Source organism: Polypterus senegalus, chromosome 14, assembly GCF_016835505.1.
Source record: "Polypterus senegalus isolate Bchr_013 chromosome 14, ASM1683550v1, whole genome shotgun sequence".
NCBI lineage: Eukaryota > Metazoa > Chordata > Cladistia > Polypteriformes > Polypteridae > Polypterus > Polypterus senegalus.
Genome location: NC_053167.1, coordinates 34,861,522 through 35,000,272, shown reverse-complemented (window position 1 = coordinate 35,000,272; position 138,751 = coordinate 34,861,522). Strand labels below are relative to the sequence as shown.

The 138,751-nt window shown below is 39.4% G+C and overlaps 2 protein-coding genes across 2 annotated transcripts; both read left to right on the top strand.

Moving 5' to 3' along the window:
- Nucleotides 1-20,342: 20,342 nt before the first annotated feature.
- Nucleotides 20,343-56,140, top strand: LOC120514918 (translocon-associated protein subunit alpha-like). Its single transcript, XM_039735560.1, has 9 exons — nt 20,343-20,469; nt 23,568-23,689; nt 24,296-24,374; nt 24,538-24,665; nt 29,246-29,380; nt 31,617-31,693; nt 36,249-36,327; nt 42,941-43,034; nt 55,676-56,140. The coding sequence occupies exons 1-9, from the start codon at nt 20,412-20,414 to the stop codon at nt 55,738-55,740; spliced, it is 837 nt and encodes a 278-aa protein (XP_039591494.1). The 5' UTR covers nt 20,343-20,411; the 3' UTR covers nt 55,741-56,140.
- A 9,517-nt stretch (nt 56,141-65,657) lies between these two features.
- LOC120515106 (neuritin-like) lies at nt 65,658-109,308 on the top strand. Its single transcript, XM_039735835.1, has 3 exons — nt 65,658-66,303; nt 79,850-79,997; nt 107,120-109,308. The coding sequence occupies exons 1-3, from the start codon at nt 66,249-66,251 to the stop codon at nt 107,343-107,345; spliced, it is 429 nt and encodes a 142-aa protein (XP_039591769.1). The 5' UTR covers nt 65,658-66,248; the 3' UTR covers nt 107,346-109,308.
- The last annotated feature ends 29,443 nt before the right edge of the window (nt 109,309-138,751 follow it).

Sequence of the window (138,751 nt, the reverse complement as noted above, 5' to 3'; positions counted from 1 at the left end):
TGTCTTCCTCCTGTGAATTTTTGTGACTATGCTAACTTCCTAGTAACAGAAGGTCAGATATCTCAGCCACTTTTTGAATTCCATGAATGTTAACATTTGGGAGAACGTGGCATATTTTTAACTATACTGTCTTGCATGCTTCTCTCTTTCTTAACTTGTGCTAGTGTACATGCCTTTTTCCTTCTTGGATACCTAGAACATGTACAGTATCAGGCATATTGCCTCCAGCAGACTCTGTGCTTCCACACTACAATGGCAAGATCTCTTCTGCTCCGTATATCCTGGAGGGACTTACAGCTGCCCTGAACCAAGGAGGTACTCCTATCCTGGAAACCACCTGCCATCTTGACATTTCCTTATATAACAACATTTAACTTTAAAGCAAGTGGGAGTAAATTAACATACATTATTAACAAAAGATGCACTAGGCTACTGAAAACAAACACCATCTTTGAATGAAGCATTCCTAAAACAATGTTTATGACTCAATGTGCAACAAAGTTAGAGGGATGTAAGGCAGTCAGTCTATAATTGGAATGTACAATATAATTAAAGAAATGTAAAATTCTACACATGATTGACACAATGTTTAATACTGCTAGCTCACAACAGATCCCAGGACACTGCCTGTGTAAAGTTAACATGTTGTCCCTTTTGTCAGCATAGGTTTTTCTTCCACACCTGTATTTAACTGGCACCATAGAATGCCTTAATGACTATCATCCAGCATTGCTGACTCCAATTATTACAGAATGCTTTGAGAGACTGGTGCTAGGACACATTAAGAGCATTATTCCAGACAGCTTTGACACCCTGCAGTTCACTTAGAAACTCAACAGAGGACCTGGTAGTCCTTGTGCTGCACTGCACATTGGAACATCTAGGTAAAAAGCTTTTACATCAGATGGTTATTTGTAGATTACATCTCTTCCTTCAACACTGTAATTCCAACCAGACTGACTACCAAGCTGCTTGACTTGGGCATCAGAACCTTCCTGTGCAATTAGACCTTGAACTTTTGGATTGGCAGACCCTAGCATGTACGTATTGGAAGACACACATTCTCCATGCCAATTCTGAGCACTGGCACTCCTTCAGGTATTGTGTTAAGTCCTCTGCTGTACTCTTCATTCAATCTGGACTGTATGGACAGATACAGCTCCAACACTATCATAAAGATTGCTGTTGATTCCACCATCATATGCTTGATCACAGATAATGATGAGACAGCCATTCAAGAGGAAACCAGGCTCCTGTCATGATGATGTTAGGCCAATACTCTCGCTTAATCTCAGCAAGACTAAGGAGATGATTATTGATTTCAGGAAGCAGAATGAAAATCACAACCCTATTTACATTGGGGGTGAGGCAGTGGAAAGAGTCAATTGTTTTAAATTCCTGTAGGAGACCATCACTGATAATCCTAGGTAGACATAACACACCACAATAGTCATCAAAAAGGCCCATCAGTGACTTTACTTTCTCAGACAAAGGCCCAAATATATCCAGCAGCCCTTATTAAATTCAATAAATGTACTTTAGAGTCCATCCTTAATTTGTGAGCTGATATTGCAGCAGTTCAGCTAAGGATCACAAGGCAAAAAAAAGCACAAATCAGCACTGAGACACGGATACTATCTCTGCACGTCATATTTGCCAAGCACTGTCTGGAAAGGCAAAATGAATCATAAAGGACCCCAGTCACCTTGCATGGACATTTTTCTCCCACCATTCATCAGGAAGATGCTATAGAACAGTTAACACCAGAGCTGTAAGATTTAAGATCAGTTTCTATACACAGGTAATATGGCTGCTCAACTATCATTTGTGATAAACTGCCTACAATCAATTGAGCAAATTTAAGTGCCACATCTTCTGTGATTCTTGTGTGCGTAATTTGTGTTTTATATTATCTGCAGTGATTATTATTAAGATTAGATTTCAGTTTGGTTTTCTATTCTTATATTTTATGTTCATTTGAGTATCTGTAAGGAATATTAAACAAGTAAGAATTTCGCTGTACATTGTACATGTGGCAATAAAAAGTGTAAGATGACTGTAACCTTGACTTTAAATGGTCGTTGTCATGATGGGCTAGGCCCTCACAAAGGTCTGGTTCTTTTTTTAATTCCAGTGCTGCCAAAACGGGCAACGACTCTTGATGGCAGAAATCAGCGCTGACTCGGTGGGAAAGTAAATGGATAGTTGAATGTAATCTAGTACTGTACATATTTAAAAAATGAAACCAAGCTGAGGCTTTATAAACTGGCTAATTTTTTATTTTTATGTAAAAAGTGTTTGCTATTACAAGTCTCACAGTAATGAACAGACCACCAAATGAAAATGCGAGGGCCATTTATTCACATCAGTCATAATGCACTGCTGGGCGTTTTCTCAGCTCCTGTATTTGCATTACAGGTTTTTTTGAAAACAAACAAAATGTGCCTCTCTGGCCTTTCAATTTTATTTCTTTAAATTTTTCCTCTCCTCTGTTAACTGGCTGAAAGTCACTTACAGTGCTAATTGATTTTAGATTGTTATGACTTGTTCGTTAGTCATTGAGATTAGTTCTTTCATACTGAGTAACATTTATTCTGTGTGTTGATGTAAGTAAATGTTGTAAGTTTTAGTAAATTACAGTTAGTGCATAAATGTATGATGATGTGAGAGCTATGCAAAAAAAAAAAAATGAAATTCAAATGATCTTTTCTAACATGTTAAATCTTTAAAAAACTATTTGGGTAAAGAATTTAAGAATTTAGCGTACATCAGATGTAACTCAGACTCCTTAGTCAGGATTTTGCTAACTTGATTTGGTGGCACAAAATAAGCATGCAATCATTCTCCATGGCAGTAACCATCCATTCCATCTTAAATTCAAAATCATTACTTACCGGAGAAGCAAGTTGTGCAGTTAACTTCCATGCTCACCACAAAGCCATTTTCAAACTACCATCAGAGCCAATGAATCTCAATCAAGAATGCAAGTCTCTCCCCTTGTTTTTTCTGCTTGAGAGAAAGCGAAATGATGAGGAAAGCTCTTCAGATATGTCTTAAATTCATAAATTGTTCTTTCAAGTCTGTAATATACCTCTGCAGCTGTGTGATCGCTTCATTTTGCCTCAATTTTTTTTTTTTGCACTTGATGCAAGAGAGCAGTAAACCACATCCCTTCATGAGGCACAAGAATGTAGAGAGGTCTGAAACCACGACAGTAACTTTGAATGTGAAACAGTGTACAGAGTCTAGTGTTCTTCCAAAGTGACTGTGGGACACGACCCTCCAGCTCTGATACCAGTACCTGGCTTTGCAGTTCTTCACTCTTATGAACATCTGGAAGGCCCATTGACGCAGTTGCATAACATCCACCTCCTCCAAAAACAAGTTTGCTGGAGCAGGGCAACTTGGATTAATTTATTCATAGTGAAGTCAAACGATGACAGCAGGGTGGATCTGATGGCTATACAAAACCAAATGACTTGAATTAATTTGTAGAACTGCTTGGATGTGCTGTGAACAGGTTTCACTCTTGAAATGCACCCATTCCCTTTTGTTAGTCTATTTTAACCCCCTCTTTTACAGAAAAAAAAATCAAATTTAAAGATTCAGATTTGTCTTTTGTTACAGAACATGTAATAACATTTACTGTAGCTAATCACTTTTCCTGTGAGACATATTTCCAGGTATAAAATATTGCTTATTAGATTGAACCTACTCCAGCAGGAACTAGCATAAGACATCTTATTATATTAAGTCATGATCATTTCTTCAAGTGTTTTTTTTTTTGTTGTTCTTTTCCAAATAACATAAACTCCATGTACATTGTTCTTATGATTTGTGCTGTGCCTAAAATAAGGAAAAACATTAATGATGTACATAAAAGGTCACTAGATCCCCTTCTACTAAATAAAAAAAAAAACTATACTATGCATAAAAATGTGAAAATGAGGATGATTTAATAGATTTAATAAAGACTCATTTCCGTGTATAACATGGTCAGCTCATGATTTTCTGTAGTTTTACTTCAAACAGCACAAAAATCTCCTTTTTTCTACATTCTCAGCACAGAACAAAAGTCCTCTGCCCTGGTACCAAAACAACTGTGGCCAGTATGGTGGGCCAAGCAAAAGAACTTTGTTTAACCACTGAGATGATTTTTTTAGGTTTCTGTTTGTTTACCTCAACAAGTGTATATATATGTAAAGATCTAATGTTGCACATTTTACTGCTGACATCTTTTAGTTGCGGGTCTGTGTAAACACTCTAGGTCTGTACCCTTTGAAGAGCTCTAAACAATTAAAAATTATATTAAACACTGGATTTTCAGCAGATGATGTGTTGCGGCAGTGGTTAACACTGCTGCTGCTCACAGATCTACTATCCTAGGCTCAGCTAGACACTGACAGAGTAGACATTTCATGGTCTACGTGTATCTTCATGGATTTTCTGAGTACTCTTGCATTCCTACCACAAAGCTGTTTGTTTTAGGCTGATTTGTGATTTGAAATGGGCCTTGTATGAGTGGGTATGTTGTGTATGAGTGGGGTTTCCTACTAACCCCCAAGTAACCCCATATTGAAAAATGTAATGTAATGAATTTTCACTATTTGCAGTAGTAATATAAATAAAGAGAAGTTCTTTTGTAAGCACTTTAAATAGGGCACAAAGAATTCAAGTCAATTTATTAAATGAACAGAAGCTCATTTACTGTATTTATTTGCATTTGTACAGAAGATTTCTATTTGTCAGCTAGCAATCATTTGAACTTGGAATCAAAGATAAATAACATTTGCATCAACTGACTTTGTATTTTCGATACAATTTTATTTTACATTAAAATGTTACACAACTAATCATCTTCATTGCTTGCATTCACTGAATAACCGGGTTTCATGGAAATCATTGCCAGCAGCAGGTCGTACTGTCATGACGTGCTGTCAAAAGACAATCATCCATGTGGCAGAGTCAACTGTCGTGATCGCAGCTGCCAACACCCACACTACTGCAGTACACACCACTGTGCCTGCTGTGATCACCTTCTGTAGCAAATTCCTACTTGAAGGAACTGACTGACAGTTTGCATTACATAGTCTCTTTAAACTCTGTGACACCCCGTGTAGTGGGAATTGGAATCACCAGCCTACACTCTAGGTGTCTAGTATGTGGGACCGAGCGTGACCAGGATGATGGTGTAAGACAGGGAGACACAGACACAAAAAGGGTTGGGGTTTTTGAAAATAAAGTGAGGTTTTATTTACAGGTGCACTTAAAGAAAATAATCAAAAATAATGTCCTGCGGAATTTATATATTAAAACACAGTCCAATGCCGCAAAGGACACACAAAAACAATCAAATGGAGCCCAGAAATGACTGTATACAATATTTACAGTGCTACTTGAAAGTCCCAAAAGAAAAAGTAAAATACACACAAACTAATGAAATCCAAATATATACACAAAAACAAAATGTGAAGCTGTCTTCCTCCACAGTGATCCAAGTCAGGAAGCTGCTCCTCCAAACAGTGTATAATACAGGATTCACCCAAAAATATTCAAAAATATAGAAAAAGTGTATATACAAAAATAAACAGTGCACCACTAACCACAACCCAATAAATACCTCCACCAAAGTTATTCAAGAGATATTTATATGAAAAAATATTTACAAAAACAAAGCACAAGCCGTAATGCTGTTCTGTCAGGTACCTTTCTCTAAGAAGATCTATTCAGAAAGAACCCCCTCTAGAGGCCACGATTCCCTTTTGTATTCGGCGCCCCTACGCTGACCAATTAAACAGCCGTACGTCATCCTTCCCGAGGTACGCGATGACGTGAACACGTTTGCGAAAAGCGGCGTCTACTTTCCCACACAATTACTATAAAATTGCCGGCGCGCGCGCGTGTATATCTGTGCCGGCTTCTGAGACGCTAACGGCACTTCTGCCATAAAGTGAAAGTAAGCACTTTCTATTCTTTTCCTCCTTCCCCTGAGCTACAGCCCAGACAACTACGAATAAGGGATCCCTTTACTAGACCGCGGTAAACTAATACTACGACGCTTTGCACTTTCTTTTACTCCTTTAGAGTTAATGAGGTTGCGGGAAACGCGTGTAGGAGTGGGGTACCGACAATGCCATCCCGGCCGGTCAATGGCAAGGCTGTCTCTCCAGTCTACATGAGACCCGCTGTGACACTCCCCAAAAGACGCTAATATCGTCAACAAAGACGTCTTTCTGCACTATATAAATGAAAAAAGGTAAGTTTCCTTTCTTTATACATTTTTTCCTCCAAACAAAAGCCTCCCTCTTTACACAGCAGAGGACGCTAAACTAATTTCATTTAATTAATGGTAATGCCAGTAGTGCATATTACCACAAACTCAACCTGCAATTGCATCTGGCCATCATTTGTTCAATAATCACAATACTAGCAGTATACATTGATTTTAGTTTGCATTTATATTGTGTTTCCATTTTCAAAAGTAGTCCTAAAATAAAACAAAAAACACTGTGCAATAAAATGCAAAACCATTCAATATTTACATCAAAAAATATGTCATATTATATCTATCACTACTTTGTCGTGTAAAGGACGGGAGCTCATTCTGGCAGCTGTAGGGAGAATCTAATTTCTGGCTGAACACAACATGCTCACTCACATCCCTACAGAGTTATTATCTTTTTATTCAGTTTAGCTTATTTTTATATACCATTTTTCACTGGGTACAGGCCCAGAGTACTGTAACAAGTCCGCAGATAAATGCAATTACAAACTTCATAAAATACTAATTACATAATGAATATACATAAAAATACAGATTTTTTTAAACACACAGAAAAAAACAGACAAATACTGTTGGTTTCCATTTATGTTAGTCAGTTCAGTAATCCCTCGCGGCTTCACTCTATCGCGGATTTTAAATGTAAGCACTAATTTAAATATATATCACGGATTTTTCGCTGGTTCGCTGATTTATGTGGACAATGGGTCTTTTAATTTATGGTACATGCTTCCTCAGTTTGTTTGCCCAGTTGATTTCATACAAGGGACGCTATTGGCGGATGGCTTAGAAGCTAGCCAATCAGAGCATGTATTACATATTAACTAAAACTCCTCAATGCTATAAGATATGGTTCCCGCGTGGCGCTTGTTTTGTTTGCTTTTCTCTGTCTCTCTCACTCTCTCTGCCTGACAGAGGGGGTGTGAGCAGAGGGGCTGTTTGCCTAAAGGATACGGATGCTCCTCTACAAAATGCCGTTTTATCGCGGTGCTTCTGCATACTTAAAAGCACGCATTGATTTTTTGATTGTTTGCTTTTCTTAGCGAGCACTCTCTCGCTCCTTTGAAGAGAAGATATGTTTGCATTCTTTTAATTGTGAGAAAGAACTGTCATCTCAGTCTTGTCATGGAGCACAGTTTAAACTTTTGACTAAAGGGTGTTATTTCATGTCTAGAGGGCTCTAATAATGTTAACAGTGTGGGAGAGTTTATAAGGGCTTAAAATATATAAAAATAACCATACAAACATATGGTTTCTACTTCGCGGATTTTCACCTATTGCGCTTGGGGGGAATGGGGCCTGGAACGCAACCCCCGCGATCGAGGAGGGATTACTGTATCTGCTTTATTTTGTGCGTTAAAACAACCCTAATCTGCAACTCCAAGGGCACTGCTGCCAATGACCATGAAACATTAAAATGACATGTCAACCATGACAGCCCAGCAATGTCCAGAGCCTTTAGCATTTCTGGGTGGATCTCACCCATTACCATAGCATTGACACTTTGGAGTTGCTTAACTGCTTCAGTGATCCCCTTTCAGGGAAATTGGCATTCATCCTCTATTTGATTCTGGCTTGACTTCCTTCACAGTGGGCATGTCCATTGGGTTCAGGTGATCCTCATAGTGGTCCTTCCATCACAAAACTACATCATTAATCCAGGTAAGCATTTCTCCATACCTGCTGAGAACAGTCTGGGTGAAGCCCTGTCTACTCCATCAGCCTAATGACTTCCCTCACCTCTGGTTTCCACCATTGGACCCTTGGGTTGTCTCCTCAAGAGGCTCTGATTGCCTTCATAATGCAGTTCTTGGCAGCTACTTTCACAATGGAGGCTTTAAACAAGGTCCATTCAGACTCGATTTCCCACATTCTACCACTGGATTAAGGAAGAGCTCTTTCAGTGGTGGGAGCTGAAAGTCTTGAACGATAGGGGCTTCACTCAGATGTTCCCAGTCAACAATCACTACTCACTTCGGCTGTCTCAGTCTGCCCAATTGTCTCCCCACCATCTGATCCAACTCACCACCAGGTGGTGATCAGTTGACAGCTCTGCCTCTTTATTTACATTAGTGTACAGAAAATACAGGCACACATCTGAGGGCAAGATTATCAATTCCATCATAGATCTTTGGCCTCAGACGCTCTGGTACTAACTACACTAATGAGCCTCCTTATGTTCAAACAAAGTGATTCGTTATGGGCAGACCATGCCAAGCACAGAAGACCAATAACAAAAAAAACACTCCGATTTAGATCAGGTAGGCTGTTTCCCCCAATAATGCCTCTCCTGGTGTTTCCATAATTACCCAATTGGCATAGCACATGGCAACCACCAGGAAGGGGCTACATAAGAAGCTCATTATTGTCCAATGTTTTTTCCCCGGGCAACTCCAGGTGAGTCAAGCCTCTTGCGAAAGGTTTGGTTCCAGAACCCAGTGAGTAAGAGGATGTAAGTCTATCTATATACACCATAGTTTCTAACACACTGCCTCATCCACCAACTCTGGCTCCTTCACCCCAAGAGAAGTGGCATTCCACATCCAAATGTATGTGTCTTGGTTTCAGTCCACCAAGATGTCTTCAACTACCGCCCAAGTCACATTGCACATGGCCCCTATACTTTCTGCAGGTGGTGGGCCCACAGAGATAGTGTAAGAAGTACAGACATCCGGGAAAGGGTAGGAGTAGAGCTGCTGACACTGAGAATGCCTTGGGATCCCACAGTATGAGTTGGGAAGTGTGGCCAGGGCAAGGGACATATGGGCCAAACCGCTATGACTGTTGCCCCTGCAACCTCGTGCTGGATAAGTGGTGGGAAATGAATGAATGAATGAATACATTTTTTCTTGCATTTTACCTGAGAACTTGTCACAGCACTCTGCACCTGCACTCAGTGAAGAGAGCCTTGCAAAATGAAACTAAATTGATTTAACTTCAATTAACATACTGCAAATGGAACCTAACAACCCTGTGATCCTGCTCAAGAAAAAGTGGGCTTGTAAGATGGATAGATGAACGGTTACTAATCCCCCCATTCTGTTTCTCCACTTGGTATCCTCATGTGTGTCTTGGTGTCACGTCTCTACTGCCAAGTTTTTTGCAGTGCTATGGAGAAGGCATCTCATATAAAGGAGCACTGAATTTATTGGATAGTAGGGTACTTTCATCAGATTGGCCAGACAAGCATTGACTCAGCTGTTGAATAGCCAGTACAGGGCCAGTAGATGGCTGCAGGTTATTGGGTTAGGTCTCCAGTACTCTGTATCTGGCTTGTCTGACTCCTTTTCTACAATATGGCAGTGATTCTTCAGTCAGCTGATGGACAGATGCTGTTGCTTATTAGATTTTTCATTTTTACTTTGTGTCTGATGTATTTAAACACCTTTATATCCTTATACGTAACAGTTCTGTATTTAGTGAGTGGTATAATCTATTCATGCATTTTGCTTTGAGAGTTGTCTCAGCGCTCGGAGCATGCACATGGTAAGGAGTGCTGTACAAGACTGTATTGTATTTACACAATTTTCTGGTATCCAGTGCACTCTGAACCTACCTGGGAGGGGGTCTCTCACACTCAATTGCCTTTTTCAAGATTTTTTCTAGTTTTTCTTCCTGACCAGGTGTTGTTTCTTGTCTTTTTTGGGAGTCAAGGCTCAGGGCCTGTTAAAGCCATTTGAGGCATTCCTTGTGTGATATTGAGCTATACAAGAAATAAATTGCTGTTGGTTTTGTTGGATCAATGAATGTCTCCTAACAGTATCTGTTGATTAGCATAATTATTGAACTTTACCCTAGCTGGCAATGAAAAGAAGAGAAGAACAATAAAAATGCATTCAGCAGAATCTCTGCTTTAGGATGATTAGCACCAATTTATAATTATTGTTTTACAAATGACTAACAAACAGAAATGCATTATGCAAAGCTAATAAGCACTTCTAGTCAGGGTATTCTAGACTAAAGTTTTGAGTCTACAGCCTTGATTTAAAAGCTAATGCTGGAGGGGAATTTCTGACATAAGCAGGCATATAATTCCTTACCTCTGAGCTTTGTAGTTAACTCAACCTCTTATTGCTATTTTATTAATCCTTGGAATCTTTAGAAAGGTGGAATCTTGAGATCTTAATGTGCATTCTGAAGTCGATAAGTTCAGATAGGTAAGCAGGGCGCTGACAATTTAAGGCTTTATATTCAATTAGGCAGATTTTTAAATCAGCCTCCTCAAGACTATCTGGAAACCAGTGTAATGATTTAAGAAAAGGAGCTATGTGGTCAAACTTTCCAGGTCTTGTACTGATTCTTGCAGCAGTAATTTTGAATTAACTGAAAGTGGCATATAGAACAGTTTGAACAGCCAGCAAATAATGCATCTGCCGATAATGTGTGATTTACATTGTTGTCCCGTGTTTTGTTCTAAGTGAACTTAATTGTTGTCATGTCATTTCCAAAATAAATAAAAATGATTTTAAAACATGGTACATTTTGAACTACAACACATATTTTAATGCACCGTTTAAATTATGGTTATGCTATTTAGATAAAGTAGTAATAGTATGGGACATGGGATTCCAGGGCATAATACCAGAAAATTCAAAATATCATCCGGTAAGAAAACCATGGAGAAAACTAAATCATTTAAAAAAAAAAGTATGCAAGCCACTATGATTAAACCCTTTTTACATGCGTGATTCTCTTTGATGGTGCCTATGAAAAAACAACAAGGATATCAGAAGACTGTGATTCAGCTCCAAGTGAGGGAGATTTCAAGGATGTTACTGTCCACAAGAAAACCATCAGAAAAGGTTTCAGACACTGTATTTAGCCGTTTAGCCATTAATAATATGAAAGTGAAATGACTGAATATTCAAAAAGTGTTACTAGCATTCTAATAATGTTTTCAGTCATGTCAATGCTTTTTTTTAAATTTCCAACTTCTTTAAAATGTCATCCCTTAGCTGAAGTATTGTGAATAGTTAAAAATATACAAGTTATTTAATATACAACTGTATATATTTTAGAAAAATAGATTACATGAAGTATAAGACCTCCGTTAAACTGCAGGTTCGGTTGATTTATGCCATGTGCATTCAGCAATCATGTACATGTAATGTAGCTGTTGTGGAGGATGGTCGGAGCCCTTACCTGGCTGGGATGACCTAAGTATGGAAGGACCAGGTGGGAGAGTATTTTCAAGACCCTTTCTCCCCCTGACTGATAGAGGGCAGCCCCCTTGGTTTCCAGCGAGGCCATGGGTTGTAAGCATGGAAGCTTAACCCTGTTGGTGCCCGTGGCCACTGCCAGGGGGCGCCTAGACTTTTGCAGGGCCCTATTTGGCAGCACTTCCACCACACCAGGAAGTGCTGTTGGAAGAAGCTCGTTTAGCACCTGGAGTCCTACAAAAGGAGCCAGACACCACCACTCAATAGCCAGAGTCAAGAGGAAGAAGACAAAGCCTAAAGAGCAGTGGAGGTGGAAGGACTGGTGGCAAAAAGGGACTGTGTGGTGCTTTGCCCTATGAGCATTGTGTGCTGGACTATAAATAAACTGTGTGTTGTGTGGATTAAAACCTGTGTCCTGCCTGTCTATGTCGAGATTAGGGGCATCACACTGTGTATGTAATCTGTAACAACATTCATAATAGAGTCCTTGTGGAAACATTTGAAATATTAAAGTGAGAAAAAAAAATATTAATATCCTGAACTCTCACCCATACCAGAATTTTTCTATACATGTGCAGACTTCTCTACCATTAAATTATCTTCTTCTTCTTTCAGCTGCTCCTGTTAGGGGTTGCCACAGCGGATCCTCTTTTTCCATATCTTCCTGTCCTCTACATCTTTATCTGTAACACCCAGCACCTGCATGTCCTCTCTCACCACATCCATAAACCTTCTCTTAGGCCTTCCTCTTTTCCTCTTTCCTGATAGCTCTATTCTTAGCATCCTTCTCCCAATATACTCAGCATCTCTCCTCTGCACATGTCCAAACCATCGTAACCTCGCCTCTCTGACTTTGTCTCCCAATCGTATAACTTGAGCTAATCCTCTAATGCACTAATTTCTAATACTAACTTTACTCGTCACACCCAATGCAAATCTTAGCATCTTTAATTCTGCTACCTCGGTCTCTGTCTCTTGCTTTCTGATCAGTGTCACCGTCTCCAACCCATATAACATAGCTGGTCTCACTACTGTCCTGTAGACCTTCCCTTTCACTCTTGCTGATACCCATCTGTCACAAATCATTCCTGACACTCTTCTCTACCCATTCCCCCCTGCCTGCACTCTCTCACAATCCCCATTACTCTGTACTGTTGATCCCAAGTATTTAAACTTATCCACCTTCACCAACTCTACTCCTTGCATCCTCACCATTCCATTGACCTCCCTTTCATTTACACACATGTATTCTGTCTTGTGCCTACTGACCTTTATTCCTTTCCTTTCCAGAGAATATCTCCACTTCTCCAGGGTCTCCTCAACCGGTTCCCTACTATCGCTACAGATCACAATGTCACCAGCAAACATCACAGTCCACGGGGACTGCTGTCTAATCTCATCTGCCAACCTGTCCACCACCATTGCAAATAAGAAAGGGCTCAGAGCCGATCCCTGATGTAATCCCACCTCCACCTTGAATGCACCCATCACTCCTACCGCAGACCTCACCACTGTCACACTTCCCTCGTACATATCCTGTACAACTCTTACATACTTCTCTACCACTCCTGACTTCTTCATACAATACCACAGTTCTTCTTGAGGCACCCTGTCATATGCTTTCTCCAGGTCCACAAAGATGCAATGCAACTCCTTCTGGCCTTCTTTATACTTCTCCATCAACATCCTCAGAGCAAACATTGCATCTGTGTTACTTTTTCTTGGCATAAAGCTCACTAATCATCACCTCACTTCTTAAGCTAGTTTCCACTACTCTTTCCCATAACTTCAAGCTGTGGCTCATTAATTTTATTCCCCTGTAGTTACTACAGTCCTGCACATCCCCCTTATTCTGAAAAATTGGTACCAGTACACTTCTTCTCCACTCCTCAGGTATTCGTTCACTTTCCAAGATTCCAGTAAACAATCTGATTAAAAACTCCACTGCCATTTCTCCTAAGGTATGTCATCTGGATCATTGGCCTTTCCATTCTTCATACTCTTCATAACTGTCCTTACTTCCTCCTTGCTAATCCATTGCACTTCCTGATTCACTATCTCCACATCATCTAATCTCTTCTTTCTCTCGTTCTCTTCACTCATCAACTTCTTAAACTACTCTTTCCATCTGCTCAACACACACTCCTCACTTGGGAGTACATTTCCATCTTTATCCTTTATCACCCTAACCCGCTGCACATCTTTTCCAGCTCGGTCCCTCTGTCTAGCCAATCGGTACATGTCCTTTTCTCCCTCCTTAGTGTCCAACCTGTCATACAATTCATCATACGCCTCTTCTTTAGCCTTCGCCACCTCTCTCTTCGCCTCACACCTTATCTCCTTGAACTCTTGTCTACTTTTGGCATCTCTCTGACTATCCCACTTCTTTGCCATCCTCTTTCTCTGAATATTCTCCTGTACTTCCCCATTCCACCACTAGTTTTCCTTTTCCTCCTTCTTCTGTCCAGATGTCATGCCAAGCACCTTTCTTGCTGTCACCCTTACTACATCTGCTGTAGTTTTCCAACTGTCTGGTAACTCTTCACTACCACCCAGTGCCTGTCTCACCTTCTCTCTAAACAACCTTGTAGTCTTAATTTTTCAACTTCCACCATTTGATCCTTGGCTCTGCCCTCACCCTCTTCCTCTTCTTGATCTCCAACGTCATCCTACAGACCACCATCCTAAGCTGCTTAGCTACACTTTCCCCTGCCACCGCTTTGCAGTCTTCAATCTCCTTCAGATTGACTCCTCTGCATAGGATGTAATCTACCTGTGTGCATCTTTCTCCACTCTTGTACGTAACACTATGTTCCTCTCTCTTCTTAAAATGCGTATTCACCACATCCATGTCTATCCTTTTGGCAAAACCCACTATCCTCTGACCTTCTTCATTCCTCTCCTTGACACCATACCTACCCATCACCTTCTACCTCCTTGTCTTCTCTGTTCCCTTCACCAACATGTCCATTGAAATTTGCTCCAATCACCACTTTCTGTCCCTTGGGTACACTGTTTATCACTTCATCTAACTCACTCTAAAAATCTTCTTCATCCATCGCACACCCAACTTGCGGGGCATATGCACTAACAACATTCATCATCAGACCTCCAATTTCCAGCTTCATAATCATTACTCTGTCTGACACTCATTTCACCTCCAAAACACTCTTGACATACTTTTCCTTCAGAATAACTCCTACCCCATTTCTCTTCCCATCCACACCATGATAGAACAATTTGAATCCACCTCCGATCCACCTGGCCTTTCTCCCCTTCCATTTAGTCTCTTGCATGCACAATATATGAACCTTCCTTCCTCCATCATATCTGCTAACTCTCTCCCATTACCAGTCATACTGCCAACATTCAAAGTTCCTACCCTCAGTTCCACTCTCTTTACCTTCCTCCTCTCTTCCTGCCTCCAGACATGTCCCTCCCCTCTTCTTCTCTTTCTTCAGCCAACAGTAGCCCAATTTCTGCCAGCACCCTGTTGGCTAACAGTGCTGGTGGTGTTCGTTGTTAACCCGGGGCTCGATTGATCTGGTATGGAAATTTGTACTGTTGTCCGCATATTGACTTGACAAAATTTTACACCAGATGCCCTTCCTGATGTAACCCTCCCCATTTATCTGGGCTTTGGATCGGCACAAAGAAACACACTGGTTTGTGCATCCCCTGTGGCTCGGCTCTACCCTTAAATGAACTAACCTATCTTATAATATTTGTCTTTTGCTAATTAATATCAAAAATATACAAGTTAACGTACCTTTCATGTCAAAGTGACTGGTGGCTGGTCTGTCTCAATAGGCATCAGATCCTCATGATATCCCATTGATGTCATCATCATCAGACATAAAAAAAAAATTGAGATTTAAACACTAAGTAAAGCAAAACCACCCTCTCATCTACTAGCTGCTCTATAAAATAAATTGGTTATAAACAGTCTAATTTGAAACAGCAACACCTCAATGACTTTGAAGTTAATAAGGATGAGCTGCAATAACATGGGCATATACACAAACCACACACACTGCAGGTTCTGTTGCAGCACTAAGCACCTTGCAGGTGGGAGATTGCTGGTAAACATGATGCCAGAAAACAATTAAAAAATGATACATACCTGTTCTTTTTTTGGTTGTGGTCTACTTAAGGCTTTCTAGATGGAAGGGGTAGGTCCAAGTTCCTGAAACAGGAGCTGCAGTCATAGGTCCTCATGCCACCTGTCTTCAGGTTTAAGGATAGAGCAGGAGATTCGTGAGTGATAGTGTCAACCTGTGGTTTGGGGTGAAACTAAAAGAGTCCTGAAGTTGTTTCCCAATCACTTGTGTGTGGTACTCGTCAAAATTCAAACCAGAACTGCAAATGTGGGATTTAAAAAAAAAGTAAACTAAGGGCATTACAGAAAACTGCATGGTACATTGGTACAGAACCCCTGCCAGAAAAAGTCTTGTAGCACCTGATATGAAGTCAATTTCACTTACTACAAGAAGAAATATTTTCCAAACAATTAATTATGCTTAGCATATGATAGAAAAGTGTAAAATAATTTAATAGTAAGTTAAATTATTGAAGGAAGCTTATCACTTATTTTGAAAATCTGGTGGCTCTTAACATCTGGTGGCTCTTAATATAGACATGTCACTTAAACTGAAACACTTCTTGTGGTTTAACTGATATATGCAGCAACATATCATGCACATATCAGCAGAAGCTAATGCCATGCTTGCCATTTAGGTAAACAAGTAGTAAAATACACAAAATTGAACAGCAAAGTACAGAACAGTGAGAGTCCTGAGTGTTATCTTTGTTACCTCAAGAGTATTCATCAATATCGGGGGTGGTCAGCTCTGATCCTGGACAGCCACAGTGGTTGCAGATTTTTATTTCAACGCAGTTGTCTAATTAGAAGCCAAACCTCACCAATAACAGATCTTTAATTTCATGGTTTTAGTGTTTTCACAGGGTTAGTTCATCCTTAAATCACAGATTTTTTTTTCCTTTCTAATGATACATGTATCATAAAATAGATGAGTAATTTTCAGTTCTTCACCTTCTCTTCAGTTTCCTTCTGAGTATTAAATTAAACCAAATAATGATGAATACACACAGGTGGGAATGGAGATACGCTGGATGTAGAACTGCTGGTTCCTTTTTCATTTGCATCTTACTGCTAATAAGGAGCACTTAAAAAAATGAATACCGCTGCTTAAGACTAAAATAAGCAATTAAGGGTTCAAAATCTTAACAAGTGAGATTAAGAAAGTGAGGTCTGTGCCTGATTGGTGCCTTTTAAATCAGTCCTGATTTAAAAAGACCTGCGTCTTAAACAGCAAATAAATTAAATGAAGTTAATTAGTAGCAAAAACGAGTCAAGAATTAAGAAAATATTTTGAATGAAAACCCTGTAGCCACTGTGGCTCCCTAGAATCAGAGCTGGCCAGTCCTCATATATATATATATATATATATATATATATATATATATATATATATATATATATATATATATATGTACTGTATATATAGAAGAGTATACTTTTCACACAGGGCCATGTAGGTTTGGATTTTTTTCTCCTAAATAATAAAACCATCATTTAAAAACTGCATTTTGTGTTTACTTGTGTTATATTTGACTAATGGTTAAATGTGTTTGATGATCAGAAACATTTTGTGTGACAAACATGCAAAAGAATAAGAAATCAGGAAGGGGCAAATAGTTTTCACATCACTGTATATATATATATATATATATATGTATATATATATATATATATATATATATATATATATATAAAATACAAAGTTGACTGACTGACTCACTCATCAATAAAAGCACAATTTCCAATTTAGTTAAAAACATGAAATTTGGCAGGATATACACTCACCTAAAGGATTATTAGGAACACCATACTAATACGGTGTTTGACCCCCTTTCGCCTTCAGAACTGCCTTAATTCTACGTGGCATTGATTCAACAAGGTGCTGAAAGCATTCTTTAGAAATGTTGGCCCATATTGATAGGATAGCATCTTGCAGTTGATGGAGATTTGTGGGATGCACATCCAGGGCACGAAGCTCCGTTCCACCACATCCCAAAGATGCTCTATTGGGTTGAGATCTGGTGACTGTGGGGGACATTTTAGTACAGTGAACTCATTGTCATGTTCAAGAAACCAATTGAAATGATTCAAGCTTTGTGACATAGTGCATTATCCTGCTGGAAGTAGCCATCAGAGGATGGGTACATGGTGGTCATGAAGGGATGGACATGGTCAGAAACAATGTTCAGGTAGCCTGTGGCATTTAAACGATGCCCAATTGGCACTAAGGGGCCTAAAGTGTGCCAAGAAAACATCCCCCACACCATTACACCACCACCACCAGCCTGCACAGTGGTAACAAGGCATGATGGATCCATGTTCTCATTCTGTTTACGCCAAGTTCTGACTCTACCATTTGAATGTCTCAACAGAAATCGAGACTCATCAGACCAGGCAACATTTTTCCAGTCTTCAACTGTCCAATTTTGGTGAGCTCATGCAAATTGTAGCCTCTTTTTCCTATTTGTAGTGGAGATGAGTGGTACCCGGTGGGGTCTTCTGTTGTTGTAGCCCATCCGCCTCAAGGTTGTGAATGTTTTGGCTTCACAAATGCTTTGCTGCATACCTTGGTTGTAACGAGTGGTTATTTCAGTCAAAGTTGCTCTTCTATCAGCTTGAATCAGTCGGCCCATTCTCCTCTGACCTCTAATATCAACAAGGCATTTTCGCCCACAGGACTGCCGCATACTGGATGTTTTTCCCTTTTCACACCATTCTTTGTAAACCCTAGAAATGGTTGTGCGTGAAAATCCCAGTAACTGAGCAGATTGTGAAATACTCAGACCGGCCCGTCTGGCACCAACAACCATGCCACGCTCAAAATTGCTTAAATCACCTTTCTTTCCCATTCTGACATTCAGTTTGGAGTTCAGATGATTGTCTTGACCAGGACCACACCCCTAAATGCATTGAAGCAACTGCCATGTGATTGGTTGATTAGATAATTGCATTAATGAGAAATTGAACAGGTGTTCCTAATAATCCTTTAGGTGAGTGTATGTCACTACAATAAATTTACAGGGACAAAACAACCCAAAAATTTAAAATGTTGAATTAATTGCATGTTCAATGTAAATCTGCAGCCTGTACATGTTATTGCTGTTAGTAATAAGTTAAACATTTTAATGTTACAACTTTATCGTCTGTGAATGGCTTTCGGATTAAAGCCGTATTAATTACATTTTAATAACAAAGTACAACAAAAATCTACAAGTTGACAAAAAACTGCATGAGTGAATGACACATACAAATGAAAATCGTCAACATGTAATAACTAATGGTAATAATACTATAATACTGCACCCCCCCCCACACACACACACACACACTCCAGGTGAACATACGACAAGTAATACACTCAAAAAAATAATCCTTCAGTGAACAAAATAAAAACCCCACATCTAAAGCAGTTTGCTGTACTTATTTTTGACATTCCATCATTTTCCATTTTGTAAGTTTATTTGAAGATTATTCAGCTCTTATTGGCTGTGTTTTTTTTTTAGCTCCCTGCTTTCCCTGCAGTAAACTGTTGTTTTCATACACAAGCCTGTTTCCTTTTGTATACTGCATTTCATCTATCCATCCATTATCCAACCCGCTATATCCTAACTACAGGGTCACAAGGGTCTGCTGGAGCCAATCCCAGCCAACACAGGGCACAAGGCAGGAGCATTTCATCTACACGCTCCAAAACTTTGCAACAGTACAATACAAGATTATAGATCACAGTGTTACATTCAAATCTGATTAAAACTACCATTTTAACAGAATGTCCTAGAGGAGAAATTATATTTATACCAAAAATTCCTATTATTCCTAATAACCTCTTTCAGTTCAAAACAGTACAGTGTGCTGCAAAATTGTGTTTTCCAATGATCATCAAAAGAACCAAAAAGGTCAGGAAAATCAAGAACTGATCTACAGCAGATGAGCAAATTACAAGTAGCCTATGCAAGAGTAATGAGCTCCAGTGAACTAATGTTAGCCCCTGCAAAAAAAAAAAAAAAAGATAACTACTGCATGCAGAAAAGTAACTTGAGGATACTATATATATATATGTATACACCTATATAAACCATATAAGGCCCATTGTCTTGGGAGATTTCCCAGGTAAAGCGAGGTAACACAATTAGTTCTTTATATGTAGCAGTCAATTAGATAAGATCTAAACCAGGAGAGTTCCTGCCCATGTATACCAATATGTTTTGTTTTTTTTTACTACTTTTTAATAATATACAGTATCCTGGTTTATAGTATCAATCGTGGCACTTAGATACATCATTACAAATGCAGTCACAAACCATGGAAAGGTGTAGATCATTTAGTACTTGGACTAAATCAGTCTCTGCACTGTGATGGGGTCTAACGTCTGACTGTATGAATGTATCGAGCTCGAAGCCTACTCACAGACACAGTCCTCCAAGATCGTTTTTAACTCACAAATCATTTTGCAATACTCGTGTCTGTAGATATGACATAAAACCCAGAAAATCACATAGAAAATCTGTGGAATTCAGATTGACAACAACTAAGCGTGTGATTGAGGCACTGCATTGAAAGAGGTGGCATACTGGTTTAGTGCTTCGGAGATTATAAAAAAATAATGACGACTATTATTAAAAAGAAATGTTTTGGAATACAAAAAATACCGAGTCTAGGCATACAAGTCAGAATAGAACCGAAAAGATAAAGAGAACCTAACATTTGGCAGCTCCGAATCCTGCTGCCTTTCAACACGCCAGCCAGTACTAAACCAATGACGTTCGACCCGAGGCGTTTCTTCAGAATTGCCAGCCCACCCTTTTCCTTTTTTACATGAAATACAGTACTGGCACATCCTTTGGGACTTTTTGAAGAGAAATCGCTAAAGATGTTGCTCTGGAGTGTAAAACTATTACTGCTTTTGCTGTTTACACTGCATACATCAGGTAAAACCTAGCGGGATCGGGAGGACACGGATTATGGTCTGTAATCGCGGCTCAGGTAAAGAGAGATTACTCAAACTTGAAGACGGAGAACCACGAAGGTTCAGCTAGCGGGGAACGAAGGGCAGTTTCGGAGGCTCAGCAGGTCACTCGTGTGTCTGAGGATAAAGAGATCAGAGTTTGCAGGTGGCACTGCGGAGGATGAGCACGGTTTGTTGGGCTTTAGCCATTCTCAGACGGGACGTCCCGTCAACCTGCGCCCGTTTCGACACTCATTGGCCCACCACCGTTTTCCCAAAAGCGTTAACGTTTACGAAGTTCAATTCTTGGTCACTCCTTTGAAAAGTGGAATAGAAATTTTTGCATAAATATTTGCATTTTATTTAATTATTAGATTTAAATGTTGGTGCGCTTTAGCTGCATCCAGCTGAACTAATTGGTGTCCTCTCTAATGCCTGTTTAATGCTATAATACCCTGAATATTACATTACGTTCTGCGCCCCGCACTCCTACACTGCAAACTGATAGATTTATTGCCACGTGCGTATCTTTCTGGTGACGTGTCAGTAGTTTCAGAATGACGAACGACAAACAACCGAGCTTCCGAACAGCCAGCAGGGGGCGCTTATCGACCAGCAAACTCGTGGAACTGAGCGGCTTTTTTTATTATCGAAACTACAGTACCGAATGTTTACGGTATGAATGAATCTATGCAGCTTTCCTTTGCCAAAGGCATGCATGTTAGGTTAATTGGAAATTTTAAGCATCTGTCCTCGGGTAGTTTTTAATACCAGGTATAAATGGACACGTTTGCCGTTTTTAGAAATATTTCCTTTATTACCTAAAGAAAAACGAATATATTTAAAAGTTACTTGTATGGTCATTCTCAACAGCGAAGAATATTTTGGGTGTCAGGGTGGTTCTTTGACTTCTTCAGAGATCCAGCATCATCAATGTGAATCCCAAGGCTGGTCTGTGTAGAGTTTTCCTCCCATATTCCCAAAGATGCGTGTGGCATTCTCACTGGTATTCTATATGGGCACTCGGATTGAATTCCACCCCATCTAGGATGGTTTTTGTCTTACACCGGATACAGATATATTGAAGGGATAAGCTCGAAATCATACTCCAACCCCGTGTCTCTATACATTCTATATGCCCTTGCTATTGTAGAAGCTGCTTATAGTATGATGGGGGTATTGTATAAAAATGTATTTTAAGACAAAAGATAATCTGGACTTACTCTCGTTTAGGATGTGGAACTGCATGATGAAAAAACGAGGGAGCAAGAAGGACAAAATCAAGATCTGCACTCATATTTCTCAAGCGTGTAAGAGTAGGAAAATGGTCCTAACTGGCACAATACTCTTAAAGTGTTGGTCCTATTCTTAGGAATAGTAGTTTATGTATTTTATTATTTTTCCTAATTTAGGAAAATACTCCAAACATCAACAAGATTTAGGAGAGCTCATGAGATGTTCTAACTTTCTAGGAGTTGCCAGAAGGTGTTATTACTATTATTATTATTATCATCATCACCATCTTTGTGGTGAAGTGAGTGCCAGTTTGCAGTAAGCGTGACATAACATGATGATGTCATTCATTCTCAAACATGAACTACTATTCCTCGCCAGGGGTGGTTGTAGTTTGTTTCATAACTACTTTGCATGTCCTACTTTGAGGTAGGACAAATTCTTATCCTAGTCAGACTTATAGTGCATTTCCTAGGGAGTAATTCAGAGATGCTTGATTAAATATGGGCACTAATATTATATATTATGCATATTTAAAGGACTCCTGATAAAAAATGTAAAACTTTCTGTAGGTTGCACGTGTGTTTGGATGAAGCCTTTTTCTTGGTTTAGTGGACTGTTTTGTTTAAGAAGTGAACTTTTTCCTAATTTAACTCTGAATGCCAAATATGATAACAAGTAGAACCTCATATAGAACCATTTTCCAATGTATTTACTTATTTAATATGTGGGCGGCACGGTGGCGCAGTGGGTGGCGCTGCTGCCTTGCAGTTAGGATCCTGGGTTCGCTTCCTGGGTCCTCCCTGCCTGGAGTTTGCATGTTCTCCCCGTGTCTGCGTGGGTTTCCTCCGGCTGCTCCGGTTTCCTCCCACAATCCAAAGACATGCAGGTTAGGTGGATTGGCGATTCTAAATTGGCCCTAGTGTGTGCTTGGTGTTTGTGTGTGTCCTGCGGTGGGTTGGCACCCTGCCCTGGATTGGTTCCTGCCTTGTGCCCTGTGTTGGCTGGGATTGGCTCCAGCAGACCCCCGTGACCCTGTATTCGGATTCAGCGAGTTAGAAAATGGATGGATGAATATGTAAATATGTCTGAAATGTATTTTAAGATATCTTAATTAACTTTTAGGACATTGTGAAATATCTAAAATCCATTACAAGAGATCTTAAAAAGAACTGGAAGTAATTTTATAGGAAATCACCTTGAGATATCTCCAGATGCATATGAAGAGAGTCATTTTAAAATAATTCTAAATGTAACTGAGATATCTCAAAAGGTGCAAAAAGTTATTCCATGATATCCTGAAATTTAACATGTGTATCTTATGAATGAGATATGTGTATCTTAGCTGTTTTAGATATCCATAATTTTTTAAATGAATTTAGCGATGACTCTAAATGTGAATTCAGCTTACTTTAGGAATATGTAAGGTATTTTTACAAATACACTTGAAACTTTGGTAGTAGGTCAGGTTTAGTCATACGTTTTTATCAGCATTATTTTTGTTAAAGAAAACCTTTCTGTGTCTTTCTTTGCATATGACTGATAAAGAGCAGAAATAGATTGTTAAACCATGTTACTGTTACATTTTAAACCAATTAAAGTTATCAACAGAGTCACACCTTTGGCTGTAAGCAGTGTATCAGCAAATATTTTGAAGCAAGCATGCAGCTATAGAGACAGAGATAAAGACAACTTTGAGTGCTATATCTGTGTTTAGGACTGCACTAGATCGATCACGAGAGTGCATCAAAAAGATAAGGTATATAATGATTTTTATAGACTGTATATGAAGGGTCTTTATGATGGTGTTGGGGTTTTCTCATCAGTATCACTTTTTGCCTTTTCCAGGAAGTGCATTTGCTGATGATGATTTTGAGCATGCCAAGGACTCACAGTTCATTGCTGAGGAAGATAATGACATTGAAGAGGAAGAGGAGATACCTGATATTGAAACGGATGCCTCAGATAGAGTAAGTGAAAAAAATAGTTTTTGGTTGATGTTTGGGTTCTGTATGTCCATTACTTGTTAAATATCCATTTTGCAAGTGTATAATTACAGCGACACATTTGCAAAACAGTTAGAGCTGAAGCTGAGTTTAATTTCTAGCCCAGTCACTCACTGTGTCAAATTGGCGCTCCTGTTTTTCTCCCTTATACCAAAGGTTTTTAGTTTATGCAGATTGTTTCAAAGTAGACATGTTGTGAGTGAACGTGGGTTTGTTTGTAAAGTGTGCCTAATTGAGAAGTGGTATCTCATATGTGATATCTCTTATAATACTGGCCTCTTTGCATGTTGTCATTTCCTCTTTGTCTGAATGTGGTTTTTTTTTATCACTTTTTTGCTTCTGCATCTGAAAGACTGGTATGTTGGATGAATTTGTGATTCAAAATAAGCCTGGTATGAGCAAATGTGGTAATGATTATGCCCTGTGATTGACTTGCTCAAGGTTGGTTGCTGCTAGTAGAAAGGGTTCTGGCTCCTGATAATCCAAAACATGTCATTAATTAATTCAGTGAATAGATCTTGATGATGAAGGACCACTATCTTTTGCTGAAATATCTTTTCATCTGTGAAGGTTGATGAAAGCTTGGATGCTGAAGAAACTACCTCACACCCCGATGCTGACACAACTATCATGTTTGTAAATGGTGAAGGTGAGATGTTGGAGCAGTATGTGTATGTTGACAGATGTCTTAACTAAAAGGTCTTTAAAAGCAATGAACAGTTATTCTGAAATGTAAAAGTCCTGCTAACAGAGTCTAATCTACCTGTAATTGTTCAATTTTCTATACATTCTTTATTTTATCCTTCTTCCAGATTTCCCAGCCAATGCAATTGCTCATTTTCTGGTGGGATTCACCAATAAAGGTGAAGATGTTTTTACCGTGCAGTCTCTAGAGGCATCTTTTCGCTACCCCCAAGACTTTCAGTTCTACATTCAGAATGTGAGTATCTTTTGGAAATTAAAAATGTATTTGCTAATGTTTGTTTCTGACAGGTACATTGTGATACTAATTTCTACCTTCAATATATTGAACACTTTTATAATATTTTCATAATAGTGAAACAATTGTAGTGATACTGCATTCTAAAGAAGGGTGACCTCAATTTGTACACAAAAAAATAGCTGGTTTTCACACTAAATAGTTAAAAGAGTATCTGTCTATGGTTCCAAGTCCTAAGAAATAAGGAAATATGGAAATCAATAATGGATTTTTAAGATGATGTAAGATTTAACAGATTGTTTGCAACCACCTTAATCGAATTCTGGATAATGGGTAGGTTGGAAAATGTTATGCATGTACTGAAGTACTTTAGAATATGGGCATTTCATCAGTTAAGAAGAAAATTCTTATTCATCTACACTGGGTAAGATATCAGCTCTTGAAGGAGGGAAAAAGAGACAGACAGAGAGAAGGACCAAACACTGAAATCATGTTCTTTAAGTGTGAACAATTTAATCAAGTGTAATGCATAAATATAGTTTGGCAAATATCATGAAGGTGACACGTGAAGATCGAAAAAGTTAACTTGCTAGTTGGTTTTATTTTTTCTCAATTTCTCAAGATTAAACAATTTAAACCATACCTGTGGTGCAACTGCTGACTCTAACATGATAGTTAGAGTACTTTTCTAACTTGATATTTGCTCTGATACTTTAATTTTAAGTTCCCAGATATTTTAAGGCTAAGTGAGTTGTGTTTTAGAAAGGTTTCCATGGCTTTCATATGTATATAAAATAATAAACATACATGAAAATAGCATAAGATCAAACTGTTGGGTTATCAGCAAGTGATATATATAAATCAAAAGATGACATGCACACTCATTCACAAAGTGGACGCTGGGTGGCGCTGTTGCTCACCTTTACCCCAACAGACAGTACGCAGGACACGGAATAAAATCACTAAGAAGATATTTATTTTCTTTTCTTCTTCTTTGTATTGTGCCCCAAAGCACCACAACCACCACAATAAACACAAACCAAACTCAACAATACAATTCTCCTCCACACCTCCCAGCAAGCTCTGTCACACTCCCTCCCAACTCCGGCTCTCCTGCTGGGTTTCCCATAGTCCTTTATATAGTTCTTGACCCAGATGGGCTTCTCCGCTCCTGTTCACGTGATTTGACACCTCCGGGTCAGATAGAGAATTACATTTTTCTTCAGCCCGGAAGTACTTCTGTTCTTCCGTCCTCGTGACTTGGGAGTACTTCCGGGCTATATGGAAACTATAAAGCCTTGTTACTTCCGGCAGCGTCCCCTGGTGGCACCCATGGTACCTAGCAGGGCTGTGAATCCGAATTACAAAGTCCATGATACCCTGTGGGAATCCGGGGCACTTCTACGCTGCAGGGATCTCGCCATCTTGTGTCTTAGGGGAGGCAGTGTCCCTGAATAGGTGCCTTCCCCCATCTTTCTTCTCTTCGGGCGTCTCAGCCAGGTTGCACAGCCGGCTGTCAGCCACATCCTGTTTAATCAAAAAGCTGAAATTTGGCAGGATGGTTCATCTAGGGCACTAGATATCCACTAAGAAAGGACATTTCAGTATATCAGTTTTTAGGTGTAAAAACCTCTCATACAATAGATATAGTAAATATAGATAGTAGATACAGTAAGCCACTACCAGAAGCAAAGGGCAAGGATGAAAGTTCAGTGAAGCTCAAAGAGGACGTGTTTAGCAAGTTGTGTCTTTTGGCACATGCAGTGCTCCATGTTCTCTCAGCTTCTTCTCCTCGGTTTTTCAAGCGTACTTATATACACACACTTCGAAGGATGGGTGGGCCCTTGTTGATGAAATGCATGCTATACCGCTTAGAACTGGGTTGTCCACTTGGAGGTCAGAGCACAATGTGCCACTACACTCCTGTTCGCAAAGCAGAAATCGGGAAGTGCTGGGACAGCCCACTCCAAGCCCTGAGTACAAAAGAAACCAAGCGTGATGGCATGCCATGGTAAGTTTAAATGCTTAAATGAACATGAATGAAGTGGGCACTGCTGTGTTTTTTAGTGGGCTGCTACCAGTACCTGTTTCAGTTTTTACTTAAAGCACCAGCAATGTTTGTTAGTGTACTAATGACTAGTCCCTGTCATTTCCAAGAATTAATTAAATGTTATTTTATTGGGGAAGTTGAAGTTTCACAGGCAACCCCTGCTCCTCGAGTGACTACCTGACTTGCCTGGCTCCCCTCCCAAACTCAACTAATATGTACCGTGTGAAAAAAGTAAAAAAAGCAAGGAGGAGCAAGACACCCGCTAAACACACTGCTGCCAGTGACTTCTTTCTTTCCCTTCAAGTACTGGGTCATCATACTTAAAACATTCAATTTATTGTAAATATGCAGCCTATTAAAGTCAATGCTGTATGGAATAATTTAAAGTAAATAATGATTCGATGTATATTGCTTTTGATATAAACCCTCCAAAACTATGTAACAGTACAAGATTACATCAACTTATGAGATACAGGGTGAAATTATAGTTACTGTATACACTAAATTACCATTATATATATAAACTAATTACCTGCTTGAATTCACGTTAATAGTAAAATTGTGTTTTCTAATGACCATCAACGAAAGCTAAAGTCAGTCATCATGAAAAGCAAGAATTAATCTACAGCACAAATGTTTTACTGATCTGCAATTGTATGCAGCATGTTCAAGAGTAAGGAGCTCCCATCAGCTACTATTAACCCTTGGTAAGAAAATAACATATATAGAAAGGTAAACAATTAGTTACATAGCACTTTTGATATATCCAATTAACAGCACTATAACTGAGGCTAATTGTCTAAGGAAATTTCCCAAGCAAAGCCAGTTAACACGGCTAGTTTTTAAATATATTTGAAGTAAATGACAAAATACGACTGAAGGAAAGTTAAGCCATATGTAATATGTACCTTACAAAATATACTGCTCAAAAGAATTAAAGGAACACTTTTTAATCAGAGTATAACATAAAGTCAATGAAACTTATGGGATATTAATCTGGTCAGTTAAGTAGCAGAGGGGGTTGTTAATCAATTTCAGCTGCTGTGGTGTTAATGAAATTAACAACAGATGCACTAGAGGGGCAACAATGAGATGACCCCCAAAACAGGAATGGTTTAACAGGTGGAGGCCACTGACATTTTTCCCTCCTCATCTTTTCTGACTGTTTCTTCACTAGTTTTGCATTTGGCTACAGTCAGTGTCACTACTGGTAGCATGAGGCGATACCTGAACCCTACAGAGGTTGCACAGGTAGTCCAACTTCTCCAGGATGGCACATCAATACGTGTCATTTCCAGAAGGTTTGCTGTGTCTCCCTGCACAGTCTCAAGGGCATGGAGGAGATTCTAGGAGACAAGCAGTTACTCTAGGAGAGCTGGAGAGGGCCATAGAAGGTCCATAACCCATCAGCAGGACCAGTATCTGCTCCTTTGGTCAAGGAGGAACAGGATGAGCACTGCCAGAGCCCTACAAAATGACCTCCAGCAGGCCACTGGTGTGAATGTCTCTGACCAAACAACCAGAAAGACTTCATGAGGGTAACCCAAGGGCCCCATGTCCTCTAATGGGCCCTGAGCTCACTGCCCAGTAGCATGCAGCTCGATTGGCATTCGCCATAGAATACCAGAATTGGCAGATGCACCACTGGTGCCCTGTGCTGTTTACAGATGAGAGCAGGTTCACCCTGAGCACGTGACAGAAGTGAAAGGGTTTGGAGAAGCCATGGAGAACATTATGCTGCCTGTAACATCATTCAGCATGAGCAGTTTGGTAGTGGGTTAATGCTTGTCTGGGGAGGCATATCCATGGAGGGTCACACAGACCGCTACAGGCTTGACAAAGGCACCTTGGCTGCCTTTAGGTATCAGGATGAAATTCTTGGACCCATTGTCAGACCCTATGCTGGTACAGTGGCTCCTGGTGCACGACAATTCCTGGCCTCATGTGGTGAAAGTATGCAGACAGTTCCTGGAGGATGAAGGAATTGATACCATTGACTGGCCACCACACTTTCCTGACCTAAATCCAATAGAACACCTCTGGGACATTATGTTTTGGTCCATCCAATGCCACCAGGTTGCACCTCAGACTGTCCAGGAGCTCAGTGATGCCCTGGTCCAGATCTGGGAGGAGATCCCCCACAACACCATCTGTCATCTCATTAGAAGCATGCACCGATGTTGTCAGGCATGTATACAAGAACACAGGGGCCATACAAAGTGCTGCGTACAATTTTGAGTTGCTGCAATTAAATTTTGGCAAAATGGACTAGCCTGCCACATAATTTTTTCACTCTGATTTTTGGGGCGTCTTTGAATTCAGGGCTCTGTAGGTTGATCATTTTCATTTCCATCAAACGATGTGGCATCCTTTCGTTCGTAACACATTACCCAGTCTATATCAGTATAGATATCCAGGAGGATTTCTTTTTCCCATTGAGATCTGATGTGTTTTCAAAGTGTTCCTTTAATTTTTTTGAGCAGTTTATATAGTATATATACAATGGAGACAATAACTTTGTCTTTTTTAGTTCACAGCTTTACCGTTGAATATTATTGTGCAACCTGACCAGCAAGCTACTTTCCAGTATTCTTTTATACCTGCTGAATCCATGGCTGGACGGCCTTTTGGACTGGTCATCCTGCTTAACTATGTGGATAACAATGTGAGTATTGCAATGGTTATTTATCAGAGTTTGTGTGAGCCAGCTGTTTTTCTGAAGTGCTTCTGAAACGTTGAATTTAGAGTTTGGCTGCATGTATACAACATGTGTACAGCTTGTTCTAATACCTTTATCCTCTGTTAGAGCTGTGGGGCATAATGAGAGCAGGTTTATAATTCACATGCCTCCTGCTGTAAATATAGGTGTTTTAACAACTAGCTCATTTGGGCCCGTTTTTTTGAACTCTGGAATGATTTCTACAAAAGTCCGGTTCATTCAGAAGACTCCAGTCACACCCCTGTGCGGACCAGAATAACAGTATTGAGACCCTTTGGAAAAGGGTGGTTTCCCTGCAGTACGAAGTGAACCCTGGAGTGTTTCGTATGAGGTATGAATGTGATCTTGCATGGCACAATCTAACCGTGTAAGATATTATGTATTAGCTGTGAATTTGTGCATGCTGTGGTAGTCATGCTATGTATCTGTCAGAATTAGGTAATCTCATTCAATACATAATGAGTCAGGGGTTAACATTGAACTTAATGAAAATAAAAAGCTACAAATAAATGCGCACATATGTACAAATGTAGCACAATTCACGTAAAACAACTTGCACAATTACCAGCCAACCAGAGAAAGCCAAGCACCTGATCTGGCTTACTGCTTCTCTCACGTGCAGTAAGACATTTGAAAATGCACTTGTGATCAGGTCAATTTAAAACATATATACAGAGGTGGCAAGATATGAACAGCTTGACCATCGCACAAACCACCTAATCTTACACTATGAAAAGTGATGTGCACAGGTGAGATGGGGCGTCCTCGCAATGCACACATTAACATTGACATTTTTAGTAAATATCAGTCAAACAGTCCAACATGATCATTATTAACAAATATATACAAGAGCTAAGATGGTACACTTATGATTTGTGCTGAACTAAGATGAGATTACTTTTATATGGTGGCTACTGGACAGTAAACACAGGCCATCCATCCATCCATTTTCCAACCCGCTGAATCCGAACACAGGGTCACGGGGGTCTGCTGGAGCCAATCCCAGCCAAACACAGGGCACAAGGCAGGAACCAATCCCAGGCAGGGTGCCAACCCACCACAGGACACACACAAGCACATGCACACACTAGGGCCAATCTAGAATCGCCAATCCACCTAACCTGCATGTCTTTGGACTGTGAGAGGAAACCGGAGTGCCCAGAGGAAACCCACGCAGACACGGGGAGAACATGCAAACTCCACACAGGGAGGACCCGGGAAGCGAACCTGGGTCACACAGAACATCATATATTTAAATGAAACTATGCCCACCATCATAAAACTTAAGCATACTGTATGTGCTCAGCAGAGTTGGCTTTCTTTTGTAAACTTGTCTGTTTCAAATGTGTCCTTTTTGTACCAAGCATAGTAGGGCATAATTTTCAAATAGTCTTCCAACTGTTCGATAATAGGCATTTTGCTCATACAGCTGTGTTTCTGCCCAGTAAAAGAATTTCAAAACACTGCCAAAGGATGTCTATTGAGATGCTTAGCTTGCTAGAAAACACAACCAAAGTAACTAGATATTAAAAACAAAGTAACAAATCATCCCCTGATTCAAAACAAAGCAAACTGACTGAGAGCAAAAACACCTGATGAGTGACTGACAGTTTTCTTGTGAGGCGCACAAGATAGTAAAAATGTGATGGCTGCAATTTGGTGTTTTGAGGAAATTTCTGTAAATGTTTGGAGTCGATTGTTGATTTTTATTTACATTAATAATGTGGCTTGTCCATTGATGATGGACAATATCATTGACCATCATCTCAGCAGTAATTTTCACCTACTTTTTTCAACATAACCAGGATTTGGGTTGCACGCCCCCAAGGTTGGTACTTTAACTACTGTGTAGTCACACATAGGTTCCAAGTGCAGTGCCTTTCAAAACTTTTTCAAACTCATAAAAGTTTTTCAAACATTGCTTAAATCTAAATGACACTTGCATGCTTTGTTTTATGTATATTTACTGCAAATGTTGTTATTGCACTTGACTACCTTATGAAAAAATACAGTATTAAATATTGATTGCTCCATTTTTAAGCCATAGTGTCCTTAATTACAAAATTGTATTTAATTTCCTGTACCAATAATTATCTTCTCAAGACTTGAGATGTTGAATCTACAGTTTGGCTGCATGTATACAAGAAGTACAGGTTTCTGTAATACTCCATATTGTTAACAGGGGAAAGCGTTTCAGAACACGGTGTACAATCAAACAGTCACCATCTCAGAGCTAGAAGAAGGACTGGATGGAGAAACGTAAGTGTTCTCAAATATCGTATAACTATATATAAATATATATAATATACAGTGGTGTGAAAAACTATTTGCCCCCTTCCTGATTTCTTATTCTTTTGCATGTTTGTCACACAAAATGTTTCTGATCATCAAACACATTTAACCATTAGTCAAATATAACACAAGTAAACACAAAATGCAGTTTTTAAATGATGGTTTTTATTATTTAGGGAGAAAAAATCCAAACCTACATGGCCCTGTGTGAAAAAGTAATTGCCCCCTTGTTCAAAAATAACCTAACTGTGGTGTATCACACCTGAGTTCAATTTCCGTAGCCACCCCCAGGCCTGATTACTGCCACACCTGTTTCAATCAAGAAAGCACTTAAATAGGAGCTGCCTGACACAGAGAAGTAGACCAAAAGCACCTCAAAAGCTAGACATCATGCCAAGATCCAAAGAAATTCAGGAAAAAATGAGAACAGAAGTAATTGAGATCTGTCAGTCTGGTAAAGGTTATAAAGCCATTTCTAAAGCTTTGGGACTCCAGTGAACCACAGTGAGAGCCATTATCCACAAATGGCAAAAACATGGAATAGTGGTGAACCTTTCCAGGAGTGGCCGGCCGACCAAAATTACCCCAAGAGTGCAGAGACGACTCATCCGAGAGGTCACAAAAGACCCCAGGACAACGTCTAAAGAACTGCAGGCCTCACTTGCCTCAATTAAGGTCAGTGTTCACGACTCCACCATAAGAAAGAGACTGGGCAAAAACGGCCGGCATAGCAGATTTCCAAGGCGCAAACCACTGTTAAGCAAAAAGAACATTAGGGCTCGTCTCAATTTTGCTAAGAAACATCTCAATGATTGCCAAGACTTTTGGGAAAATACCTTGTGGACTGATGAGACAAAAGTTGAACTTTTGGAAGGCAAATGTCCGTTACATCTGGCGTAAAAGGAACACAGCATTTCAGAAAAAGAACATCATACCAACAGTAAAATATGATGGTGGTAGTGTGATGGTCTGGGGTTGTTTTGCTGCTTCAGGAACTGGAAGGCTTGCTGTGATAGATGGAACCATGAATTCTACTGTCTACCAAAAATCCTGAAGGAGAATGTCCGGCCATCTGTTCGTCAACTCAAGCTGAAGCGATCTTGGGTGCTGCAACAGGACAATGACCCAAAACACACCAGCAAATCCACCTCTGAATGGCTGAAGAAAAACAAAATGAAGACTTTGGAGTGGCCTAGTCAAAGTCCTGACCTGAATCCAATTGAGATGCTATGGCATGACCTTAAAAAGGCGGTTCATGCTAGAAAACCTTCAAATAAAGCTGAATTACAACAATTCTGCAAAGATGAGTGGGCCAAAATTCCTCCAGAGCGCTGTAAAAGACTCCTTGCAAGTTATCGCAAATGCTTGATTGCAGTTATTGCTGCTAAGGGTGGCCCAACCAGTTATTAGGTTCAGAGGGCAATTACTTTTTCACACAGAGCCATGTAGGTTTGGATTTTTTTTTCTCCCTAAATAATAAAATCCATCATTTAAAAACTGCATTTTGTGTTTACTTGTGTTATATTTGACTAATGGTTAAATGTGTTTGATGATCAGGAACATTTTGTGTGACAAACATGCAAAAGAATAAGAAATCAGGAAGGGGGCAAATAGTTTTTCACACCACTGTATATATAACTTCCTATATTGATTTGGCATGATGGTCTGTTTTTGGGTCTGGGAGCTTTCTTCTATACCCATTTACTCTTTATTATGTAGTGTCTTCTTTATGCAATCAATTTTTTATTAGTTATGTGAAAGTTACAACAAACAATTTCAGTTAACAGAAAAATACAGTATTTTTAGAACAATGAAACACCCACCGCACAGCACCCAAACCCTCCACCTAGAGATTTCATCAAGGAATAAAGTGCAACAAGAATAACAAGGGAGTTAAAAAAATATATGGACACTGAATCACAAGTACCCTCTCTATACAGTGGTTGGGAACAAGGTGTGCAGTGTACTGCTAATTTAAAATACAGAAACTGATCACACTATTAATCTATACCAGAGGTAATTGTAAAAAACTGATGGTTGTGTTTTTTATATATATACCGTCAATCAAAGATACAATGTCCCGCTATGGACAAAGGCAGGACCGTAACAACAGACAACTTCTTCATAGCGCTTTCACTGGCAAAAGGACTGCTGCACCACACCACAACCCTGCTTGGCACCATAAAGTAAAATGGAACTTCCACATGCACCTAAAGTCACTTCAGTACATGAGCAATTTGCCATGCTGGTGTTTAGATCTGACAGCGCTGTGCTGACGGTGTATGCTCCCAAACTTTACATCGGCTGTTACAAACTGAAATCAAAGGCTTCTTCTTTTTGGGCGCTTACACTGTCATCAACACAGCAAATAGTTCTGAGCAGGCATCAGCCACAGCACTGTTCTTGTGAAAAGAATGGAGATAAATGTCATCAACTCAAAGAGGAAGAGGCAAGTTTGTTGTACCACGTGAACGTCACTGAGAGAATAAAACTGAATAATAAAAAACAAGCTCTAACTTTTACAAGTAGCCAAAATTTACACCAGGTGTTACAGACTCAAATCAAATGCATGTTTTTATTATATTGTAGAAATAATAATAATAATAGCAGCTCCCTACTCAAAGCATGGACCACCCAGTCTCAAACCTGGGACCTTCGGGTTATAAGGCAGTACTTCTTACCTCTGCACTATTCAAGAATACGTGTAAACTCCCTGTCGACTGACACTTGAGCTTGAGTTTTTAACTCATTGACAGCCACGTGTAAATCAACTGGGTTTTTTTTTTCTTTGGTTATATTCTTGAATAAACGTGCACATGTTTATTTAATATTTGGACTAAAGTCTTCACACATTATGCAGTTCACGCCATTATTAGTATAACATGGAACACGTTTCTGCTTTAGGTATGTGTTCAGCATTTCTCTCATTTTCTTTCATCCTACACTTACCCAGATTTTTGTAGAAATGGAAAACACATGAAATGCATGTATTCTAAATAAGGATATACTGTATTATTTTTCCTCTATACAACTCCAGATCTCACACACAGATAAGGAGCCTTGGCTTGAGCTGGGAGAAGTTTTTGCCCACGAGCTGAGCTCTGTCAAGGTGTGGATGGGACAGCAGGCTGCTTGCTGCTTGTGCTGATCGACACATTTACAAAACAAAAGATGCTGATGGAGAGGTGCCAAGGGATTTAAGGTGGGCTGGGATTATAAGTTTTTTCATAGGCTTCAGGCTATTCTAGTGTTAAACATCACATTACAATTAGTACAATGCTGTTCAGTAAGGTTATGATTGGTACCAGAAAAGATTTAAACAAAGGGCCAGCAGATTTATTTTACAATTGCATTGTAGAGCTCTTCTGAAGAATCTTTAGAGATGTTGGTGGAAATCCCATGTAGTTTCTACACAGACAATGTTAGATTAGAAACAACAGTACTAACCTACTTTTCTGGCCTCCTTCCTATAGATAGAAAGAAAAACTTGGCCTTGACCCTTAGAGCTAAATTGGGTCTCCTCAAAATACTATATAAGAGATCTGTGACTCCAACAAGGAGGCTCCACAAACTGAAGTGCACATTGGAATGGAAGTTTCACTTACAGTTCTGTCTGTGGTAGCAAAACAATATGGGCCCATTCACAATTGAACATTTTACATTTTCAGTGTTTGTTTAGCATTTTGCAAACTTTTTAATGTTTTTTTGCAAGCATTCTTTCATACTTTTTGGGGCATTTCTCAGCCGCTTTTCAAGGATTTTTTCCAGTGTTTTCAAAGAAGTGTTATGCAGGGAAAATGTGATTGATATCATTTCCATCTTGTAGGCTGAGAGATATCATGTTGTGATGTTATTGTTGTGTTTCCAGAGTGTTTTCTAAGACTTTATTACTTTTCTAAATTTTTTTTTGTGTACAATAAACCCATCATTATTTAACTAGGAGCTTCAGCCCCCTTTTTTTTTTTTAGCATTTTTATGACAAAACCCAAAAAATACATTCTCACAGATTCATACAATATGGTAGTGAAAACAAAAAAGCAAGATTATATAGTGAAAATGAAATACAAGCAGTGCAACATAATAACTAGAAATATACTGTATATGAAATATGAAAAAATATTTCCTAAGCAGGTAATGTATTTAAGTTCAAAACAATACACAGGTCACTTTAACATATTGAATATCACATGGCATATACAATGTGATTAAGATTTTTGGAGTTTGTAAGACTTGAGCAAATCTATTTCTTTCATTTTTCTTATGGCCAATGCTTACTTATGCATGTTCATTTCTATTTTCTCCTCCTGTTTTTGATCATGTTGTATTTATAGTTTTAAAATAGTAGGAAGACGTCCTTAGGGTTTTCTCCAATTCCTGCAGTTTCTTTTCTGAGTAATGCAAACAAGAGTTTAGTGTCACAGTGCACCTAAATTAAAATGCAAACACAAACCGAATCTAATTTCAGGTCTGTACTTAGCATTCAGTAACCTTACATGCTGTGCCTTTCTCTTTCACCATCTAGGATTTTTATGTACATGTTCCTTGCTGGACTTATGGCATTGATCATGTTTGGATTGTACCATGCCCTCCAGTCACAAATAGTAAGTTTTTATACCTCTGGCAAACAATTATGTCTGAAGTGCCTTTTTTTCATTCTGAAAATTAATTTATATAGCAGTATCATCTGTGCTAAGGGGAACAGTCTGTACTTTTATTCATTCATCCAATTATATTGACGAATTTCATTATACCTCTTGCAAGAATTTTACAGATTAACAACTGTTTGGTTTTTTGGATCATCTTCTGCTGAACAGAATATCGACTGCTATTTTATGGACTATAATTGTGTAGCAAGTTATATTACTTTTGCTTTTTTTGCCATGGTTGTAATAATGAGAAGAGTAACAGAGGTTGTTTCCTGTTATTTTCTGCTACATCTGTACAGAAACCATCAATAGAGATACCCCTTCTGGGCACTACAAGGATTGGTCCCACTAGCACATAGAGGCCAATGTTGCTGGAAGTACCATTCTGATTTTTTATATTTTAAACAAATTCCAAATGGATTGATCACACTAGCATTAGAAGTACACAATAATTAGATTAGATCAGATCAGTGGAAATAACTGAGAGCTAATAGAAAATATAATGAATTTTAGACAAGAAATACAATGCAACGTCTAAATGTAAATGGAGCAGGCGTAAGAGGAGATGGTGAAAATGGTTTACTGTATGTCAGGGGCTTTTAAGAAAGAGAAAAAGATAACATTTAACATAGATATACCGTTGGAAGACATAAGATGGTGATCAACAAAGCATCAGAGTAATAGATGGCTAAAATGAAGAGTCAACATGCAAGTGTTAGCATAATGAGAATAAAGTTTCGTTAATGTGCTACTTAACAATATATTGTCAGAAAAAGCAAACAAGAAATGGATAATTATATGAAATAACTAGCAGAACTCGTGTGCTTCGCTGCAGTCGCTGTAGTTGGAATAATTATGTATCTACATGCAACTTATAGAGCTTCTTTATATACAACATTTTTGGTTTGTCATCCTGGAGCCAAAATATATAAAATTTCTCTATGACAAATTCGTGAATATGCTACATAAAAAAATAGAAACGGGAAAAACGGCAACACCGCCGGTAACAACAGTAAATGAGATAAAGTAAAAGTCTACCAAACACTAAATGAGATAAAGTAAAAAAGGGCAACACCGCCGGGAACAACAGTAAATGCGATAAAGTAAAAGTCTACTAAAAACTAAAGTACAAAAACGAAGTAGAAAGTAACAGTAAACCGCAACACCGCCAGGAACATTGGCACACCTCGTCTACTAAACACTAAGAAACTCTAAGTAGCAACATTAAAGGAAAAAATACTATTCAGTAAGTACTGCGTCTAGTAAACAGTAAATCAGTAAAGGAGAGAGGACTAAACACTAAAGAAAAAGAACGGCAAGACGGCAGCGGAGCTCAGCTCGGAGCGAAATGAAGTGAATGAAATGACGTGAATGGGAGGGGAGATGATCACGTGACTCCCCCACCTGCCTTAACTCTCCATCCCTCCACAAACACACAAACACAGTCTCTCGGATCCCAACTCTCCTTTATATAAATCAGCAAAGGAGAGAGGACTAAACACTAAGGAAAAAGAACGGCAAGACCGTGTCAGCTGCGGAGCTCAGCTCGGAGCGAAATGAAGTGAATGAAATGACGTGAATGGGAGGGGAGATGATCACGTGACTCCCCCACCTGCCTTAACTCTCCATCCACCGACAAACACACAAACACCGTCTCTCGAATCCCTACTCTCCTTTATATAAATCAGCAAAGGAGAGAGGACTAAACACTAAGGAAAAAGAACGGCAAGACCGCATCAGCTGCGGCGCTCAGCGGAGCTCAGCTCGGAGCGAAATGAAGTGAATGAAATGACGTGAATGGGAGGGGAGATGATCATGTGACTCCCCCATCCGCCTTAACTCTCCATTCCTCCACAAACACAGCCTCTCGGATCCCAACTCTCCTTTATATAAATCAGCAAAGGAGAGAGGGCTAAACACTAAGGAAAAAGAACGGCAAAACCGCGTCAGCTGCGGAGCTCAGCTCTGAATGAAATGAAGTGAATGAAATGACGTGAATGGGAGGGGAGATGATCACGTGACTCCCCCACCCGCCTTAACTCTCCATCCCTCCACAAACACACAGACACAGTCTCTCGGATCCCAGCTCTCCTTTATATGTATAGATAATACAAATATATGGTCTAGGTCTTTTTTCAATGAACAAATGTTTGCCAATTTGAAATGTACAGATAGTAGAGAAATGCCATCTTGTAGAAGACTGAATGGTTTCCTATTGTTTGTTTTATTTTGTCTTGATGAGATTTTGGTTATGAGGGAAATCTCAAAAACAGAGCAATTATAATGGTAGGAAATGTTATGTATGCGCTTTTGGAAAAAAAATATGGAGTTCAGGAAATAAATGAATTTGAAAGGAATTTCGTCTGTAATGAGTAAAGTTTGAAGAGGAGCTGATCATCCATGCATGTATTTTGTGAATTTGCTTCTTCCATTAAGAGCAAGTTAACTAAATGGAACCTAAAACATGCAAAGACTGAATTAGGATCTGTGCAATGAAGCATATGACCACTGTTAGTAATTCACAGTTTTACAGAGACAGTAGGTCTATACTATTGACAATTTTAGAGACAGCTGCTATACAGCATGAGCCCACTACTTAATTAAATTGTGTGTTTAATTAAATTACATGCTGTGTAAACTGAGTTTAAAACCAATAACTAAGGTGATGGAAGATGCCATTCTACAGAATGATGTAAAGTTTACAAATGATTAAGGCACAGCTTCACAAAATGGTAGGATGGTAAACTTTGAAGGTATAGTAGGGCTTAAAGATGAGTGAGGAAGAAAAAAAAAAAAACAGGCATACACTTGCAGATGGCATCAAAAATGAAAGCAGGAGTTTTAAAATACTGTACTTAAATTTAATTAACTAAAGCAATTTTCTTACCTGAAGTCCTTTTTCCAGATTTTAAAGAATGAAACTAAGAACAGTAATAAGAAATGTGAACAAAGAAAAGTGAATTGCTACAAGTGTATTGTCCAAACTCTTTCTGTAAAAAAATAATGATGATTATGGAATATTTCATATGGAAAGTTATTTGTGATCAATTTTTATTCAAATAAAATGTCTACACAATAATGCCAAGTGAATAGTGTAACACAACAGCCATCAAGTCCCCTGAATACGAGCAGAGGGACAAAAGTGGGCTAGAAGAATGAAAAGTATAGTATCCATGGGCCCCAGCCAACCAGGCTTTAATTGACTGACTTGAGACAGACCAATTCTCATTGGATATAATTTAAGCATGATTGATTTATCATGAGGACATTTCTAGGGAAATTAAAGTAAAAAATATGGAATACCAGCTGTTAAAAGTGACAAGCTCTGGGGTGTTGCATTGAGATGGAAAGAGTAATTTAGATGCTAAAGTAGCAAGACAGAATAGTGCATGTTGATAAGAAGTGAGAGTGAGGGTAGGGAGGTCCAGTAATGGGAGGCTCAGGGGCAAAAAGAGAAAAAACAGCAAGGCAGCGCCATGCAAAGTGGATCAGAGGAGATACTCATTAAAAATGTTTCTGAGGGGTGGTTTAAAATCTAAGAAGTATTTTTAGCTGTGTGAATTGGTAATTGGGTTTCCTAGAGCAAAATCAAACATTCCTAAATATATAATGCCAGGAAAGCAATCATTAGACCAGAGTGAAATTAGAAGGAGACAGAAACAGAGTAAAGGGTGAAGTTAGGTTTCTTCTTGGATGAAAAAGAATGAAAAGTGAGTAAAGAGAGAGTGGGAAGGATGGGGATCAAATAGTGAGATGCCACATAAACCTGAGCACTGGAAGATTTTGCTTTTAAATAGACTGATAACAAGCTTTGCACAGATAATAGGGAGGCCAAATTGAACTCTGTGAGGAGCCATGAAGGAGGTTGGAAGTTGGGGCAAAGCCAGGACCTGAGTGAGCGCACAGTGAACGGCCAGTGGTAGAATTCTAAATCGGAAAGCAACACTCCACAACTGTGCCCGCTATAAGTTAAAGTAGATTGCTTAAAAAATGTCTGTTACAGTTCAATAAGAAATTAGAATGGAGGCACCGGCATGTGACAGTATATTGTGGAAAGCTACATCCATTTGTGTAGAAGAGATATCAGCTCCTAAATATCTGAGCTTGGTGGATACAAGGATGAAAGACAGAAGGGAGGCAAATTCATATGGAAAGTTGAAGTACAAGCATTTGTGACATTAAAAGTATGCCTTATCATAGTTAGTGGTGAGAATGGTTTGGAAAAAGATTATTGATATTACAGTTTAACAATTAAGAAAGTAGGGGATATGGCATCATATTGATCAAGATCGAAGTGCAGCTGACTTTAGCTGGTTAATTGTGTTTAATTTGCACATTTTTTAATGAATTTCAGTTTTTTTCTTATCTGGCTTTTAAGGATTCTGATCATGTTTTTGGATACAGTGGACAAAAAGCATGACTAATGAAATCATTACAAGGGATTTTGATTTTTTTCTTCACAATAAGTAAAGAAAATTATTAAATGATTGTAAAGCTTTTTTTTAACTTGTGCAGTTCCTGTTAGCTCTTTATCTGTGTGTGCATACTACTGTATGTAATATATGTGTATATGGGGAGATGTATAGGGGTGTGTGTGTATGTTTATATAGGCAGACAGATAAATGACACGGGGTGGGGTAGGGTATTTGGCTTTTTGCCGAAGCTCCATAAACAAATAAATAAGCATTAGAGGGGTTGTTTTTTGTAAGAATCTATTAGACAAATCAGGATAAACTGAGAGTAAACTAAAAAGAAAGAAAAAAGCTGTCAAAGTCACAGTGAGATGTTATAAAGACATATGTATGTACTGTGAATCAAGGCGCTATATAAGCGCCCGACCCGGTATAGATTCACACTGAGGCACGTGTTAAAAAGACACAGGCTTTATTTTTCTTTAGCTGGAGGGCACGTCTTCCCCGTAATCCCTCCAGCCACAACACCGTCCCAAAGCACCTCAATACCAACAAACACACTTCAGCCGTGGGGCACATGTGCCCCGTGTCCCACAGGCCCAACACAGTCCCAAAGCACCTTAATACCAACACAGCAATCCTTCCTTTGGTACCACCACTCCTCTCAGGCAACCTCTTCCTCTTCCTCCCGATTCTGGCCCTGAGTGGTGGTTGCTGGTTCCTTTTATGGCCCTCCCGGAAGTGTTCCCGGTGCTTGCTCACCTGTTGCCAATTGCCCTCCCGGGTGGGGCCGAAGATTAGTCCAGTTGGGCTCATGACGCGTCCCCTGGCAGCCATCCCAGATCCCCACAGGGTTGTGGAGAACTCCATCTCCCATGGAACCCTGTGGGAAACTGAGGCACCATTGTCAACCAGGGAGGTTTCCGCTAAGCGTCCCGGAGGAGATACTGAGGAGCCCATGGCTGCTCCCCCGGAACATAAGCAGAAGGGGAGTCCCGGCCAGGCATGGGTCCCGGCCATCCACCATATTGCCCCCCTGTCAGATGAAACTCATTGGGCTCATCGGCCTGTCCTGCAAGGGCCGGTCCTCTCCTGGATAGGGAATTGGTGTCCATCAGTTGACAGCTCCGCCCTGCAGAAATATAATGAACAAGCCTGGGGGTGGTGGTTTGCGGCCCCTGCCGCGTGTGCGCACTTCGGTGTGCTGTGCTGCGCGTGCTTGTCTGCAGCCTCGAGTGCACGCTCTCTGTGCTGTACCACGCGTGCTTGCCTGTGACTGCGTCGGGAGCATGCTCTCTGAGCAGCAGTGCCGAACACGTGCCTCCTGCTGCTGCGCTTTGCTATGCCGGGCATTCACACAATATTTTGATACAGGTCTCGGTCCAACTGGACGGACCGGAATCCTGCCGACTACGCCAATGTGAATTAAGGTGCTATATAGGCGCCCGACCCGGCACAGATTTACACTGGGGCACGTGTTAAAATGACACAGGCTTTATTTTTCTTTTGCTGGAGGGCACGTCTTCCCCGTAATTCCTCCAGCCACAACACAGTCCCAAAGCACCTCTTGAAACTGAGAAACTGAGGCACCATTGTCAACCAGGGAGGCTGCCACCAAGCATCCTGGGGGAGATACTGAGGAGCCCATGGCTGCTCCACCGGAACTTAAGCAGAAGGGGCGTTCCGGCCTGGTCCGCCAAACTACATATTGTGTGTGTCTGCATGAATGTGATGCCTTCCCACAATGGCTGGTCTTTGCTAAAGGCTCAGTATGATTGTTCTTAAGAAACAATGATTATGTGCTGTTGAGAGAAGAATAAAATATAGTACAGAAAATATTTGTTCAGCAGTTGTGATTAACCTCTCAGATCTTCAATCTTGTATCTTGCAGTCACACTGAAAATCTCTAAGGTAATTTGCACCACAAAGCACCTGTATATTTGACCAGTTTCTTTATTCTCTTGGAGTTGAATTCAAATTGGTAAATTTAATTACTAATTTATTGACTGGATGAATAAGAGATTTGGCGGTTCCTGTAATTTGTATATAATTTAATTTTTCCATGCTATTCTCATTTGTTAATGTTAAACTTGAACTTCAACCCTGTCCCTAATCATGGACATAATTCAGTTTTATTTTTATGTTCTGTTTTACAGAAGAAGAGGCCTGCAGTAAAGGTTGAGACTTGTACCAGGGTAATGAATGATGTTGATATCAGCTGGATCCCTCAGGAGGCACTCAGCATCTTCAGTAAGACATTTTTTGTTTTGTTCTGTTTTTATTTATTTTTTTTTTTTTTAATTGTATTGCACGTTGCCTTCACTGGCACTGACAATGTAAATTAACATTTGAACATTCCAGTAGAACAAAGTCCCCTCCCAGAGTAAGTGAATCTTTAAAGTACTAAGTCTCCTGGAAGGTATTAGGCAAGGGCAGCAGTACATGGAAACACAGAATTGTAACTAGAAAGGAAGCCTGCAAGGTTCCCTTGGGATACTGAATGGTATGCCTCTTAGCAAATGTTGGGGATGCTTCACTCTTTACATGTAGTGAGACTGAGTTTACAGAATATTGGAAGGAGGACGTTAAATGTAGGATTCCAGGCCTTTTTAAATGACTTGCAGAAGATCATTTGTTTCTGTCTGTCTCCAAGAGGAAGTAGTAGGAGTGGATGAATTTTGAAGGGAAGCAGCTTTCAAGCTGCCTAGGAGACTTGACCATATTATGGGCTAAAGATGGCTCAAGGGTATGGAGACGTTGTGGACCAGCAGTTGCATTATAGACTTTATAAATCTGACTCAGACCCTTGAAGGTATTTCAAGTCATAAGCTCAGAATGTGTTAAGGAGAGTTTGGAACAAAAATTCACTAAAGGTAAATAAAGGTTAAGGCCATGTAAAAGACTGTGAGATCAATGGTGTGAAATATGGTACACAAACCTGATCCCTGGGCAGATGAGGTGCATGACCTGTTTTGGCAGACCCAGACTGGGAGCAGTGTTACTTTGTGTACAGTAGTTCCATTTCTTTATCCACCCTTTTTCTTTTTGTGTGTTTAACCTGCTTTGCATTTTCATTTATGCAGAGGATCATCACATGCTTGACCACTCCTAGCAATACATATTTCAGCAAAGCAGTGTAATCATATTGATGCCAGGAATGGCATTTAGCAAAACGTTTTTGCTCCCAGAATAAGCCATATTTACTAATTCTTCCATTTAACAGATACTGATTCTAACAAAAATAATTCATTTTCAAATAATTAAACACATATATGTCTTTGTTTATTTACTGAGCACAAGACTGATACATTCAAACTTATAATGTATAAAAATGTTTACTATTTAAAATTGTTTGATATGTATTTTAATCTTTATCTCCTGTAAAACATTTGATATCATATAATCATAACTACTTAATGATTGTTTTTATGAGAGTTTTTTTGTGCTATTTTTTTTAAGTGTTTATCACTGAGAGAATATGATAAGCACTAAGTACATTTAAGATGTTCAATATGATACTGACATGCAAATGATTGTTAAACCTAAAAACTTGAAATATGATCTCTCTCTCTATTATAATAAAAAAACTCTTGGGAAGAGGGACGAGACGTGACTTTCTCAGAGAGACACTTTCATGTCCAGCAAGACGAGACCTTGTGCCAAGAGATTTAACCACGTCTGGAGCTGAAAATAAAAGAGAAAGAGTAGATGACAAAGTAGAACGTCGTCAAGAATTCAAAAACATTGGCACAATACATATGCAGAACAGGTTAGAGATAATGTAAGTTAGCGCAAACAAACAGAAATTATTATTTGGTGAAATAACGGAACATCGAAAAGAGATTGAATATATTGTTTTGATTTAAACTTTAAGTCTGAGACTTGTAGATCATCTAATTTGTGTTGTCATCAGGGAAAAGTAGTGTTCATTCCCAATGAAAAGGCGTATCTGCGAGAATTAAAAGGTTTGTTGTTTGGTGAAAGTGAAATCCCGCAAGAGAAAATTTCAAGCCACGTGATACAAGATGCACACGGTTCAATCATTTCTCATTTGTGTGAATGCTACTGTCAGACACGGATCGTGTAGAGAGAAAAAAACGTTATTCACTCACGGGCAGTTATATGTTGAGTTGTCACGATGAAATTCCAAACATGGAATCAAAATTCAATGCGATATTGATGAAAAGGTAAAAGTGAAAAGAGATCGAATATATGGACGTAGGAGATATGACAGAAGTATGTATATATTGTTTGGCTTTAAACTTTAAGTCGGAAACTTGTAGATCATCTAATTTGTGTTGCCATCAGGGAAAAGTAGTGTTTCTTCCCAATGAAGAGGAGTATCTACAAGAATTAAAAGCTTTGTTGTTTGGTGAAAGTGAAATCCACATACGCGAGCGCAGGCAGTTGGGGTTGGTGAGCGAAGCAAGCACAGGGTGAGCCCCCTAGTATTATTAAATAAAAAGTTATGGATTAGTGACAGTTGGTTACTCAGTTAATTAATTCAAAACCTCAAATGTAGATTCTGTACTCACCACATAATTGTATTTACTGCTAAAAAATTCATATTACTTACATTACAAACGAGCCTAAACTATTTAAGGATTAGTTCAGTATTGTTCAAGTAAAAATTATTATTTATTCAAAATCATTGTATATATTAATTTGCTGCATAAAATTGTTTTTTAAAGTAAAGTGCTTTTTATATATTTTAAAAAGTATCTTCTCTGTTTTTGCAGTGGGTACACAGGTTAATGAAAAAGCCATAAAACTTACCAAACATGTCCATTTTCAAACAGCAAAGGTTTTGATTAAAAAAAAAACATGCCTTCCACACTTATGAGACATTCTTGTGTTAACAAAAGGAGACTAAAAATAATAGTTTTATCACAGATTCTCACAACTATTTTTATGAGATACAGTACACATTTCTTGTTCGCTTGTCTGCTTATAGCTGCCATCATGTTAGTACTAATAACAACCCCAACAAACCCTTAGCTATATTCTGCTCATTGTCCTATTTTTGCTCCTGCAGTTCTGTTTCTTCAGTAGTTATGTTCTGCCATAGCTTTTAATAACAGACAGATGTGCACCCATATTATATGAGTTATTTTTTCCTAAATGGCACTTACTTTTCACCCATTACATTCAGTATCGTGTGGTGTTACGGGTCCACAGCTCCCATCAGGAAGGCCAGTTTTAAATAAATAATCACAGCACTCGCGGTTTAGTGAGGGGGCGTGGTGGTTGTGTGGCTGAAGCGGTTCCTGGGATGATTCGTGATGTGGGTGCTTCTCACCTAAGTGCACAGGTGAGAAATCGTCTGCATCCGTGATTGTTCTCGAGGCTGCTGATTTGCCACCGCTGCCACGTCCACTTCCTAAATATAAGTGCAAGGCGGCTAAAGGAGGAAAAAAAAAAAAGAAAGATGGAGGTTGCATAGAAGAAGGCAGGAAGCAGGAGGTAGAAAGCCAGTAGAGAGAAGGAAAGCGAGCGAGCATAGGCTCACTCTGTATACAAGCAGCTGGGAGAGGCGAGCCCGAGTGAGGTGTTTGGTCAGCACCTGAGGGCCGACTGTAGTGGTCGCTCCTGCTGAGTGATTGTTTGGAGCAGGAGTGACCGAGAGAAGGTTCGCTCGCTGCAGTGAAGGCAGACAGCGGGAGTCGGACATTGGAAAGAGAAACCCCAGTGAGCATCCTGGTCTCTGGGGAGCCCAAGTCTCGGTCTAGGTGAGCTGAACCGGAGCCAGGGATCGGAAGGCCACCAGATCAGTTGTGTAGGAGAGGAAGGTCAGCTGCAGGTATGGTGACTCTCCTGTTGTGGGGCCCAGATGGGAGATGCAGGGGAGTCGCCAGGTAAAAGAAGACACCGGGCTTTGTGTTTTAAGGGACTGCTTTCAGCATTGTTTTAACCTCGTCGTTTTAAAAGATTTTTATATTTTTTTTTACCTCCACCTTTCACACATTTTATTGGATTATTTATTTGAGGATTTTTAAATCACTGCACTATTTATTTGGACATTTTGTTTTTGTTTGCTGTTTTTAAATAAAAGTACTTTGCACTTTTACACCATTGTAGTGCCTCACTGCCAGGCTCATTGGTAACATTACCGACGGTGCAGGGTTCAAGGGCTCCCGGACGGACGATGGGAGCATGCAGTAAACCTGCATCTTCACATGTCATTATTTTGCATAGCTTTCAGAGGAAGATTCAAGCGGAGTAGTGAAAAGAAAACACAAGAGTTACAAGTAGCAATAAATCTGAACTGAACTGATTACACTGCATTGCAGTTTCTGTGCTGTGTTCAATGCATACACGATGTAAAAGAAGAAAAAAAAAAACAGAAGATGAAAAAGGCAGAATATTCACGCAGATATAACTGCCACAAACCAATTCTCAACTTTATAATGCGCAATGAATCACTCTTACTAAGAATATAGAAATAAAAGAACTTGATGTGTTTGAGTGAGTAAACTCACTTACTCTCCTACCAACCAATCTATAAATACACAGGGAAAACATGTAAAATTCATGCAGATCATAGCGCTGAGAAGCGGAAATGACTGCTCTGCTCTACCTGGAGAAGCAATCATAAAACAAGCTCCATGAGTTTAGGTGCTTTGGGGCTCGCAGAGCCCAATGGCCCTGATGCCTAGCCATCGGTGAGTCTTGGATGTGGACCCTGGCCTTGGATCGGTTTACAGAGCCAGGCGAAGGAGTGGTTTCAGGGTTGCCTCTGACACAGGGTGGGCGGAGTGAGGCAGATCTGGGCAGCGTGCATGAAAGAGCAAATAGATGAAGTGGCTGGCAGTGGGTGTGGGCACCCAAAATTTGGGAGGCGTGCTGGAAGCGGCCTCTGAAAAAAACAAAAAGTCCTTTTTTATGAGCCAAGTCACCAGAGATGAGCAGAAAGTGGCTAATTCCATTCCTCTATCTCTAACACTCCATGGGTCGCTGCAATATTATCTGCTCACTGAGCATATGCATGCATTATCAATCCAGTGACAGCAGGGGACATCTTTGTGAAATTATGAAATTATTTTCTCCATAGTGAAAGAAAACATGTGACCATGTGACTTTTTCAGTTGTTATTGTCTAGTTGTCTATAGAACAGAGACAGAAATTCACATTTGGGCATCAGTATTCAAAGTCAATACTGGCACTTGGTGATGACTTTCTGAGATTAATCCATACCCCTGGTTCTGAAAAGTGCTTTGGAGGAAGAGGAGAGGCAGAGTAAAGTGCACAGCTAGACTCCTTTTTAAACAGCTGAATGTCACAATAGTGTTTTGCATTTTGCTTTTTTCCATCTTAAAACAACATCGACATGCTGTTTTGTAATATGTATGCAATTTCAATATGGAGATCAATACTCTAACATTTTTAGCTTAAGAAATGGACAAATTCAGTAAGGTTAATATGTTTTAAAGTTTTTCTTAATGATGGACTCTGGTGTCCTTCACCTCCATTATAAAAGGCAAGAGCAGGGACTAGTTATTTTTTTATATATAAAGTATGTTTAATTTTAGAATGTGATGTGATGTGGCAAATAAATATAGAGTATACCATGATGGTAAAGAAATAACTTTGAGTAAACAATACCAAACTTATTTTTAACATTCTTTTATGTGCTTGTCAATGACTGTAGAGGGCATCCAAAATTTAAATACAGGGCCAATCTCCTTAACTGTCATTTCAGACACAGGTCCTATTCAACACCCATGCATCATGGCTGCTTGTGAAGAAATCAAAAAAGTCTCCAATGCTTGGCACCTGACATGTAGACTTTTAATTCAGGGCAGAAGTGATACTGTTGTTGGCATATGTAGCCTTGCCCATAGTCTTATTATAGCCATTCTAAAAAAAAACAATTACAAAGTAAAATTTAGTGTTCATGGCATGGTAAATAACTGGCTTATGTTAAATAAATAACTACAGTTATTTTTTTACAATTGCTTTTAGCTCTCTCATGTACTTCATATTAAACCCATAGCAAGAATTATAATATTGTCCATCCATCCATCCATTGTCTAACCCGCTGAATCTGAATACAGGGTCACGGGGGTCTGCCGGAGCCAATCCCAGCCAACACAGGGCACAAGGCAGGAACCAATCCTTGGCAGGGTGCCAACCCACCGCAGGACACACACAAACACACCCACACACCAAGCACACACTAGGGCCAATTTAGAATCGCCAATCCACCTAACCTGCATGTCTTTGGATTGTGGGAGGAAACCGGGCGCCGGAGGAAACCCACGAGACACGGGAGAACATGCAAACTCCACGCAGGGAGGACCTGGGAAGCGAACCCGGGTCTCCTAACTGCGAGGCAGCAGCGCTACCACTGCACCACCGTGCCGCCTATTATAATATTGTATACCAAAAAATGCAGCATTTATGTCAAACTGCATCTGAAAATAAATAAATAATTCAGCATTCACCTGGTGTTTCCTAAAGCCAGTCAATGATATTACAGTACTTTGAAATTATTGGTGATTTGGATAATCTTCAAAGTGTTCAATCTTTATCCTCTTGACTCGCATTCTCATCTTACTTGTGTGTACATTAGGGGTCGCTGTTGCCCCCTTTAACCCAAAAGACAAACGTGCAGGACACAGGTTAAAAGCACCAAGAAGTACAGTGGAACCTCGGTTTACGAGTGTTTTGCAAGACGAGCAAAAATTTTTAATAAATTTTGACTTGATAAACAAGCGATGTCTTGCAATACGAGTAGTATGGATACACTTTGTCTGCTGAGCGTCATGTGATCACAACTGAGCTGATGGTGGTTCTCTCTCTCTCCTTATCTCGCTCGCTCGCCCAGCATGTCTCTCTCTCTCCTTATCTTGCTCGCCCGGCGCGTCTCTCTCTCTCTCTCTCCTTATCTCGCTTACTCGCTCGCCCAGCGCGTCTCTCTCTCTCTCCTTATCTTGCTTGCTCGCCCAGCGCGTCTCTCTCTCTCTCTCTCTGGCAATCGTCTCCTATTCTCCGTCTAAGTCTGTGTGCCTCACTCATAGTCAACATCTGTTTACTACAGCATTGTGACTGTGTGTGTGTGCGCTATGAAGTGCGAGTCCCCATCTTGCTCCCCAAAACACGAAGCTGAGTCTCAGTACTTTAACAACAGCTTTATTCAGCTTGAAACAGCTACAGTGCTGATATTTATTGTACCGGGATCTTTATAATGTTCTTTGTATGACCTATTGACAACAGGCGTTTATAGCATGTCTGCGATCTTTTTGGATGCACTTATACGGCGAACTGCTACAGCGCTGGGAGACTGCGATTGCTTTGGGACGCTCTTCCGCGTGCCGTCCTGTTGGGTGGAATCCCACATGAGTTTAGAAACTCACACCAGCCATGATTCTTTTTAAAGGTAAAGTGCAGGTTAATTTGTATTATGTATTTTACTTAATATTTTGTATTAATCATTTTATATGAATAGTTTTGGGTTGTGGAACGAATCATCTGAGTTTCCATTATTTCTTATGGGGAAATTCGCTTTGATATACGAGTGCTTTGGATTGCGAGCACGTTTCCGGAAAGAATTATGCTCGCAAACCGAGGTTCCACTGTATTTTAATATTTTGTCTTCTTGAAAACAGTGCTTAAAGCACCACAGCCACCATAAACAGGCAAATAAGCACAATAATCAACACAATAGAGCACGATCTCTCTCTCTCTCTCTCTCTCTCTCTCTCTCTCTCTCTATCTATATATATATATATATATATATATATATATATATATATTTTTTTTTTTTTTGCATCCACACCTCCTAGCAAGCTTTCCACCTCCACCCGACTCTTGCTCACTTGCTGGGTCTTCATCAGTCCTTTATATAGTTCTTGACCCAGAAGTGCTTCTACTGTTCCGTCCATGTGACTTGCCAGCACTTCTGGGTCAGACAGAGAATTAAAGTTCTTTAATCACCCTGGAAGTGCTCGTAATCCATTAGTACTTCTGGGCTAGGTGAGAATTTGTTCTCCCACCATCTTCCCACATCATCCCCTGGTGACACCCACAGTAAGTACCCAGCAGGGCTGTGTTGCCAAACTCAAAGTCTGATAGTGCCCTGCAGGAATCCGGGGCACTGCTGCAGTCCAGGGAAGCTGCTATCTAGTGTTTTGGGGGAGGCAGTGTCCTCCAAAAGCTGCCTTCCCTTGTCCTTCCATCTCAAGGGCGTCCCGGGCAGGTTGAGCTGCTGGTAGTCTCTTACACCTGCTAAAAACTAACTTTCTAATCTCCACATCCTGTAGTGTGAAAAGGCAACATAGTAATTCTCCTCCCTGTTTCACTTGAGCCCAGAGGCATTGTATTTTGTCTTTTGAAAAATGGCAGGGCCAGGATATTAAGCCTAAAATTGTTGCTAAACAAATATGCAAGTGGTCAAAAGTTCGAAGTTTAAACAAACCATAAATACTAAAACCAAACTGTAAACCAAAGTTGAAAAAAAAAATAGTAGTTTCCTAAAGTTTTCTAAAGTCATGGTGAATGTCAGCGATGAACACATGGCAGCAACAGCACAATATTTATATGCTGGTAGCAACAAATGACATGGCTATCTAAAATCAATTTATGTATCCAGGATGTCACTATATCTTGTGCTACGAGTTTTATTATTGGCATTGGGCATTGAATTAAAAAAAAAAAAACATTTATATGCATTTATAAGAGATTATATTGGTATTGACATTTCCCAAATTTCTTCCAAAATTCCATTAAAAATTAATAAAAGTATCAAGTAGCAGTTTTCTTAGGCCTCAGTCACATTTCTGCATTTTCCTGCATTATTATCACACCTTTATAATTAAGGCAATCAGCAGCATATTCTGCATATTGGTACACTGAAAAATAAAAGCACAGGAAGCACACTGCCATTGTTCCTGCAGATGATACTAAATATGTGCAAACTCAAGGAACCATGGAGAAATGCACCCAATATAGTCTGTCTTCATATTGTCAGAATTTCAATCTGCATGATTGTTGTTATAATTGGCTAAGTAGCGCTTGTATTAGCAGAAGACCAACAACAACATTTATTTATATAGTACAACAGACAACTCACTGGATTTGGTGTACACAACCTCCTAGGGAGCCTCCAAGCACCACCTAGGTCTCTCTGATCAAATCACCATCAAGCTGAGACCTGCATACAGACCCAGAGTGAGAACCATCAGACCAAAGCAAAAGCAGGTACATGTGTGGCCAGAGGGTGCCTCCAGTGCTCTGAGGAACTGTTTTAGCACTACAGACTGGGACATTTTCAAACAAGCAGCCACTTACAATGACCACACAGACATTGAGGTGTAGACTGAGGTAGTTACAGCATACATTGCAAAATGTACTGATGATGTCACCCATTACAAAAATATCACTGTTCATGCTAACCAGAAGCCATGGCTGACAGGAGAGGTCCACAGGCTTCTGAGGGTCCGTGATGCAGCCTTTAGGGCCAGGGACACTGCAACAGCTAGAGTCAAACTGTCCCATGGCATCAAGGAAGCAAAAAAGCAGTACAGCAAGAAAATATCTGGACACTTTAGCAATACCAGAGATGCACAGTCTCTCTGACATGGCATCCAAACCCTCACTAACTACAAACCTCCACCACAGACTTGTGAAGGTGACATCACACTGCTCAACTGCCTAAATGACATCTTTGGCCGGTTGAAGACACAAAAGAACACACCGGCACAGAAAACTATACCTCCCCATGGGCAAACAGGCCATATGGCTGGTCCCAGCCAGCATGAAGAGAACCCTTTCTAGGATCAACCCACGGAAGGCAGTCGGACCAGACAACATTCCTGGCCATGCTTTGAAGGATTGTGCTGAGGAGCTCAAGGATGTCTTTGCTGACATCTTTAACCTCTCCCTGGCCCAAGCTGTTGTTCCTACATGTTTTAAAGTCACAAACATAATTCCTGTCCCTAAGAAGCCCCTCCCATCTACCTATAATGACTATTGGCCCGTAGCACTGACTTCCACCGTCGTGAAATGTTTTGAGCGGCTGGTTATGCAGAGCATTAAGTCCATTCTTCCCCCCCTCCCATGACCCGTTTCAGTTTGCTTACAGGTCGAACGGGTCCATAGAGGATGCTATTTCTGCTGCTCTCCATCCAGCCCTCACCCACCTGGAGTCAAAGAACTCCTATGTGCCAATGTTGTTCTTAGATTTTAGTTCAGCATTCAACACAATCATTCCCCAGCAACTAATACAAAAAATCAGCCACTTGGGACTCAAGACCTCTCTCTGCAACTGGGTTTTGGACTTTCTTACAGGGAGGCCACAAAATGTGCGAGTCGACAATACTCGACCATTACGTTGAGCACAGGGGCCCCACAAGGGTGTGTGCTCAGCCCATTGCTCTTTACTCTGCAGACCCACAACCGTGTACCAATCTACAGTTCCAATCACATTGTCAAGTTTGCGGACAATACAACCGTGGTCGGTCTCATCACCAATAATGACGAAGCCAACTATAGAAACGGTGAGCCAATTGGTCCAGTGGTGTAAAGACAACACTCTCTTTCTGAATGTGGATAAGACCAAAGAGATTGTGGTCGATTTCAGGAGAGGTCATTCACAGCACCCCCCACTGACCATCGATGGTGTAGCTGTGGAAAGGGTGAGTAGCACCAAGTTCCTAGGGACGTACATCTCCGAGGACCTCTCCTGGTCAGATAACTCCGCATCACTGGCCAAGAAAGCCTAAACCCGCCTCTACTTCCTACGCAAACTGAAGAGAGCACAAGTTCCACCCTCCATCATGTGCTCTTTCTAGCGGGGCACAATGAATAAAGAACAATATTAAATTAAAGAGTGATAACAATGAAGGTATAACAGACAGATAATTTTGAGATCGCATAGTGTGGGGGAGGAACGATCTCCTAAATCTGTCAGTGGAGCAGGACAGTAACAGCAGTCTGTCACTGAAGCTGCTCCTCTGTCTGTCTGTTCAGCGTATGCAGTGGATTCTCCATGATTGACAGGAGCCTGCTCAGTGCCCGTCACTCTGCCATGGATGTCAAACTGTCCAGCTCCATGCCTACTATAGAGCCTGCCTTCATCACCAGTTTGTCCAGGTGTGAGGCATCCCTCTTCTTTATGCTGCCTCCACAGCACACCACCGCGTAGAAGAGAGCGCTCGCCACAGCTGTCTGATAGAACATATGCAGCATCTTATTGCAGATGTTGAAGGACGCCAGCCTTCTAAGGAAGTATAGTCAGCTCTGTCCTTTCTTGCACAGAACATCAGTATTGGCAGTCCAGTCCAATTTATCATCCCGCTGCACTCCCAGGTATTTATAGGTCTGCACCCTCTGCACACATTCACCTCTGATGATTATTGATGATTGGTTATTCAGATTTCTCTTCTAGGTGTCATCATGAAAATGTGCTCAGAATTTTATATTTTCACTGCATGGCACCTGTAGGAACCAACAGGATCACTCATTATGAATACCTTTGATTGAAAAGTATAGATATGTAGTCACATGATGCATTAGATATAGACCTGCCTTTCCTCTTTCCATGTAATTTTATTTATTTTTTTATTTTCATTAAGGTGGAAGCTAAACTACTTCTTGTACTCTAAATGAATGGTTAGAGGGTTTGTGAGGATATGCAGCGAGTAACTGTTTGTAGAAATTTGTGATTGATTAATAGTCAAAAGAGGGATGCCATAATAATTTGAAAAAGACATTTTTATACATGGCTCATTAATGATCAGTTTTGCCTTCAGCAACACTGGTAATTAATCCAATAATTTGGCAAGGCTTATACTTTATTTTCCTTAAGGTGTCCAGCCTTTAGACTTCTATCGAGGTAACTGAAGCGTACTTGTTTTAAGAAACAGAATTATATAATTTATTGATAAACATAAGGATTATAGATGTATGATATCTGTATATATATAAATAAATATATATATATATATATCCAGTTATCATACATCATATCATATATATATTTATATATATATATATATATATAAAAATAGGGTGTTCGCATCTCAGCCCCTCGTGTTGTGAAGAGGGGGGCTGAACGCACCCCAAGGTGACGTGGTCGCTGCTCCGAAACCCCCTCTTAAACGTTGATACAAAGGAAAACAAATACAGTTTTTTTTACCTCCTCTTTGCTCGATCAGCTGCTGGTTCGTAGAGCACTTGGAACATTTAAAAGCCTGTACAGCAGCTGTCCTACTCTTTGTCTTTTATTTCTGGATCGAGTGTGGTTAAATCTTTTGCCACAAAGTCTCATCTCACGGGATGTGACTTCTTGATATTTTTTTAATTTATAATTTAAAAATGGAATAAGAATCTGAAAATTTGACAACATCACATTAAAGTTCGATAAATTCTGAAAAGAATGATACCAAACATATATGTGTAGGTTTTAAAATAAGCCTGATTTAAAGCATGACAAAAAACATAAAATCGTTGCAGAAAATCATTGCATTTTTAGGCTTAGGATTTTATATATACTGTAGTGAGTAGATATAGATATTGACATATAAGACTAAACAGAAACACTAGACAGTAAAACATAACATATTGTATAGGATGGCTGTTTACTGGTATTTAGAGTTGTACTTTATCATGGTACAGATAAAATGCTTGAGTCCATTTCATGCCTTGTAGCTCAACAGGTCTCAGGGGAATCTGGAGAGATGTCACCTCTGATTTACACCTTTGTTATTAGATGAAGTCCAGGCCTATCCTGGTACAAAAGCTGGAGTTCAGTCACTTAGTTTGGAATGCAAGTGGAGGTTTTGTACAGCTGGATGCCTGTCTGCCTATCTGCTTTCTTCAGAGGCCTGGGGTGACTCAAAAGTCTAGCCTACGCACTTTGTCCTACACTTTTAATGCCTGTCTCTTTTCAGGTAAGACCTCGCCAAAGGCCTCACCAAGGAAGCGCACCAAGCGAGCAGTTGGTGTTGACCAGTAGAAGCTATTCAGAGCATGGCTTACCATGAAAGGGCAGACACTCTTCAAAACTTTATCACTGACAAACTGATTAATTCTGCTCCTTAAGTGAAATACACCCTATTGGGGAGGATGAAGAATGCCACAGAAGAGCATAACCTGTGGGTACCATGGCACTGTAAGTGAAAGTGGTGTCTTTGTGATCTGTGGATCTGTGGTGCTTGTCATAAAAATGGCCAATGGCATTTTATGATTTAGAGGCCAGTACTTGTCATTCTTGCATGAGTCATGTTAAACTTCACTGATGAAGACCAGCCACCAATGTCTAGTCATGTTTTCTGAAGAGAAATGTGAACACCTTCATGTTGGCCTATGTTGTCTTTGTCAAGCTTTTAGTTTTAAATAAAGTTATTTCTCTATAACCTAGTGAACCAGCTTCTTTATTTTTAATAAGGCTATTATGATCTATGATTGATCTATGCTGACTTGAAGGACGCAAGATGGAGCACTGACAAAGCCAATGTCACAGAGACCTTGCAGACCTTACATTATAGATGGCACACTCCACCAGCAGTCATCGTTCTTCGACCCTTACATTGTTTCCTCCAGGCAATTCCATTATGTCAATATACCACTTTCAAGACAATGCAGCCACATTTGACTAGGCTCTAAGAAGTTCTTGCTGATTCATCATTTTGAAACAAACAATTGTTAAAGGAATACTCCTCCTTTAAATGAACAGTGTTTGTAGTAATGGATGATAAAAACTTTTAATGGAGAAAAGAAGTTACATTGTTCCTGACACAATAGACTTCTATGGGGACTAATGCTGAACAAACAAGAAATATATCAAAACTTTCATGAAATAAAATCTGTTTACTAATGTTGCCTAATCCAGATATCCAGACATATCCTCATAATGCCTCAAGCACATACATGTTTCCTAAAATATTAAACAAACCACTTCTGAAAAATCCTTTTTGTGAATGGCTGGAGAGCCATATCAAACTTTTGAATTGAAGACCTACCTCTACCTCCAGTCATTTATCATTAAGCCACAATGCCTCATCTCCAGGTTTTTCAACTGTAGTTTGTGAAACTGCACTGTTAAATTAAATCTTCTGCTTGTTGAACCACTTTGGATATGCACAAATATGAGGCATACATTCCACTTGATAATATTTTCGCTTGACCTTGTTTCCTGATTTTTCACCTCTCTGCCATGTTGATTTGATGTGAAGCGCTATGATAGCCAATCAATGAGCTGATACTGGGCACGACTGGTGAATTATTGGGAATGTGGGTTTTCAATTCAGGTGAGTATTCTAGTTTGAGAGTGCAACCCAGAGAATTTTTTTGAAAGACCACAGAGCACAGTCAATATTAATCACTGTTCCACCCAATTTACTTGTTGATTTTATGTAATCGTTAAAATAAAATTAAATCTAAGTGGAAATATAAATAAGTGTATTAGTTATAAATACATAGATCTATGTTTCGAAAAATCCAAATTGCTGTTCAGTTGTGTTTTTATTTAACTGCTTTAATGAGGTAAAGCTATGGAAGAACTACTACTTGCACAGGTGGTCAATCTGTTAAACAACAACTTAGGTGCCAGTCTAGGGTGTCGTCATCTGAAAGAAGCTGTTCATAGGGGTGTGTGCCCCAGAAACCTCAGACACTGCACTATAGGTACTGAGCTTCACCAGCTACTTGTATATAAATTCAGAGGGGAGAGAAGTTCTTTCAGTGATAGACAAGTCTTGAAATGGCAAGGCAATACCACTGACTCTTAATGGCCTGAACTTGAATATTTAGGTTTTATTTTTAAAATGGATTTAATATTTAGTTACCACATCTATTGAAAGCTTTTGCCAGTTTAGAAAAATTCAAATTAATGTTGTGGACTGTGCCGGGCAGTTTATCCCGGCCAAGTCCCCCAAGCCGCCAGATGGAGCCCTCCCTGCAGTATGGAGGTGCCCCTAAGACCAGCAGGGAGTCATGGACTATGTAGTTTTTATCCTCAGCCCTGCTGGATACCACAGGGGCCGCAAGAGGGAGCTGCAGGGAGGACCAAAGACTTATTTGTACACTATGACCCGGAAGTTCGTCATAGGAAGAGCGACAGACTTCCGGGATGAAGAAAAGTACTTTTTACCTGACCCGGAAGTGATACAAGATCACATGGACTGGGGACTGGGAACACTTCCGGGTCAGGGAATATAAAAGGACTGAGGGAACTCCCAGACGCCGAGCTGAGCTGGGTGGTAGGAGGGCAACGCGTCTGGGAGTGGAGGATTGTGATTATTATTGATTTGTTATTGTGGTTTATGAATAGTGTAGAGTGGAGGGTGCTTGGTGCACATTATTATAATAAAAAGAATAATTGTAGCACTTTTACCAGGTGTTTGGCGTGGTACCTGAGGGTTCAAGGGAGCACTACTGCCCCCAACTGCGACAATGTTTTTTTTTTTAATTGCAGACTGTTACAAAGCTAGTTTATTCATTTGCTTCTTCTGTCTTTGCAGTGTATTGCCAAGCTATTGAAACTGTCACAAAATTTACTACTCTGTACTCTAATTTTAACTTAATTCTAAGGATCAGTGTTCACATTAATAGATTTGAAATGGAAATAAATCATTAATTGCATTGCATTCTCAACTTTTATTTTCATTGCAGAATTTACCAACATAACTGTACACCAATCCTTCAGTATCTGCAATCACTGTCTCCAAAAATGGCTTGTTATATTTACATCCAAAGTTCAATATTGACCTGCGATTGACTAACCCTGTCCAAGGTTTGCTCCTGCCTTGCGCCTTATGGCTAGCTGTATATCGGGGTTGACCAACTCCGATCCTGCTGGGCTACAGTGGCTGCAGGTTTCTATTGTAACCATCTTTTTAATTAGTTAGTTGTTTTTGCTGCGGATTAACTTGTTTCGCCTTAGTTTCTCAGACCCCTTAGTTGTTCCTTTTTCCTTAATGGTCAGCCAAACAATAATGAGACACAAAACAAGCCACCACACGACCAGCTAACCTGAAAATAAAGAAAGGTGAAGGTCTCAGTCATGTTGGTCTGCTCAGGTCATCAAAACATCTTACGGTGGTCTTAGAAAAAACAGAAAATCAACAGTCTGCTGTGGCAGAATGAGAGCAGCAACAAGTCATGATATTCAATAACAGCTTTAATTAACAGCAGGAATTGGCTTCTCATTAAAAAAACTGGTTGGAGTGAAGTTGGCTGGATTTTGACATCCCAATTTAGCTGGTCATCTGTTGGCTCATTTCACATCTCATTTCTGTTTGGCTACAATTTAATGAAAAAACAAATCAATTCAGAGGACTGAATCCTTAAAAACAAGGCTATTGAAATGAAGGGAAAAGAAGTTAATTAGCAGTGAAAACTGTTCACTGATTAGGAAAACGGTTAGAATGAAAACCTGCAGCCACTGTGGCCCACCAGGACTGGAGGTGGAAGCCCCTGCTGTATATAATTTGAATCAATATTTTTAATCAATACATGATATAATTTTACAATTTAATACAAGTATATACTTCTATACAATTATAACAATTAATTATTAAACATAACGATAAGAGTTGAATGGAACTAAAAGGTTAACTAAATGTTGTTTTAGGCCTCGGCACGTGAGGGTTTTGCCTTAAGTTAGAGGAGCCAACAAGATAGTTGCTAAAGTTAAAATGAAGTAGATGAGTAACAAACACCCCTCTAGAAAGTGGGAATAAACAAATGGGAAAACCCAAACACCCCTCCTTTGAAGCAGTGCTAAAATCAATAGGAGAGTCTGCAGATCACCCCTATTGATGTATTAGATGAGGTAATGTAACAGAAAAGAATGAAAGCAGATGAATTGTTTTATTGAGTGCTCATTCTATAGAATGAAACATCTGTGCATATCTATGTGCAAATAAAGAATTATTTTGCCTTTTCATCTGCCCTCCTTGAATGACTTCTTTGAAAACCGAGGAAAGTTTTTTCCACAACAGCTGGTATAGGCTCCAGGATCCCTGTGACCCTGTTGTAATAAGCGCTTCAGAAAATGACTGCCTGATTATTGTAATGGACGTCTGGGACCCTGGACTAGCTGGGACACCAGGAGAATGCAAAGACAGGGAGAGAAACAATAAAAGGGGGCGACTGGACAGTTCCTAAACCTTAGACTGCACCACTTCCACCGCACCAGGAGGTGCTGCCAGAAGAGAAACCGGGAGCACCTGGAGCACATCTGGGTGCAACATAAAAGGGGCTGCCTCACTCCATTCAGAGAGCCAGAGTCAGGAGATAGAGGACAGAGCTTGCGGGAGAGGAGTGGAGGCGGCAGAAGGTGAGAAGAAAAAGAATATGAAAGGAAAAGGACTGAGCATTTGTGGCTGATTGGTGCACTGTGTTGTGTAGAGGCAGCAGAAAAGAAATAAACGTATGTATTTTAGGACTTGTGTGTTTTGGTGTCTGTCTGTGTCCAGGCTGATCTTCTACACTATCTATGTAGCAACCCTCATTTTCTAAATGTGAATCCTAAAAAAGGTAAAAAGCAAGTGTGCAACACCAAAAACTTTATGTTGCTCGCTTCTCCAGACAAGGTGAAGAGCCCGCCACTGGCAATGAGGCCAGAGTAATGCAAGTCCTGTTGTATGTTGGACTTTTTAGGGGATAGCTTGGAGGAGTCACTATTGTTTAAGGCTTCATCTACAGGAGATGCCAGCTGATATAGCATCTTGCACTCGGGGTCACTGAACTAGAGATGGAGTCGGCTGACCTGCGTTGTAGTTGCCAATTGACAGACCTGGCCCAGGTGTCCTTTAGACAGATAGTGTACACCTCTAAGATGGTGTGTGAGGAGATTCCAGATCATACAGGCAAAGATATGTGGGTCACGGTTACACGGCTCAAGGTAAAGGATGCACATTGTCCAGAGTCATCGACCCCAGAATTTGAAGTGTCAAACCATTTTCAGGTCCTTGCAGAGCTGGATGGTGTCTCTGAAGATTCTTTGGTGGTAGGCAGACATGAGGGGCACCAACTGGCCCCCTCAAAATCTGTTCCCAAAGAGATAGTGATAGTTGGAGATTCAGTCATTAGGAGGATTGAAGCACAGGTTTGCTCCAGGGACAGAGAGTCTTGCAAGGTGTGTTGCTTTTTGGGTGTACAGGTGGCAGACCTTCTTGGAAGGGTTGATAGGCTCTTGACCAGAGTGGGGATGGATCCATTTGTTATTGTCCATGTTGGGATAAATTAAATATACAAGGGTTGTCTGTGATCAAAATTTAAAGAATTAGGTGCCAGGCTGTGGTGCAGAACTGACAAGGTAGTCTCCTCTGAAGTTCTGCCTGTACCATGTGCCAGTACAAATAAGGTGGAGGAGATTAGAAGGCTTAATGAATGGCTCAAATCTTGGTGTTGGGTAGAACAGTGTAGGCTTACGAGGCATTGGGACTCCTTTTGGAACTGATGGGACCTGTTCTGCTGCAACAGGTTACATCTAAACCGGAGGAGGCGTCCCAATGTGTTGGAGAGGAGTATATGAGTAGGTTAGTCAAGGATTGTTTAAACTAGGGTATGGAGGACAGGGAGTTTAGGACAGGCCAGGTTTACAACTGTATATGAAGACACAAACAATACTGTAAAAATAAAAATGCATAGTAATGTAAACTCTTACCCAAAATTTAAATGCAAGAGTAAAATGAGTAACACATTAAACATAGCTTGCCTTAATTCTAGAAGTATCAAAAATAAAATGAGTTACAGTTGTATGTAGCGGAGCATCCTGTAATTATGATATTATAGCAATAACAGAAACCTGGCTAAATATCAAAGATGGGGATGAGTATAATGCAATTGTTAGGAAGGATAGACAGAACAGAAAAGGAAGTGGAGTTGCTGTTTATGGCAAACAAAATTTAAATGCAAGTCCTCTTTAGCTGGACGAAGAGCCCCATCTTAGTCAGGACATGTGGCTTGGTCTGGAAAGCATTAGGGAAAGAGGCTGATTTTAGGGGTGTGTTATAGACAGTCATTGCAGACAATAATTTCAATGAATATCATTTTTGAATTAAAAAAGGCAAGTTTAAAGGGGAATATTACAGTCATGAGGGACTTTAACTACTAGAATATTAACTGGGTTAACCTTGCAAATAGCTAGCACAAGAGTGGGAGATTTTAGAAGTAATCAGTGACTGTTTGTGAAATTTAGACAGGGTGAAGCCTGTCTAAATTTAGTATTTTGTAATAATCAAGATAGATTTGAAGGTGTAGAGATCATTGGACCATTAGGGTCAAGTGACTGTAATATAATACAGTCCTCTGTGTTTTGGAAGAATGCGGCTGCAAAGACTAAAACTGTTAAGTTTAACTTTGGTAAGGCAAATATTGTGTAGATGCATTAAAATCTAAGGAGGATAGACTGGGTTAAGCTTTTAAATACAGAGACAGTCGAGGAACAGGTTTAAAAATGTTTTACATATAATGCAGGACAACTACATACCTAAATTTGGAATTAGTAGAAAAGTTAAAAAAAAAAACTGCAGTGGTATAATAAAGAATTGAAAAGAAGCAGCAAAGGAAAAATAAAGCTGTGCAAAGAGTATAACATTAATAACTCTAATTGAATCATAGGGTGTATGAGAGCATGAGGGCAACCATTAAGAAGAATACTAGGGAGGCTAAAAGGCAGTTAAAGAGGAATATAGCAGATAAGACAAAAGACCACCCAAAGAAATTCTTTCAGTATTTCAGTAGTAAAACAACAGTCAAGGAGGATGTGAAGTGCATCAGGAATAGTAAAGGGGAATTACAAAATATAGACAGTGAAATAGCAGATGCTGTAAACTCGCATTTTTCTGAAGTCTTCACATGTGAGGAAGTGAATAACCTTCCATCGGTATAAGGGACTACTAAGGAGGTATTGAGCTATTTAGAAAATGTAGAGGGAGAGGTGCTGCTCAGATTAAATAGAGTGAAATCAAGCAAATCACCAGGACCATATAATATTTACCCGCAAGTTCTTAAGGAGGTTAGTGAGTACATACCTGTATATAAACCATTTATGTATATTTTAAGGAAATCACTGTGCACTGGAGAAATGCAGAAGGACTGGAAAATGGCAAATATTATCCCGTTATATAAAACGTGTGACTGATTCAAGCAAGCAACTACAGGCCACTAAGCGTAACGTGCATCACAGGTAAATTAATGGAAGTAATCATTAAGGATGAGATTGAGCAGCACATGGCAAGTACAGTTTTACTGAACAGTTAGGATGAGTTCAGCAGAGGGAGGTCGTGTTTTACTAAAATGCTGGAATTATAGGAGAAAGTAACAAAAGGATACAATCAAAGTTGAGCATATGATATTATTTATCTGGAATTTCAAAAAACATTCGATAAAGTGCTACATGAGTACCAAACTAAATGAAATGGGAGTGCAGGGTGTTGTTTGAAGGTGGATACAATATTGGCTCAAGCACAGATAGCAGAGGGTTATGGTACGAGGAACGTTATCGGAAATTGCCTGACATTAAGAGTGGTGTTAAACTGGGACCTGTGTTGGAGCCGCTGCCATTTTTAATCTTCTTATATAATACGCTACCGTGGCTGCCCGTTTGCCGATGATTTTAAATCACCTGTAGCTCACAAACCGTTTGAGCTATTGACCTGAAATTTGCTACACATATACTACGTGACGTCTACTATCCGATTTTGGGGTGATGATTGACCTCCAAAGTTATTCCTTTTTTCATTTTTATTTTATTTTATTGTAGAATCAACTCTCAGCAGCGGCCAGCAGGGCAGCCATGCAACACATGCATACGGGTGTCGTTCTCATCCCTACCACCTTCGCCATAACTTCCCCTACCTCTTCATATCTTAAATCATTCTTGAGGCAGATTGAAGGCTTTAGTCCCAGCTTAAGTGAAAAATTAAAGAAAACGTACTAAGCAATTGCAACACAAACACTGACTTAATCAGTTTTAACGTGAAAAGATGCTGACGAAAGAAGAGAAGAAGCAGGCCGCTACAGGTGGAGAAAAGAAGAGCTGCTCAGGAAGCAGCAAGCGCATCAACCTCTGAGCAAACAAATGCTAAACGTACAGAGAAAGAGCATGAAAATTATGAATGCTTAAGTCAAGTGTATTCACTGCACGTTATTGTGCAGTGCGCCGTTACTGGTATATAAATAATTTGGAGAGGAATATAAATATAGAAAGCTGGTTATGTTTGCAGATGATACCAAGCTATTGGAATTGGCAGATAATCTAGAATCCGTTGAATCATTACTGAGGGGCTTGGACAACATTACAGTCTTGGGCAGACTGATGGTAGATGAAATTTAATGTAAGTTAACGTAAAGTATTACATGTTGGAAATAACAATGTTAGGTTTGAATACACAATGGGAGGTCTGAAAATCGAAAGTAAACATTATGAGAAGAATTTAAGAGTCGTAGTGGACTCAGCACTATCAACTTCCAGGTAGTGTTCAGACACCATTAAGAAGACTAACAGAATTTTGGGTTATATAGCACGATGTGTATAGTACAAGTCCAAGGAGGTTATGCTGAAGAATATATAATGTACAGTTTATTAGTTAAATTCTTAGAAAAAAAAAAGAATGCCTATTGGTGGATTCTGACATAATTAAGGTAGAAACTGAGAAATATTAGCAGTGACTAAATAATATCCAAGCTTGATTAAAACTAGGAATTTCTTGAAGTGAGTGCCTGTGGCTAGTGTATTTGAGGACAAAGGGCCAAAGGCACGCAAGCAATAGATTTGGGCAGCCTGCTCCAAAAGACTTGTCGCCTCACTTCCTTCATACCTGCTCTTATCTCTGGATTCAAACAATCTGTAAAAAGCCAATAAGGTAAGCCACCATGTATCTGACTCAGTGATGCTAGTAAAAGTAATGTGGACAAGGTCATTCACATTTTCTCCATCTTATTATCAGCAGGGCCTTGCCAGCTCTTTTTTTAGTCCTGTCAGTCACAATTTTTTCACTGACATATCCCATTACTCTTACACCACCTCACTTGATATGGAGGAATAAGGATGGGCAAAGTGCAAAACAGAACATTGAAATGGTGTTTACTGGCCACAAACTGAGGCCCGAGAACTATGTCACCTTCATGGAACTCAATAATAATCAAATCTGCCCCAAAGCAGTCTGCTCCATTTATTATACATGCCAAATCTATCTAAATAGATAGATAGATAGATAGATAGATAGATAGATAGATAGATAGATAGATAGATAGATAGATAGATAGATAGATAGATACTTTATTAATCCCCAAGGGGAAATTCACAAAATACATAATGTACATCGGCACAGCATTATTAGGCACCTGCTCCACACACTTGATCTCTGCAGTGTATTTTTACATTCAGGGAGAGTATAAAATAAACAAATAAATAAGGAACATTCCTCAGAAGTAATAATCAAAAGCTAATTAAACATCTGCAATATGGAAATTTTTAAAATGTATACATTAATTAGTTGATGACTCCAAACTGTCCTAGGTTGAGTGATAGTGGGAATATATATGAAAGTGTGTCTTGTGACACAGTGGTGGCCCCTCCGGGACTGGCTTAAAGCTTTGCTGCCAGCACTGCGGGAAAAGACTCTGACTGTTTGAGGCCCTGAAATGGACTAAGTGGGTTTGAAAAATGAATGGAACATTAAACTAATTAAACAGAGGACGCCAGATTCATTTTTTAATATGTTTTATTTTATCTGTGGTACTGGCCATGGCACTGTGAGAGGGATATGCAAGTTTTGAAAACATTAAGTGGTTTGTGTTATGTAGAGAATTACAAATCCGACCCCAAACTCCCCCCCAAAAAAACACCACATCACACACACACGCGCACGCACGCACCACCCCCTTATGGATTTAGTGGCGGCTGATTCAGTTGAGAAGCGCATCATAACTCCCTGCAGGATTTGTTCTGGCAGGAAGATGGAATAAATTATTAAAAAACATCGATGGAGATCAATCTACGGCAGTGATGGCGGGATAGAGGGGACAGACTTCAAATGTCCAAAATGCATTTTTCATACGGAAGCAGTGACAGAAGTTAACCTACTTAACATGTGCTTAAAATTAGTAATTGTTGGATCAGATGACCGCAAAAATAAATAATAAATTAGTAGATAAACACTAAGCAAGACGGTCCATACCGCATCTGCAGAGAGTATCTGCGACTCAAGTCGCATCCCTACGTCGCTTTATGTTTCCTTTTCGTGGGCTGCACAGTAACATAGCGGTTGGTAAGACTTACACACCTCGACACAAAATGAAGCCAGTCGCTGATGCCACATAACCACTGAAGAGGTGCTTCTGGAGCTCGTTCTGCATTAAACCATCGGGGACGGTGCAAACTTCCGAACGCACAAGGCGAGAGACGCTGGAGAGGAGGGGGTGCGCCTCCCATTCCGAACGGTAATGTGCACCAGGCGCTCACCTGCGATGGAGTCCCACAGCGCCTGCAGGACCTGAGCAGACGGGGCTATGGGAGAGACGGCAGCCGGCAAAGCTCCTGGAAGTGCGCTCTTCCTCACCTGGGGTGAGTGTCTTTTCACTTGGCACTTCGTTTGCTTCTGGACACTTACAAAGGGAGTCGCTGTGCCTTCGCTGTCTTTGTGTCGCCCTTCGATGTAAAACCGACAATTAGATGACATGTTTATGATTCCGTTAGAAGATGAAATGTAAGGCGGCGTTTTTCGTTTTTGTAATAACATCTCTGTACGCACACTAGAGCTGCATGAGCTGTTTTTCATAAATACAGTAAAACACGCACCCAACGTAGAAGGCAATTCGTGCAATTAGGGTATAGACACAACGGATATTCAGACAGCGGGCTCCCTAGATCGTGTTTTATTTTTTATTTAACCCGCTTTCAGACGCTACTGTTAGAGGTTGCGAGCAAGGGCCTGCAGTCTGCAGAAAGTCGGTCCCAAATCAATTCGTGTTTTTTGGTATCGAGTTGCTCTCCTCGAGGTAGCAGACCTGTCATCTGTAAAGCGGCGTCTGTAACAAGTAACTCTCCTTTTTCAGAAGATTTCTTAATTGTTATAATTATTCTTTGGAATAGAGGCGATTGTATCGAGTTAGGAAAGTTGAATTTGGTAAATGTTTGTTTTAATGAGTCCATTCAACAAATAGTGAATAGATATTTTACAGTTTAAACTACATCGGCATCTGCTACATCAATTTCGTATTATTAAGACAATATGCTGGCAAGTAGCATAATAACAAGGTGAGTATTTTTCTGAGAAAACAGTATGTTAAAAACAAACATTATGTTAAAAACAACTGAATATTCAGCCTCAGCCACAGGAGCTGGCGAAATAAAATACACTTTAAAGAAAAGGCAACACTTAGGCTAAAATCATTGATACTAAGAATCCATCATTCAGAACTGGCTTTGATTTTCCCCAAAAAGCACTTTTGAGGTAGTTATTGGTACTGATTAGTTTAGTATATTTAATGTCTGTCCCTTGCTAAATTAATTTTAATCAATGATGAAATGCAGCTTCCTAGTCTTGCGAATGGGCAGAGTGATACAGTTATCATTTCAACATGACATCTCGGAGCTTCGGTGTGTGATGATGAGAATCGTACGGGGCAAGGTTTGAGAATGTGCAGGAATTTATTTTTAAACGGTTGTTTTATGAATACTGTTTTTTAATTTTCTCTAGCGTGCTTGGATAATTATTTCTTATATAATAATAATAATAATAATAATAATAATAATAATAATAATAATAATAATAATAATAATAATGGAGTTATTTATTTTAGAATTGTTAGAACCTAAACGACATCGGATCCTGTGAGTACCTCATAATAACGGCTATAGTAACATGAATAATGTTTTTATTGGCAAGTTAATTAGCAGAAACATAAGTTTTTAGAGTTCTAGCAATGCCCTTTGAAATTTATTTTATGTCGAATTGTATTTCCAGATATTTCCATTTGTTTGGTTTACTGTAGTACAGAGCTCTTCTAATAATCCCACACAATGGTAACAATGACGGAGCTTTTGTCGGTCAGAGTTAACAAGACCGTCGAGTGGTGTCATTTGCTGATACTGCAAACCTTATGAGTGCAAAGTTACTATTGTGCTATTTTTATATTAATGTTTCGCGAATTTGCGAAGCATTAGGATTAATTTGTTCATCTTAAAAAACGGGCACATTCTGATCTTACTTCATTCTAGAGGCTGATATTTCAGCTTAACCTATTCCTTTAGTCTTTGAAAACAGTATAATATTGGAATAGTTGCCTGAATTATGTAAGTCAGCTATACTACTGCTACTAATCAACTTATTATCAATTGTAACAAATTATAATCACCCGGGACATTTTAGCAGTGTCTTTGAGGTGGGAAGTCCCTTAACATTTTCTTATGTTAGCATGATTAATTCCTTAAACGTTTTAAAGAGTCAAATATTTTAATAATTACGCCTATGATAAATTAATTTCTGCTGCCTTATGAATTTGTATATAGAGTATTTTGTCCCTTCAGTTTTATTGACATTAAATTACACATACGTTTCATTTCATTTAAATACAGCCAGGGATGTAAAGCAGACCAATGCTTTGACGACCGAGCTACTGGAGTGTTGTGTGTGTTTGTGTGTGTGTGTGTTTCTCAGTAGAGGGTGTTGCACCGTCTTTATAGGCACAAGGTCTCAGTGATCCGTCTTTTTTATGAGCCATCTGTCCAAGTGATTTCGAGGAGGTGTTTCCCCATTATGTTATAGTTTCCTTTTATACTGTACGATTGTGTGACATTATATTTATTTTTCACGTTAGTTGTGATTGTTTTTTGTCACATATTATGTTCCCGAATGACCGTTATATATAGATAACATTAATTAATTTATTAGTTAAAGATTTCTGCTCGGGGGGTCTCGGGTTGATTTTTCGCATTTATTCCATGTGTACAATATGGGGGTGTCCAAACGAGCTTCTTGTGTCAGCGTTAGAGAGTCACCTGGAGCTTTCACCGTGCTTAACTCACTGAGGCAGTGAAAGAAAAATGATGTGGAATATTTAAGATCAATAAAACAACGTTCAGGTTAGTTGATAGTACAGTACCTTCCAGAAGAATTAAACCTTCTCGATCATACGATATTAACAAGATAACGAGTCGGTCCTTAGCAATATGTCCCAGTTCAACCAATATATATATATATATATATATATATATATATATATATATATATATATATATATATATATATATATATATATATAAATGGAATGGAGTGGGCATTTGGGGTAGGAAAGGCTGGTAGGACGCATTCTTCTGCCAACTTCTGCGCTGACATACTTTGATTGCTTTAACAATTTCATGAAGGCGCCGGTGAACAACGATGCTGTGCCTCTTCTATGTGGACACACGCTTGACTTGAAATGGGAGATTTTCAAGACTTGCATGACCACAGGAATGGTTATTTACTTTATTACCACGCTATTTATTCTAAACCAATATACGTATAGCATACTTTACATAAATTTAATATGATAGTCATCTTGCAGATATAATCAGAGAATATTTATCCTACTTTAAGCAATAAAATATTATATCATAGGAACTTACTGACACCAAAAGATGAGTCCTATTGAAAATATCAGAGCAATCCAGTGTAATGTTTGCATTACACTTTCTTCCTTTTTATTGTTTACCATTATAATTATTATTTTCTTTTTTTGTTGTAGTTAATTGTTATCGCGTATTTTTTCTAGTATACAAATCAAGTGGGTATCCAAAGAAAAGACAGATTTTATCTAAAACTTTTTTCAAGGTTTGCATCAGGATCTATGTAGTCTTTATTTCCAACATATTCGAAAAATGTAGACCATTAAAAATAAAATAAAATAATTAAAACTCGATTCTTAACAATTCTTTATTTGGTAATCTGCCAAGATGCTATTCCTACCCAATGGCAGTGATACCAGAGATAGTGTGAGCTTTTGAGTCAAAAGGTGCAAAAATGTAACCTTCTTATCAGACAGTCAGTCCAGCACATACCTGTAACAGTGTAGTGTGGCTAGCAGGGTGTGCACAGTCAGTTCGCCTAGATAACCAGAAATGTGAATTTTGTCGGATTTTATACATGAAATTTTGAATGTTGGCTGGAGTATTTGTTTTCCTTACATTTTTGTTGTCTACTGGACATATCTCAGTTATAACGTTAATAGGCTCATATTATCATAATGTTATGTTAACAGAGTAATATTTGTTTAGCGTGTTCAGACTAATGTGTGAGTTCCTATATGTAAAGGTTGTATGATTTAATTATTTCTCACATTACCTTGACATGGAAACGTGTGCAACGGCCTGAATGCTTAGTTGCGTAATTGAATTACATTGTATGCCTATCCTTCCATATGCCTGAGATGTACTGTTCTATATTTTTGTGTGTGAGTGAGAGTCTTCTGCATTGGGCGGCATACTGGGGAACGTTGGTTCTTGCTTTCTGTGCCTTGTAGATGTTTGGTACTGATCCTGAAATGGAACTGGCAGGTGTAGAAGAAGAATGAAATCTGAGATCAATCTATCTATCTGCTTGTGTAAATAATAACAACTGCACTGCTTAAAATTGAAAAAAAAAATCCTTTGATTTTAAACTAAACACAGGCTGTAAATATAACTTTTATAATTTTTTTTTTTGGGGGGGGGAGGGGGTGAAGTAAAAGTGGTCGATGACTTTTATTTTACATTTACTTATCCCCGATCACGGTTGCTTTTTATCTTTTTTTTACTGTTTATTTCCATTTAATTAAAAACGAGACTGTGAGCAGAATGCTGGTGAATGTTCACACACTGAGTGTTGTTCTATTGAGTCTACTAAACGAGTTTTGAACTTCGTCAGAGAAAAAAATCCGTAGTCGGTAATAAGATATCGCTTTATTAGTTTTACGACGAGTCCTGTTTTCCAAATTTTCAATACAGTTTAGTGTTCCGAGATTATCTTGGTGACATCGGGTTTCAATAAGTGGTGGCAGCTCACCATCGGGCACACTCAATTGAAAGTCGCTGGTAAATCAAACCAGCATTTCTGTTGCACTTGATAGAGCAAACACGCTTAGCTGATTAGCCAAAAATAAAACCACGCCTACAATAAGGGCACGTGCAAAAACTCCACAACGAAAGAATTCCGTTACTTGTACTCACTGTTGCTTAATATAACTTTCGACCTTCTTAACAGAAACATATTCGGTGCATTATGTATGTAGGCCTACGCTAATTGCTTTTTTGCGATTGGAATTTAATACTTTCCTCTCATATTCTATTTTGTTTTCCAAACAGTATAGTGAAGACTAATGCTAAAATGCACAGGCCTCCCCGTGTTTTGAAACCTATTTTGATATTAGAACCTCGTATACTTTTAAAACGTCTGTTTTGTGCTCTGTGCCCATTTTCGTCCTTGAATCTAACGGGCATTGATTAGCTGTTTTGAGTTACTTAGGTACGCTTGTTGGGTTCCAGCTGTGGTGAAGGACGAATAAACTTTGATTTGGAAAGTGAAGGAGTAGCGAATGGGATATTGTGAACTTACGCCTCCTGGTAGGAGCTCGCTCCCGTGGCTCGCCTCCAGACGCCTGCGGGGGTCGCGCCCTGCTGGTAACAACAGCTGTAAAACATCCCTGATTAACCCCCAGTGTGTTTCTCTCTACAGCTGAGCCACAGATAACGCCATGATTTATTTTATCAGGCAAAAGATGTATAACCTCCACTGGAAAATCGTCAGACTGACAGATCTCTGTTCCCGTCTGCTGTATCTGGCAGCTCATCCAGATCCCCAGGGCATGCATCGCGTGCTTTTTTGCATTCATTTTTTTTCTTAAATGCATTACAACAAACCATACTAATTTTCACGTTCTTCCTTATGTATTTTTTATTAGACTGGCATCCGAGATTACTCTTATTTTCTTAAAACTGGAAAGTGCCCAGCTGTCTCTCTCTCTCTCTCTCTCTCTCTCTCTATATATATATATATATATATATATATATATATATTATATATATATATATACACACAAATAGATATTCATAGCATCCTGACCTGAATCCCGATCTGGTTGTATGGGTGGTTACCCACTAGGTAACACATGTAGTTGATCTACCAGTCGGCAAACTGCATTGACAGTAAACTATGTAACAAATTTATATATATATATTTTGAACGTCCTTCATATAGTGTGTGCGTACATATATTGTAAAGTATAGCCCGGCCACAGACAGACACAACACCAATGTCTTAAACACACGGGTGTTATTTACACTCTTCAACCGTGGGGCACACCTTCCCCATGACCCACAGGCCCAACACAGTCCCAAAAAGCACTTAACAGACCTCTGCACCACTCCTCCCAGGCAACCTCGTCTTATTCCTCCCACTTCTAGCTGCTGAGTAGTGGCTGCTGGCTCTTTTTGTAGCCCTCCTGGAAGTGTTCCAGGTGGTAATTGGCCTAATTAGACTGCACTTCCGGGTGTGGCTGCATTCCAGCCCACAGAGGCTCATTAAGCCATGCAGCTCCTCTGGGTGGTGGCCATGGAGCCCAACAGGTCTGAGTCCTGAAGTCCAACAACTGTGGCCCCGATGTAACCCAGGAGGGCTGCCACCAAGCGTTCCGGGGGATGTACTGAGGAACCCCTGGCTGCATAAGTAGAAGGTGTGTCCCGGCCAGGCATGGGATCCGGCCCCCCACCACAGTACCCCTCTTCCAGAGGAGTTCTACGGGACTCGGCAGGTCTCTAAGGGGGGAATCAGTGTCCTCAGCACTACGGTTCCGCCCTGTGAATATAAAAGCACAAGGTCTGGGGGTGTTGCCCCGACGTCCTCTCAGGACAACACCGCCAGACGTGGCCCCAGTGGCTGCAGTTAAAGCACCCCCAACTCCCTTTTGCCCAACCCTTTCGGGAGCAGGCAGGAAACTCCTGCCCCTCTGCCCGCTCAGGTGAAGGCGTCTGAGGTTTCTGCCCCTCTGCAGCATGGCCCTCCCGTGTCGTCCGGCCAACAGGCTCACACTGCATTTTGTCAGGAGGTTCTGGTTTCTTTTTCCGGACCCTCCTCTTTCTTTGGGACGCACTGGCGGTCTGAGTCCCTCTATGGGAAAAGGAGGGACCCCTCATCGTCTTCATCCCTTTAGACAGCCGCAAGACTGGTGCCGGGGGCCGGGGCGGGGTTGCTTGGCAGCCGGCTTCTGCCAGTTACCTTCCCGCACGCTCGCCTGCCCAGCTGTCGGTCATTGCGGCAGCCTCTCGTATAGTGGGTGGGGCGGCCTGGCAAGCAGTACTAACCATCACTACAGCCGATCCGTCCCACCCCCTTTTCTCTACGGCACAGGCCTCACTCACCTGTACCGCTGTGTCCTGCAGGGGAAAAGCTAATGCGCCGCGTCTTTGCAGCCATTTGGTAATGACTCCCAATGAGGCACCGAGGGCCTTCTCCATCCGCTCCCACGTCTCCTGCAGGACCTGAAAAAGCTTAAGAAATAACTGCTGCAGGGGTAGGAGGATAGCTTCCACCTCCCGTGCAACCCAAGAACAGCTAATATTGTCATTCGGCAGTGGACTCAGGCTCCCCTCGTCCCCTCCCGTCAACCGCGAGCCATCGAGGCCCTTCGGAATCTCCGCAGGCCCCTTTGGGTGATCCTCAGGTTTGGGGAGAAGGTTCATTGTCCCCACCTGCCCATCTTCCTCGGCAGGCAACTGAAAAACACGTCCTTCCCCCTTTAACCTGCTGCAGGGAGGAGCTCCTGCTCCTCTAACGGGAAAACTTCCTCGGGAGGCTGGTCCAGGCTCTCCTCCTCCTGCCGATGGATCAGGCCGAAAGGATGACACAGATCCGCTTCACTCTCTCCCAAGCTTGCTTCGCTGTCACGCCATGGACACATGTCCCCATGCCCATATCGGGTGCTTCCTTCGGATTCTAGAAGGTTGGTTAACCCGCAGACAGAAAACCATTCCCACAGCCCTTCACCCTTTGGTTTGTCACCTACCTCCAGCTGCAACCCGTGGGACGGATTATCGTGGCGGCTTCTGGCGCCTGGCCTCTGTATCCACCCGGCTTTTTTCTTCCCCATTCAATGCAGTGTCATCCAGAGATCCTCAGTGCTTGTCCTACAGCCCCTGCCGCTTGCGCGTTCTTCAGTGTGTTGTGCTGCGTGGGCTTGCTTGTGGTCACGAGTGCACTCTCACCACGCTTTGCTTTCTTGTGGCCTCGAGCACGTGCCTTGCGCTGCTGTGCCAGGCCATTTTACAAATAATTTTCAGGAGGCTCCTGCATTGAACCAGGCAGAGAGTCCCATCTGGGATGCCATGTAAAGTATAGCCCGGACACAGACAGACACAAAGGAACAGTATGTCAAGACAGTGAATGTCAAGAAGGTGAAAAGAGCGTCAGGCAGAGTGATGATTATGAAGCTGGAAATTGAAGGTTTGATGATGAATGTTGTTAGTGCATATGCCCTGCAAGTTGGGTGATCGATGGATGAGAAATAAGATTTCTATAGTGATTTAGAAGAAGTGGTGGAGAGCGTATCGAAGGAAGAGAGAGTGGTGACTGGAGAAGATTTCAGTGGACATGCTGGTGAAGGGAACAGAGGAGATCAGGAGGTGATGGGTAGGTACTGTTCATGAAAGCTTAGCATACATACTGTTGTTAGAAGAACTGCCTTCTTTCATTGCTTTTTGATTTATTATAGTAATCATTTTGACTGGCTTTTACTAAGTCTGTTTTATACTGGACTAGTATCTCAATGGTAAAGAAAATCATGCTGGATATCTATACTGATATGGACTGGGTAATGTGTTAGGAATGAAAGGATGCCACATTGTTTGATGGAAATGAAAATTATCAACCTTCAGAGGGCTGAATTTAAAGACACCAAGAAAAACAAAGTGAGAAAATGATGTCGCAGGCTAGTCCATTTTGCAGAAATTTAATTGCAGCAACTCTAAATTCTACTCAGTAGTTTGCATGGCCCCCATGTGCTTGTATGCATGCCTAACAATTTCGGGGCATACTACTAATGAGACGACAGATGGTGACCTGGGGGATCTCCTCCTGAATCTGTACCAGAGTATCACTGAGCTCCTGCACAGTCTGAAGTGCAACCTGGTGGCTTTGGATGGACCGAAACAAAATGTCCCAGAGGTGTTCTATTGGATTTAGGTTAGGCGAGCGTGGGGGCCAGTCAATGGTATCAATTCCTTCATCATCCAGGAACTGCCTGCATACTCTCACCACATGAGGCCGGGCATTGTCATGCACAAGGAGGAAACCAGGACCCACTGCACCAGCATAGGGTCTGACAATGGGTCCAAGAATTTGATCCCAATACCTAATGGCAGTCAAGATGCCGTTGTCTAGTCTGTAGAGGTCTATGTGTCCCTCCATGGAGATGCTTTCCCAGACCATCACTGACCCACCACCAAACCGGTCATGCTGAACAATGTTACAGGCAGTATAATGTTCTCCACGGCTTCTCCAGACCCTTTCATGTCTGTCACATGTGCTCAGGGTGAACCTGCTCTCATGTGTGAAAAGCAAAGGGTGCCAGTGGCGGACCTGCCAATTCTCGTGTTCTACGGTAAATGCCAATCGAGGACATCGGGCCCTCAGGCCACCCTCATGAAGTCTGTTTCTGATTGTTTGGTCAGAGACTTTCACACCAGTGGCCTGCTGGAGGTCATTTTGTAGGACTCTGGCAGAGCTCAACCTCCTCCTCCTTGCCCAAAGGGGAAGATACTGGTCCTGCAGATGGGTTAAGGACCTTCTGTGGCCCGGTCCAGCTCTCCTAGAGTAACTGCCTGTCTCCTGGAATCTCCTCCATGCCCTTGAGACTGTGCTGGGAGATAAAGCAAACCTTCTGGAAATGGCACGTATTGATGTGCCTGCCATCCTGGAGAAGTTGGACTACCTGTGCAAACTCTGAAGGGTCCAGGTATTGGCTCATGCAACCAACGCTGACTGTAGCCAAATGCAAAAATAGTGAAAAAACAGTCAGAAAAGATGAGGAGGTAAAAATGTCATTGGCCTTCACCTGTTAAACCATTCTTGTTTTGGGGGTCACCTCATTGTTGTCCCTCTAGTGCACCTGTTAATTTCATTAACTCCAAAGCAGCTGAAACTGATTAACAACCCCCTCTACTACCTAACTGACCAGATCAAAATCCCAGAAGTTTCACTGACTTGATGCTATACTCTGATTAAAAAGTGTTCCTTTAATTTTTTTCTGTTGTTTTCACATTTAAATATCAATACAAGCAAAAATGATAAACTTATCATCCTTAAATTTCTAAACATTTTGTTTTTTTGAAGTGTTTAACTCATTGCTTGTTATACCTTGTAAATGGCAGAACTGGGAGGCTATCTAGGCTTGGGCTCAGGCTACTTTTAGTCCTATATTAGTGATGCACTGCCACCTTATAGCAATACCAATGACAGAAATACATTCTCCATCAGGCAGCAGGAGTGGGCTATGGATGATGGAAGGTAGCTTGATAATTGCGCTGCATACAAAGTTTGAATAGGAAGACCACAGTTAGTCTTTTCCTCAACTACTTTGTACAAAAAAATCTTTGCTTCACTGAATTATTATTTAACAGTATTGTCTCATCAGATTTTGCATTGCTAAGACCCTAAGGAGAAATATTTCTGTCTTGCCTTACCACTCCTTGAAATGTCTTTTGTCACCCACATGCTCATGGGAGGCAGCTAAAGGCCTTGAATGAAGGTAATTCCAGACTAGACCAGGGTTGGTGGAGTGTGCTAATCCTTTCTCTCTTTCCCCTGCAGACCACTTACGGGAAGTTACCCCTGGTCCTGACGATGTCATTTCCTCAGCCTTCCTTTAAAATCGCCATCTTTGCCTCATCCAAGTCAGTTCTGTTCTGGACTCAAAATCGCAAATTTCAAATTTGCAGCTGGGTTTCAAGTATACAGGAGGCTGCCCCAAGTCTTTTTCTGGCTCTTGTCTTTTCATTTGACACTATATAAATTCCTAGAAAACCTATTTTTAGTGAGTTTTGTGATTGTGATTAAATTTAGTGTCAGTTTCACAAAACTGTATGCAAAGGAAAACAGGGCTCTTTTACTCATTACTCCCAATTATATTACGTAGTTCTGCAGTGCTGCATTGCTTGCTGGCACAGAGCGGCCCAGGTTTCTTACTCATTACAGCTCGCTCTCCTTAAAAGGACTGCTCACAGTTGCCGCCCAAGTTGTAATTCATGTGAACTTTGGCAGGCTTGCCATTTTTCTAGCCTCCCTTGTAGCTGGCTCTGAAGCTGATCATCTGCTTGACAGACTATAAACTCATTCTGTTGGTGACTCATCTTTAAACTGATGCAACATGTCAGTACTGTTACAGTATTTTGTGAAATTACACATCATCTATGGAGCAAAATTATACATAATCTATGGAGAGAGATTTAGGCACTGGAGAAGGAAAGTGAATGTGTGGTGGTGGTGGGAATGTCACTGCACTGTATACATGAAATAAGGCAAAATTTGCACTATAGTCAAGTCATGATGAAACAGAATAAGGTGTGATTTTTATTTTTTATAACACTTGTCAAGTTGCTTTTGTTCAGAAGATAAAAGAGAACAACGGGGGATGCCATGAATGACTAAAAGTAATTTGTAAGTTTTACTGTTCTTTGTTGGGAGGCATTCTAAGAAGATCTAATTTTAGAGTTTTTAACACTTTTAAATTAATCTAGAAAGAACAACCTTTGAATCATCTTCAAAACATTGCCAAATACTACTATGTGTGCTGACCTGTGGTTGTCTCTGTGGGATATCCTAAATTTCCCAAAAGCCCCCCACCCCATCCCCCTACTGTAGATAATTTCCAATGTCCATGTTAACATTACACCTTACAATGTGAAATTCCAATAATTACAAATTTACAGTTTAGACTACCCCTTCTTCCATTGTACTTGATGTTCTTAATGTCGATGAAGAGTTTAACCTTTATTTATTGTTGCATCTTTCATTCTTTTCATCTTCCGCAAGAATTACTCCCTAATTACTGTTATTCTGAAGCTTGGTATTTGCAGCTTAGCCAAAAAAAAAAAATCAATGCTTTTCAGAAACACAAAATAATCCAATTTTTGTCATAGCATTATCTAGGAGCTAGTCACCCCAAAGAGTTACTAGCTACTGTACTTTAAACATAAGTGCCACAATTACCTGATGGAGGTAAGCAGTAGAGCTTGTGTCAGAAGGCCCCCCAGATGGATAACAGGAGTTGGATGGAGGAGCTGACATACTGGTGTGAAGACTGATGAGAAGGTGCGCAGCTAGAGAAAGTGCAAGGAGAGTATGCATGCAGTGAAGCAGATGAAGAGGCAGGAGTCAGGAGCTCTGAGAATTCCTGTGCTAGAGAGAGGACTGCCAAGAGTTAGCCATTGGTCAGTAGGTGCACAGTGGAGTTTGGTCGACAATTGTTAAGAATGTGCAGTGAGTGAGTGAGTGAGTGGGTTAGTTAGTTAGTTAGTTAGTTAGTTAGTTAGTTAGTTAGTTAGTTAGTTAGTTAGTTAGTTAGTTAGTTGCAACTTGTCCCAGGTGCCTGACTTTGTATTTGTTTGTTTTTGTAGGTATTTCATTTGCCTTTTCTGTTATGAAGCATAACAATAAATACAATTGATTGCCCAAAGACTCAGAGAGTGCTCATCATGCATGGTCCTTAATGAAAAAAGGACATTACTTAAACAGGCTAAACAAGGCCTATCGTCTTTATGTAAAAGTCCATCCAAGATCTTATCTTTTTATTATCTGTCATTGCCGTAATGCCCCTTGTAACATTAAACCTCACGTGAACATGTCAAACATCTACAAGAAACAGCTGAAATCTCTGTTCTGAGAAAGCAGGATGAGGTATAGTGCCTTAAACAGTGCCTATTAATGGTGAAATTATCAGTATATTTGAATACACTTTAAGAAATACTAAGATAATGCTTTCATGATTAAGGTAGAATGCTAGAGCTGCTCCTTTCCAGCGTTTCTTCTTTCCTATTGCTTCTCCGTAGAGTTGTTATATTTGAGCTCCAACTACATTATATTAACTGGTTTCCTTTCCTAATCTCTGTCCTAGATGCTTTTCAGCATTTTCTCAGTGTGACCCCCGCTCCTAATTAATTAATCATGCTATAGTAATTGATTCCTGAGACAGCACAGTGCCACAGTAGTTAGCATCCTGGATTTTACTCTTGTGCTTGGTTGCTGTCTTTGTGTGGTTTGCAGGTCCTCCACATGAGTTTCTCTCTGTTTTCCACCCACATTCCAAAGACGTGTATTTGATTAATCGCCAGTTCTAGTGTAGTATGGGTGATTGAGTGCATTAATGATTCTGTGATGGAGCGGCACACTCATGCAGTTCTAGTTCCTGACTTTTATTCCCAGTGCTGACAGGATAGGTTTCGAACAATGACAATGTTCTGTTTGCTCCTGTATATTTAATATTCTTTGTAGACCGAGTTGCTTATCTTGGTTAGTGTAGAATATGATGAAAAGTTAAGAGTCGACTAAATTAAAAGCAATCATTCAGTGCATCTTTAGATGTTTGTGCCTGTTTCACCCTGTTTCTGGTGCTCTTACAGTTTTTCTTTGGGTACTGCAAATGATCTATTTCAATCACCTTCATATAAATATGATTTATGATCTTATTATACAGTTTTCACAGGAATTATTAAATCCTGGGCCAGGTGGCAAAGGTTCAGCCATAAATTATGTATAAATGTTTAATTCAAGATTACAAGTATATAATGTTTTTTGTGTAGGACATTTGGAGCTGGGAACTTGTGGACTTTATGGCCATATTGTGAATTGGCACTGCACCAGTTCTACAAGAGCTTCCAAACTCCTGGTTAGGTGTTATAATGGTTTATGGAGAGGATGGATTTTAAAAATTGTATTCAGCGTCCAGGAGCTGAGGAGTTCCCTGTTGAATGTTTAAAATAAGAGTTATTATAATTCTTACTGTTTTGTATGTTTGGCTTTGTTTTATTTTGATTTTGCATAACAAGATGCTTTCATCCTACTATAAAGTCAATTGTTATCAGGGTTCTTATTCCTTTTTCCCAGCTGTGCTCTTCACAGCAGCTGTCTCTGCGGAGGTGAAATGTGGCAGCATTTACAAAGGATTTTCAGACTGCGTGTTGAAACTTGGAGACAGCATGGCCATGTATCGGGAAGAAGACAGTGCTGAGCGTGGATTGCAGATCATATGCAGGTGAGAAGCTATATATTGACAAAAAAAAAAAAGTGAACTTTTAAGGAAAAAGGGAAGAGAATGTAATGTACAAGTGTACAAATATGGTAAATATGTTGACTGTGAGCAGGAGTCAGCAAGTGAGTTAGCAACTGGCTAGGAATGGGGCCAGAGGAGTCAGTGTCTTTGCTGCAGTCATATGAGTGTTAGTGTGTTGAACTGCTAAATCTGAGAAATGATTGGGAGTAATAGATGAGTAAGAGAAAAGGGTCAAAACTGAGAGGTCAAAAACATGACCATCAAAGCCAACACTAGAGACAAAAATAATTTTTAAAAGTACAGTACAAAAAAGTCAGAACCAGGGAAAAAATGCCAAATACATTTAGAAAGAGCGATTCAAGAAAGGGTTTTGTATGTGCAACTTGTATATTGTTACCCGAACTTTCAGAGAACTTGTCCCTTCTGATGATGGAAATAAAACACAGTGTTAATCATAAGAAATATAAAATGGTGTATGAAATAGTCCAAACTATTAGATAACTTTTTACACAATTGAAACTTCCAGAAATGAGTGTCACAATCATATTCAGTGGCCTCAAAAACCGGTTTGATTTTATAAATCTATACAAAAAAGTATAAAAATAAAAACAGAAACCAAAACCCTACCAGGTAAAGGAGGCTGCAAGGGTCAGAGAAGGCAGACTACACAGGATCCAGTACTGCAGGCAGGCAAATTAGATGTCACAAAATGGATCCTCAACTTTCATTGCTTTATGCTGCTTTGCTGCTTCACCCAGTAATAGAACTAGATCCTTTAACAAAACCAGAATTTTAGCGAAAAAATATACATCCAAAATTGTAAAATCAGGAAACCCATACCATAAAATACTCACTCTCTGGAACTGAAGACTAAGTGAACTTATTGTGTGGAACACAACAAAATGAAAAGTCATACTCAGGGTCACAGCTCTTCAATGGGGCCATCCACAGCAGTCTGTAACAAGTAAAAGTTAATATACAGAAAAAACAGAATTCAATTTTCCAGTCATGAAACAGTCAGAAATATACAGTGGGATGCAAAAGTTTGGGCAACCTTGTTAATAGTCATTATTTTCCTGTATAAATTGTTGGTTGTTATGATAAAAAATGTCAGTTAAATATATCATATAGGAGACGCACACAGTGATATTTGAGAAGTGAAATGAAGTTTATTGGATTTACAGAAAGTGTGCAATAATTGTTCAAACAAAATCAGGCAGGTGCATAAATTTGGGCACCACAAAAAAGAAATGAAATCAATATTTAGTAGATCCGCTTTTTGCAGAAATTACAGCCTCTAAACGCTTCCTGTAGGTTCCAATGAGAGTCTGGATTGTGGTTGAAGGTATTTTGGACCATTCCTCTTTACAAAACATCTCTAGTTCATTCAGGTTTGATGGCTTCCGAGCATGGACAGCTCTCTTTAACTCACACCACAGATTTTCAATTATATTCAGGTCTGGGGACTGAGATGGCCATTCCAGAACGTTGTACTTGTTCCTCTGCATGAATGCCTTAGTGGATTTTGAGCAGTGTTTGGTCGTTGTCTTGTTGAAAGATCCAGCCCCGGCACAGCTTCAGCTTTGTCACTGATTCCTGGACATTGGTCTCCAGAATCTGCTGATACTGAGTGGAATCCATGCGTCCCTCAACTTTGACAAGATTCCCAGTCCCTGCACTGGCCACACAGCCCCACAGCATGATGGAACCACCACCATATTTTACTGTAGGTAGCAGGTGTTTTTCTTGGAATGCTGTGTTCTTTTTCCTCCATGCATAACGCCCCTTGTTATGCCCAAATAACTCAATTTTAGTTTCATCAGTCCACAGCACCTTATTCCAAAATGAAGCTGGCTTGTCCAAATGTGCTTGAGCAGACCTCAAGCGGCTCTGTTTGTGCTGTGGGCGGAGAAAAGGCTTCCTCTGCATCACTCTCGCATACAGCATCTCCTTGTGTAAAGTGCCCGAATGGTTGAACGATGCACAGTGACTCCATCTGCTGCAAGATGATGTTGTAGGTCTTTGGTGCTGGTCTGTGGGTTGACTCTGACTGTTCTCACCATTCGTCGCTTCTGTCTATCTGAAATCTTTCTTGGTCTGCCACTTGAGCCTTAACTTGAACTGAGCCTGTGGTCTTCCATTTCCTCAATATGTTCCTAACTGTGGAAACAGACAGCTTAAATCTCTGGGACAGCTTTCTGTATCCTTCCCTAAACCATGATGGTGAACAATCTTTGTCTTCAGGTCATTTGAGAGTTGTTTTGTGACCCCCATGTTGCTACTCTTCAGAGAAAATTAAAGGGGGAGGGAAACTTACAATTGACCCCCTTAAATACTCTTTCTCATTATAGGATTCACCTGTGTATGTAGGTCAGGGGTCACTGAGCTTACAAAGCCAATTTGAGTTCCAATAATTAGTTCTAAAAGTTTTGGAATCAATAAAATGACAATGGTGCCCAAATTTATGCACCTGCCTGATTTTGTTTGAACAATTATTGCACACTTTCTGTAAATCCAATAAACTTCATTTCACTTCTCAAATATCACTGTGTGTGTCTCCTATATGATATATTTAACTGACATTTTTTATCGTAACAACCAACGATTTATACAGGAAAATAATGACTATTAACAAGGTTACCCAAACTTTTGCATCCCACTGTATATAGTAACACAGCAAAGCACAAGAAGCTTGAAACATAATACAGCAAAAAACTGAGCTGAAATTAAAATCAAGTGTAAGTTTCATCAAGTACAAACAGTTTGCTTAAAGGGATGTAGCTGTCTGTACACCTGGATAACTGTTACTAAGATGAATATTTCTGCATATCGTGCAAAGTATCACTAACCAAGGCTGTATCCTGGATAATATAAGTGGCACACAATTTCTCTACCTCCTTTAAATCCATTAACGAAGTATTGACTGTGTTCTAATTCCAGAAGTCAGGATGCTTCTGTTCCGCTAAATACCATCTTTTAACTATTGTCACTCTTCTTGTTGAATTAGTTTAGGAAAATTTCAAATCCATCAGACTTGGAATTGAAATTGAAGAGAAATGAAGATTTTTGTTTCTGGTATGTTCAGATAGAGGGATCTAAAGATGGACAAGGCTTTCCCTAACCCTAACCAAAAGAAAGATGTACTGTAAACAAATAGAAAAAAGAATGTCAGTACATAGCTAGCCCTAGAAAATGTGTTTTGGAAGATGCTTTAGTTTGAGAATATCATAAGATTGTTCCTTTTTTGGATCTTAAGTAATATCACAAAAATACTGAAAAAAAGAAGCAACAAGAGTAAATAAAATAATAATACAGAATTGCAAATTACAAAATACTGGCCGGTATTCTGTCAGGATATGCCAGTGGTTTATCTCCAACACCTAAGAGTAGTGTCCTAATAAGCAAAAGCCAATATTCTGCAGTCACAGAGCAAAGTAATGTCATGCAAAGCAGCAATGACTGTGCCTAATGTATGTTAAGGATACATCTAAAAGTTTTATGGGAGGATAAAGGCAAATATGATAGCACTGTTTGTCACTTTAGTGAAGGCAAAAACATGTATTAAAAAAGGCGAGTGTATCATAAAAATACAAAAATGTTAGAGCCCCAGAGAACTGATTACTCCAGAGGGTTTAGCAGCACGCCTTGTTGGGGGCACTTAGTGGTGCTGGAAATGGATACAAGGTACTTTTTACATTTGTTAAGTACAGTCTTGTTACAAGGCAGACCACAGTTTATATTAACTTGATTAGAGAATTCTGAATGAGTGTTGAGGTGCTGGAGAACATCTTAGTTTGTAGAGCTGTTTTTCATGAATTAAAAATTTGTTTCCACTGATGAAATGGATTAATACTTCACTTCATATTGTCATGCTTGGGTCACAGATTTGCACAGAGACACAGGAGGTTGTAGAAAACAGGAATTTTATTCAAACACTGCAAACAAACATTTGTTTCTTTTTCAAAAGCTTAAACGTGCTCCATGACAAGTCAGAGATGACAGTTCCGCTAGGAGCAGAGAATGTCAGAGAGAGACAACAACAACAACATTTATTTATATAGCACATTTTCATACAAACAGTAGCTCAAAGTGCTTTACATATTAAAGAATAGGAAAATGAAAGACACAATTATAAAACAAAATAAATCAACATTAATTAACATAGAATAAGAGTAAGGTTCAATGGCCAGGGGGGACAGAAAAAACAAAAAAACTCCAGACGGCTGGAGAAAAAATAAAATCTGTAGGGATTCCAGACCATGAGACCGCCCAGTCCCCTCTGGGCATTCTACCTAACATAAATGAAACAGTCCTCTTTGGATTTAGGATTCTCACGGAAGGACTTGATGATGATGATGGTCACGTAGACTTCTGCCTTTTAATCCGTCCATCATTGTTGGAGCATCATGAAGCTTTGAGTGGGTGGAGGTGGCGCAGGCCACCACCACAAAGAAACCGGAAAAAGAAACAGAAAAGAGAGTAGGGGTAGGGGTGAGGGTAGTCTGTGTTTCAGGGGTATTCCCAGGGGCGTCTGTGTCCTCTTGGGGTGCGATCACCCCTCCAGCTTACAATTTCTACGTGCACATCTGTGATTATTGTCAGCAAAAGGTTTATTAAAAGAATGACAAGCAAAAATGTAAAAAGAAAACATATGTGTCTCCAAACAACATTTTCTTTTAAAGAAAGAAATAATATATGTGTATATTACTCAAATGTAAATTAATCCTGAGGAAAAGCAACAAAGGAAAAAAACAGCTCAACATGCATCTGTGTCCATCCATCCATCCATTTCCTAACCCGCTGAATCCGAATACAGGGTCACGGGGGTCTGCTGGAGCCAATCCCAGCCAACACAGGGCACAAGGCAGGAACCAATCCCGGGCAGGGTGCCAACCCACCGCAGGACACACACAAACACACCCACACACCAAGCACACACTAGGGCCAATTTAGAATCACCAATCCACCTAACCTGCATGTCTTTGGATAGTGGGAGGAAACCGGAGCGCCCGGAGGAAACCCACGCAGACACGGGGAGAACATGCAAACTCCATGCAGGGAGGACCCGGGAAGCGAACCCAGGTCTCCTAACTGCGAAGCATCTGTGTTCTAACTATTAATGTAATAAAGTACAAACTATGAGGGACATTCAAAAAGTTTTTTATTAAGAATTTCAAAAACAAATTCCATTACTTTTCTACATAGTCACCTTCGTTTGTGATACAATTTTCCTAGTCACACGACACTCTCAGACATAACCAATTACTACTCCTCCTGCCTTCTCCATTTCAGCCGAAAATATAAAAGTGGGGAAAATTTTTGAACATCCCTCATATATTAAAAAATAATGAGGCTGTACAAATTATATTTCAAAATTAAAGTATTATAACAATTATGTTAAACAGTGAGAGTAACAAAACTTAAATCGAGCATGTAGTCATAATTAAAGTCCATTTAGAAGTTTTTGACACAAATGATTTGCCAACACATTTTGAAACTGGTTGTCTCTTCATCAGAATTGGTATGTGAGGTTGTAATGACATTAAAGAACCTTTAGCACATTTCAAAATGAGTATGGGAACAGTGAACATGAATGGCATGACTATAGTTTCTCTGTCGGTAGCACCTCCTCAATTTAATAGCTTCTGCTCCGTTGTTCATGCTTACAGTTAATTGCTGCTTAATTATTGTTACAGGCAGAAAGTAGAGATAGCTTATCAGTAGGCATAGTGCAAGAGATGGGGTCATAGTAGCCACTCCTAAGATAATCATTTGAACCCCAGATACAGAGTGCCAAGACTAAACTCAGCAATGTGGATAATGAACCTTGACTGTGGATTTGTAACATAAGGATTCTATGAAGGCAGATAAAGAATTGAACATAAATTGTTTGTAAAAAAATCAAGTCTGTCCCTCGAGGTTTAGTGTTGAAGAGTGATCCCTACTTCAGATCAACACATTTTGCAAAAAACTTCATTTTCTACGACCATCAAAAGGAAATAGTTGGTTTGAAATTTACAAAAATTAATGTTTAACACTTTTTAAATCTTACAACCTGTTCACCTCACTTCAAAACAAATAGAAGTTGACTATTCATTTAAAAAAGAGTTGCACTCTATTTTCATCATTCTTAAAAGGCTATTGTTTCTACAGAAATTTTTACTGAGCAGCGTAGACAGTCACAATGTTCATATAAAAAAGTGTGCAGACATCGGTAGAACCTATACTACATTATGACATAAAGAAATAATGAAAAAGAGTATGTTCCATTCAGAATGTGGGAAAGATGGCTTTCATCCATTCTTTTTCAAACCAATTCATCCTTTCCAAGGTTGTGGTGCATATCTTAAAAGGCACACCAGTTCATTGCTCTTCATAGGCCTACACATACCCAGATTAAGCCATTATGGGTCACTTTAAAGTTAGAATGGTTACAATGTCCATATATGTGTTTATCCAACTATTACCAATCCCACTTACTCCAGCTCATAGTCATTAGACAATTCAAAGGAGGCAGGTCTGGATGGGTCACCAGTACCTTCTAGTGCTCAATTATGCTACACATTAACCAAAAAAAGTCATTGGGATACGTGAGAAGAAAGTACCCAGAGAAAAGTTTATATATTTCATTTTCAGTTTTTTTCTGACTTTTCTTTTAGGGTTTTCTGACATTTTCTGTGCCCATTTTTGGTATCGAAATATATAGACTTCAAATTTTCAGAATATATTTTGTTTTAAAATTATATTTAATGTATCTGAAATATTCTTGTGCCTTTTGTGATGCCATTTTGTTTATCACAGGCACAGTCATTCTTTGGAGCAGTGGCTACCATGTTTCTAAGGACAGTCACTGGATGTATGTGGCACATTATGTCATCATCAGTGCTGTGCATTTCCTGATTATCCAAGATCACAGAGAAACAAAAACATTTGTCAAATGGGTTTTAGTTAGTGATTTCCTGGTTAACAAATTTAATGTTACATCCTTCTGCTTCAAATTGTTGTTATTTTTGGTATGACAACAGATTGTTTGGACTTCCTAACTTCGAAATGTTGCTTAGTATTTTAGTTCACATCTTTTCTTTTGGTCCCCTTTTTATAAAACTACTGCCATTCTACCATTTGGTAGAACACCATTTAGACTTGAGTGTCCAGGATAATATCTGAACCCAGAAGGTCTGTGGCAGTAGCTTTTATCCATTCTGCCCAAGATGTTTTCTCCCCAAACACCCCACACCCATAATATAGCTCATACCAATGCTAAACACTGATACAGCAAGAGGAATCTAGACAACAGTGAGTCTCACAAATACATAAATATATAAATATTATAGCCAAATGAAAAATTGTCTAAGAACACAGCTTGCAAGGATATAAAGAGACTTTAGGGGTTAAATTAAATGAGTAGTCAACTAAATAGAACTGGGGTAAAAACCTATAATCTTATCTTAAATAACTGCTGAGTGTGTCGTGGTGAAAAATTGTCACCAGAAGGCTTTTTGCCTGAAAATGAAGGCTATTAGGACTCAGGATAGGCAAACAGAGTTTTAAAGCTTTATTGCAATAAAACAACACAAATAATAACACGGACTCAACCCAATACGGTCAAATTGAGCTGAGCCCGGAACAGTTCAAAACCCAACACTTATATATCATTTTTTATCACTTTGACCTCATTCAATTGGCTCTCTCTGTACCTGTTCTTACTGTCCATTGTTCATCTCTAGTTTCTGTTTTGCTTATTTCTGGTTGGTCTTTGGCCGGGCAGATGTTTTCCTTTTTCCATATTTGGGCTTTTATGGTGTCATTTCCTTTTCTAAGCCTTTCAAACTATGTTATAATGGTGGCCTGAAGCTAAGCTTTAATTAAAAAGAAATATGGTATATGCGTTTATTTAATCATTTGCTTGGCATGCTTGATTTGCCTTAATTTCTACGCTAAAGTTAATTTCTAATATATTCTTCTATATTTATTTGCTAGTGCCCGAATATACTAATTTTTCTTTCATGCATTACATCATTTTGACCTTGCTTATAGCAAAAGCCTTTTGCTGCCTTTTTGCTGATTCACCAATCCAGCTGGTTTCTTACGTGCCTACCAGAGCTATTTTTTCTGTGGTATCGTTCCTCAGCTTCCCAGTCTTGAACACAGGTGATCTCATTCCTCCTTATTCTTTCCTCGGGTAGTTTCTGTGCGTCATTCTTAGTCCTATTCTATCCTTACTGGTAATCTTTCTTTTTTACTAGAAAATGCAATATGCCTGATTTTTTAGTTAACTATATTTGTTTTTTACCTATCTTATTTGCTTAACATTCTAATTTATGCTTAATCTAATGTTTTAGAAGCTTTTAATTACTTTTTATGGCTATTTATGTTAATATGCCACCCACGCAAATATAGAAACTTTTCTCTTCCATAAGTGCTAATGCCATAGTCATGCCCATGTGTCCAGCAATTGGCATCATTGTCAGCAACATCCTGGCAGCAACCGTGGTGCAGCGATGACATCACAAAATCAATATTGACTGTTATTTGACTGTTTTAGTGGGTTGAGAAAGAAAGTAATAAAAAAAATCTGTAAGTCTGTTTTGTAGTTCAGTCTTTTCGACTTGACTATTTTAACACTGTGAAAAATTAAAAGATGGTTGGAAGAGAGCCAGACAACTTTAAAAGCTGTAATAAGTCATAGACGAGAAGTTAAGAAGTCAGGGTAACAACTGAATAACAATAACATTCCAGAAGGAAATGAGTATGGTTTAGGTAGGTATTTTACTCCTATGATGACAAGGAGTAAATGTCGTAGAAGAGAAAGTAAGTGTTAAATAGGCAGAGCATGAGTTGGATAAGCAGACTTGCAACATTAATAGGGTGATAGAATAAGGTTAGGTATTGCCCCTTTAGGGAGGAAGAAATGTCAGTAGTGGTTATGAAAGTAAATTCACAATGTCTGCAGGAGTAAAAGTCATAGAACAATCAGGAGAGGTTAGATACATTATATCACTACATAAATATTCATACACAGAGTCAAAGAACAGTGAGGAACAGTCATAGAACAGTAAGGGTTTGCTAGAACGGCTTTATAAGAACAGGAATACAGTTCATAAAAGGAATTAGTGATTAGGTAAGCAAAATACGAGGTGGAAGAAACAATCATAGAAAGTGAATGACTAGATTCACAAGGTGAATAGTAGTAAAAGTTGAAATGACAGGAAATAGGGGTTAGGTCATGTCATATTACACAACTTCCAGTGATTTTTAGGTTAAATACTTCATTTACTCTATGTTCTAAAGCTGGTGGTCAGTCACTCCTTGCTCCCATGACTGCCAGTTTTGTAGATATACTCAGTGACTCAGTCTAACTAGTCTATTGCTTGCGCTGACAAAAATCAAACAGGACTGACTTTGTCTTAAGTCGGAGGGGTGAACTCTGTGTGCACGAGAGCTGACAACCAATAACCACTCATTCAGACGTAAAACGTAATGTAGCATCGAGGAATAAGGAACACAGATGTTTAGGACCTCACAAACAGAAGTGAGGTTCATGTGTGTAAAGTCTTGCGTTTTATAAATAATGGAAAAAAGCAAAAAAAAGATCAAATAAATGGCAGAGATTGCAACTAAACCTGCTGTACCTGTAGCTCCTTCACACAGCCACAGGATCCATCAGGCAGTATATTGTTGGCTGTGAGAAAAAGAGGCAAGCTTGTGATACTTTGGAAATGTGAAACTGCTGGGAAGATATTACGCAGTCATTTAATTTGACATGACTGGCAATATCTAGTTAGGTAAGAGAGCGCTGAGATCAGTAGCTGCAGTCTATGATGTGAGGGGTGTGTGAGCAGGGGCAATGTAGACAGGTTCATCCCATCATGGCGATAGAAGAGCAAGTACCATGTAAATATTGTAAGCAGGTTCACAATCTCAGCAGTAAAGTATTAATGGTCATAGAAGAATTATTGGTTTCAGAAAGATAGTATACAAACATAAGAATAATGGGCGATAAATAAATGAAAAAAGTTCATGTAAAAAGGTTGATGTCTTTAGGGCAACAGAAGACTGAAAGTGCTTTAGTATAACAGATAAAAAGTCAATGCAGAATAAGGATTAAAAGTGTAACTGGACTGTATCATTATTGCTGCCATTCTTCCTGACTGCTGTAGACAGTATCTATTTTAATTGTAAATGTATTTTACCTTTAAGAAACATTTGCTTTTATATATATTACTAGCAAAATACCTGCACTTCACAGCAGAGAAGTAGTGTGTTAAAGAAATTATGAAAAAAAAAAAGAATAGAAAAAATAACGTAACATGATTGTCAATGTAATTGTTTGTGACTGTTATGAGTGTTGCTGTCATCAAGGATTTGATTATCATTATTTCTTTCAATCAGGTTCATATTTGGAGGATGAGTTGTGTTCAAGTTATATTCCATGTTTGTCAACCGTTGTAAAGATAACAGGTTTCATTCATCGAAGTGTTCACTACCCAAATCGCTACTCAGGAATCTAAGATGTTTAACAGGTATTCCCGGTATTAAGCTGTGGATTTGCCTGCGAATATTTAGCGGCAGGGTCTCTATGAACTTAATTTAAACTTAAGCTTTACACCTTGCTTTCCTATTGATATGTCTACAAAGGCTTGTTCAGGTTCAGAGGGTTGTTCCTTTCTTACTGCATCAATAAACAGCTCGTCTTCCTCTTTATCTGAGACATCACACACTGCATGCACGGGTTTACCTTTCCCAGTCCTGCAAACTTTAGCGAAGTGGTTCAATTTACCACATTTTTTACACTGTCCACCATTAGCTGAACATTGACCTTTTCCACCGTGTGCTTTGTTTCCTCAGTAGCTGCACTTATGGATATGCTTGTATGCGTCACTCGCTTCATATTCTTTTGCTGCCTTCTCAATTGTGTAATGCGTTTTTTGTTCAGCGCTCTTTGGAGCTCTTGCTTTTTGTCTGCGTACTGCGTTCACAGTCAGTTCACATGAGCTGTTCGGAGTACATGCATCGAAGCTTCTCAGCTGTGCTTGAGCTATCTCTTGCGATCTTGCGATGTCCACGGCTTTATTTAATGTTAGCTCAGACCTGGCACTTAACAGTTTCTCTCGTACTTTTGCTGAGTTTGTGCCAAACACTATTCTATCCCTGACCATCTCATCTTTGTTTGCATAAGCACAGTCCTTCACCAGCAATTTTAACTCCTTTTAAAAGAGATCAAAAGTCTTGTTTATACCCTGCGTCTTCTCACTAAACTTGTATCTCGAGAATATCATATTCGTCTTAGGCATGACAATTGCCTTGTAGCGGTAGCATGTCTATTGGATTTCTGCTGACAGACGCCTTATATGGGCAGGCACTCAATTATGTGGGAGTCGTGGGTATGGGGGATGCAATATAGGCTGGTAGCCAACTACGTGGGAGGCGTGGTGATGAGGGACGCAACTCCGCCTCACACGGCGACCAAGCTGCAGGCTATGGCCGTATATATGTATGTAAGTAGGATTCAGTTATGACCGTTACGCGTAGAATTTCGAAATGAAACCTGCTTAACTTTTGTAAGTAAGCTGCAAGGAATGAGCCTGTCAAATTTCAGCCATCTACCTACACGGGAAGTTGGAGAATTAGTGATGAGTCAGTCAGTCAGTCAGTCAGTCAGTGAGGGCTTTGCCTTTTATTAGTATAGATAAATTCACTGTAAGCAGAACTACCTCTTAGATGTTTGAGATTTTATCCTAGAAAATCTAAAAGGCATTTGGGATTTAGACTGCTGTCCCAGAAGGCACATTGCTGCGTTTATAATTAGTCTCCAATCACATTTATTTATAGGACTATCATGAGTAATGATACTCAATGAGCAATGTCATAACATGGGTCCTGTATAATCAACATTCAGTTAAAAGTGAAATGACTCCACATAACAAAGTCACTCACAGATAACAGATTTGTCTCATCTTTTAAACAGCATTCTCTACACAACCAGTTTGGCATTTTGCCTGAGCACAGCTCTTAATCTTTCATTTTGCAGTCATTCAGTGACCTATTCTTGAGTTTCATTAATAATAATAAGATGCTACCTTTTGGATATGCACAGTCTACCCTTGCAAGAGAAAGTCTCATCAGTAAGACTAAAACGATCCCACCACATAATGGGGTTCTTAAAGGAGGAGATCTCTCTGTCTTCGGCTCAGAACTGCAACAAATTATTTGTGTGAATCATAAAAGCTGGACTGGCATAAGGCACAGTAGTGAATGATGTACGTCTATGTACTGTATGTCCAAGATAATTAAAAACAGTGTGGGGGAATACCAAATGGGGCACATTGCTGGAGGGCCCTCAAAAATAAGTGTATAACTTTAGGGCAGGAACACAGAGCACTCTGTGTGGCACATAGTAATGACATTTTGGAGCCTTGGTGAGGATTTTATTTTCTCCTAGCTGCACAATATTTCCCTGGAGAAGATCTCTCTACCTGTAATTTAATCATAGTCCCCTCTTGGAGTAATCCGAGACTCCTTTAGTGATTGTTTAATATGGAAGTGGGGGAGAAGCTACTGTATATATTTTTTTCACATTGACTTTCAGCAGTTTTAAAGCATTGTCCCTTGATGCCTTTTTGGTTAGTCCTCTTATTATTAATATTTTAACAGTCAGCACAGACTTTGCACTGTGAGTGTATAATACATTCAAACATAATAAATTGTTCTTAGATTGCATATTCTCAGTGACCTGGCTCTGCTGCATAGATCTTTCTGGTCCAGTGTCTCTTTAAGGAGTAATGTCAAAACAGATTTCAACAAAGTTTATGGATAAACTCAAAGCACTATACATAATAACAAGTAAAACACAGTTAAAATAAAAGTGAATTATTTAACAATGTAGGACATCCTTCCATCTAATTCATATCCTGAAACTACTTATTCAATTCAGGATTGTTGGAAGCTAGATCCTTCCTGGTATCCGCATAAAATGGTGGCCACCTATCACAGAAATATAAAACATTATGAAATATCAATATACAAAATTGTTTTATGAATTATGTTTTCAAGACCCACTAGGAAACATGTAGACCTCCATTTCTTGCAAGATCAATGTCTAGCTCCAGTAAGTAGTTTGTGAGTACCAGCAGGTTGCCTTGCTGCATGTGCTTGATGCTGTCATTCCTTTTCTTCCTATCATTTAATCGGTTAATGCAATTTTCATCACATTCAGAAGTTCACTGTTCTTTCTTTTCCGTTATGTCACCTTCTCAATCAGTTTGCCTATGGAGTTTGCCTTAAGAAAAATGAGAACCACAATAACTTTGGACATTTTATACATATATACACATTATATATTGTAATGTATAGCCGGCTGTTCATCCCGGCCAATACCCCCACGCCGCCAGGTGGAGCCCTCCCTGCAGTATGGAGGTGCCCCGAAGACCAGCAAGGCATTATGGACATTGGAGTCTTTATTCACAGCCCTGCTGGATACCATGGGGGCCGCCAGGAGTCGCTGCAGGGAGGACCAGAGACTATTTGCCTTACGCCCAGGAAGTACGTCATAGTCACATGGACAAAGAGAACGATGTGCTTCCTGGGTGAAGAAAAAAGGATTTTTTAACTGACCCGGAAGTGTTCCAGGTCACATGGACAGAGAGGGTGAAACGCTTCCGGGTCGAGCAGTATAAAGGTCTGTGGGAAATCCCAGACGGACAAGCTGAGTTGGGAGGCAGGGTGGCTAAGCGTCTGGGAGTTAGGAGGATTGTTTTTGGTTTATTGAGTATTGTGGAGAGGAGCGTGCTTTGTGCACATTATTATTATAATAAATAATAATTGGACTTTTTATCTGGTGTCTGACGAGTGGTCTGAGGGTACAAGGGTGCGAGAAAACCTTAAACTGTCACAATATATACAGTATATACAGTATATATTTTTATGTATGTACACACACACACATACACACACATATATATATACAGTATAGATATATATATATATATATTTTTTTTTTTATATATATATATATTTTTAATGTTACAGTTTACCCCAAGAAAAGTATAAAGGTAAAGGCCAGTGCCATGCTACATGTAGTCGGTTAACACTTAAATATGATAGATGACAGTCAAGGCAACACAACCAAACTGTGAAAACCACCCACCACCTAATGACTCAAACTGTGATCATACAATGCAAAAGGCAGATATATTGTTACATGTATCAAAATAACACTGAACTTAATCAAGTTGTAGCAGTGATGCTACCTAATAAATGTAGTGTATACAGTACACAGTTCATACACAAATTACAATTTATATTAATTAAAGTTATCACACAAGATGCAGATATCCAGTCCCAATGTTAACAAATTATCCTGAATATGTGCTGAATGCATTCCCCCCCCCAAAAAAAAGTAATAATTTAAACCTCCTTTTGTCTGTTTATTATGCTTTATACATAGAATTTGTATTCTTCAAACACACCCTAGTGGCAGTGTAACACTGAAAGGCAACACCAAAATATACACAGCCTTTCTCTAGGCTGTTACATTTTAGTATAATAAATGAGGATCAAAGTCAATACTACACCTAACTTCAAAAACCACCTATGGTTAGGCAGGAGACATCTTGGGTTGAGGTTATTTTAGATGTGGCTCTAGGTTAGTGTTTCATGGCTCCCATATTATACGTGGCTCTAATGTACCTTGTTTACCTTCAGTAGCAATCCATCAACCTGAAAGCCAATCCCGCTCTTCTTCAGAGAAGCTGTCCAACTCTTAGTTTGCCCATGCCTTATCTTTCAGCAGGTCATTAACATGAGCCTAGTCAGGTTTTTAACTACATGTGTCCTTGCTGTGATGTTATGCTGTGAACTTTTTTGCTCACTTCAACATCTTTTACTTTGCTGAATATTCATGAGGCCTTAAAGTGGACTTGCCTCCAATGCCTCACCTTTGTTTCAGATCAAGGAAATCACAAAAGCAAACCTAAATCTACCTGTAATGCTTAGAGACATATTTTGTTCCCACCAAAGCACACTCTTAAAAGTAAAGGAGCCAAAGTGGTTCTTTAGAACAATACCATATTGGATTCATTTTTGGTTCCCAAAAGAACTTACAGAAGGAAACATCCAGATCCTGAGGTATTGTGTAACAATCTGGTAGCAACAACCTGATGGATACATTACTAGTAGTCAGAAAATTTCATTGTAATTAAAACATGGTCTCACAAACCCAACTATTGATAATCCCCCAGGACTTGGTACGTATGTGTTCAGATTTCATAAGCAAGTGTAAGTTCATACATTTGTAAACAATGAGCAGAGACTTTGCGGTTATTTATATCTAGCCTTTTGTAGCATTTTATTCAAGGGCCATAGGTCAGCGTGTTTCACTAGTGTGTGTGTGTTTACATATATACAGGGCAAATTCAATTAGAATGAAGTGCTCAGGGCTGAAAAAATAATTTATTATAAGGGGGTTTCCGTTATAATGGAATTGGAAAATAGCACGGCCTTTTGGCACATACAGTTGAGCAAGTTTACTGCAGAATGCTGAAATCAATGGCACATCTGTTTTCTTCTTGCTGGCATCAATGGCAATGAAAAGTTCCAAATGTGTCTGTAAAGTAAATTTCTTTAGTTACATAGTCAATTAAGTAAAAACCATCACCTAGATGGTCACAATTGATATACTCATGAACACCCTCCCTGACCTCCTCGCTCAGCCAGTCCAGAGACAAGAACATAAGAACCTTCAGTAACTGATAGCTGCCCTTGAATGCCATCAAGCTGCCTCATACGTCGAGCATTTGGAATAGTCTTCTGATCATCACCAGTCCAGTCCTGGATGTGTCGCTACTCCAGAGCCTAGACATCATTATATGGGATCAGTGGTATGTCCTGAGGAGAACCACACGACTCTTCCCGGCTGTTACAATTGCACACAACAAGTAGCATCACTACAAGTACATCTACCCATGCTTCGTGATTTTGATTTTTGGATATATCAAAAGAAGATTGGGTAGTGGAGGCAGTCCCTTCCAATAGTATCCTAGAATATATCACTCAGTTATGAGGTAGATTTGAAAAAATTAAGCCTATCCTAAAATGGAAAAACTGAGTGTGCACAGTCAACTCAGGCTTGGTGTTATGACCATGACACAAAACTCAGTGAGTTCATTCTGGAGACCATGTCATGGTCTTCCCATTCCAATTTATTGGCCCATTGGTAAGGGTCATATGAAATGAAGGAGAGGAAGGGTTTAGTCGACTTTGGGGAAACAACTAAAGAGATGCCCAACTGAGCGAGTATACTGTATCTCTCAAACCTGTTGAAGCCATGAAGGGAAAGAGACCCTAATACCCATTTAGTTCAACCTTCTTCTTAATTTTGGATCAACAAACAATGACAAAAACTTTACGCAGTCATTTCATCTGTCCCGGAAGTGGTGAATGAACCCAGAAGAACTTCTCTGATTGCACACAACACTGTTGTGGAACCAGTGGTTATTGTCTGACGCTTAAATCACCTCTTGGAAGCCAAACAAGCAGAAGATGAACTTGAGATCAGATGCATGCTGGATCTTGGTGTGATTGAGGAGAGTTTAAGCACCCTGGTCCAGCCCCATTGTTATGGTCCCAAATCCAGATGGAAATTGACACTTCTGCAATGACTTCTACTGGATGAGTCAAGTTTCACAATTTGATGTCTACCCAATGCCTGAAGTGGACAAGCTCCTCGAGAGGCTTGGGAATTCCCAATATTTGACCACACTTGACATAACAAATGGGTATTGGTAAATTCTTTTAATAGAATCTGCAAAGTAAAAGACTGCGTTAAGTACCCCAAGTGTCAGTATAGGGTCCTCCCATTCGGTTTGCAAGGGACACCTGTGACCTTCCAGCATCTGATGGATAGAGTGCTTTGTTCCCACCAAACCTATAGTGCTCCCTTCTTCCTGGGAGGATCATATACAACTTGTGTGTGCAGTACTCCTGGCACTAAGCAAAGCCGTGCTAAAGACAAATACATCAAAATGTTATTGACAGAAGCTATGTATTTAGGTTACTTAGTGGGCAGAGGTACCATTTGTCCACAATGTAATAACGTTGAAGCCAATATGAAATGGCCCCGTCCGAAAACCAAAAGGCAGGTTCAAGCCTTCTTAGGACTGGCAGGGTATTATCACCAGTTCATTCCCAATTTCTCTGAGAGGGATACACCTCTGACAGATTTGACAAAGAGATGGGCCTCAAATACAGTGACCGGAGATTAAAAAACAGAACCCACATTCAGTGACTTGAAACAGGCCCACATTTCAGCACCTATCTAGATAACACCTGATTTTTCTTTACCTTTTATCTTACAGCCTGACACTTTGGACACAGGTTTGGGTTCCATGTTGAGCCAAAGTGTGGATGGTGTTGAACATCCCATAATGTACTTGAGCTGTAAACTACTGGATCGGGAAACCAGGTATGCGGCTGTGTAGAGAGGTCCTTGCGATTAAATGGGCTATTAACCAACTGAGATACTACCTTCTGGGATGCAAGTTTACTCTATTGATGGACCAGGCTCCTTTAAAGTGGATGGCACTGCACAAATAGTTGAATCCTCATGTTACCAGATGGTTTTTAGACATTCAGCATTATTGGTTCAAAGGTCTACATCATCGAGGTACTCTCCATGCCAACACCGATGCATTGTCTCTTGTCCATGACCTTGTGGCTTGTGTTGTCCGATCCAGTGAATCTGGGCTAAAGGGGGGTTTACTGTTACACTCGTGCACATGGAGAACAGCTTAAAGACTTAGGTGGTGGTAATTCTCCACCAAGAGAGGAGATGGCACTGCATGATAACAATCTCTCTTCTCCTCCCTCTGCAGAAAGGAAGATTGACATCATTCTCTATTTGACATCACTATCAGGTTCCATCCACCTGGTCCTGCCACTTCTTCCCAGATTGCCTCCAGATTGTTGCTATCTTGGACGGTTTACCTAAGAAGAAAGTTGAGATGACTCATTTTGTGCTGTAACACACAGTTTTTTTCTCCCATTCTTTTGGTAAAATTATATGGGGTTGTTTGCAAGGTGCCCCAAAACACTGACATTGTTCTGTGAATTCTTTACTACATATATATATATATATATATATATATATATATATATATATATATATATATATATATATATATTGTGATGGGCAGCCGGTCCCATGCCTGGCTGGGACGCTCCTTCAACCTGGATCCGGGGAGCAGACTTGTGATGCACTCTACATCCCCCGGAAGGCGTAGTCATAGGTGTGGGACTTCAGGACTCAGACCTGTTGGGCTCCGTGGCCACAACCCGGAGGAGCTGCACAGCTTAATGAGCATCTGTGGGCTGGAATGTAGCCACACCTGGAAGTGCAGCCTAATTAGGCCAATTACCACCTTGAGCACTTCTGGGAGGGCTATGAAAACAGCCTGCAGTCACTCCTCAAGAGCCAGAGTCGGGAGGAGGAGGAGGAGGAGGAGGATGAGTGGAAGTGGAAGTGGTGATGGTGGTGAAAGAGATAGAGGATAGTGCTTGGGACTGTTTTGTGGCTGGAGGGATTACGGGGAAGGTGTGCTCTCGAGCTGAAGAAAAATATATACTGTATATATTTAGATAGATTTAAATACAGCAAAGGTTCAATCCAGAGTCTCTCGTTAATAATGTTAATCATTGTTAAAAAAAGTTGCAATGGTTTCAGGAAACACACCTGGTGAAAAAGCATTATGAGTCAAAAAATTAACCTTTTTCATGATTATTGAGATAAACTGCAATCCATTGTTTTTCGTGGTTTATTAAGGGGATGTGTATTTTCAATTAGTGACACAGATCTTCTGCTCAGCTTCTTCTTGGGCAGTTTATCAGAAACTTCTCTCCTGTTTTAAGCCTCACTCCCTCATAAATGTTCTTCCCTTACTTGTCTTCATTTGCGACACCTGTGTCTTCTTTCTTCTACCCAAAAAGAAAATAACCCCAACATTAAAAATGTTCAGTTCATTGCTTGGGCCACATTAATGTGCAGCATGTAAACATCATTGCTGCTTGTAATAAATTAAAATAAAACATTACTCTGTGTTAGAACTTTATTGTCTGGCTGTGGCTTTCAAAGTAAGCCCATATTAAAAAAAAATAAAACAAATTACAAGAAAAAAGCATAAACGTGCAACTGACAAAAAGCATAAAACAAATGCTTGAGGGTATGATGCAAAAAAATGAAAATTGTAAACATATAAAATTCTTTTCGCGTTTTGAAACAGAAATTACGTATGACCAAGCGAAATGGAAATTACGTATGACGAGGGAACATATAATACAGGAACTAATCACTTTGATTGTGGACAACATTTTTATATCGTCTTTACGAATTGTTATTATTTGTGTGAGACTTATTTTACTGATATTGAAAAGAAGTAAACACAAACACGCCGATGTATCCCATAGAATTTCGCCCCGCGTCGCCCTCTCCCAGGCCTCCTCTCTTGACTCCAGCGCTGAGCCGTCCGCCGCCACGCACGTTCTGACAGAGAAGTTTTATTTATTCGTCCACGTGACTGTGCACGGAAACTGCCACATTATAAATTTTTTTTTAATTGGCAGTACTTGATAGTAGAAGAGATGAGGAAAACAGCTTTGCATCTTTCAACTTTTTAACTGTGCAGAGCTGTAAACAATGTGAAAACGACACCGCCTTCAGCGGAGAGGGGTCGTGAGAATAAAGTGGACGCTCAGAGGTTCAGAATGTTGGGTTGCTTCGCCGGGTCGAGAGCTTCGCAGCTTTGGGCGGCGTCCTCTCTTCTCATACTTTTTGTGACAATTCGAGTGCCCCATCGGCTCCTGGGAGAGCGGAAATCTTTGCAAATGAGTGTGATCGGCGCCATCGAAGCAAGACTCTCTTTGTAAATTGCGCTGCACGACTACTTACTGCCGTTAAGGTGAGTTCAGGTCACTAAAACCCCACAACATTCAAGGTTGCTTTTGTGATTAATTCTTTTAAGAAGATGGAGGGTTTTGCGACGATGCAGGTTCGTTCCATGCTCCCAACCATCTTCATGTGAGCCTTTGAACTCAGCTTAGCAGTGAGGCACAACAAAGCAAGGTGATGGTGAAAAAGTGTCAAGTGCTTTTATTTAAAAACAACAACAAAAACTAGGTGTTTAAAATAAGTTCAGTGCATTCAAAAGTCATTAAATAAATAATCCATTAAAATGAGTGTTACTGTGGAGGTTAAAATTAAATAGAACAAATCTTCTAAAAACAACAAGGTTAAAATAATGCAAGAAGCAATCCTTTAAAAGAACAAAGCCCGGTGTCTTCTTTCCTGCGGCAACTCCCCTACTCCTCCCATCTGGGCTTCTCAACAGGGGGGTCGCCTTATCTGCTGCTGGCCCTCTGTCCACTCTCCTGCTGGTCAGTCGCCTTACCGATCCTTGGCTCCGGTAGGCTCTACGAACAGCGACTTGGGATTCCCCAACGAACAAGGCTCTCACACTGGGGACACCACGTCCCAAGTCCCAACTCCCGCTGCCTTCCGTGGCCTAATGCGGAGAGTCATCCGCCTTCCGGTCACTCCCGTCCTTCATAAAAACAAACTCTGCGGGAGTGATCACAACTACTACACCCCGGGTGTCAGCCAAACACCCAGGCTGCCTGCACAGCTGCATGCGAGCCTTCACTCACTCGCTCTCCTGCACTGGCTTTCTCTCTCTCCTTACTGCTTCCTGCTTTTTCCTCCTGCAACCTCCCATCCATTCTTTCTTTTCCTTCCCCTCTATGCAATTCGCACTTCTATTTATCAAGAGGGCATGGCAGCTGTGCCAAATCAGCAGCCCCAGGAACAATCACGGATGTGGACAGTTTCTTATCTGTGCACTTAGGTGAGAACCACTTCAGCCACACTACCACGCCCCCTCGCTAAGCCACGAGTGTGGTGATTATTTATTTAAAAATGGACCTTTTGTCGTGTACTGTGGACCCGCTACACCACAGATTTACATCTAAAAAGATGTACCGACCTCTTCATGTTAAGTTTTGGACTTGGAAATTGTTTGGACCTTCTGCCCGTTAAGCACGGAATGGCAGTGTCCACATTTCTCAGAATAATGAATATTCTCTTAAATCGCAGGCACATAGTGCAATGTTGTCAGGCATAAATTTGCAGGATCGCATAGAAAATGTAATTTCTATACCACAGCGGTCATGTATTACCTTTCATAAGGGATCTGCTACCGAGAGATGATCCAAATACATTTAAGCTGCTGTTAGTGCTACTTACCTGTTGTGTTATAGCGCCTTTAAAATGTACTTTACCCGAAAGCACTCCAGTACTGCTCAATGTATCTTTATTTCTTGCATGTTAATGTTTTACTGTTTAATAATTTATATCCTATATTTTATTTTTATTCCTTGCACTCAGTGAACGAAGCCACTGGTTAATCAGCTAGTCTTCTTATGTAATACTCTACTGTAGCTGTCCGATTGTCTGCCCAGGATTTTAAATCATCTGTTGCTCGCAAACTGTTTGAACTATTGACCTGAAATTTGGTACACATATAATACGTGACATCTACTGTCCACTTATTTATATTTTTATTTTTATTTTATGTTATTGTAGAATCAACTGTCGGCAGCAGGGTGGCCGTGCGGTGCATCTTTCTCATCCCTACCTCCTTCACCGTCACTTCCTCTACCTCTTCATATCTTAAATCATTCTTTAAACAGATTGAAGACTTAAGTGCCAGCTTAAGTGAAAAATTAAGAAAAACATACTAAGTAATTGCAACACAAAAACTGACTTAATCAGTTTTAACGTGAAAAGATGTCAAAGAAAGAAGAGAAGAAGTGGGCCTCTAGGGTGACAAGAACTGATGGAAGCATGCTCATGCTTATTATGGAAGCAGCATGCACATCAACCTCTGAGCAAACGAATGCTAAATGTATAGAGAAAGAGTATGAAAACTATAAGTCAAATGTATTCACTGCACATCATCGTGCAGTCCGCCATTACTGATCATAATAATATATGTTCAAAATTCACAGTATTCCTACCGATTACTCATTTGAATTCATAAGAATACAGTCTTCTGAAAAGTTCAGTTTTGGAATGACCATCAACAAAAGCCAAGGTTAATCAGTAGGAAAAGTGCAAATTCATCTGTGACAAGGATACTTTACTCATGGGCAATTTTGTATAGCTTGTTCAAGAATAAGAAGCCTTACTGACCTAATAATATTAGCCCGTGGTAAAAAAGAACAAAACAAACAAAACTTCAAATATAGTATACATAAAAGTACATAGTTAGTTAAATAGTGAACTCCACAGTTTTCGCTTCACGTGAAATTCAGAAAAATCACGGAAGTGTTTGTGAATATCACCAAATTGGGTGAAATGCATTGAAGTCAATGGGGAGGGCCTAACTGAAGTAAATTTGACTGGATTATAATGATGCAATCATCTTTAAAGTGTCCCCATGGGCTAGGGAAAAGTCTGCCAACTATACAGGACGGATTTTGGTGACCTAAGCTGTGTGGCAGCATTGCCAACCACTGCACAACCGTACCTCTGTGACATCAAAGAAGGAAGAATACAGTCATTGATGTACAATCATATATTTTGTCAAAACAAAACAGAAATGCTGAAAGTCTTTTAAAAGCAGAAAAATCAAATAGCCCATCATGACTGAAGCCGCTGGCTCATTCTGTTTTTTGAAGTCATGCTAAAGGCTCTCCAAACTGTCTGTGCTGATGCTTGGCACTATTCTTCAATCAAAATGATAGAAATGTCTTGAAAATTGTAATAAATCTTCCATTATTATTATTATTTTATAGATTACCCTGAGTTTGGGGGTGCAGGGGCTTCAGGCTCCTTCAAGGTTTGTTTTCTATCTCCACATGGCTAATTATGCATGCATAGGGCGCATGCCTCCTTCTTTTATACTGACATGGAATTCAAGGATTGACCTGCTCATTTGGCAACTAGCAGAGATAACTTATTAATTATGCTGTTTGCGTTATTTAAAAATGCACTTATGAGAACCTGCATTATTTACTTATCTATTCTACAACTAAGAATCTGTAATGCAAATGATCAGCATCATATACCCGGTGGGCAATCCCATCAAATTTTGGCTGTTACAGCTCCAGGGGATGATGCGCTGGCCTCATAAAGCACTATGGAGTGCTGGGGAAAAAGGTTCTCCTAAACCAGGTGAATTATCAGTAAATAATTCGACAAACAAGGGTGAACACAAACATCAAATTTGTTGCAAATTATGCTTTGGCAAAATTTGGTGATCAACACTACTTCTGTTAAATCCGATTAACCAATAGCACTAGAACTGAGTATGGCTGTCTTGAAATCTGATTAATATGACTAGCATCTCCATAAAATAGGCTAGTGTCAGGTATCCTGCTACAGTGGCCCTAAGCTCCTCAGAGAACAGCGGCTGCATGTCTGAGCTTCTGTATGGTTAAGCAGTTATCATAAATAGCTGGTAAATTTTCAAATATATTTTCAAACACAGCATACTCTGAGACCCCTTTCAATATCTATAATGCTAGCACCTCCACTAAGTTAAAGTCGCTATTATATTTGTGGCATCATCTTTATGATGCATTCTCTGTCATATGGTCTATTATCCTGTGGGAACTTTCCATCTGCTGAAAATCAGGGTATTTCTAGCGTAGCCATAACAGGATACTCATGGTGAGCAACACTACATAAGTAAGGTGTGATATTCAGCTAGTATTAAGAAGCCTATCCTGCAAAACATTTTACAGGATTAAATCCCACTTTTTGTACTGCAGAGGAGTTGTATTATTTATAGGTCAAAAGTGTGCTTTTTCATTACCAACATGCTGTACCTGCCTTTTAAAAGTTGTTTTGATAAAAATGATGGATGCCTTTTAATCATGCTATATTACTTCTGGGTACCAGAGAAAAAGAGAATAAAGATGCACATATTTTGGAAAGCTGCAATTCATAATCATATTTTTTAAGGTTTTTGAGAGAGACAGAGAACAGGGATTTTCTTTAATTTGTTAGTAAATATTTAATGAGAATGTATTGCAGTCTCTTGTTGTTAGGCATCTAGTTTGTCACCATATTGACACATGTGGTTTTGCTGATGTTGTCCATAGTTGCAAAAATTGCATTTAGTCATGGGAAAAAAAGGCTACAAAAAGGTTATGAAGTATGAATAAAATTGAAACTCAAACAATAAACGATGAAAAAAATTATACACCACAATGCAATAATAAATAAAAATGACTGGATATCATGGCAACAACATTTATTTATATAGCACATTTTCATACAAAAAAGTAGCTCAAAGTGCTTTACATAATGAAGGAAAATAAAAGACAAAATAAGAAATTAAAATAAGACAACATTAGTTAACATAGAAAAACAGTAAGGTCTGATGGCCAGGGAGGACAGAAAAAACAAAAAAAAAACTCCAGACGGCTGTAGAAAAAAATAAAATCTGCAGGGGTTCCAGGCCACGAGACCACCCAGTCCCCTTCTGTGCATTCTACCTAACATAAATGAAACAGTCCTCTTTGTATTTAGGGTTCTCACGGACGGACTTGATGATGATGGTCATGCAGACTTCTGGCTTTTAATCCATCCATCACTTTTGGAACATCACAGTGCTTTGAGTAGATGGTGGTGGTGCAAGCCACCACCAAAAGGACACCAGAAAAAGAAACAGAAGAGAGAGTAGGGGTTAATACAGATTTTAGAGCCATCATGAATAGTTATTATAATGAATTGGATATACAGAGTAGCAGGATTAAATTACAGTGAAGTTATGAGAAGGCCATGTTAAAATAATGTGTTTTCAGCAGTTTTTTGAAGTGCTCCACTGTATTAGCCTGGCGAATGACAAAATGTTAAACCTGGGAACTAACCTCATAAAAGAATGACTGCCTGGAAAATCAGTAGATACTTTGGCCCTGTCAGAAAGGAGTAAGTAAAAAGTTAATTAAAGCACCAACAGATAAACAGATTGATTATAGTGAAGATCTAATTAACAATATTAACTATAACTTATCTACAAATATATGCTACAAATACATGTATTGTAACTATGTGTTTTATTCATAGACTGGCGAACGACAGAACTACTTAACGGATTTAGTTCAGGTTTTTTTCTAGAATTTGCTTGAACATTCCAGTTGATTTTGCGACTTCTCTCATCGCACTAAGGATCATAGTTCGCATGCAGGAGCAAATATGAGACAGTGGCTAAAGGGAGGGGGAAGCATGACGTCAAGAGTGGGGAGTCAGTCTACCTCTGTGTTTCGGAGTGTACTTTGCCTCCACTTAGCTAGCAATACATTTTTGTTTATTGATTTTTAAAGTCCTGTCCTGTTTTACTACTACACGGGCAATGGCTAGTATATATATATATATATATATATATATATATATACATACATTAGGGGGGCCAACCGCCAGTTGCAACCCGAATATTAGTAAAATCCGTAAATGTACAAAAGAAAAAATATTATTTATTGGAGTCAAAAATCAGGAAATTCTATAAATATGTAAAAGAAAAATGAATTGTTATTTAACGGAGTCAAAAATCATAAAATGAGAATAAAATATTTACTCTCTTACTGATTGGAGTATTCCTGTTAAACTGAGGTCCACTATGCTCGATGAATGACTTTCTTGATATTTTAGTTTATAATTTAAAAATGGAATAACAATCTGAAAATCTAACAACATCACATTAAAGTTTGATAAATATATGTAGGTTTTAAAATAAGCCTGATTGAAAGCGTGATATATATATATATATATATATATATATATATATATATATATATATATATATATATATATATATATATATATGAGGAGGTTTTTCATTTGAAAAGCATTGTTCTGTGCTTTTGTTTCCTCTTCTGACTTTGACATTTTTAAAGATCTATTTAGACAGAAATAGAGTTACAGACACATTCATCAGGGAAGGACATAGTACCACTTGAGTTTGAAATGTAACGTAGGCTGTTTTTATCTGTTAACTACACATACTCTTTTTTTCACCTCTATATAATGAACAGTGTAAAAGGCATTAAACAATGACAAGTTACCTTTTACTTTCACAGTTAACATAAGGCCCTGTCACATTACACGATTTTTCCAGCAATTTTCAGTTGCAGAATTTATTTACATAATCCCAGCAAGTGTCGGAGGCAGTTATTGGGTGCTCCCATTACAACCAGTTGTGTAGTTTGACATACCCAGTGACTCAGTCAAACCAGTCTATGACTCACCCCGATAAAATCGAACAGCACAGGCTTTGTCAGGCATTATGTTATTTGCTATCAGAAAAAGGGGTGAATTTGTGATGCTTTGGAAATGTAAAACTGTGCTGGAAAGTCATCAGAGTTGCATAATTTTTCTTTCCCTGCTATTTCTAGTTATGTAATTTGACATTCTCAGGCGACAAATCAGAAACTGCAGTAATCATGTTTGGCATTCCCTCCTACTAGAGGCTGTTTAATGTGCCGCCTTCTTTAGGCAATCCTTTCATTCAAATCTTTTTATTTTTTTCTGGATTATTAGGAACACACTGTCTCACTAGTATAGAGACATTATAATTCAGACATCATCTAATACTGCTCACAGCCTTAATATGGAAAGTCTCAATCAAAATTTATGAACTTAAATTTATTAGCAGTGAAACTTGCACAATTGTCTAGTCTAACTTGTCATATTTAATTTCATTGGCAAATGTGTGAAAATGTATAGTTGGGCATAATGAGTAAAAAGAGTCAAGCATGGTCTGACACTTTAAAATATCTGGAATTAAAGTCTATGAACCCTCTGAAAATTATAACTATCTAAATATTTTATTGTATATTGATAAGGCTATATACTTTTTTCGCATATTATTAGTTTGACATTTGTGCCAAGCAGAAAATGTGTACTGTATATCTATTTTTTTTAGATCACCTGATGTCCAATTGTTAATAAGTTTTATCACGGAAGGAAGAAGATCTATATATAATATTACAATGTTCACTGATATTGACAGTATTTGGGAGGCTAATCTCTTGAAATGTTATTTTCATTTTAGCCACTGGGAAACCTTCCATACATGTGCCACAGCTGCACTTTCAGAGTGCCAGGAGGAAGCGGGAAAGATCTGGGAGACATTGAAAGAAGAGTCCAAGAAAATTCGGTTCCAAGGAAGTCTGTTTGACCTATGCAGTCCTAACACGGCCCCAAGGCTCATGGGGCTGATCAGATCTGGAAATTTCTTGGTGCTGTTTCCTGCTACTCTAGTTTGGCTGGCACTTTAGATATGACATTAGCCGAGTGTCCACTTGGCCAACACCTCAAGGCTACCAGCCATCCCCTCAGTGCAGGGCAACATGGGCTGCAGTGCACAAAGTACTTACTTGAGCAGATCTTCATCTTGAGTCACAGGAACGGATGCTCATGATCGACTCAATAAAAATTAAGAGTAGCCTGTCTATTGACCAATGAATTTTCTGTCCATATCTTTGAATATTTAAGTTAGCAAAAAAAACCCGCTTGCCCACAGACCTGCTCTCAGTATGCAAGCAGCTAGAGCTCAATTTTCAATGCTTTTAAGGTAAAATACACAATAACTGTGAAAAAATAGCAAAATCATCATGTAAAATCAAAATGTAAGCATAGAACAGCAATCATTGAAATAATTGTAGCGAAATAATATGGGGAGTTAATCCTGGTTAAAAGTTATAGTCAGCGTTAGATTTTACTCTGCAGAAGAGAGTAACAGAAGTTATAGACATGTGACTAGTTTTAGAAATGAGGCCTGCATAAATACATAGTGGAGAGTGTCACCTCTCCTGAACAGCAAAAACAGAAAACAACTCAGAAGTTAAGAATGTAGAAATGATGGTTCCCTTGAGTGTTAAATGGTGTAAATGGGCATGGCCGGATGAGACTAGCTTACCCATAGCTAACATAAAGCAGTGACTTGCTGCAACACTGGGAAGAGCAGCTCCACTCTAGCTCTCTTTGCAGTCTGATGTCCCTGGATTTGTTTGTTTACTGAGCTCACAGATAATAAGAAACCTATTAGAGTGGCAATAATGTTCTTGGGTGGTCATGATCTTTCATTATGGTTCTCCAGGAGATTTCTATGCATGGTTGCTTACTAGTAGCTTGTTGTAGTGTACAAAGATGGTTACTATTCAGAATGAGCTATAATGAACTTCTCATCTTCCCCTTATCTCCACCTTCATTCAGACACATATCTATGGCTATTGTCATTGCAACATGGACTGCAAATGTAAAATCAGCTGTGGTCATGTTGCCACTTTTTACAATTTTATTTCTGCCTTTGACTTCTTAGTACAGATTGTCATGCTTAAAGCTGTGACTTTTTGTGACCATCAAGGTATAAGGAAAGTAGAATGTCCAGTGGTTGCTCTGGGCCTTGTAATCCATATTTTGCAAAAGCAATCCAGTTAATATTGAAAAAATGACTTTCAATTCCTTTTGCAGTGTACATGCAGTCTGAAAACATAAAATAAATGGTGAATAAACAAGCAGCATAAAATTAAAGAAAGACAATGGCTGTTAATTAATGTCTTTATTATAAAAACAGTCAGAACAGAAAATGAAGCAATAGAACAGATCCATTTGTTCAAGCCCTTTTGTTCCTACCTTCTTCTTAGGCTATAGTATGTCCACACTACTGCATTTTCATTTAAGAATGGAGTTTTTTTTTTAAAAAAAAAAAAAACAATCTTTGTGCCCACTAGCATTTTCACATCTTTTATGAAACTATTCTCATCCATACTAAAACGACCAAAAATGACATAATCATCCATCTACACTGAACATGCGTTCAGCATAGATGTCGTAATCCAGAGATACAATATGCAATTTTGGCATGATTTTAAATCCAATTTCCACTTGCTGACTGATTTTCTGAGTCAACTCAAATTTGAACTTCATTGGCTGTTGTTTCATGTGCAGTGCGAGAGTAGATGCGATGCCTGATTGCATTTCATGACTGGTCTGTTGCCCGAGCGAAAACATTTTTGTCACGTCAGAAATTTCAGTTGGCTGTCTTGTGGGATGAGCAGTCTCATGAGCTGATTTTTTTTGTCATACTCAGATTTCCCAAAATGTATTGTGCAATAAGAGTGTGTATTGTACATGTATAGTCAGAAGACCCACGATGTGGCATTTCAAGTACAGTAATCCCTCCTCGATCGCGGGGGTTGCGTTCCAGAACCCCCCGCGATAGGTGAAAATCCGCGAAGTAGAAACCATATGTTTGTATGGTTATTTTTATATATTTTAAGCCCTTATAAACTCTCCCACCCTGTTAACATTATTATATCTTATCTTCAAAAGAGCGCCGTCAGGAGCAGATAATGTCAGAGAGAGCGCTCGCTAAGAAAAGCAAACAATCAAAAAATCAATACGTACTTTTAAGTATACAGAAGCACCGCAATAAAGCGGCATTTTGTAGAGGAGCGTCCGTGTCCTCTGTGCAAACAGCCCCTCTGCTCACACCCCTCCGTCAGGCAGAGAGTGAGAAAGACAGAGAGAAGCAAACAAGCACAGCGCGGGAAGCATATCTTATATCATTGAGGAGTTTTAGTTAATATGTAATACATGCTCTGATTGGGCAGCTTCTAAGCCATCCGCCAATAGCATCCCTTGTATGAAATCAACTGGGCAATCAAACTGAGGAAGCATGTAACCTAAATTAAAAGACCTATTGTCCGCAGAAACCCATGAACCAGCGAAAAATCCATGATATATATTTAGATGTGCTTACATTTAAAATCCGCGATAGAGTGAAGCCGCGAAAGTCGAAGCGCGATATAGCGAGGGATTACTGTACACTGAACGCTCTAGTGCAGTTTGAACACATATACAACAGGCAACTCTATCATGAAGTGCAATTTAGATAGATACTGAGAAAGAGCACAACAAGCGCCATGGAACACAACTGTTCTATGCCTGCTATGCCGGAATTTTCTTTTTTCTTTTTAAAGGGTGACCAACCAGGCAGGCTCCAATCAGGGAAGAGCCATGTAATAAGCACACGCCAATCAGAGTGCATCGGAGCCTGTGTTTTTAAACATCTTTGCTTTCATCCATCTCCACTGAAATGCCATGCTGGGTGGCCTTTTCAAAAGTATTCATTTTTGTTGCTTGAAAATACTGGTGTATTGTGAATGAGAGGTTAAATAGAGACAAATGTCTGCATTTTTACATGAAAATTTGTGGATAGGTGTCAGAGCCAAAAGGCTTACTTTGACCTGGACTTAGCCACATACAGGATGTATTCATGTGCAGTGCCATCTAACAGAAGTAACACCTGTGGTAGAATTTTGTTCAGTTGTCTTAATAGAAAAAAAGAAATGGATGCTGCATCATGGCATGAAAAACTTAAATAAAACATTTGCTCATTTGAATAAGAAACAATGTACTTTATGGAAAGGGAATGTAAAATAAAAAAGTCTATGTAATCTAAATAAATCAATTTATTAAATATTTCTATTACAAACTGATCTTTATGTGTGGTTCATGTCACATTAATGGTTGTAAGTTAGATCATCAGGTCTTATTTGGTTTTATCAGCGTCCTCTGAATTTTGCTACCACTTTTATATTGTTATTATCCCTTTCTTTTTAAATGGTGAATAAAGTTATTTGTGTAGACAATGGAGCACACTGAAATGTTTCAGCCCACAATGAATGCCAAGGAGACCTTAGTATATATAAAGGTATTTTTTACTTTAATTAAAAAATAAAAGGGAAAAAATTAACAACATTTGTGATGGAAGTACTCAAAATTCCTAAGTCATTATGCGACTGGCTAGGTTTCCTTTCACCTCACAGATACTCCTTTTTCTTACCTTGCATTCCTTTTTTCACAGGTCTTTTACCTTTTTTCTCTTCTGCCAGTTGAGCTCTTGTTCAGCTAACTTCCTATGGAGGTCTAGCTGAAAAGAGATTTTAGGCCCCATCCAGGGAAGCCTCCCAGGGTTAGGAATGCTCACTGGAACTTCCCTAAACAGCCCCTAAATGTCCTTGCAGTTCTAGTCTTGCTGGGCTAGTGAGATAATATATGAATCTGGAGACAACCATGAATGACTATTTGCTTAAAACTTGGTGGTAACAACTGGACAGTCCACTGAGTGCCTCATTTCTAAACCAATGCAATGCTCTTCTTAACCTGGTCCAACACCCATCTAATTATGATGAACTGTCTACAGTCATAAAGTGTCCAAAAAAAACCTATTAAACATACAAATGTGTGTCACTTGTACAGAGAGCACATTGCATGTGTTAAAAATGAACATAATGTATAGTAAGGGGAAAACCCAAAATCATATGAGGAATGCCTTAAAGGACTTCAACAGGCCCTGTTTTTTGACAGCCTCCTGCCTTGACTTCCTAAGAAGACTAGAAAAAACTCCCAAAATAAACCCTTGTGGGGAAAGATCTTAGGAAAAGCAATTCAGAGAGATACCCCCATCCAAGTAGGTTTGGCATGCAATGGGTGTCAACAAATGGGGTAAATACAATACACAAAACAAAACACAAGTAATCCTCTTCAGAATGCTAGATGACCAACCTATTTTATTTATTTATTTATTAATTTTATTACAATCAATACATAGCAATCAAGTTTTTACAAAAAAAAAATTATGTTAAGAATAGATCGATCCCCACCCTTGAGAGAGAGAGCAAGCCAAACGGTGTAAAATTTAAGGCTTTTAAAAATACCTAAATCAACAAATTCTCTGTGCTTTATAAAATCATTTCAAAATATTACTGATTAGATCCTGCCATGTTTTGAAAAAAGTCTGCACAGATCCTCTAACTGAGTATTTGATTTTTTCCAATTTTAAATAATATAACACATCAGTTTCCCACTGACTTAAAAGAGGAGAGTTTGGGTTCTTCCAGTTTATCAGAATAAGTCTGCGTACAACAGTGTAGTGAATGCAATCACAATTTGTTTGTCTTTCTCCACTTTAAGACCCTCTGGAAGAACCCCAAACACAGCTGTTAATGGGTTAGGAGGGATTGTGAGTCCAAGACTGTCTGAGAGGTAATTAAAAATTTTTGTCCAGAATAATGTTAATTTGGAGCAGGCCCAGAACATGTGATCTAGTGAGGCTGGGGCTTGGTTGCAACGCTCGCAGGTTGGATCATGCCCTGGAAACATTTTGAGAGTTTTAGTCGAGACAGATGTGCTCGATATATAATTTTGAGTTGTATAATTGTATGCTTTGCATATGGAGCTTGAGTGAATTCTCTGCATTGCTACTTTCCACTCCTTTTCTGATATATTAATTGAGAGGTCATTTTCCCAGTGTCCTCTTGGATCTTTGAAAGGAAGGGATTGTAAAAGGATTTTATATATTGTAGAGATGGAGTCTAACTCCTTGAAATTGAGCAATAATTTTTCCAGCGTGGATGAGGGTGCAAGATGAGGAAAATCTGGAAGGTTCTGTTTAACAAAGTTCCTGATTTGAAGATAGTGAAAGAAATTTGTAGCTGGAATGTTAAATTTGGAATGTAATTGTTCATAGGATGCAAAGACGCTTGTCTATATAAAGATCTCTAAGCAAGTTAATTCCAAATTTTTCCAGATATTAAAACTGCATATGTTTGTGAGGGTTGAAAGAGGTGGTTCTTTGCAGGTGCCACAGAAAGAAGCTTCTCCGTCTTAAAATGCTTTCTACATTGGTTCCAGATTCTAAGTGAGTGGAGCACAATTGTTATTAGTGTATTGCCGATAACGTGTTTATTGGAGCACAAAGCAAGGAATACAAAGAAGTACTGCAGGATTTTACTTCTATTGCGTCCATGCCTGTGTATGTTCTTCTATTTGTGTCCAGGTTCTTATCGACTGTATATTTGCCCAGTAATAAAACTGGAAGTTAGGTAGAGCCATGCCGCTTCTGCCTTTTGTCTTTGTAGGGTCGCTCTTTTGATGCGTGGATGTTTAGAATTCCAAATAAATGAGGTTATTGTTGAATCTAATTGCTTAAAGAACGATTTATTAATGTATATTGGTATGTTTTGAAATAAAAAGGAGCTTAGGAAGAATATTCATCTTAACAGTGTTAATTCTTCCAGCTAGTGTGAGATGAAGGGTTGACCATCTATGCAAGTCTTGTTTAATTTTTTCCATGCAGACGACTAAATTTTGTTGATAAAGAGCTTTATGTTTACTTGTGATGTTTACCCCGAGGTATTTAAACTGTTCTGCAATGATAAAAGGAAGGGTGTCTAATCTAATATTATATGCTTGCGAATTCACCGAAAGAGTACACTTTTATTCAGATTAATTCTGAGACCAGAGAGCTTTTGAAATTCTGTGAGTGCTGCTAAGACTGCAGGCACAGAATTTTCTGGGTCCGATATATACAGTACCATGTCATCTGCATATAATGAGATTTTCTGTTCCAGTCCTTCTCTGCTAATCCCCTTTATCTGATCAGTATTTCGACAATGTATTGCCAGTGGTTCAATGGCAATTGCAAACAGCAGTGGTGACAAAGGGCATCCTTGTCTTGTGCCACGCTCTAGTTTAAAGTAGTCTGAGCAAATGTTATTGATGCAAACTGAAGCTTCTGGGTTAGTATACAGTAATTTAATCCATGCACAAATGTTCGGCCAAACCCAAACTCTCCAAAATAGTAAAAGGTATTTCCATTCAATCATGTCGAATGCTTTTTCTGCATCCAATGATAATAATATTTCTGGGGTGTTTGATTTAGTTGGTGAGTATATTACATTAAACAGGCGTCAAGATTTGAAGATAAGTGTCGGCCCCTAATAAATCCAGTTTGGTCTTGTGATATTACTGAGGGGAGCACTTTCTCCATCCTTCTAGCTATGATTTTAGAGAGTATTTTAACGTCGTTATTCAGAAGTGAAATTGGTCTGTATGATGCACATTGTAATAAGTCCTTATTTTGTTTTGGAAAGACAGTGATTAGTGCTTGGCTTAAAGGTTTGTGGAAGAGATTGGTTATCTCTGGCTTCTGTAAATGTTGCTAATAGGAGGGAGCTAGCTGAGCGGAGAATTTCTTGTAAAACTCTGCAGGGTAGCCATCAGGGCCTGCTGCTTTTCCACCTTGGAGTGACTTTATAGCATCCAGTAATTCTGATAATGACAGAGGTTTATCGAGCTCCTCCACACTAATAGCGCCAATTTGTGGTATCTGTAATTTATCCAGAAATGCATTAGATTGTATATTGTCTTCTTTAAACTCAGTAGTATATAGGGATTTATAGTAGTCTCTAAAAGTGTACATTATATTTTTGTGTTCGATGATTTTATCTCCATTCGTGTTAGTAATTACCGAGATTGCGTTGCGCACTTCTTGCTTGTGAATTTGTTGCGCTAAAAGCTTATTAGCTTTCTCTCCATGTTCATAATAATGATGTCTGGATTTGTAAATTAGTTGTTCGGTTTCTTTAGTTGTCAAGAGGTTTAATTCTGAATGTAGAGCCTGCCTCCTCTTATGTAGAGTCTCGCTTGGTAGTCTGGCATGTTCTTCATCTATTTTAGTAATTTCGCTTTTTATCTCTGCTACTTTCTTTGCTTCGGATTTATTTCTGTGGGAAAGATATGAGATAATCTGTCCTCTTAAGAAGGCCTTAAGAGTTTCCCAGAGTGTTCCTGCAGAGATCTCAGGGGATGTATTTGTCTCTAGAAAGAATTCAATTTGTTTGGATATAAATTCAGTACAATTCTCGTCAGCTAATAGAAGCGGATTGAGACGCCATCTGCGGGGTGAGTGTATGGGGCTTAGTAATTTCAGCTCCAAGATCATCGGAGCATGGTCTGAAATAACAATAGCATCGTATTTACAAGATTTAATCTTAGGCAAGAAGTTATTATCTATAAAGAAGTAATCAATCCTTGAGTAGCAATGATGTACTGGTGAGTAGAAAGAATATGTTCTTGAATTTGGGTTTAAAAACCTCCAATCTAATGAAAGAAACCTTCTACCCCATGATTCTAGCGCTCCTTTATCTGAAATGACTTTTCCATAGGCAGGAAAACAACTTGGCAGTAGAGAATTGGTACCAAGTTTCAGATTAGAATCAGTTAGAAGAGAAACATAAGAGGGAAGGGTTAGTAACAGTTAATAAATAACACCCCCTCCCTCAGCTTTATTCACATTTTTGTGAATCAAGCAACATTCCAAATCAAGCTCAAATAAGCGTTACAGTCCCTTATTTTAGTACAAAGGACTAACTCCAGAGAATCAGCAGCTCTACTCAGGGTTTGCTAAATTAAAAAAGTGAGTTTTCAGCGTGGATTTAAACACTGGAACTGTTTATAGACCACAATGCTTATTTAAAATCAACTTCCTTTTTTTAATGCCATATAGGGATACAGTGGTCAAAATAACAGAAAGTTATTGTACCAGAAAGAAGTACTTCTCAAACTTGTGGAGCTAAGTAGCTGCAATTGTCTACATATATTTCTGTGTGTCTGCCTCCTCTGTCACAATACTCATTACATTGGAGAAAAACACTACCACAGTGTTGAATCATTTCATTACAAACATAGATAATGCACTTTGAATCATTCTTTGGGAACTATCAGTTAAGTTGGGTCCACCATTAGAAAGACCAACTGCCTAAAATTGGGCTATACTTGCTAATATTCAGATTTAAACATTGGTTGGCTTTCTGGCAAAAGACACCTTCCAGAGGGAACTGGCCAACAGGTCAGGAATATCTCAGCCAAGCATCAGCTCTGTAATGCCCACTGTGTTGCAAGCCATAAATGACTGATTAGGTGCTACATTCACAATCTATATGGTGTAAGTGTACAGGTCAATGTGAAAAGGCAATCTGCAAACTATAGCACTGTATATGTAAGTGTCATAAGGAGAATTCAGAGTGGGATAGTAAGACTAAAATTCAACATTGCACTATACATAATAGTTAAAACATTGAAATCTTTGCATATTTGTGAAATAAAAATCAAACTGATTATACTGTAGACTGTAGATGTCCCCATTAGGTCTTCCCAACTGTGTACAATGAAACAGGTACAATAACATGAAGATCACAAAACTGAACCCAAGAACAATCCTTTAGGCCATGCCTATGCCAATTAACCAAATTATACACTCTATTACTTGGCACAAATCAGAACTATTTTCTACAGCAAATGAAGAAAGAGGAGGAGATTTAATCATGTAAGGACTGGGATACACAGATTGCATGCAAAATATAAAGGTTACAGGATCAATATGCCTTACAATACCATAAAGACAAATAAATAAATGTTGGTGCTATTTTTTCTGGAATCAAACCTCAAGCAGATGTCTCTCGTGATAAGTGATACCCCATTTCCCACCAGAACCTCACGGGCTGCTGCTCAATAGTTGGGTCTGGGAACCGTTCAGGGGTTCAGGGGTTCCAGCTGTTGTCATGTTATACAGGACTAGCATCCACTTCTCCCCTATCTTTGTGATATTCTCAGTTAACATTGTAATGGAACATTTTTCAAGCTATTTCAAGAAGAGAATGCATATATCTATATAAACATTCAAAAGGTGACAGTTTTATTGCCAAATTGTACAAAATATGCTTAGAAAACTGTACCAAGGGTAAAAGATGGAATTCAAGTGATAATGAAAGACGCACCTCAAAAACTTCTCTTGGTCATGATTAGCCCTCTTGATGTGGCACAGGGTGGAACCCTGAGGTTAAATTCCCCTTAGCACCAACATTGGATATGAAGAAATGACAGAATATGCAATCAAACTGAAGATCTCTGTCAGAAATAATAGTTTTTGGAAATTTATGAAATCTGAAAACCCCAAAATAGAACACATCAGTTAACTACAGTATCTGTGGGTAACTTATCAAATGAAAGAAAATGTGTGCTCTTTAATCTATGAGAAATGACAAGGATGGTGGTGTGACTTGAGAAAATGTGTAAATCTGCAATAAAATCCAAATACAACTCCTACAAAGATCTACTGTACTAAAGGAATTCATTAGTTAGTAATAATCAATGTGTGCAGTAAAAGCACACTGATGATAAATCTGACCATGCTGTCTGGGAACTCAAAATAAGGCTGACTTCTTTTTGAAAAGGGTGAACTAATGCAAGGTGTACCTCAAATCTGCTCCTACAGTGGCTGGATGTGGCTTGTATTTCTTGTAAAGGAGTTGACATTCACAAAGAATGGGATGGCTAAGCTTTGTTCAAAGGAGGCATGTTGAACCTGAATGACCAACTGTTTGCTCAGATCATTGTCTTATTAAACTGACCCCCCTCAGGTTTTCCTTATGACCACTAATGGGCAGATAAGCATATGGAACAGAAAGAAGACATATGTGGCATGTCATGTCAGGTCTCTGTTAATGGTTGGGAAATAACAAAAGATCATTAGAACAATCTTATCGAGATGGGTATTTAGCCCAGAAAAGCACACCAGTCCTATCCACTTAACTCTTGTAAAATAATATCAAGTCTAGTTTTGAAAGTCCCTAAAGCCCTACTGTCTACCACACTACTTGGAAGCTTATTCACCGTGTCTATGGTTCTCTGTGTAAAGAAAACCTCCTAATGTTTGTGTTAAATTTACCCTTAATAAGTTTCCAACTGTGTTCTTATTATACTTATTCTAAAATAACAGTCTCGATCCACAGTACTAATTCTCTTCATAATTTTAAAGATTTCAATCACATCTCCTCTTAATTTTCTTTTGCTTAAACTGAAAAGGCTCAGCTCTTTTTCTCTTTCCTCATAATTCAACCCCTGTAGCCCTGGACCCAGCCTTCTTGCCCTGCTCTGAATTTTTCTACCATGTCCTTCTTGTAGCATGGAGACCAAAACTATATGCAGCACTCCAGGTGAGGCCTCACCAGTGTGTTATAAAGCTTGAGCATAACCCCCTTGGACTTGTACTCCACACGTTGTGCTATGTAACCTAATATTCTGTTAGCCTTCTTAATGGCTTCTGAACACTAGGTGGGAGATGATAGTGTTGAGTCCACTAAAACTCTTAAATCCTTCTCATAAGGTGTACTTTCAATTGTCAGACCTCCCATTGTGTATTTTAACCTAATATTTTTACTTCCTACATGTAATACTTTACATTTATTTACATTAAATTTAATCTGCCACAAATCTGCTCAAGCCTGTAATGATTCAGCAGGTTCAAGATTATCTGTCAATCCACCTAGCTTGGTATCTGCAAACGTAACCAGCTTGTTACTTATAATTCTATCCAAATCTATACTAATAAAATGCAAAGCCCTGACTGACTGACTGACTCACTGACTCATCACTAATTCTCCAAGTTCCCGTGTAGGTAGAAGGCTGAAATTTGGCAGGCTCATTCCTTACAGCTTCCTTACAAAAGTTGGGCAGGTTTCATTTCGAAATTCTACGCGTAATGGTCATAACTGGAAGCTATTTTTCTCCATTTACTGTAATGGAGTTGAGCTTGAAAGCCATGGGGGGCGGAGTTTCGTGTGACATCATCACGCCTCCCACGTAATCACGTGAACTGACTGTCAACGCAGTACGTAGAAAACCAGGAAGAAGAAAAAGCGCTGAAGAAAACATGCGTTATATAATTGAGAAGGCAGCGAAACAATAAGAAGCGAGCGAATGACACATACAACCATATTCATGAGTGCTGCTACTTCGGAAACAAAGCACGGTGTAAACCTAAAGTTTAAATTAAGTTCATAGACAGGCTGCCGCTGGTGTTTGTCATGCCCACGGCTAATGCAGGATACAAGTTTAATGAGAGGACGCAGGATATAAACGAGAGTTTTGATCAATTTGTAACTAAGTTAAAATTACTGGTGAAGGGCTGTGCTTATGCAAATTCCGAGAGACTGTCTTTGCGGGGGGATTGACAGTTAAGGCGGGTGGGGGAGTCACGTCATCATCTCCCCTCCCATTCACCTCATTTCGCTCTGAGCTGAGCTCTGCAGCTAACACAGCGTTACGGAAGCGAGTTTGTGACGCTGCCACCAAATACTCACAGAAAAATCCACAAGTTAATACACACGTTGTCTCTACAGTTTCTCCACACTGAATCCCCCAGGCACTACTTACAAAAGGTTACATTGACAATCGTGTTACGTTATTTTTAAAATGTTTCCTTTTCTTAGCACAGTGGAATATATAAAGTAAGCGCTGCAATATATAAAGTCAAAACTTCAATATATAAAGTCAGCGTCGGAATATACAAAGTCAGCGCTGGAATATCCATCCATTTCCCAACCCGTTGAATCCGACCACAGGGTCACGGGGGTCTGCTGGAGCCAATCCCAGCCAACACTGGGCGCAAGGCAGGAACCAATCCTGGGCAGGGCACATGCATCACTTTCAAAACATTAACCGAACAGTGTTTTTTTAATTTATTTGTTATTAAGTTTTTGTTAACTTAGTTCAGTTCAGAGTCATTTCAATCAATAGATTTTGACTTTCACTTTATATATTCAGGAGTAAGTTTATATACTCCGATTTTGACTTTATATAATCAAGAATGACTTTATATATTCTGACACTGACTTTATATATTCAGGTTTTGACTTTATATAAACCGACGCTGACTTTATATATTCTGACGCTGACTTTATATATTCAAGTTTTGACTTTATACACTCACCTAAAGGATTATTAGGAACACCATACTAATACGGTGTTTGACCCCCTTTCGCCTTCAGAACTGCCGTAATTCTATGTGGCATTGACTAAACAAGGTGCTGAAAGCATTCTTTAGAAATGTTGGCCCATATTGATAGGATAGCATCTTGCAGTTGATGGAGATTTGTGGGATGCACATCCAGGGCACGAAGCTCCCGTTCCACCACATCCCAAAGATGCTCTATTGGGTTGAGATCTGGTGACTGTGGGGGCTATTTTAGTACAGTGAACTCATTGTCATGTTCAAGAAACCAATTTGAAATGATTCAAGCTTTGTGACATGGTGCATTATCCTGCTGGAAGTAGCCATCAGAGGATGGGTATATGGTGGTCATGAAGGGATGGACATGGTCAGAAACAATGCTCAGGTAGCCCGTGGCATTTAAACGATGCCCAATTGGCACTAAGGGGCCTAAAGTGTGCCAAGAAAACATCCCCCACACCATTACACCACCACCACCAGCCCGCACAGTGGTAACAAGGCATGATGGATCCATGTTCTCATTCTGTTTACGCCAAATTCTGACTCTACCATTTGAATGTCTCAACAGAAATCGAAACTCATCAGACCAGGCAACAATTTTCTATTCTTCAACTGTCCAATTTTGGTGAGCTCGTGCAAATTGTAGCCTCTTTTTCCTATTTGTAGTGGAGATGAGTGGTACCCGGTGGGGTCTTCTGCTGTTGTAGCCCATCCGCCTCAAGGTTGTGCGTGTTGTGGCTTCACAAATGCTTTGCTGCATACCTCGGTTGTAACGAGTGGATATTTCAGTCAAAGTTGCTCTTCTATCAGCTTGAATCAGTCGGCCCATTCTCCTCTGACCTCTAGCATCAACAAGGCATTTTCATCCACAGGACTGCCGCATACTGTATGTTTTTCCCTTTTCACACCATTCCTTGTAAACCCTAGAAATGGTTGTGCGTGAAAATCCCAGTAACTGAGCAGATTGTGAAATACTCAGACATGCCCGTCTGGCACCAACAACCATGCCACGCTCAAAATTGCTTAAATCACCTTTCTTTCCCATTCTGATATTCAGTTTGGAGTTCAGGAGAGGTCTTGACCAGGACCACACCCCTAAATGCATTGAAGCAACTGCCATGTGATTGGTTGATTAGATAATTGCATTAATAAGAAATTGAACAGGTGTTCCTAATAATCCTTTAGGTGAGTGTATATCCCAGCGCTGACTTTATATATTCAAGTTTTCACTTTATATATTCCAGCAATGACTTTATATATTCAAGTTTTCACTTTATATATTCAGAAAAAAGTTTTGACTTTATATATTCAGACAGTGACTTTATATATTTAAGTTTTGACTTTATATATTCCAGCGCTTACTTTATATATTCAGAAATATTCCAACGCAATCTTTATATACTCAGGTTTTGACTTTATATATTTGGGAATGACTTTATATAATCAAGTTTTGACTTTATATATTCGGGAATGACTTTACTGTATATATAAAAGTTTTGACTTTATATAGTTAAATTTAGTCATCATTGCATAACTTTTTCTTTACCATAGAAATTTAAAGACTAAATTCAACTTCCATTCCTAACAAAGATATTTCTGGCAACTAAATAGAACCTACTTATATCCAAATTCGAGCTATTGAGCTGTTGCCTGCCTGCCTGAATAAGTCACCCTCGCTCCGCTCTTACTTTTTTACTGTTCATTTAATCATGGCTAGTGGCGGAAAAATTATAAAATGGAAGGAGGATTACACTGAGTATGGCTTTACCAAAACAATTATTGATGGCGAATCGATTATTCATAAAGCTTCAATTGGTGATCTGTTTTTCTGTGTTAACCTCATATTTTTTCATATTTCTCAAACCAAGGGGGTGCCAGGGTAAAATGAATCGGGAAGCGCTGATCAATGTAATCGGTGTACCAGGAAATCATGCATTGACAGAAGTTCCCCTTTGTTTGTAATGCAAAGTGTGATTAAATGCGTGATTTTTTAAAGCGTTATGGAGCACATGCATCGAAGCTTCTCAGCTGTGCTTGTGCTAAGAAAAGGAAACATTTTAAAAATAACATAACACGATTGTCAATGTAACCTTTTGTAAGTAGTGCCTGGAGGATTCAGTGTGGAGAAACTGTAGAGACAACGTGTGTATTAACTTGTGGATTTTTCTGTGAGTATTTGTGGCAGCGTCACAAACTCGCTTCCGTAACGCTGCGTTAGCTGCAGAGCTCAGCTCAGAGCGACATGAGGTGAATGGGATGGGAGATGATGACGTGACTCCTCCACCCGCCTTAGCTGTCAATCCCCCACAAACACAGTCTCTCGGAATTTGCATAAGCACAGCCCTTCACCAGTAATTTTAACTTAGTTACAATGTGATCAAAACTCTCGTTTATATCCTGCGTCCTCTCATTAAACTTGTATCCCACATTACCCATGGGCATGACAAACGCCAGCGGCAGCCTGTCTATGAACTTAATTTAAACTTTAGGTTTACACCGTGCTTTGTTTCCGAAGTAGCAGCACTCATGAATATGGTTGTATATGTCACTCACTCACTTCTTATTGTTTCGCTGCCTTCTCAATTATATAATGCATGTTTTCTTCAGCTCTTTTTGGAGCTCTTCCTGGTTTTCTACGTACTGCGTTGACAGTCAGTTCACGTGATTACGTGGGAGGCGTGATGATGTCACATGAAACTCCGCCCCCACAGCTTTCGAGCTCAACTCCATTACAGTAAATGGAGAAAAATACCTTCCAGTTATGACCATTACGCGTAGAATTTCGAAATGAAACCTGCCCAACTTTTGTAAGAAAGCTGTAAGGAATGAGCCTGCCAAATTTCAGCCTTCTACCTACACGGGAACTTGGAGAATTAGTGATAAGTCAGTGAGTCAGTCAGTCAGTGAGTGAGTCAGTCAGTGAAGGCTTTGCCTTTTATTAGTATAGATATACTGAGTATACTTTATACATAAAATATATCTTGTCGTACCTTGCATAACTGAATAACCTTTATGGCACAATAACAATTCAATACATTTATGGTCACTACAGTATTTGGATTTAATAAACTTCATGTGGAAAAAGGCTGACTCGCATACAGTAAATAAGTAGAGCCGAATAATGCAGTCAAGGAGGTAGCTCTTGGAAGGACTTCTTATACTTAATGATCGAGTGACTCACCCGGAACGATGCTTCGGTGTGTCTGCCTTTGCTTTTGAGTTTAGCCGAGTAAAAAATGACGGCTGTCCGATTAACTGTGATTTTAGATCATTCTACTTTCTCTTTCTCAGATCACTTTTCGGAAGAAAGTTAGTTTCGTAGTTTTTATGAACAGTTCGAAAGTGCCTTTCCACATTTTCCTTCTTTGGAATAGCAATGATAGATTGACAGATCAAACAAATGCACTTCGATTGTGACATTGTGAGAAAAAAAAATCCTCTTCTAATTCCACATCCAGCCCATACCCTCCTTAAACAATTTTTTTTTTTAAATCCCTTCTGTAGTCGATATAAATTGGAAGGTTAACTAGATCACAGCTGGAGTTTTGTAGTAGCTTGCACGTTTGATCGTGTGTGCGGGATGATCAGTGTGTTAGTAGAAAGGAGATCTCAGACTGGCCGCCCTTTATGTCAATCAAGTGACAAATGCCATAGGGAGGAGATATGATAGACTAACATTTAAAAAAAATGTTTTTGAATGCAACGCGATCTACCTGTACTACCTTTGTGAACCATCGGTCGATCGCGATCGACGTCTTGGGCACCCCTGCCTTATACAGTTGTTTTTAACCATTTGCAGCTTCTTTTTCAACTTTTCATTAACCCACTGTGGATTTTTTTTTATTTCCTCCTAATTCCAGATGTAGGTATGTACCTGTCCTACTTAACATGTAAAACATTTTTAAACCTGTTCTACTTCTCCTCAACTCTCTCCACATTTAAAATCTTATTCCAGTCTGTCCAACTTAGACTTTGCCACATCTGCTCAAAATTTGCCCTACCAAAGTTGAAGCTAAGAGATTTAATCTTCGCATCCGCAATCTTTCAAAATACTGAGAATTCTATTATATTCTGGTCATTTGACCCATTGGTTCAATCACCTCTTCACCCTAAATTCTATTCTGGTTATTGCAAAATGCTAATTCCAGACAGACTCCCCCACCGCATATTGGTGCTTAAACATAATGTGTTAAAAAACAGTCAGTGACAACTTTTAAAACCTCCTGCTCTTCTACTCCACTCTTTGCAAGGTAATCCCATTTACTATTTGGGTAGTTAAAATCCTCTATGGCTATAATACCCCCCTGTAAACTTGCCCGTTTAATTTTACTAAAAAGGTTTGCCTGGAAATTATTGACTGCATTGGGAGGTCTGTAACACACTCCTAAAATAAGGCCTCTTTCCCTAAGCCAGATGTCATCACTAAGATGTGCCTCATTATCCAATTGAAGAGAATTTTAATTTTAAATTCTGTTTGACACAAACAGCAAACCCACTTCCTTTTCTGTTCTGTCTATCCTTCCTAAAAATATGTTTCCATCTATGTTATACTCACCCTCGACTTTTTGATTTAGCGAGGTTTCTGTTATTTCTATAAGTAAGAATTTTATTCATAATTATTAACTCCAGAATGGTGGCAGCTGTGAAGATTGCCGATTTATTCCTGTGGGGCTTTCTGAGGGAGGCGCCTGCACCTGGACATCCTTCAGTGTTTTGCATGAACTGGAAGCCAACCCACCATGCTCACTGGCCTGTACTCCGCAGCGAGCAGGTTTAATTCTGCTGTAATTATTCCTACACAGCAGCCGCTCAGGTCCCTCTGCCCAGCAGTCTCACTTTGAGGCTCTCAGAGCACTGGGGTGGAAAACAAGATCTCTGTCTCCTCACAGGGAAAATAACAAAAGCTAACAGCTTAATGAGCTCCTGACAGAAGCTTAACAAAGCGAAGCTGTGCACAGGATGTGACCGATTGCCTCTTGTCCCTCCTGGTCATTCATTCTCATTAAAGAGGCAGTATAGATGTGCACTAAGCTCCAAATTTCAAGTCCACACATCAGTATCCTGGTGATTATTAAACTAGCCACCTGCTCAGATACCTGGAAATATGAAGCTGTGTGAGGTCAAACCATTATCACCAATATACATGGGCAAGATCATAATGAACTGGAGAAAAACACTACCACAGTGTTGAATCATTTCATTACAAACATAGAGTCCAGGGCACCCCGGAAGCATCACAGAAGGCCAAAATACATCTTTATAACTGTGTGCAATACAGTGCTAACTCAGAAAGCATTCTTGGACGCTCATCTTTCTCATTCTGAACTACTTTTTACACAATTTTACACTCTACACAATTTCTGTGGTCTGTAGGAGGTGCCTAATAGCTCACAACCTCAGACACAACAACACAGACACAGTACCAAATTCAGATAAAATAATTTATTTGATGCAGTGCCTTTAAACAGGCTCCATTATCAAATAACACAAGTACAATCACGTTTTGCTCTTTGTCTCCTTTACTCCTCTCCCAGTGAGTTTCGTCTTTCCTCCACACCTGATACTGACTGCTTGGTTAAGGTGTTGCGGCTTATGCCAAACCCATGAGCATTTCCAGTTTAATGGCCCCACATCCAAGAAAAACTCCCAGACCAGTTGGAGCCTCCCTTATGGTAGGAATGGTCCTCCCTGCAGTTCCCTCGCTGGCAGTTCCAATGAAACCCAGAAGGTTTGCCCAGCAGGACTGCCACTCCCATGTATCCATATAGGTGTGAATTATTATGAAGGATGTCCATCCGCTCATTACTATCATCCACTATAAAGGTATACCGGACAGGTAAAGAACCATCAATCCCAGGTGTGATGCCCATCTGTCCATTAAAACTATCCATTATAATGGCCTGCCTGCCAAGAAAAGTTCATTCCAGCTGAGACTCCAGCCAGTCCATATACTCTCTAGATAGATAGATAGATAGATAGATAGATAGATAGATAGATAGATAGATAGATAGATAGATAGATAGATAGATAGATAGATAGATAGATAGATAGATAGATAGATAGATAGATACTTTGTTAATCCCAAGGGGAAATTCACATAATCCAGCAGCAGCAGCATACTGATACAAAAAACAATATTAAATTAAAGAGTAATAAAAATGCAGGTTAAAAAAAAGACAATAACTTTGAATAATGTTAACGTTTACCCCCCCGGGTGGAATTGAAGAGTCACATAGAGTGGGGAAAGAACGATCTCCTCAGTCTGTCAGTGGAGCAGGACAGTGACAGCAGTATCTTCCGCTGTGATAATTCCTTTATACATTTTTTTTGTTTTAATTGCCCTATGTTTAACATTAGGCAACCTGGTCTGCACAATACTTTAGGACAAACACAATAATTAAACCCCAGGTGTATAGTGCATTCAATCCTCTTACAAGAATTAAAAACGAGTTTTGGCTTAACATAAAAATAAAAGGTTACATGGTTCATGTCTCTGCTGAAGCTTCTATCTCTCAGTTTGTTATTCAAATGAAGTTATGGGTGCTGCCGGTTTTATGTTACCATCCAGAAATTCTGATTCATAAAATCACTTTTATTAAGTCTTTCTTAACACTATGAGGCTGAATGGACAATGAATACACCCCCAGCCCCATATCACTGCAAATTTAATTGCATAGACCATGAACCTGAGGATTAGGGAGATGAATCAATAAGTCACACAAGCACTAAAGGCATAGTCTGTTTTCTTGCCTGGAGATTTGTTTTAGTTACTCCTTGACAAAACAGATTTATCCTATAATAAACTATGGTTTATTTACTTTTTCTAATTTGCATAGTAACTGTATAATTTTGCAAGTGAATACTTTATAAAGATTAAGGTTAACACAAGTTGTCAGTGGAGAAGACTGCAATGTCTTAAAAAGAAAAGGTAAAGGTATTTTTTAAATTGAGTCACAAAGTGAGTAAAGGTCAAAACCATGAATCTTTCCTACAGTCATTGCAGCCAAATCACTAAACAAAGGTGTGCCCAAAATACTGTTATACAAATTTTGAAACAATAAAGACCTTAGCTATACAGACACTCTCAGTTTTCTCAGAAAATGAAAAAGTGCATGGCCTCTGACCTTTATATACCCCCTATTTGGAAATATAATGGTTCGTGGACTTTGGTTGTTCTGCATAGCATCGTGGCTAGAGCCCATATACAAGCCAAGTCCAAAGTGGTGGTACCATAGGAAACAAAATAATGTTGCAATAAGATTAAATATCTAATCTCATGTCACCTTCTTATAAGCTTTGCCTAGTGAGGATTATGGTGAATACATTAAGTATTTCTAATAATTTTAGCAATTGCCTTTAGCATCAAAAAACCTTAAAGATGCAAAGAACAAAAGGCAACATAAAATAAATCCTAAAGAAATCCATAACATATTAAAAGAAAAAAACACAACCATAACAAGGAAGCAGATACATCCCAAGTCTCTACCGATTGCAAGTCAACCTGTCACAAATCATCCAGTCTAATATTCTGGAATGCACTGTAGTGTGTGGTAGAAATTTAACATCCTATTAAAGAAAGAAACATCCTCTAATAGGACAAATCAGTTATCAAGCAAGAGAAAAGCTGTTCATGGTGTCTTTAAATTCTTCAGAAGCAGTCTGTTACAGCATGGTCAGAATGATCAGAGAAATAAAGAATGGAGGTTCATTTTACAAATTATTGAATTTACATAAAGTGTCAATCAATGCACACATTTACTCTGGTTGGTTTATTGGTTTACACCCAAATGACTTATATAAAATAAAAGTCTATTAAATTAAATTCTGTTTTTTCTTATACCTTTGAGTTGAGCCACTTTCAGTTGAGTGCATATAACAAAACTGTCCATTCTGTTTTTATTTACATGACATCTGCTGATTTCTTAATCATCTCTTAGTTATCTTTCAGAACATTTTATTGTTCATTTGACCTTTATCTAGTTTTCTGATATGCCTGCAAAGGTTATTGACATGTATTAACCCTTAATGCTATTTCTTTACGATGAATACTGTGTTACCCTAAAATTATCCTTCTATATTCACCCCTTTTGGAATTCTTAAAGTCCCACTAAAACTGTAAGGACTAGTCTCCTACTGTAAACCTGTTCATAATCTGTATAAAACATGTGTGTATGCTAAATCTGTCCCCCCTTTAGAACTAAAAAGAAATAAAAGATTCCTATCTAAATGAATTTGAAAAATAACAGAAATCAGTGCAAATCATTAATACATAAGATTGTGACATACGAGTCCCTGTCTTGCACCCCAAAGCACGAGGCTGAGTCTCAGTACTTTAGCAAAACCAGCTTTATTCAGCTTGAAACAGGAACAGCACAGTTATTTATTGTAGCGGGATCTACCTTTTTCCTATACACAGACACAACAATCAGGCAGGGTCGTGGCCTGGTTAGTGGCCAAGTAATCCTGTTCCCTGCATTTATAATGTTCCTTGCATCACCCATCGATGGCAAGCCCTTATAGAGCAACTGCAATTGACTCAGATCTACTTTAGATGCGAGCTGCAAGGTGCTGTAGCGTTGGAAGCCTTTGGTTGCCCTGGCAACTGATAAACTTTTCTTCCCCTAGCACGGTGATCACCATTTGGGACCTCTTTGGTGTGTCGTCCCACTGGGGGGAGTCCCAAAAGAGTTGAGAAGCCTTACAAGATAAATCACATAAAATCAACAATAGCAAACAAAGTCAATAACAGTGAACACAGAAAATGAAGTCAAAGAATAACTTAAATACTGTATATACAATAATTTTCTTTGGAGCATACTGGTATTACATGCTTTCCCCTATAAATCTCAGATTTGTGTTTCATAACCTTATAACTTCCAAATATTGTCAACAACTATTTGATTTCCTTCAGAAGTGTACCTAGTCCTATATTTTTCATCAATTTGTTGGTGGCGACACAGACAGAAGTATTTACCTAAACTCTTTAAAATGTGTCTTGTTTATGTTGGCAATGATGTATTCAACAATAAGATATAGTCCTCATACAAACAGCCATGCTCACATCCTCATGCTCTCATCCACAAATTGTGACCAACTATGGTCTTATATTAGATGATCACCTTTGCTGTATTAAAACAGCTATCTTACTGAAAGTAGGTGTCAATGCTCCTTTCAGAAAATGTCAGTGCTTCTCTCATTAATGTAAGCCATTACTATCAACATGGACAAAATTAAATAAGATGTGAACAGCTGGTCCACCTTCCATCTCACATTAGCAAGGAGAATCAATACTGTCAAGATGAATATTTTTCCCAAGCTTCTTTTTCTATTTCAGAACATCCCCCTATACATTAACAAATCATTCTTAAAGAAATTAGACTCAATTATAACCTCATTATTTGGAATTCGAAATATCCATGCATCCAAAGGGCAACTCTACAAAGACCTAAAGGAGAAGGTGGCATGGTACAACCTTTCAATTTTTTTCAATATCATGGCGCCGGAGAGAGGTGACATGTTGCTGGCTGTTCCTCACAGCCTTTTCGTGTTTGTGTCTGTATTTTTGTTATTGTCGCCGTTTGTTCTGCCTGTTCGCTGTTTTATTAAGTATGACCATACAACATTGGTAAACATCGGAGCAAAAAAGGCACAAGTCGCTACTTTTGAAGTTATTGACCAGGGGCTGCTAACCACAATAACTCGAGACTAAGGTGGCCATGACCACGCCCAAAGGACTCGGAAGAGAAAATGTGGCCGGCACGCTGTGAACCAAACAAGGACGAAACGCTGAGGACTGCAACTTCCACTGCCTAGCATTCCTGACCAATACCCAGTTTCTGGGCAATAAACTAGATGATCTCCATGGTAGACTTTGTTTCCAGCGAGAAGATACATGACTGTTGTGTTTTCTGCCTCACGAAAACATGGCTCACTACCTGCATGCCAGATTCAGTTGTCTAGCCAGACAGCTTCTCTATCCACTGCGCTGATCGGTAGGTCTCCTCCGGGAAAAAGACAGGCGGCAGGGTATGCTTCCTTATCAAGAACGCGTGGTGTACAGATGTGGAAGTCATTTCACAAAGCTGTTCTACGCATTAAGTGCCAGCCGCTTTACCTACCTAGGGAGTTTACAGCTGTACACATGGCATCTGCTTACATCCCCCTGCAAGCAAACACCAGTACCGCACTTAAAGAACTGTTCAGCCTCATTACAGATTGTGAAAACACACACCCCGAAGGTCTGGTTATCATCGCTGGGGACTTCAACAAAGCAAACTTCAAGTCTGTTTACCCCAAATATTACCAACACGTCTCCTGTCCCACCAGGGGTGCTAACACGTTGGACCACTGCTACACCGCACACAAAAACACATACTGCTCACTCCCACAGCCAAACCTCTGGCAGTCAGACCCCTGCTCTGTGCTGCTCCTCCCTGTTTATAAGCAGCAGTTGGAGCACGTAGAGCCAGTTTTGCGAGAGGTACACTGTTGGACCCCGGAAGTGGAGGAGACATTTAGGGACTGCTTTAAATCTGTGGATTAGGATGTTTTCAAAGAGTCCTCTGAGAATCTGGACAAGTATGCCGCAGTTGTCACAGGCTTCATCTGGAAATGTGTGGATGACTACGTACCCACAAAGTCTGTACACGTATTTCCCAACCAGAAGCCTTGGATGTATGCTGAAGTACGCTGGCAGATCCGTGAGCGCAACACTGCATTTCACTACGGAGATACACAGGCATACAAAAAGAGCAAGTATGATCTCTGAAAAGCCATAGCTACCGTCGCTTCACTCCCGGACGAGTAGATTTTTTTTTTCACTCGCTTCAAGCTTGCTAACACGGACAGGCCTGTGCGTCCCCCCACATCACCGCAATACTCCAGCCTGAGGCTATCCGAGATGACGTGAGGAAGACTTTCCCAACTCAAATGGTGTCTCAGGTTGCGTTTTAAAAACATATTGTGACCAGCTAGCTGCCGTCTTTATGGATAATTTTAGCACATCTCTGAGAGTTTCATCTGTCCACACCTGCCTTAAGCACACAGCCATCATCCCTGTCCCCCCAAAAAAATAAAGTAGACTACCCTAATGATTACTGCCCAGTAGCACTTACTCCCATAGCCATGAAGTGCTTTGAGAGGCAGGTGCTAGAACACATCAAGGACATCATCCCTGACAGTCTAGACCTCCTCCAGTTTGCCAACCGTTGCAACAGGTCCACTGAGGATGAAATCTCCATAACACTACACACCACCCTGTCTCATCCTCATCTGGAGAACAAGAACTGTTACGCCAGGCTACTCTTTGTGGACTACAGCTCTGTATTTAACATTGTCATTCCATCCCAGCTCATTGCTAAACTTCTGGATTTGAGGCTTAGCTCCTCACTGTGCAACTAGGTACTGGACTTCCTCACCGGCAGACCTCAGCAAGTGCGTATTGGTGGAAAAACCTCCTCCATCATCACTGGCACCCCGCAGGGCAGCGTGCTGAGCCCCCTGCTTTACTATCCCTATACACATGACTGAGTAGCTAAGTACAGCTCTAACACCATCCTCAAGTTTGTTGACGATACCACTGTAATAGGTCTGATCAGCGAGGACGATGAGACGGCCTACAAGGAGGAGGTCAGACTCCTGGGGGAATGGAGTCAGGACAACACCCTCACCCTCAATGCTAACAAAACTAAGGAGATGATTGTGGATTTCCGCAAACAGGCAACAGAGCAGAGCCCCATCTACATTGGAGGTAAGGTTGTGGAGCAGGTCAGCAGCTTTAGGTTCCTCGGAGTCACCCTCACTTAAGTCCTTAAATGGTCAGGTCACACTGCGGCAGTAGTCAAGAAAGCCCAAAAACGCCTCTACTTCCTCAGGAGACTGAGTAAGGCCCGGATGTCCCCCACAATCCTGGTGTACTGTGGAATCCATCCTGACAGGATGCATCACATCCTGGTACAGCAACTGCTCAGTTCAGGACTGCAGAGCTCTGCAGTGTGTGGTGAACACAGCACTGCATATCACGGGCATCCAGCTCCCTGCGATCCATGACATCCACACTACACGCTGTCTCAGGAAAGTGAACCGTATACCTGTAAAGCAGAACCCCAGCCACCCTGCACTGTCACTTTTCACTCTCCTACCATCTGGGAAGCAACTAAAGTCCATTCAGACGTGCACTTCCAGGTTCAGGAACAGTTTCTATCCAACTGCAATCAGACTCATGAACAATCAGTAACCTTGTGTCACCCCCACTGCTACCAGCACATATATTTCTGCCACTGTCTCTATTTATTCCTAGGATTCTGGTTTTATTTATTTATTTATTGTGTGTTTTTTTGTCTATGTTCACTGTCTGTGGGGGACATGCAAGCAAACATTTCATTGTACATGGCATTTGTACTTGTACACATGACAAAAAATTAAGCGGCAAATATACAAGCATTTAAAGACCTGGAACTTTACACATATTGATGAATATACATAAGCCTGGTCTGCAATGGAAATAAAATCTCGCTGTATTTCTTTATATGCCCTGCTTCATGCCCCAGTAAATACAAATTATTGTATATATAAAAATAATCCAATTGTCCATTAATCGCTCACAATATGAAACCAATGCAGTAATCACTTTAAGGCAGAGAAGCTTTTATCTGTTGCACCTCTTAATGATAATCACCTTTTTCAGCCCTCTAAAACCTACACAGTATTTAACCTTTGGAAAACATCCAGGATTAAAATACTTAAGAGAATTGTATATAGATAATGTATTTGCATCTTATGAACAATTATACTTCAATTTTAACATCCCATCAACAAAATTTTTCCACTACTTTCAAATTGGAAACTTTGCTATAAAAAAACTTTCAAATCTTCCTCACCTCCCACCCATTTATTTCCCAGAAATAATGATCAGTCTTTTAGACTCAGATGGCATCCCAATAAAATATAAAAACATTTTATAGTCCCTTCCTTACAAAGATTCCAGAGTATAGTGCTGAAAGGATCTTTCACTTAACATTTCAGAAAAGCAAACAGAATACACTCCAGCTCAATATGTGCAAAGCATTCAATCATTCAACTTAAAATTTTTCATTAATCACATTTATCTCATTTAAAATTGTCCAAAATGTATCCAGACCAAGATTCAACCTTTGAATGTTAGAGCCTAGCTCCAGCTTCACCGGGCCACATGTTTTGGGAGTGCTCCAAATTAATATCATTCTAGACCAAAATCTTTGAATGCCCACCAGACAGCCTTAGTGTCACAATGATTCCGAACCCATTAACAGCTGTGTTTGGTGGACTCCCAAATGGGCTTAAAGTGGAGAGGGACAGACAAACTGTAATTGCCTTTACCTCACTACTAGCATGTAGACTTACTTACCAGAACCTACCTGTTATCACTCAGTGGGTAACTGATGTTCGATACTTTTTGAAATTGGAAAAATTCAATTCTCACTTAAACGATCCATTCAAAACTAATTAAAAAAATTAGAATAAGTATTTATATCAGGAAAAGGATATTCTCTCCTATCTTTGTTGTATACTGTAGATTCCGGAATATAAGCCGAGAATTTCATCCTAGATTTTTGGCTTGGAGTTTGGGGGTCGGCTTATACAACGAGTATCATTTCAGATTCAAGATTTCCAGTGCAATGCCGGTTTTGCCGATGAATACGGAAGTAATTAATGATGAACCACAGCGCCATCTTTCAGATGAAGAAGTAACTTTGCATGCCGGTACTTTAAATTAAATAAAGAATTTATTCAAAAAAGCGTTTTAGTTGTTGATTTTATTAATAAAATTTATAATAAATTATCGGGAAGTTTAAAATAAAAATGTTTGTTTTGATTCACGACCACCATCTTGCGCTACGAACCGAATGCGGTCACGTGTATCCGCTTGCGCGATTGTAAACAAACAACCGAGAGCGTTAGTAAGCGTCAGTCGGAGCCCAGATACATGTGTTTGTGGATGTAATTTCGGTCATTGCAGTGATTTACCTATATATATAATTCACTAAGACCATGCAAACAAGACACATAATTGCTAAGGAAGGAAGAGAAGATAACGAAGGTAAAGAAAGCGATCACAATCGAAACAAAGATGGAAATTGTGTGGAAATATGAGAGTGCTGTTTGTGTGACCGATCTCGCTAATATGTACAGCATGTCGAAATCCACCATCTCGACAATTTTACAAAGAAAAGATTTGCATAAGGAGGCTCCTTCTAAACAATAACCACCTTCCGTTTCATTCTCCTCCTCCTCCCTTCCTGCAGCCCAAAGATGTCAAATTAAATGGTGACTACAGTATGAAATTGTTGTTTCTAGAATAGAATAGAATAGAATGTTTTTTATTGTCACTATACACATGTACAATGACATTAAAAGCAGCTCCTTCAGTGCAGACATATGTGTAGAATACAACAAGTAAATAAGCAAACGGTGCGAAAAGATGCAAAGAAGTTGTAAAAAAAAGAAGTTCTGTATAGGGCATGTATGGTTGTTTTTTTTATTTTAGCCTTAGCATAACGCCGGATCTGCAGCCCCGCTTCTGCTTTCTTTCCCGCCTCTGTCTGCGTCGTCTCCTAGACCCGACAACAATCCACGGAGAGCCCGCTGGTCTCGCTATGTTGTCTGGGATGTTGTGCATGTGATGAAAAACACTCGAAACAGATGTCTGGCTATGGACACCGATGTCCATAAGGTTCTGATGGGTGTAGCGGATGTTCACCGAAATGATCGTGCACAAACAAGCAAAAAAAAAAAAGTACAAAAACAACAAAAAAGTGCACTGAAAAGGAGAGCCCTGAGCCGCTGCGACCATGCGCCGCCATGCTCCTAGCTTAATCAAGTAGGTTAGGCACTTTTTATAACTTTTGGTTAGTACATTAGAAAAATTATTGGTGTTTTGGTAAATAATGCACATTATACAACCCTTTTTATTATGAAAAGGTTAAGTAAGTGTTGCAGTGGGAGGTTCAGAACGCATTATGGGTTAGCCTTCGCGAACAAATTAAGTTCGTAAGTCAAGGGTCCACTGTATTGCGCATTTAAGTTAGTCAAATTTATAACGAGTCTCCGGAAATCCACCATTTAGTTTCAACACAAAGGTTTCATTTTACCAAACTTCTCCGCAATCACTGGTTTCCATCAAAAATGGCGGCAGTCTCAAATTCTCGCCGATAAACATGATAAATATACCTGAAGAGACATTAAAAGGAAATTTAGAAAATTTTGCTTGGAGAAGGGGGTCGGCTTAAATACCGGTTATCGGCAAATACATGTAATTTAGTAGGTAGAGAAGGGGGTCGACTTATATTCCAAGATCTACGGTAAGTCAAACGTTATTGTATGGAATGTTATTTTCTTCAAATAAAGTAAAAAAAAAAAAAAAAAAAACATTGAGGATATACACACCTCAAGTGCCATGAAGCTTTGAGTTTCCTTTATATCTCTGCAGCATTGTAAGGAATTTCAAATGTCAGGATTGTACCAGTAGAACAACCACAGCACATGTCAAATGGCTCAAAAAATTGTCTGCACATGAGATGCAATTAGTCTGCTGAATGTTTTTTTTTTATTACTAGGAAACTTTATTTAAATACTAAATGACATGCAGATGAACACTGAATTAATGCATGGAAACACCATACAAGACCTTAAGCACATTCTTCTTGCGTCATTGGTATAAACTTCTCTGGAAACAAATAGCCATATTTTTTCACAATTTTTTTGCTTAGCAAAACACTGAGTTTCACTGTGAATTCAATTTCACGTAAATTGTTTCATTTATCACTAATAACATATCACTTCAGTTGTTAAAAAGTAATAGCAATAGCTGAAACAACAGCTTTAGCAGGAGTAACATAACATTCTAAAGCTCACTTAATCAAAACACTCTATTAACATAATAAGTCTTCAGTTTGGATTTAGCTGAAATTAATAGGGACTCTCAAATTAATCGTAACATAATTCTGGAATTTGGAGTTCCTACAGCTCTGCCTCTTACATTAGTTTTACTTTTCTTTGGAATGTTCAACAAGACTGAATCTTATGATCCCCATACATCCCATAAAATGTAGATATTGGTAAGTTTTGAAGGGTAAAAGGAGGCCTTTCACAACTTTATATTGTGTTTCATAACCATGGATGAAATTTGGATTGCTATGACCCAGATTCAAAACAACAATTAAACAATGAAATAAAGCATGGTGACTATGCAGCATCAAAGAAATAAAAGTTCAGAGTAAGCAAGACCATGTGCACATTTTTATTATTTTATTTTTTTCCATATTGATTGCAAGCTTCCAAAGTCCCACAGAACTAATCAATATGATGTTGAAAAACTTTGGTATTTTCAGGCAGCCAATCAGAAAACAAAGTGGAAATGAAAGCAGTTGCTCATCCGATTTTTCACTTTCAGCAACACTGCACAGGTTGCTCCATAAGACAGTAAAATCAAAAAGATGTCACACCTCTCTGATTCTCCAGACCAGACCTATTGTAACCACCAAATGTTCCTCCAACTGAATGTACTGTTTATATCCTATTGGTCACACTATGCTGATGACGTAAACATCACCAGCTTCAGAAAAGTCATTACACAGGTAAGATAAATTATTTAATCTAAGAAAAGCTTTGTTATATTTGTAACCATTTTTTAGTTACTGGCCACATTACCGGTCAAAGACAGATAACAGAATAAATTTAACAATAGTTGATATCTCTTGAGTTCTCGGTACCTTCAACACCTTTCCTCCATATCCACATTTGTGTGCACTTCTCTTGACTAGCACTCCCTCTGTTGAACGCTTTCCTGTAAAGCCTGCTTCTGACACTCTTGTCATTTCAAGGTTCCATACTCACCTTCTGTCTGTTTTTATGCTTCCCATCTTTGAAGGTGATTCTCAGCATGCATCCTATGCCTTCACTCCTCCTTGTGTGCCTCATGTTCTTGCTTCCTCTTCCAATCATGTCACCAAAGCCAAACTGACCAATCAGATTGCTTGGGGATTGGGGTTGGACACACTGATACAGACCTTTGCATTTTTTTTATATAGTAGATTTACATGGATGCTGTTTGGTGATCAAAATTTTGCTAAGAAGAAAAAAAGCATCAAAAACAGATGTAACAATAAATGATTTCAAATATATAAAAATAAAAAACAAGGAACTGCACCTAGACTGTCACCCCTATTTACTCCCCTCACACTGAGACCAACACATAAAAAACCAGGAACTAGATATTGAGCTCGCAGAAGAATTTGCTCACTTACTCTGCAGAGGGGAGTCCTAACTAAAGAAAAGCAACACGAAAATAAGAAACAGTGTCATGGACCAACCATTAACACGACCCTTGACTAACTGTACAGCATTAAGCCAGTTTTGGATAGTGGAAATAGACAAATTGCTAATTTGGTGCGAATTCATGGAGGACAAAGTTAAAGAATGAAGACTTATGGAATGAAGGTGTAGCAAGGTCAGGAGATTAATAGCAACTTTGCCTCAAAGGAAACAGTCATAAGAAGATGACCGATGGGTGAGAGAAAGTTAAAGTGATGAAACAGATGAAATGTGCAGAAGGAAAGTGTACTACAGAATGCTCAGGAGTGGGTGGGTGATAAGTTGGCTAAGGTCTTTGGATTTATGACTGTGTCTGACTTTGTTTTTGATTTTCTTACAATTGACTGTAGACCTCACAGAGCTGGGGTCTTCATACGTTTTAATCAAGGGGCCAGCTTACTGTCCTTCCCAAAATGAAGGGGATGGCATGAGGGTGAAATACAAAATATATGGTGTAGGAGGAGAATGGGCATCCCAGGTGAGACAGGGAGAAATATGTTAACTGAATGGGAGGTCAGCACAACAATGAAAGCAAACTGGCCAGTGGATCAGAGAAATAACTTTGTGTCAAGCCGACAGGAAAAAATGGACGGACCAAAAGAAGCTGAGATTTGGGAGTGGTTCCATTCCCCATACGCCAGGTGGTAGTGGTCCTCATATGACAACCCAGTTGGGACACCTGCAAGGGTGCTTGGGAATTGGAGTCCGCAAGCGTAGCCCTGCTGTATTTAAACAAATCAGTGTCTTTATTTATACAAATTCAGTACTTAGTATACTTGCATTATATACTTGCATTTATTCTTGCATTTTATCTGAAAATTAGTCACGGCATTCTGTGGCTGCACTTAGTAAAACGTGCTATATAAAAATAAACTGAATTGAATTGAGGAGGAGTACTTGAGGGGACTGTTTAGAAAAAAGAAGAGAGATTTGGCCACATCAGGGTAGTCCCAGAACCACGAAAGCAATTTATTTCTGGTGTAACCCAAAGTCATACAAGAGTGCCGTAATGGGCTTTAACAGACACGAAAATATTCCCCAAAAATACCATTGTAGGGAAAAAAATGGAAGAAATCTTGGGAAAGGCAATTCAGACAGAGACCCCTTTCCAGATAGGTTGGGCATGTAATGAGTGTCAAAAATGGGATGAATACAATACACAAAACAGAATACAAGTAATCCTCTTCACAAAGCATGATGGCAAATCTATCATTGCTACCTCAGAAATACAATACAATAATACAAATAGTCACTGATGTTCTTGGAAAGTGTTGTCTTCTGTCAATATTAGGAGTCATCAGAGCTTTACAAAGCTGTTTCAGAAAGAACTGCCTTCACTTTAGTTTTCCATTGTCCCAGCTCTTGTTTATTTCACCCCATAAAACAGAGGCATATCATATCAATAATGTGATAGAAAAAGACACAAGGCCATTAGGCAGTCTTGTGCAAGAAGGTGTATATGGCTGTGATTGTGTCAAGGTTGTCAACAGCTGCCTTTTTCTTTTAGTGTAATCCATGAAATTCTCAGACTTGCTGCCCTCTCTGCTGCTCAGCATGTTATTTTTTGGTGTACTTATCAATAGCACATTTTCTTTTTCTTGGGATAGTAGGATGCAGCAGTAGTACTTTTAGTGAAGGCAAATTTCAAAGAGGTTAGCTTTCTGTAGTTTATTTTTAAAAGTGTTCAAAGAAGCT

Excerpts from the sequence above, each read along its gene's own strand:
- LOC120515106 (XM_039735835.1), top strand. The coding sequence starts at position 66,249 with ATGGGAGAGACGGCAGCCGGCAAAGCTCCTGGAAGTGCGCTCTTCCTC. Across the intron at positions 66,304-79,849 it reads TGCGCTCTTCCTCACCTGGG|CTGTGCTCTTCACAGCAGCT; the intron begins GTGAGTGTCTTT and ends CCTTTTTCCCAG. Across the intron at positions 79,998-107,119 it reads GGATTGCAGATCATATGCAG|CCACTGGGAAACCTTCCATA; the intron begins GTGAGAAGCTAT and ends TTTTCATTTTAG.
- LOC120514918 (XM_039735560.1), top strand. The coding sequence starts at position 20,412 with ATGTTGCTCTGGAGTGTAAAACTATTACTGCTTTTGCTGTTTACACTG. Across the intron at positions 23,690-24,295 it reads AAACGGATGCCTCAGATAGA|GTTGATGAAAGCTTGGATGC; the intron begins GTAAGTGAAAAA and ends TCATCTGTGAAG. Across the intron at positions 43,035-55,675 it reads GGAGGCACTCAGCATCTTCA|GTAAGACCTCGCCAAAGGCC; the intron begins GTAAGACATTTT and ends GTCTCTTTTCAG.